General features: G+C 39.2%; 5 protein-coding genes across 11 annotated transcripts in view; 4 read left to right on the top strand and 1 right to left on the bottom strand.

Annotated features, from left to right (window-relative positions):
- LOC137200483 (apoptosis-stimulating of p53 protein 1-like) overlaps positions 1-16,173 on the top strand; it is a 50,004-nt gene extending 33,831 nt beyond the window's left edge. For 2 of the 5 annotated variants that reach the window (XM_067615363.1, XM_067615361.1), the window contains exons 6-24: positions 1,269-1,325; positions 1,593-1,713; positions 2,087-2,166; positions 2,325-2,492; positions 2,614-2,754; positions 2,850-3,045; positions 3,436-3,561; positions 7,324-7,391; positions 7,688-7,898; positions 8,044-8,271; positions 8,396-8,614; positions 9,104-9,254; positions 9,375-9,412; positions 9,529-9,899; positions 10,247-10,384; positions 11,655-11,788; positions 12,203-12,369; positions 12,524-12,723; positions 14,270-16,173. In XM_067615363.1, coding sequence (XP_067471464.1) covers positions 1,269-1,325; positions 1,593-1,713; positions 2,087-2,166; positions 2,325-2,492; positions 2,614-2,754; positions 2,850-3,045; positions 3,436-3,561; positions 7,324-7,391; positions 7,688-7,898; positions 8,044-8,271; positions 8,396-8,614; positions 9,104-9,254; positions 9,375-9,412; positions 9,529-9,899; positions 10,247-10,384; positions 11,655-11,788; positions 12,203-12,369; positions 12,524-12,723; positions 14,270-14,311 — 2,856 coding nt within the window. In that variant the 3' untranslated portion in view covers positions 14,312-16,173. The remainder of the gene's footprint in view (positions 1-1,268; positions 1,326-1,592; positions 1,714-2,086; positions 2,167-2,324; positions 2,493-2,613; positions 2,755-2,849; positions 3,046-3,435; positions 3,562-7,323; positions 7,392-7,687; positions 7,899-8,043; positions 8,272-8,395; positions 8,615-9,103; positions 9,255-9,374; positions 9,413-9,528; positions 9,900-10,246; positions 10,385-11,654; positions 11,789-12,202; positions 12,370-12,523; positions 12,724-14,269) is intronic. The other 3 variants (XM_067615362.1, XM_067615364.1, XM_067615365.1) reach the window with 3 other exon arrangements.
- Positions 16,174-17,667: 1,494 nt separating this feature from the next.
- Positions 17,668-23,043, top strand: sdsl (serine dehydratase-like). 3 transcript variants are annotated; one of them, XM_067614449.1, is made up of 10 exons: positions 17,673-17,888; positions 18,560-18,722; positions 18,897-18,933; positions 19,035-19,174; positions 19,307-19,395; positions 19,591-19,824; positions 19,960-20,090; positions 20,237-20,323; positions 21,138-21,281; positions 21,314-23,043. In XM_067614449.1, the coding sequence occupies exons 2-9, from the start codon at positions 18,576-18,578 to the stop codon at positions 21,239-21,241; spliced, it is 969 nt and encodes a 322-aa protein (XP_067470550.1). In that variant the 5' UTR covers positions 17,673-17,888; positions 18,560-18,575; the 3' UTR covers positions 21,242-21,281; positions 21,314-23,043. The 3 variants fall into 3 exon arrangements, with proteins under 3 accessions (XP_067470551.1, XP_067470550.1, XP_067470549.1); XM_067614450.1 differs by having other exon boundaries at positions 17,668-17,779; positions 21,138-23,043; XM_067614448.1 differs by having other exon boundaries at positions 17,674-17,888; positions 21,138-23,043.
- Positions 23,044-42,302: 19,259 nt separating this feature from the next.
- syt14a (synaptotagmin XIVa) lies at positions 42,303-73,235 on the top strand. The gene is made up of 7 exons (XM_067614184.1): positions 42,303-42,346; positions 51,713-51,865; positions 56,013-56,240; positions 64,013-64,284; positions 64,396-64,845; positions 65,753-65,942; positions 69,959-73,235. Exons 2-7 carry the CDS (start codon positions 51,766-51,768, stop codon positions 70,270-70,272), a joined length of 1,554 nt encoding a protein of 517 aa, XP_067470285.1. The 5' UTR covers positions 42,303-42,346; positions 51,713-51,765; the 3' UTR covers positions 70,273-73,235.
- Positions 73,236-76,313: 3,078 nt separating this feature from the next.
- Positions 76,314-96,703, top strand: sertad4 (SERTA domain containing 4). Its single transcript, XM_067613922.1, has 4 exons — positions 76,314-76,844; positions 92,785-92,957; positions 93,260-93,378; positions 94,001-96,703. Exons 2-4 carry the CDS (start codon positions 92,804-92,806, stop codon positions 94,889-94,891), a joined length of 1,164 nt encoding a protein of 387 aa, XP_067470023.1. The 5' UTR covers positions 76,314-76,844; positions 92,785-92,803; the 3' UTR covers positions 94,892-96,703.
- Positions 96,704-119,978: 23,275 nt separating this feature from the next.
- The window catches only part of gnmt (glycine N-methyltransferase), a 10,015-nt gene continuing 725 nt past the window's right edge, over positions 119,979-129,268 (bottom strand). Inside the window, exons 2-6 of the mRNA XM_067613805.1 lie at positions 126,745-126,872; positions 126,475-126,588; positions 125,994-126,136; positions 124,651-124,772; positions 119,979-122,244 (exon numbers count right to left, since the gene is read on the bottom strand). Coding sequence (XP_067469906.1) covers positions 122,073-122,244; positions 124,651-124,772; positions 125,994-126,136; positions 126,475-126,588; positions 126,745-126,872 — 679 coding nt within the window. The 3' untranslated portion in view covers positions 119,979-122,072. The remainder of the gene's footprint in view (positions 122,245-124,650; positions 124,773-125,993; positions 126,137-126,474; positions 126,589-126,744; positions 126,873-129,268) is intronic.

The following is a 129,268-nucleotide window of genomic DNA, read 5'->3' on the forward strand; positions in this document are numbered from 1 at the left end:
TGTGTGTGTGTGTGTGTGTGTGTGTTTGAGAGAGATACAACAGGTCAGCTGTACTACGTGCCAGCACGATACAGAGAGAGGTGTAAACTGCCTCAGTCAGCACCACACATGACAGGCCTCTCTCTCTCTCTCTCTCTCTCTCTCTTTGTCTATTGTCCCTCAGAAGGCTGTTTGTTTTGTAATGTGTGCATGAAACATAAATAAAAATCAATTACCACTGATGTTTTTATTTTATTTTTACATGACATGGTGACACAGAGGCAGGGTGGTGCATTATTCTAATGGTACAAAGTTATAAAGTATTACATTTTCTGTGTCATATATAGTCAAATATATATAAAGTCCATGTGCTAATAAGGCTCTATGAGTGAGTCTTGTTCTGTTCTGTCATTGTATTCCTCACAAAGAGCCTATATAATGCAGCTTCAGCAGTGTCTTAAATGTCTTGTGAAGGATTAAGTGATAGGGCTTTCGAGCCATAATACAGTTCAATATTAATTATATTACAGGTCCTGCCCACTCATATAGGTGTTTTCAATGACTGGCTTATTAGACCACTGGAGCTATGTTGGGAATGATGTCACCAACTCTATGACACAGGTGCAATAAATTAACAGGAAATGAAGGGAGCTGTCAATCAAGCACAGTCTGTCCACACATACACAGTCCTGAGAAGAGGTCTAATCAGACAACATAAGTGAAAACACCTGTGTAAGAGGTGTGTAAGGTATATGTTTCTTAAAGCAGTGCAAACCGATAAATGATATTTGGATGAAATATCAGTCAAATGATTATCACTAGGAAATAACTGCATTTTTTTATCAGTCAGTGCTATTAGAATTTTAAATAATGACTAACTTGTATGTGAAGTATGTGCAATAAACTGCATTGCGGTGCAAGAATTAAGCAGCATACTGAAAAAACAACAACACAGGACTGGAAACTTTGATTAATGAATCGAAAATGCAATGTATTTGTCTTGATTATTTTTCACTTGATTAAACCCAATTTCCACACTACAGTATATGCCTTAGGGGATGAGAGGAGAGAGAGCAGAGGGGGGGAATAGGGATCATCCATTTTTAGTTCAGTTGTTATGGGTATTAATCATACAGTCTATGGTATTAAACAAATTCACAAAATGATCATGTTTGATGACGATGAAAGAAATCGAAGGTAATTGGGGTCACGCTTGTGTGTCTGCACCACTGAAAATGTCTCTGGAAATAAGTGAAAATCCCAAAATGCAATATACTTTTTCTCTGTAGGAGCAGAGACTGAGGTATCTTCAGCAGGGGGGCAGATCTAACCAGGGACAGACACAGGTGGGATACATATGTCTGTCTGTCATCTTTCAGTCTTTGGAAAAATGTTCTAACACCAGAACATACTGTACTGTTTGAGTTTGAAGCCCTTCATTTATATATACAGCAGAGACACTATAATCATTATTCCATACTAATTGCCATATGTCAAATGAATGGGTGTAAATTTGGTAAAGCAAGGTAAACTTAATGATCCTCTCTTAAAATCTGATAAAAATGCAAATTAGCTTGTGTTTTTTTTTCTTCTCCTTTTTCTCTCTTGTTTAGTCTGAAGCTGAAAAGCTGCAGCGGCTGAAGGAGCGAGTGGAGACGCAGGAAGCAAAGCTGAAGAAGATCCGAGCTATGAGAGGACAAGTTGACTACAGCAAACTGATAAACGGAAACCTGTGTAAGCCTAAACACACTGCAGAGATGATGACTATGGATTATAGGCACTGCAGTTTTATGACTACATATTAAAATGACTATTTACTGTACCGTGAATTTAATCTGGTGAAACAGCCTTGCTACTTCAAGCCTCCACAAGCAGGACTATCATTTTTTAGAACTTTTGTCATGGTCACTGAGTATGGAGCCACAAATTACACTATGTACTATAGACCAAATATGTTTTGCTCTTGTACGTATTGCTGTAGATTCATACACACTCAAAAACATAGATAGAATAAAATAGGCTTTTCTTGATACATAAAATAGCACTGATCTCATTTTGTTTTAAATATTTATGTGTAATTCGTCTTCCTTCTGGTTTCTGTCCCCAGCTGCAGAGATTGATCATGTTAGCAGCCTGTTTCAGGAGAAGCAGGCAGAGCTGCAGTCTGCTGTGGTCAGAGTCGACCAGGTAACATGGTTTTCACTGTAACAGGGTTTCACTGAGGTGGGGTGTGGTTTCATTATAACAGAGAGTCATAGTCAAGCAAAATTTATTTGGTCTAAACGCAGCTCGAGTCAAGTGAGTTGAGAGTTGTTTTTAAACTCTTTTTAAAATTGTCTTACCAGTTGACTCAGCAGTTGGAGGATCTGAGAAGAGGACGCCTTCAATTGCATTCTGTAACACCGCAGCAGGGGGCACCCACAGGACCCCAGGGTGCAAACACTGTCCAGAAAGGTTCACCCCTGTCTGGCCCTGCAGCCATGGAACTGAGGAAACTCTACCAGGAGCTGCAGGTAAATTACACTTTCTTATAGTCTCCTTCTTTCAACTCCAAAAAGCATAAAATGCAAATGAACCTATTCAAATTCTTATGGTCAGGTCACAAAATAAGATTTCTAATGCTCCCTGTGTTAGGCTCGTAACCGTCACAACCTGGAGCAGAGCAGCAAGTTGGCGCAGAACAAGGAGCTGTTGAACAAGAGGAACACGCAGGTCACAGTGATGGATCAACGCATCGGAGACCTGAGAGAACGACTGCATAAGAAGAGAGCCGAGGTACAAAACTTCATTCTTATCGTTGATTGGCATACAATTTACAAATCTTGACAGTTTGGTCTAATTTTTCTCTGTGTATTCTTGCCCCTCACTAGTTGAGTCGTATGAACGGAGGCGTCCTGTCCTCCCCTCAAACCTCTTCCCACCCGGGTGTTGGAGTTTCGGGTCGAGTGGCGGCTGTCTGCCCCTACATCCAGGTTCCAGCTGAAGGTAGACAGGAGGCGGGTTACCCCCTGCCATCTGACCCGCCTCCCAAACCCACCCCACTCAGCCACATCCGCTCCCTCTCAGGTTGGTACAATTCTCTTTCTTTCTTGATTGATTGCACTGTCTCATATCTCTGTCTGAGCTCTAACTTGCTGTCCTTCTATTTCCTTTTCCTGTCTGTCGGCTCCTTTTTTTTCCTTTCCCCTTGTCTGTTGATTTTATCTTAAATGTTGATATAAATGTTATTTGTGATTACTGTTTTGTCACTTGTTGATGACGTGGTGGTTGTTATTTTTGTGTCTGTCCTTGTTACTATCATGTGATGTCATTATGATGTCATATGTTGATGTGTTCGGTGGCTGTTACTGTTGTGGTTGGTCATGTTACTGTCACCTGTGCCTAATATTGTCCTGTTGACACTGTATTGTTGTTTTTGTGGTTATTATTGTTGTCGTGGTGGGTGTGGCCATACAGAGGAGGACAGGAGTGGCATCAGGAAGCCTCCCAGCCAATGGAAAGTGTCAGATTTAGACATCGTCCTCTCAGAGCCCACTGAGACGTGGGAGGGGCCTCGGTCCCCCCAGGAGGGCGACAGTAACAGTGAGTCCCTAGGAGGCACTAGAGAAACTCACTTACCACTAGTTCCGCTGGTGATAGATTAGCAGCACCTGGTTCCTCCCTCCTCCATCTGCACCCTGAGGTGTCATTAATACCTGATTCCAACACAAGTTTGTTGTATTGAGCCTGAATCTCAAGCTAAAAAGTGGGCTGAAAAAACGAAGGCTGCATTCAAACCATGCATGTTGGAGTGTTTTGGTCTACATATGGAACAGATGGGCAGGAAAGAGAACATAATTGAATCAGCTGCAGAAAATGACCTGAAAATGTTTGGGTCATGGATATAAGGATACAGACATGACATCTGATAGCCACCAGCTGCATGGGGTTAGGAAGCCTAATACAAAGAAATAAACTGAGGGCAAACCACAGTCTGGACTGAGACTCATGTTTAGTTTAGTTTTTCTTGTGTTCCGCCTGATGTTAACAGCAGAGAAGAGCAAATTACACCAAAGAGTTCAACATCTTCATCCACAATTGCAAAGTTAGAATAATCATTTTCAGGTCAGAAAACATTTCAGGCAACATTTCTAATATCTGTCTAATAAACAGACAAATTGACCACATGAACTTACTTAGATATGAGAAATAAAAATAATTTCAAGTATGCTGGACATCAAAGAAAAACTGAACCGTAGAATTACCACACATAGTATAATATTCCATCGACTTCAAGGAATAGTTTTACATTTTGGGAAATATATTTATTTACTGGACACTATTCCTATATTCGTATGATAAATATCAAGCTACAGCCAGCAGCCGTTTAACTTAGCTCAGCACAAAGACTGGAGACAGGGAGGAAACAGAACCTCTAAAACTCACTAACATTTTATATCTCATTAATGTACAAAAACCAAAGCGCAAAAATGACAAGTTGTGTTTTACGGTGGATCATGGGCTGAACCATTTTCTCATCACCTTGGGGTGTCCAGATGAATACATGTATTTCTCAAAATGTTGAAGTGCTCCTTTAATATAGTACATAATTGAATTAAATTAATAATCTCATTGGTTTAACTTAACTGGCATCTTCCGTTTATATAAGTAGCATCCCCCTCGTCAACATAACCTCTCATTAACCACAGATGGCTTTCAAACACCCATCTTTGCTTACAGTAACACATCAGCACACCCAGGCTGAAAGTAGCAAAATATTTTTACTCACATAGTTTAACTTAACTGGGTATAAACGAAGTGTCTTGAACTAGCCCTGTTACAAATCCCATTGTGTTCTTGAATGCCAAAGCAAATGCCACAGCTCTATTTATTGTCCCTGCTTATGTAATGTAGAAAATACATTGTTGTAAATCATGTCAACAGACCATTGCGCAGGCAGGCACAGCAAATGAATGAGAGGAAGTCTGAGGTACACTAACTTGTAGCTATATATAGTCTATATAATGTTTGTGTGTGTATGTGGGTGTGAGAGTGTGTTAGACAGAGAGAGATTTTAGTTGAGGGGAGCGCAGCGTCATGACAGCTGTTGTTGCTGTCATCAGAGAGATTAAGGCTCTCTAACAAATGTTAGCACTGGATATCTGTTATACTGTACAAGCATAGCAGTCAGTGGTGTTTATAAATTACACATGAGGAATGAAATGCATTAGACTAGAAAAGGAATGGTTTATTTATTCACTGAATATCCTTGTAATGGTTTCAAATTCCACTGACTTGACTTTGCTAGAAAGTGGTAACACGACCCATGAGCCTGTTCTTCTGAAACAAAATCTCTCTTTTAATGAGGAAGACTTGTATGTTAGACTGTTAAACTGATGTGCCAGTATGGTCCTTTAATTAAAAATCAGATCTGGTCCAGTCAGTGTTCTCACAGCAGCATGACTAGTAACAGTACATATGGTAAATGTAGTATTAATTAATTTAAAAATATTCAAATGGATAGTTTGACATTTTGGGAGATACACTTAGTTGCTCTTTTGCTGAGAGTTATATGAGAACATTGATACTACTTTCATGTCTGTATGGTAAATATGAAGCTACAGCCAGCAGCCAGTTAGCTCAGTGTATCACCTGTTATCATACATATTTCCAAGAATAAAGAGATTGGCAAACTCAATCCACATTAGATGAAACCTAAAGAAGATGCTTTAGTAAAAACCCTGAACCACCCTTTGTCCTTTGCACTAGGACGTACTGTGATGGTGCCCGTGCTGTAATCTGTACTGTCTTTCCTGCAGCACTGAGTGACCACTTCTAATCTGGGTTCTCAGGCAGATAGCCAAGTTTCCGCCTCGCAGAGAGCTGACTGTTTGTTTCCTGTCGTGACTGTTTTCTTCCTGTGGTCAGCAGGTTACAGCAGCGGCAGTCAACAGGTCGCACAGTACAGCTTACTGACTGCAGGGCTCCCAGGTTCGATAGTTAATCAGTATTAGTCTGTTATAGTGCCAGAACTGTGCTTGGCTGTACCACTGAGAGCTGGGCCAAATAGTTAGATATACAATGCTCAAAATGATACATTTGCAGTGAATGCTGTATTTTAGCTCACAGAAGTTTCACAACAACAATAACTGGATCGATATGAGTCTTAAAACAGCAGCTAAAACCTACTTGTGGTATAATGGGCTTTACTGAAACTAACCTTCCTTTTAGCTTACTGTTAAAATTCTGTGAAACTCTAAAGCATTAAGCCCAATGACCTTCAGGATTGTCACTAGTTAACAGGCAACAGTGGATCAAGATTGAGTGACTGACTGGTATTGTGACCTTAGTGTTGCATTGAACTGAGCCAGTTAGTTATGTAACAGCACCTCTGTGGCGACAGAGGCTCGGTTAAACTGGTACTTTCCATAGCTAACCGCTAACTCTGCTCACAGCACTGGCTTCATTTTGTAATTAAGAGCTTAGCATTTTAGCACAGCTAAAGATTTTTTTTTGCATCAGTCAAGTCTGTTTTAAACCTTCAAGGCAGCAACTTTTTCTGTTGTTTGGGAGTTTGGTATGCACTGTGTTTCAGGGATTTTACAGGAACTACAGTGCTGTGCGGTACCGTAAAATTGCCAGTTACAATGAATGTTTGTCTTCTTCACTTCCTGATACAGATGTTACCATGACAACAACCATTATTTTTACCACCAATTACATGATCAGAGAGACTTTTGCACCATTGATATACTACATACAGGATGCTAAACACATGTTTGCATTGAAGAATACATTGTAATCACCAGTATGAACATGTAGAGTAGTTGTTAAGGATTTAGCACTTGTTTTGTTGCATTACAGTGTTTGCTATGTTCATGCTTGACAATTGAAAGCCAGACAAATTAAAAATAACTTGATGATTCGCAGTTGGTTCCAAATGTTGCATAATTGTTATGCTGTCTGTGGACTGCGGTACTAATTCACTTCAGACCGAATGCTGTCATGTGAACAGCCTGACCTGCACTGTATTTATGTTCCTATAATAATATGCTTTTCATTTAATCATTCAGTTTGGCTTGTATATTTGTATTGAATCATTGGAGTGACTGATAATACTATAAATGACAGCTAATTAGCACCCAGATTCCTTCCATCATCTTCTTCGTATAACGTGAGCTTATTTTAATACCAAATCTCCTACTCCATAACCCTATCTTGACTTTCACCTGTTCTAACCTACTTTAATATACATGGTACATTAACATTTTCCTTCCCGTTTGTCTTTGTCTCCTCCCTAATGACTTTTCCTGTTTTAACATTTGTCCTTTTCTCAACACTCTCTCTCTCTCTCTCTTTATCTAGCCAATGAAGCATCATGGCCTAGCATCAGTAAGAGTGTGCCAGATTGGAAGGCCAACAGTCCAGAACAGGTACGGTTTCTACACTTGACACGAAGAGATAATAGTGAAAGCTATCATTACAGTCATTCGCATAAATATTGTAATTGATTATTGCTAGTAAATTATATTATAGAGACACTAAACTGTTCCTCGTTTTGCTGGACTGTTTGAAATTTTAAATTCAAGAAAATCTCAGGAGGAAAATCTTCAGCCAAAGTAGTCACGCAGGTTTTCACAGAGAAATGAGGTTATGTTGTCATGCTTTAGGAAAATCATTTTTAAACCCTCTTTTTTCATTTCAATGTCTCTCTCTCTCTCTCTCTCAGCAGCTTCCCTCTGGCTATGGCACCTACCCCAGTGCCGCCCACCAGGCAGCGGGGCATCACTGTGCCACCAGCTCCCTGCCCCGTTCTGCCCCTGGTACGCTGGGCTGGCCCCGATCCAGTGCTGCCAATGCCACCTCATCCTCCTCTTCAACATCATCCTCTTCGCAACAAATACAGCAGCGTGTCACTATCCCTCCACATCCAAGCCAAGGTAATTTTAGGACAAACACTGTCCTTTAATTGATGGGTGTTTGACCTGACGAGAGCCTTATAAACCAAGACAGTGAAACATATGGGACCTAAAAATACTCAGTCAGGATGATTGTATATTTTAATTTCTTTCTCTCTGGCATTAGGCTCTGCCACCACCTCCCAGCCGTCTCCACTGTCCCCACAAACTGAGCGAACAGATCCTCCTCCAGCAGTGGCTGTACGTCCCTATGTCCCAGACCATCCCTCCAGGCCTCAGTCCCCCAGGAAGGGCCCCGCCACCATGAACAGTAGCTCCATTTACAGCATGTACCTCCACCAGCCTCAGTCTAAAAACTATGGCTCTCTCAGCAACAGGACAACTGTCAAAGCAGGTATAAAATACATTTTTACAGATTGTGCTGTGTAGACTAAATATACTCTTTTTATTGTTCTTGCAATGTCCACAAAAGACAGTCTATCTAAGCACTATCTGTCCTATTTTCTTTCCCTCCACAGTCTATGGTAAACCCATCCTCCCCACATCCTCCACCTCTCCATCCCCTGTACCTTTCCTTCAGGGAGGAGTAGGGGGAGTGAGAACAGGAGGAGAAGATGTTACAGATAAAGACGGAGGAAAAGTAGGAGGAGGAGACAGCAACAATGGGCAAGTCCTCCCACCACCCAGCGTGGATAACATCCCTCGTCCCCTGAGTCCCACTAAACTCACCCCAGTTGGTAGGTACCAGAGGATAAATCAATAAAGTGCTGTCAATGTAGAAATTCTGTTTCCACAAAAACACATTTAGCTTTTCAGAGATCTTTATCTTGATTTTATGTTGCAGATGAAGGCACAGGCTTATCAAATAGTGGAACAATCTATTCAGAACATGTTATGCAATTACAAAGGACAAAAGTAAAGTAACAAAGCAACACTGCTGACTCATGATGACCTTGCTTTTGTGTGACCAACCAAATGCCAGCCAATGATTCTACAAGTGATTATTATATTAATATACTTATAATTTACAAAGCTGATTTCCTTCATAAGCCCTTGCTTAGAAAACAGAAATTTTGATACTAATCTTGAATATGAAAATTTAAATAATCTGACAAACAGCAGAAACTAATAATGTTTGCAATAAACAGATATCATAAGAAGAAATTGGTGGTTGTACTGTAAACCCTGCAGACTCCTTGTAAGATACTTTGATTTGCCCTCCACAGCCCACTCCCAGCTACGTTACCAGAGCGATGCTGACCTGGAGGTTCTCCGCCGCCGCCTCAGCAATGCCCCAAGACCCCTGAAGAAACGGAGCTCAATTACTGAGCCTGAGGGCCCACAGGGGCCCAACATTCAAAAACTACTGTACCAGAGGTCTGTGTTATGCTCTACTCCACCACATAGACAAAACAGTTTTTATGAAACTGAATTTGAAACAAAAACTGACTCAAGGCTGACAGCTAATCTGATTGTGATTTCTGTTGTGATCTGCAGGTTTAACACGTTGGCGGGAGGCATGGAAGTCGGCTCAGGTAAGACGCTGAGATATGATGATGATGTGGCTCTATATATTTTGTATTTCCCACAGCTCGTAATGGTTCTACCTACTTAAATGATCTTATATCGTCTGTTTCACTCTTTATTCCAGGCAACACTTTCTACCAGCCTGACTGCATTTTGGGTGAAATGGACAACATCCATTCAGCCAATGGGAATGTAGAACCGGGTGACAAGCACGTCACTTTGGCAGCGGTGGAGGGCGAAGGTCAAAACCTGAACACGGACTCCCGCCGCTTGTCCCCTCCTTCTGTTACTGTAGAAACACCCAATGAGAAGACAACAGCAACAGCAGAAACGACCAATAAAGTGTCTCCATCGCCAAAACTCAGCCCACCCCCTGCACCTGATAGACCGGAGGACCAGAATAATAACAACCAGAGAGGTTCTAGTCCTGCCCACACCATTATAAGCCGCGCCTCCCCTGCTCCATCACCACCTGCCCCACCTTCACTGCCCAAGGTAGGCATAGATTATAATTACACCTAATATAAACATAACTAGGACCTCTGTTTGCTAATATTGAAGCTTTATAATACCTCACTTGTTTCTCATCTTTTATAGCATTATATTGTGTTGTGTTCTTTTTTTTCTTTGCTTCTGAATTATGTTACTGCTAACCTAAACAAAATAATTGTTCTTTGTAAGACGCAATGTATTAGATTATGCAGTATGTACTTATTTAGCAACTCTTATTCTGCATTGTCAACACTTTCCTGTGTGTGTGTGTGTGTGTGTGTGTGTGTGTGTGTGTGTGTGTGTGTGTGTGTATGTGTGTGTGTGCCTCTCTCTCTCTGGGTTTGCTGCAGACTAAGCGAACTAACCTGAAGAAGCCGTCATCAGAGCGCACCGGTCACGGACTGAGAGTCAAGTTTAACCCTCTAGCTCTGCTGCTGGATGCGTCGCTAGAAGGAGAGTTTGATCTGGTGCAGAGAATTATATATGAGGTAAAACACAAGATTATTGTAGGGTATTAGTATTATAACACTTGATCATTTTTTAGATTTTTAAAGAGCATTATCTATCAATGGAGCTAAAGTAAATTCAAGTCAAGTTAAATTATATAGTCAAGTATTACATACAGTTTCTCAATGGGCTTGTAAAATGGACAAACAACCAGGAGGAGGAACAGTAAGAAATAAAATGTGGGGAGCAGAAGAGACAGCGCTTGAATTAGAGAGCACTGACTGAATGTCAACTTAGAATTGATTGTCCGCTGCATGGGAGTGGAAATGTATGCTGCAACTTCAAATTAGGGCAATTTCAGTGCTGTGAAAGCTCAAAAAGGCAGTTGGCTGGCTCAAGGTAAATAGGAGATTAGAGATGGGGGATTCTGAAGCCACAATCTTCCAGAGCGTAAACTAGGTGGACGATTTAAAAATCATGTGAACAATAATTTCCTCTGTACTGACGTAGGAACTGCAAAAACATTGTGAATCCTCTGTTAAGTGCACACATTCTGGGCTGTCTGTTAAGCAGGGCTGGGTATAGTTTGCTTGTAATACTTCCAATGCTGCACTTTTGATGCATTTTTGTGTTGAATGAAAAAACACATTTCCTTATGCAACAGAAGTATATGCGTACATGCCAACAATTATTGTACACCCACACACAGATTGCCTCCACAGATTTGCCATTAACTAGAAGATTCATAATACCTTCATGACAATACTAATTAATTTTGATATCTTTGATCCTCAGCAGTACTGTCAGGGGGAGAGATGGTCTCAGTTGTCAAGTGTGCAGAGTTTTTGTTGAGGACACACTTTGTATCAGTGTGTTACAGCAGCATAGTGAGAACAAAGCCTTACAGCACACATAGCGCCTACATCTTTCTCATCTATGCCCTGACATCTTTCAGCAGGTAGCTGGACAAAAGTGTTTACTGACTCTTCAAACTGCAAACTCTAGCCGATACTCTCGAGGAAAGATTCAGATGCTTCACATCAACAACGAGCTCAGTTTGATGGTTTCATTCCCCGAGGCAGTAAGACTGCTGAACAACTTCCTAGCTGTTGAAAAAAATGTTGCACTATCCTGAGTGGCACCTCTATTGTTCTCTCCACAAGGATTTTAACTGTTGAGGGTCTAAAGGATAGACAGATATTTTTAGGATTTTTCCTTTGTCGCCAGTAATTTGTGCCAATATTCAATACCTTCAAAATAGTTTAATATCTCTATATACAGTCATCTTTTCTTGTTATCTTTGTCTTTAAGGTGGAAAATCCCAGTATGCCTAATGATGAAGGCATAACTCCTCTTCATAACGCCGTCTGCGCTGGCCATCACCACATTGTAAAGTTCCTGCTGGATTTCGGAGTGAATGTAAACGCAGCAGACAGCGACGGATGGTCAGTACCTTCAATCATGTAATAGTCTGAACTAATAACAGATCAGTGGCAGCTGGAGGACTTAGAGGGGTAATGAACACACTCTGTGGCAGCGATGCTTGAGCTCAGCTCACAGGCAACAATGACGAGAAGATAATTGCATTTCTAATTCATTTTTGACTCAGCTGCCTTAGCAGTATTAAAGGAAGAGATTAGCAAGTCTAATGAGGATCCGCTTTCAGAAGTTACTTGATTTAATTGCTGATGCATCTGACTGAATTTACGTTGAGTTAATGTCATCCTGTTTCATGATGACATTGAGCGTGTTAAGTCTATTAGATTTATGGTGCAGGTACAGTATTCAACATCTCTGCCAGTATATTTATGATTATATTTTAATATTCTCTGTCTTATTTCATGCTTACTTTTTCCCAGGACTCCTCTGCACTGTGCGGCTTCATGTAACAGTGTCCACCTCTGTAAGATGTTGGTGGAGTCGGGGGCGGCCATTTTTGCCACAACAATTAGTGACGTCGAAACAGCGGCAGACAAATGCGAAGAAATGGAGGAGGGCTACACACAGTGTTCTCAGTTCCTCTATGGTAGGTAGATAAACAAGGAAGTAGAGAAATTTAAATCTACTTCACGGAAAAAATGGCAAATACACAGTTTTTCCTGTTGGAATTTAAGGAAAAAACACTGAAACTGCATTTACACATCATGATGACACTTTTCTTTATTCCTTACCTCTCCCAGGTGTACAGGAGAAGTTGGGTGTGATGAACAAAGGCTTGGTCTACGCTCTCTGGGACTACACTGCCCAGCAGGCTGATGAGCTGTCCTTCAGCGAGGGTGATGCCCTCACCGTTCTGCGTCGCCGTGACGACACTGAGACAGACTGGTGGTGGGCGAGACTTAACGACCGCGAGGGATACATACCCAGAAACCTGCTGGGGGTGAGTACAATTACACATGGATAAAACAGACACATTGAGAAAAAGAAGAGCATTTTTTATATAAAACATCACCCAACAGAATCTTAAAATGTTTTAGGGTTAAAAATGTTTATCCCACCTATGAGGAGCATAGTAGGTGAATGCAGTTTTTCCCAGTTCTGTATTCATATAAGAGATATCCAGTGTAATGCATTCTCGTGGTGGTATCCCATATTTCTAAGTCTTAAAAGTGATGATAAATAAAATGGTAGCTTATTTAGGAGGCTTTATAAATAAAAAAGAAGACAGTGTTTTTCCCTTGAAGTTTTAAGTGATGTCCACCCCACTTTCTCATAGAGGATACAATGATGGGTTCTCAAACTGTCACTTGTAATAAATCTAAGAGGACTGTGATACACAGTTCTGCACATACCTGCATATTACACCTAATTATTACGTTGCAGGTTAAAGTAAAAGCCCAGAGACAGCTGTCACAGAAGTTTAACAACAGAACTCAGCAGATGTAATACATAATTCACTCTACTCTCCCTTGTGGCGTATCACTCCGCTGGGCTAAATATTGCAGCAACAAGTACCTGTAACATGCACAGTTATATAGTTCCCATCAGAACACAGAAGATATTTTAAAGTTTGCAATAAATGTAGTTACCAGTCCATCATCACAGTAAACTAAGTAAAGGAAGTTGTTCTATAAACCAAATTTCAACCAAAATAAGTCTCATTTTAAATAAACATGCATTGTGGGTGTTTGGATTCTAACCAAATACAGCAAAAACTAACACAGATCAGATGTAAATGCACATGAAAAAAAAAACATGTTTGGTGTCAGCACAATTAATGAAAAACTTCTTAAAAGATTTACTGGAATTGTGGTGGACAGGTCAAACTTGGGTCTGAATGAATGAATAACCATAACTTTATAATGATTATTTATGAGCCACAGCAATAAAACTAGCAGCTAACACCATATGGCCCCACTCCCAAACTCTAAAAGAAATGCTTACTAAATAAATAAATCATTTTAATTGTAAAACTGAAGTGACAAGAATAATATTGGTGGCTGTAACAGAGAGTTAGAGAACTATTCATTAAGTTTATTCTTCACACAAGCCCTGTAAGCCTCAGGGAGAACAGTGTGTACACACTCCATAATGCTCCAAACCCAATTCTTCCAACAGAACAGCTGAATAGTAGCTTTAATTAAACTGTCCATCACAGTGTCCCTTTACAGCTCCAATTATATCGCTGCAGCTGTACTGTATACATGCTGCCTCTGCGTAAATAATCACTGAATGTTGCTGTTTACCTTTAGCAATGCAAGTACCAGTTCTTGAGTGGTCGATTTACACTAAACATGGGGTGTCACCAGAACTCATTTCCATTCATTCCCATTAGGTAACATGTTTCACCAGTGGAGCCAGCTTCTCAAATGGCAGATTTTATTCCCACACAGTGTCTTACGGTCTTCCTCCATGATGTTCAGGCACCTTGAGAGCAGTGTTAACATGATGTAGTGACCCTGCCCTCTCTCCTCCTCTCTCTCCAGCTGTATCCAAGGATCAAACCCAGACAACGTTCACTGGCATAAAGCCCAGATCAGTAGCCACGCGCACGCCCGAAGAGGCCGCATGCACGCAGAAAAGAAGAGCAGCAGCGTGTGGGCGGACACATTAGGCGAGAAAGAAAGAAGAAACTGATGGAGGAGTGGAAGAAGGAACATAAAGATGGAGCTCACACCTCTGATGAAGCAACTTTTTTTTTTTTTCTTTTTTTTGGTTTGTTTGGATGTAACGCTGGAGCCACACAGCCAAAATATATTTCCACTTAGTTGTTGCAGAAGTAAAAGAAATTGCCTGAATCTTATTTTGAGCAACAGTACAGTAGCTTGACAGCTTTACAAGAGTTCAGCCGCATGACAGACACCGAATTTAAAAAAAAATCTAATTTGTCATTTGGATGCAGCTTCAAGTTCTACTTCAGTTCACCCAGCTCAGAACATTAAAACATGAGCTTTGAATTATAGGGCTCAATCTAATATTCTTGACCTTTGAATGTCACTTTATTTTTGTATGGTGTTGATCTTGTAAAGAAAAAAAAAACAAAAAACAAACCAAACACCCAGATTATAATACTAAGCTCATGACCTGCATAGCAAAAAGATTTGCTCATTCTCAATCACAATAAACAAAGTACGTTGTCTGAAAACTTGTCTTTCACACTGCGGTGTGAAGATTTTAAATGCAGTAAACTTACAGGTTAGATCAGGTGAAAGTAAGTGTGAGATGTGAAATGTGAAGATGGAGAGAGTGAAGTGAGAAGAGGGGAACAGACGAGGTAACTTTGAATGTGTGTGTTAAAGCAAGTCAAGTTTTGTCAGGAAAGATGTTAAAGTTTAGCCAAAAGACTAAAGAACAGAATCCAACAAGCATTTGATGCACGGTGCCCGAAATAAACATCATCCCACACGAGCACCAGATGTTCACAATTTAATATTATGGCATGCTAAAAAGGTTTGAACTGATATCAGAAGAATATTTTGGTTCTGATTTCACGAAATGATACAAGGAGCGTCTCTGGACAATTACAGATGTCTCAACCTTTCAGTATTGTGTATTAATGTTGACTCAGCACTGGCGCATGCTGTCATAACATCTGTTCAACTTTAACATGGTTGCTGGTACAGGAGAAAGAAGGGGAAAGAAAGGAAAACAAGAAAGTGGCTGGAATGTTTTTTTGTAAAATATAATGGAATTTGTGAAACCAAAGTACATAAAGTGGGTGTAGAGGTAACGGAGGAAAAGGAATTGAATGATAATTTCTTTGTATGAAAATAGCATTCAGTCCACTGTTGCTGGAAACCATTTCTAACCAAGTTAAATATAACACACAAAACTCCTGTGGCTATTTTTTGCTACTCCTTACAAACCCTGGAAAGAAACTCCTGCCTTCAGGGTTGAATATATATATATATAAGTGTGAAAAGGGCTAAATTAGCCCGGAGTGAGTGAATAATCTAAAGTGTGAAAACAACTTGAGTTCATCTCTCTGGTTATGATTTTTTTTTCAATATTTACATATTTGAGTAGTTGTATGAAATGTATTATTCCCCTGATTTGTGATTTTATTTAAAACAAACAGTGTTTTTCTATTATTATTAATATTATTATCATTATTACCATTATTATTATTATTATTATTACTATTAGGACACACTGCTCTGATTTCTTTTCATCTGGGCCAGGTCAGTGCACTACTCACTGCTGCCACCCAGTGTACACCAAGGCTGTGACACTGAACAGTGTCATTCCCTTTTACACATGCTGTGTATGATATGAAGCAATAAGTGTGAAGTTTGGTGTGAGAATGGCACGTTGTACCATTACATTGTGTATATGCAACCTGTAAGTATACAGCTAATGTACAATAATAATAAAGAAAGTATAATCCTTACAGAGAATCAAATCTGTGACCGTGACTGATATGTGGTGAATATTGTAAAGAGAGTAAGAGGAATGAATGGAGAATAATAGAGTACGATATCTAATAGAACATAATCAAATGTAACATGCATGAATGGAAGAGTGGAGAAGAAAAGAGTAAGTCTGTAACAGCTGGATTGCCTTCACAGCAGTCTAATAATATAATATAGAAAATTACAAAATATAGACAAATTACAGCAAAAGTACCATTATTCAAAATGTCAAATATCATAATATAGAAAGAAACAATAATATATAGGCCATCATCTCTCTCTCTGTCTGTCTGTCTCTCTCTCTGTGTGTCTCTCTCTCTGTCTCTCTCTCTCTCTCTCTCTATCTCTCTCTATCTCTCTCACACACACATGCACACACACTCACAATTCAGCCTTGGTAATAAACTGTGGACTTTAGAGGGGAATTCACTGGTTTGTCATTCAAGTCTTTGCAGGTTCTTCACACGTAAGTTTCTTTCTAATTAAATCCACAACATTATCACTTGGTTTTTGTTATTGACTTTGTGAGGCAGAATTTTCTCTTATCAAGAGCTAAAACATGATGAATCAGGATCAACTTAGAGTAATTAAAAATACAAACAACATGTGTCAGATTACCACACATAACAAATGATACGGAAAAACATGCTTTCCAAAGACAAGTGGATGGAATAATACCATTTTGTAGGCTTATTTAAAATCTCAGTAGAACCCTGGAAGTCTAGCAGGTAATCACAAAGGTGATACAGAATCACAGCTGAAATAAAGGGGTTTATGACTCCATTCAAGTGTCCTGTTTCTTCTCTAAGGATTGCCTTATGAAAGACAATCGTTAGCTCCATGCAAAGCAATCTATATCTTCTGACCTTTACACAATAAAATATAATTTAATTAATATAAAAGAATAGCCCATTACATGTCCACTATTATTGCACAGTTATAGGTAAAAATCTAAATTTTACTTGACTCTATTGTAAAGTATGCAGAAGAGTGTGATTTATTCCTACAAGCTCCATAATATTGACATACACATATAACATTTTGAAGTAGCAACCGGAAGTGGTAGTGTTTCGCTCATGAATGTATTATAAGACCTCTTATAATAAATCAATGGTTTCGCTGGCTTGAGTGGCTGTCTGGCTCACCTGATACAAACTAGATAGACGTCATGACCTCATCAGCTCCTAAAGTGAAGCAAAGACATGTGGATCGTGCCCTGGTGGCTGGCTGCAGTATAGGTTATAAGTCCCGCCCCCTCCATGTTAGTGGATGGGGCATGAGCCAAACTAAAAAAAATCAAAATACACTTCAAATAAATATTCCCCCCGCACGGTATCTGTAGTTTTAGGTAGACATTATCGCGCTGATGTTTTTACAAGCGCTCATTTTTCTGATAAATTGGTTTTTAATTAGTTATTCGACGATATAAAAAAGGGGGTGGGACGTCATGATTGACAGCTGTGGCAGCCGCTCTCAAACCTCCGTCAGACGGTACTGCGCAGACTCTGGTTCCAAACGACATCACACAAGCAAGATGGCAGCGCCCATGGAAAGAAAATATTTCGGCTTCACTCCTGCGTAGCGGTAGGAGCATATTGCTGTGTGACGTAATCTGAAAACATGATACATTTTGCATTAAAGAAACCAGCTAAACACTTAACGGTCTGAGGCTCGTTCAACAAGATATCCAAACGTAAGTCAACGTTTCATATCTTTAAATGCGCTGTTACATAATGACGTAGAGTGCAACACAGTGTCCGTCATTTGGTTAGTTTACGTTGTAAGTTACAGTGTCACGTTACGTTTTATAATCATGTAGTGCAGTTTACAGCCGCTTTTTGCACAACTTCTGAGCGTAGAAGTTCATCCTCAGACAGATTTACAGAATAGTAATATCAGGACAAAGGTTACTGTGTGCAGAAGAAATACTCCAATAAAGACTGAGGTCCACATTTAACACATCAAACCAAACAGTAAAATATACACTTTAAACTCAATAAGTCAGTTAAATGTCTGTGAGATTTCTGTTGTGAATCAATGAAAGAATAACCGGAACTATGTTTGTGGTTTTAACTTGTAAACTTCTGTTTACTTTCATTAGTTGTTGCCGCTACCTCTGTGTCATACAAACAAACTGTCGCATCTTGTGAACTCTGGTTTTATAAAAAAATCATTGCAAGTATGTTTCCTCCAGCACCCAAAAGCAACATTGGCAATGCATGGTACATAACAGGGCAGGACACAACAGTGAGGATATGTAGTCCTAATGATTATATAAATCTATCGCCAAAACAAACTGTGAATCACCTGCTGACCCCACTTTGTAGAAAAAACATTGAGACTTGCACATTGTTTACTATTCAGTGAAATCAGTTGCACCATGGATGAGCATTTCCACGTGAACACACCACTGCTGGAGAGCGTCACAATGTCCAAACTGGTGGGAACCACCGTCTATCTGAAGATGGAGAATTCACAGCCGTCCGGCTCCTTCAAGATCCGCGGCATCGGACACCTCTGCCAGCAGGTAGAAACCCCGAACCCTCTCTTAGTGCCTTTTCTTCAAATCTATCAGACTGTCCAATGTGTCATTTTTTTATTTTAAGACTTACATTGACTGAGTGTGAGTCTGACTGTGGCATAGATCTCAGAAAAGCATTTAAAATCTTCCCCTTTTTCATGTCTTTGCTCTCCTCTGCAGCTCGCCACACAGTCCAAAGGAGTTGTCTGCGCTTCAGGTAACATCTCTACTATTACACAACATGTTAATATGCACAATAAAATACAGTAACAGTAGACTGTGTTGACTGTAATATAACATGATATGGCTTTATTCTAGGTGGTAACGCAGGTATGGCTGCAGCCTATGCAGCCAGAAAAATGGGTGTACCAGCCACCATCGTACTTCCCTCTTCATCTCCTCAGGTGGTGGTCCAGAGACTTCAGGATCAGGGTGCTACTGTCAACATTACAGGCAAGGTAAAGTATAACATCACATATTTGTCTGTTTTTTACCTCTTTGTGGCATAGATGTCAACTCTGATCTGATCATGCTTGTCTGATTTGTAATTTTTTTTCACTCTTTGGAATGAAAAGTTTTTTCCTTCATAGGTTTGGGATGATGCGAATGCAGAAGCTCTCAGACTGGCAGAAACTGAAGGACTGACATATGTTCCTCCATTTGATCATCCCCTCCTGTGGTAGAAACATTCATCACAACTCATGTGGCCAATTTTTGCAATGTACTGCTAATGCGATGTTATTTCCTTATATTCAAACTCTTAACTGTATCTCTCTCTCTCTCTCTCTCTCTCTCTCTCTCTCTCTCTCTCTCTCTCTCTCTCTCTCTCTCTCTCTCTCTCTGTTCACACACACACACACACCCATATGACTAGGCAGGGCCACGCCAGTGTGATCAAAGAGTCTGCAGCCTGTTTGGGTCCCAGTGTGAAGCCCGGAGCAGTGCTGGTGTCTGTGGGCGGAGGAGGGCTCCTCTGCGGGGTCATCCAGGGCCTAAAGGATGTAGGTTGGACGGATGTACCTGTCGTCGCCATGGAGACGAAGGGGGCCGACTGTTTCAATGCTGCAGTCAAGGCGGGGAGGTTGGTCACCTTGGATGACATCACCAGGTGAGACGTTAAAGGAAATCAAATGTTTTCCGTCTTTCGGCTTGCTTGAATATCTGAAAACGTGTTTTTAAAGTAAAATCGAGTCACGTAAACCGGCTTCATCCTCCTGTTTGCCTCCATTTGTCTTTCCCACAGTGAGGCTAAATGTCTCGGAGCAAAGACAGTTTGCAAGAAAGCGTTTGAATACAGCCAGTGCAGCGAGCTGACGATCATTTCCGAACTGGTGACTGATCAGCAGGCTCTGCATGCTGTCGAAACATTCCTGGGTGAGTGTGTTTGTGTGTGTGTGTGTGTGTGTGTTTCCATGTCGGAAAGTACTTCCCACCCAAACAAAAACTTACTCTAAAGAAAGATGAATAAACTCTCTGCTTTTGGCTTCATGTTGTCTTTGCCTTTGTGTGTGATCTTGTAGATGAGGAGCGTGTGCTGGTTGAGATGGCATGTGGAGCAGCACTGGCAGCTGTCTACAGTGGAGTTATAGGCAGATTACAGGATGAAGGTAACTGCTGTAAAGTCATCATCATGCTAATAGAAATTCACTGGTTCTGTTAGGCATCTTTCAAAGCACCTACTGTACGCAGGAAAATCCATCTCATGACTACTTTCTTAATTTTCTCAAAAAAATCTTTTGGCATGGTCTTTCTTCTCTCTGTCTGCTCCACCTGATCCGTCGCTCACATCACATACTGTATATTTCAACATCTTCCTCTTTGTATGAGCAGGCTATCGTCTCTCTCTGATATCTGCCTGGTTCATATTCAGTATTACTATGGCACCAGAAACCTCAGATGTGGTGTACATGTGTTTCAGAAATGATACATTTGACAACATGTGATAAGTTGCACTAAAATTTAAGGATGAACATGTTTCTACTGAAATTTAATTCATCTGTTGTCAGTTCTTTTTATGATAACTCTGACTGCAACTAACAATTATTTTCATTATCGATTAATCTGCCGATCTCGATTAATTGTTTTGTCTATAAAATATCAGCATATAGAGAAAAATGCCTGTTATAATTGGTGACGTCATCAAATGTCTTGTATTGTATGATCATCTGTCCAAAATCCAAACATATTCTGTTTGAAGGTTATGACAGTTGGTTTTAACGTTTTGCATGTGAGGTTTAACACAATGAGCATGTTGATGAACATGTCTGAGAGTTACACACTCAGTGCATCACTGGATCATTTGAAGATATTTGTACTTTATGTTTTTTTTAGAAAACTTCTCCAGTTACTCCTTTCTAATAGAGGGGAAACTTTTATAGATGACAGCAGATGCTCAGCTTGATTTGTGACTCTCCTTTTTAGGTCGTCTGCCGACTCTCTTAGGCCCCCTGCTGGTGATAGTGTGTGGAGGCAGCAGTGTTGACATGAAGCAACTGTCCCACCTCAAACACAAACTGCAGTGTTAAACTTCTGTATATGTGCAGGTGTATGTGTGTGGATGCATAGCAATAATGTGACAGGGCAATGTTGGACTGCAACAGCTAAAAACATCATTGCATTAATCCTCTGATCGGTGAACGGATGAATTAATCAGTTAAATTCCTGGAAATTAAAAAATATGTACACTACAGAAATTAATTGTATATTTTGTTAGAGAAGGTCTTATTTTTAATGTCATTACAATGGTAATTTAAGGATTAGTGTGTCTTCTGTTGTGTATTTTTAATGTCACATTAAATATTAAAATACAACAGCTGAATAGTTACAGTGGAATTCAATTACGAGGTTTCCCCACATGGTGGTGTCACAGTTTAACGTACTGACCATCCACAGAAACTGGGCAAGTAGATCATTTCATGGAAATGTGCTTTTCTTGCTTCCAAAACATTTGATGAAGTGAAGGTTTCATCTTAAATGAATCAGACTAATGCAGCACTGACAGTCTGACGCATAGCAAAACATTATATGTCTTTAATTTTGTTCTTACATTTCTTATTAACTTGAGGAATCTAGTCCCAAATATTTGTGCACAAGTCTTATCTTTGTCTTCCTGTGGAAACATTTTTTTTTATTATCATAGAACAACACTTTTAATACTGTATTGTTATAAGATGTCATTTTCATTTTCACATTAACTTTAGTCCAGTCAATTTGTGCTATGTGTAGGAAGCTATTGCTATGGAAACAGCTCTTCACTGTTCTGTCTGCGTCAGAGAAGTGAGTGGTGAGAGTTGCATTTAGCCACCTGTTGATAGTCACAGCCTTCTAAAGTCAGACAGTTATATAAGATATTATATAGAAGAAAATAAATGGTCTTCATGCTAACATCATCATCACTGTATGTTCTATCTCTCTACCTCGTCTATGCAGAAATACCTGAAGTGGTTTACCAAACAAAAACATTTCTTTTTATTCATAAAAAATAAACTACTGGATTTAAAACACGTCCATATAACCCTGTGGAAGTGCATATTGGAGCTTTGTGATGATGTCGCAGTGCAGGCTGTGGTATTTTTACAAGAGGTGCTTTGTTAAATAAAGGTGAACTGTAATTTACATTTATATATAATAAAAGATAATTTATTTAAACAGTAATAAGATTGATTTGATCATACTTGAGTAGTTATTTTTTAAGTTCGTTATTATCAGACTTTCAGTCGACACATTAAAACCGGACTTGATTCTGAAATCTGTTTGCAGTAACAGTCGCTCAGCGGTTTGACAAAAAACTACTAGATTACTTTCTGAGCTTTTAGCCTCACTTTGTGGCCTTCATCAACAGATGAACTGTGATTACTGTGATTACAAGAACTGTGAAGTTCACTCAGCAGGTTCACTGAAGCTCATGTGACTCAGTGGCTGCTGTTTGTCCATCAGAGTCTAAAAACCATTTGTCTTTAAACGCATTCAGTAAAAACATGACAGATTGTATTTGCCATGTTTAACTTTATGATATTAAAGGATAAAACAAAACAAAAATAACTTATAGGCCTATGTAATATAAATGATACATGTATAGAATAAATGAATTAGTTGATTAAGTAAATCTAAGACCGGACCAGTTCTCCTCTTCTCAGTTGGTTTGAGTGGCTTTGATGACTCAATTTGTTTATGGTCTGAAAGTCTGGGAAAAACACTCAAAGACAAACTACTGTGCAGTACATCCTACTATATGGAAAGAAATCTTGGACTTTTGTTGTTGTGTGTGATTTAATGTCCTCTTTCTCATGAAGTCTAATAAACTAAACTAAAAATTTGTCGCACTTGATGTTAAGTCTGGTATTGTGTGTTTTTCCATTACATCCAATAGTTTTACAAGATGGACGTCATATACATATATATATATATATATATATATATATATATATATATATATATAATTCATTGTGTTAACTGACAGAAAACTCTGCAGGATACCTCACTTGTTTACACATTCAAACACACAACTTCCTTTCTTCAGTGTTCCTGTTGAATCAGTCATTCTGTACTGCGGTGCTTGCCTTGAGGATTATTAAAGTTGGTATTCAAGGCCAGCTCTTCTATGCACTGAATGCAGAAAATATGAAAGAGCCTGAAAGTCATACCAGTTTCAAAGAGGGAGATAAAGAAAAATTAGTTAAATTACATGTTTTGCTTTGAGCAAAAGGGAAGGTGTCTCTTTGTACACTCTCTATACATATTGAGTAATTACACAGCCCTGAGTATGTTATGACCTTTATTGGACATTTACAACATCTTAAAAACCATTAAGTCTATTCTGAGATGCTTGTTGCTAAGCAATAAACATCCTTGCTTGTTTTAAATGACTAGGTGATGTAAGTCTGTATTTTGCGTTTATGAAACCACCTCTCATTCAGTCACATTGTGTGCTCCTCTGATTAACCAATTCTCCCAGCGGCACCATAACAGCATCAGACTGACTGAACTGAGTAATTCCCAGGAGCACAGGCGGCGTTATCACCACAAGGTCATACGTGGAGTGGACATGATTGTACTGTAAATGCTGGTCTCTCATGCCACAGCCTCACAGTAAATAGAGAAGAGAATATTAACCCTCTGATGCACAACATATTCAAAACCTTTTAATGCATTACACCAGTCAAAAATGACCTAAAATAATTAATGCTTGGATTGTATTCATTTGTGACTTTCCCTTCATAATGTACACATCACTGTATTACATAATTGATTACAATGTTATTGATCTGGACAGTAGGGCTGTAGTGAACAAAACTGACAAAAAACCCCTCTAAACTTAAAAGTGTCAACATCCACTTGTATTCCTTTGTTCTTGGACAATCATCAAATAACCACAATGTGTTTGTCGTCGTGATCCTTGCACTAAGAGCACTAACTGCTGACTTTTCAGACATTGTAGTGAACTATACTGATAGTCATCATGTGAAGCTGATCTCTGAGGCACACTCACTACATTTGGACCCTGTGCAGCACAGTCGGGATCATCATGTTCAGAGGGCTCTATTTTTCATGAATCCAGTGGCGCACGTCGCAGTCAAGTGCGCCCTGCGCAGCGTGCCGGGGTTGTGCCCAGCGCGCTTTTACTGTTTCCCGTGGCGCACTCGGGTCCAGGGTGGGATCTAAAAGAATATTTTATCATACGTTATAGGTGGGCGTGTGAAAGTCACTAATTGCACTGACAGTTTGGGAATCCTGTGGAGATATTTTTTTCACAGGAAACCTGATTTTTTTTGTCGCGTAAAAGTTTCAAATATAAATACAGCAGCTCAAATATGCTTTTGGCATGGTCTTTCTTTCTAGAATGATGATGTCTTTTTTTTCAAGGTGAATTCACCTTTCTGGAGGCGCACTCATTAATCAAGATTGCAGTGCGCTACTGGGTTGAGCTCGCAACACCCTCAACTGCGCCTCTCCTACCCCTGTGGCGCACGGCGAGTCACCAAGATACCAAAACCGGCGCTGTTGAGGAAATAACCTCAGTCCCGCCGCAGGAAAATAGCAGCTTGCCACTGCGCTTTGCGGGGCCAGAGACTTTAGACACTGAATCAGTGCTCTGAATTGCTTTCTCACCTTGTACTTGTCCTGCAAGCAGCATGTCTATGTCGCACGAAAATCTGGCATGATTGCAACAAACCATGTCAACTGTCATGTCACTGACCTGTGACACAGTTTGATCTGACAGGGGGTCAATGATACTGACACATGAGGCGGTTTGATCAGGAGGGAGGTCATATAGTCTGACCTATGACTCAGTTTGACTGGACAGTGGGGCATTAACTTTGACCCATGACCCATATTTGCCTAAGTGGCAGGTCAGTTTGCTTTAAACTTTGCAGTATTGCTTTAAAGCTGCAACTTTAAAAAACCCTCCAATTCCAAAGCAATACTGCTTTGAGTCACACCAAGTGTTACGACTTTCCATGACAGCATGGTGCTGTAACAGTTATTCTTAGTTTGAATAAACCTAAGTAATCATAGACATAACCACCACTATGTGCCCATACATATACATTTAATAATGTCCTACAACAGTAAAATAAGACAAAACACTCAGAAACACTGAATGACCTGGCGGGTCATTTTTGACCCATGTCTGCAAGTTTAATTAGATGTGTAAACAATGTTTTTTCTCTACATAGCAAGACAGAAAAAATAACATGATAACTTATAATAATATAAAAACAAAATAATCAATGATTTCTGAAAATCCTGGGTGATGAAATTGATTTTTTCAAAGATATTACAATGAAACATTAATCTATGTATCAAATAATACTGAAAATGAATACAGGTCATTTTTGACCCATGTTGTGATACAAAAAATATTTTTTATGCAAAGATAAAATAAGATAACTGATTAAAATAGGTTATTGTGATGTTGAAAAATGACTTAGTTTAGGAATTCATGAAATATTGACTAATTAATTGCATAACATGCAAAGATATTAAACAAAATCATTCCCTCGGGTTATTTTTGACCCATGTTGTGCATATTAAAGGACTGAGTGGGAAATAGCAGCAATTATCAGTTCTGTCCATACATGATTAAGTAATAGTTACATTATTTACATCCTCTCATTCTAAATCATCTTCCTGCTCAGATCTCACAGTCTCCCTGACACGCAGCTGTGCTCCCTCCTCCTGAGTCTGATTTGGACAGCAGGCAGATGGAGAAGCTAATGGACGTGCCAGCCCATTTCTATGACAACAGGAAGAAGATGCTTTGATGAGCCCAGCAGAGGGCATTTGAGCAGAGCTGCAGCTAAAAATAGGACAACGTAAACAAGAGATAGGGAGGAAAACAGAGCATGTGTGTGTGTTTATGTGTATTGACATGTATGTCTATGCACATGTACATGTTTGAGCAGACATTTGTTCATATGCTGTTTTTTTTTTACAACCTGCATGCCATTGCCAGCTCTTTTCCTCATGCACTGTCCTCCAGATGTTCTGCTATTTGTGTTTTTGATAAATTGCCTTAATCATCATCAGTAAACTCTTAGAAAACACTAATTGGGTGTCAGTCCAGCACCAAGTGAGGTTGTTACATAATACACTGAACTTAGAAAGCTATAAATTCTCCCTGGACACTGATGCTCACAACATCGTGATAAGAGAAAACCACCATTATTTAATAAAAAAAACTTTTCAAATACATGTGGAACTGAAACCCTGTTTGTGCAAACATGCCTTGTACAGCAAGAAGGAAATCAAGTTTAATTTGTAGATTTTTGGAAACCTGACATTTCAGTTGTTTTCCAATTGATCATTCATGTATACATAAAAGACAGTTACTTCATATAGTTTTTGTAACACTTTGAATTTGTGTATTGCATATGGAAAACAGCTACTGATGAAAATGTACTGTAAAGGTCAAGAGGTCAAGCATGCTAGACTAAGCATGCACTTGAAGCTGATATTAATCTAACATGTTCTGGTGGTTAGTTGAACCTGCTTCCTTTGCAAGAGGCCTGTTCAATGTCCAATCTGTTCTAGGCTAGAAATGATCATTTCATCACTGATACAGTCTGATCAGTTTTGTGTTCACATATTGTAATGTTGTCACTGGTTAGCTAGCAAATCCACACTTTGGTCACTTCATTGTCTTGTTCATACATGTGCATTTGTGCACCATATTTGTCTTAAATGTAACTTCTGAATCTACATGTCATGGTGCTGCAGAGTAGAGATCAAGGCTGTAAAAGGAAAAACTTCAACAGCATCCCATCAGTCGTGTTTGGCTGATGTTGCTTTATGACTCTATTTTGATAGTTTCTGATTGTCTAGATGTCTCTTTTTCTGGCTTGAATGTTGAGATGGCTTTCAGTCATCAAGAGAAAAATATTTACTGTTACATCATATAAATCTTAAGTTCAATAAATTGGCTTTAGTCTCATGGTTTGGAACATGTCAGTGCATAAATATCAGATATCCTTGTGTTGCACTCATGTGGTGAGGAAAGAATAATGATTTCCTTTTGCCCTCCTGGAGCATCGTGACGCTTTAATCAATCATCACTCCCCTCTAATCAGACAGCTTTCATGTTTGCTATTTAAACTGCCTGTACGATTATATTACAAAGCACCCTTCAGATATGTAGCTCATGTTTTTCAGTGTATCACAAATCTTCTGTGTACATCCTACTTGCCAAATAAAGCACATCTCCGTGGTCTGACTGAAAATTTGGTTTCTAAAATTAGTGCGACAGTGGAATCAGGATACAGAGAGAGTGTGTTGCAAATGCCTCAAATGGGTAACATTTGCCCATGTTTTTGACAGGGAATCAAAACGTAGCACTCAGCAGCTGCTGTATGTATCCATGGTAACCCAATGACATGGGAGTGTAAATTGAATCTGAAGATGAAACTTAGTAGGTTTTTATAATTCTGTCGTAACAACAGGTTCTTATTAACATTTATACAATAAAACAGCTGCGTGCTTTCAGAGGCTGAAAGAATCCACTGGAATACAGAATCAAGCAACATCAGCTCTCTGACAATGAGTGCAAAGCAGGATACGCTTAATTACAATTTGATTATTGAAATGAATGAAGGTTTAATGATCCTCATTGGGAAACAAGGTCACTGCAGCAGCACAGAGATGAATTTATAGATCAGACTATAATAAATACAGAGACCTGAAGTTTATTAAGAAATTACATTTGTAGGTATAAATACAGTGTTTGTTTATTGTAAGCTGTCTAAATTATATGAAATTACATAGCTACATTATAGTAAACCATATTTCCAGAGTCAGGTAACATCCATGCAGACATTTGTGCAAAAAGAAAAACAGAAAACATGTGTATGTTGTATCATTAATGCAAAACACATGTTCAGGCCGTGCAAAGGTATAAACTATTCAACAGATGTCACTCCAAGCTTTTTTTCCAAATAGGTTTGTTATATATGGATGTACAATGATATTTGAAGATCTTTTACAACTACTTCCTTGTTTTACTATATGTATGCCACTGGTGGAAGCACAGCTGCTATGGAAATCATCCCAGTGAGCACTGAACAGATATTCTCATTAGCAACAATGCCCAGCGCCTGCTGAATGAATATTTCATTCCAGTGCTGTATTTTATAGCTGACCTTTAAGATTCACATTGCATGGAGATAAATCATCATAAAATGCTTTCACCTTCCTAGATATCATAATTACGTGATGTCCAGAACGTTTCAGGAGTTACATTGTGATGATGTGTTGCAATACTTTTCTTAATGACTTCCTACGACTCACAGAATGCATTTCAACTCCTAGAACAGACCTGTGAACTTGTTGCTTATGGTCAAGGGCTGCTGTTTAGGAATGTGAACATTGATAACTAATTTATTAACATTGTTTTCTACTATGTTGTCCTGTGCTTGCATTTCTACTCTATTTAGGCTACTATCAGTGATAAAATGATATCTGCTGCTTATCTGATGCATTTGACAGTGAGGCAAGTGTATAAGAAGAAGCTTTTACTTTTATTCTGAGAGGCTGACATAAACACTTACTGTTGATTTTCAGAGCAGCGGTCTGCTCTCGGGAATTAGAGCCCTGCTGGTTTCCTTTCCAGCCATCAGCAATCAGCGGATGATTAACCACTGAAGTAGTGGGTGAAATGTAATAAGTGGTAGGACAGAAAACCAGCATCACTGAGTCATGAGGAGCAGGAGTGAGAGCTGCTGCTGAGGTGAGCTGAACATTTTCCTCAATTACTGTCATTAAATTTGACCAGTTACCTGCATGAAATGTCAGAATAAAATGGTCCCGGAAATGCACAACTGATCTCCAATGTTTTTTCAAGCATGAACTTTATGTAGGTTGGATTTTTCATACAAGCTTTAAACTTAAATCACAATATAACTGCATTAAATGGAGATCTCATGCATGCAGTCAATGTCACAAAAGTTTAGTTAGCTTGGCTGCGGCACATTATTAAACTGTATTAGCATCTAATACAACATAATAAACAATAATACAATTTTGGATTTATTTGCTATACTACATTAATAATCAGTTACCTTATAAGCGTTATTATGCTGCATTTACATCTTAAACAGCATAAAACAATAGTAAAACGTAGCTTTAGCCTATAAATTAACGTTTGGTTTGGCTAAGCCACATTATTCATCTGTATTAGCATTTCACTAGCATCATTATTAAGCTGTATTTACATCTACAGAAATACAGTACATAATACTACAATGTAGCTAGCCTAAAGTACATTATTAAACAGCACTAGCATCTCATAAAGTATAAGTAGTTTAGCCAACCTAAATTAACATGTGGTTTGACTAAACTACATTATTAAACTGCTTTAGTATCTAATAAAACATAATACATAACATGTATAGCCTACCTGAACAAACTTTTGGTTCATTTGATATTTATTGATAGCATATTAGCATCTAATGCATCTTAATAATGTATCTTAGGAAACCTAAATTAACTTTTGAGTTGGCTAAACTACATTGTTAAGCTGTATTAATATCTAATGTAGTATAACACATAATTATACAATGTAGATTATACAGTTAAATTAACTTTGGTTCAACTAAACTAGGCTACATTATTAAGTTGTATGCCTGTTAGCATAGACGCATCTAATACACATGAACTATACAAGTTTAGACAACACAAATTAACTTTTGGGTTGGATAAATTACATTATTAAACTGTATTAGACCCCTATTGTGTGTCTCATTAAAAAAATATTTTCTGGACCCTGAAAATTAGTGTAACTAGCCATATATTCATAATGTTTTCTCTTAGTTGTATATTATGGATGTATGACTTATATCGGTAAGTTTCCTCACCGGTGTTTAGTGGACTGTACCACTCTGTGACTCCCCCCTTGCCTCCCCCTCGCAGTGGGCCGGTCCCCCTTCTTCACCGCCCGCTTTGGTTGAAGCCAAAACAGAACATCATGGCGATTGATGGTAAGTAGGCCAATAACGTCTCTCCTTTCCCTGTAATTAACTTCAACTGGAAATAATACGTGATATAGGTGAATTCTTTACAGCAAAAAAGTGCAAATAGTTGTAGAGGAATGGCTCTTGCTGTGGCTGGAATCAATGAAAGTTTTTCATGTCTTTTTAGCGGTGATTTTCCCTTTGCTGTGTGTCAGAGTAGAAGAAATAGAGGAGCGTTTGTTTTCACGGTGGTGCTGAAAGGACAGCTCCGCTATTTAAACTGCATGCCATTTATTTAAACGGAGTGTAAATGAAAAGGTGGTACGTCTCTACTCGCTGATTGTGTTTCTGTCGCTTATTTAATATAACTCTGACTGTCATTTGGTTCACGTTGTAGTCGGCTGGCCGTTATGTCTCCTCAGCAGCATGTCGGTACTTTACAACTTGGATTTGAGAGAGCAAAGAGACAGACAGAGTTTAGGTTTTATTCAATGGGTCCAGTTTCAGAATGCATGAAGTCTTGCCAGGTTTTAGATCAGATTTTGTTCTGACAGTTTTTGAAATCCATTATTCAGCTTTGATATCCAGGCACCATTGGATTACTGCACAACAGTTTACTGTGCACTTTATCCCTTGTTTTAGTTTGACTGATTTTTTAATCTGTTTCTTAAACTGCCATGAGAGCCGCACCCTGTACAGATATGTGCTTTTACTCTTCACCTTTCTCTGCTTATGTAACTTTGCAGGTTGTAAGCAGCTTTTGTGCTTATTTTACCAGTTTAAATATCATAATGCTTGCGGCATTATCTTAAATGTCACTGAAAAGAGGACATCACACAGCTCAATGACAAATGAGCTGTTTTGTAATAATGCAGAGTGTCAGCCTTTTGCCTTTTCAATCCAAATGAAAAGTTGAAATATTCGTCCATATACAGCAAATCAAGTTTAAAAGAACACTGGTTAATATGAAAATTATCTTTTCTTTCTGCGGTTGGTTTCATGGGTTTTATCCTTACACTAATACCAACACAGTTGTTGTGTCTTTTAGCAATTAGTAAATTATTAGTAATAATTAATAAACAGATTAAAAGTAAAATTCTTTAATATCACTGGTGAACACACATGAACAACAACGCTTGGTTGTGACTGAAGTTGCACAAAATACGTGTGTGCTGAAACATACATATGGTAACACTGTGAAATATCATCTTAATATTTGCACATCATTTTGTATAATAATGTCTATAAACTTTAATTAGTGGAATATTTTACAAAATCTATCAGTGTCAGTGCTTCTACAGAGTTCTACAGAGCGTTCGCATATGATGGGGTTTTAAATGTTGAAATGACTTTGCAAGAGTTTTAATAGACACCACGATTCTTCAGTCTTTGGACAAGGAAGCAAAAATAACAGGACAAGATTAATAGAGGACAGCAGGGTTCACCTCTAGAAACCAGCACAGTAATGTGAACTTTCCAGTTCTTGCTGTAAACTAGGCAAATAGACCATCCACCATCCACCAGCCCAGAGCCTCAGGGCTTTGCTATCCGCACATTAGACATCATCACACTAATCACACATTATACACATCACACATCACGTTGTACAGCATGAGTCTCATCAAACATATGAAGGAGAATCTGGAAAAAAAAATAGCACTCGCACCTGTAGTTTGACTTCTGAACTCAGTGTTGACTTTTATGTGTAATTTGTTCAAATTAACTAAAGCTTGAAAACACAAAATAACATGGACTCACATGTGGCTTGTTTGTCGGACAGTTTTGGTACCTTGTCATTCTTGTCACTTGTCATCAAGTTACTGTTGAACAAAGTCAAAACAAATCTGTAGAGCTGCAACTAATGATTATTTTCATTATCGATTAATCTGTCGCTTATTTTTTCGATTAATCTATTGATTTTTTGGTCTATAAAATGTCAGAAAATGGTGAAAAATATCAATCACTGTTTACCAAAGCCCAAGATGACATTCTCAAATGTCTTCTTTTGACATCCCAATGATATTCAGTTTACTAGAAGACTAAATAAAGCAGAAAATATTCACATTTAAGAAGCTGGAATCAGTGAAAACGATTCATCAAGTGTCAAAATAGTTGAGGATTCATTTTGTGGTGATCGACTAATTGTTGCAGCTCTACAAATCTGATCCTGGTCTTTGTAACTTTATCTTAGAATAATGGATTTTTCTGCCATAATTGACAGTGTCTTTTCATACAAGGGAACACCCCTGGTTTAGGATTTCATACTCTACAAACCAAAGAAGTGAACAATCAGGAGTCTTCGCAATATTCGAAAGACAGATCATAAGAGGCACCTCCCTGAATTATTTAATCTCAACCAGCCTCTTATGCAACACTCTCACCAGAATTTCACCACTTCCCAGTTTATCAGACAGCCAGACCTCGGCTGTGTCAGATGCTTATCGAACCCGCCCACTGACCTCGACTCCCCACTACATTAGTCAGCAAAGTGCCGTTTCCTGAAAGGCCATAATTGTAGCAGCCCCTGTCAGCGATATTTCACTGGAGCTAGTTGGCTCTGCTGAGATTTATGGAGCAGCTGTGGGGCTTACTGACACCTGCAGCATCCAGGGGCCGGGCTGTCAACACCAGTGGGAGGCTGTGTTTCTGTCTGTACTTGTGATGATGTTAGGTTGGATGAACATCATCATGAGGTGCTACAAAAAAGGGGGGGACAGGTTGTTTTTGCCTGACATTTTAGAGCAAAGAATTAATTAAGCTGTTAGGATGTTTTAGTCTGGATGGATTAGTGTTTGCAAGTAATTATGTTGTTTAAAAGGTGCGCTTATTTAGAGTGCAGCTTGTCATCTCATTTAAAGTTCATAATCTATTCAAGGACAGTTCCATAAATTTTTCATTCTAGGGAAAATACAAAGAAAAATACTTGGATACAGTAAAAAACGAAAAACAAAAGCAGAGTTTGGAAAATGTTTTACATGACAGTGAGACAAAAGTAGGAAACATGATGAAAAGAAACAAAAAAAGGAAAATGTTATCATAGCATTGAATTAGCATTTAAATTCTGTTTAAAATGACACCTTTAACATTTCTGCTTTGTTTAAGGCTACATCCCATAGTTTGATTCACAAAATTGACCTTACTTTTTGCCTCAGAGCTCACATTTCAGCATGTATTTGAATTCTGTCAGATGTTCTTTTAATGTCTTCAATCCCATTCACTTGGGTGATCAAATCTTTTTATTTTGCCAATTTTGCTAAAGTTGTGCTTCATCTCTGAATCACCATCTTTAAACTGCAGTTATCAAAGCATGCCGTTTTAAATACCAAATATATCAGAGCTCTTTAAGCTTGTTAATTGGATCTACCCAGCAGGCTCTCTGTGAAAAGATGACTAAGTGACTTAAGCTTGTGTACACGAAAGCTTTTCTTTTTGTTAATTAAGTGACTGCAGTGAAAATTAAAATAAGAAAGTGCAAATCAAGATTCACTGATGCAATGCAACCTAAAACAACGGATTGTGCAAAAGCCTGGATTTTCTTTTACAAATATCATCAAGACATGACTGGTGAATCGTGTGTGGCTCCAGCCCTGGAACTGCGCTACATGCACCAGCTCCTGTGACAAGCTGTAGACAGATATTCTCAGTGTGTGTGGTGGTGTGTATGAAGCCTCGTCGGGTCCTGAACCACAGCCAAGTATTGAGTAGGCAGCCCAGGAGCTGTTGAGCTGTGGAAATATTATGTGTTAAAATTACAGCAACAGGCAAGCTCTTCATGCTGACATTTTGACAGTATCTTCCAAATCTTACTGAAATGCCTGCCGTGTCATTCATCATCTGGTGCCTTTTTAAATTAGAATGAGAGATAAGTCTGTTATAGGAATATGTTGTTGGAACTGATAGAAATACAAACAGTACAGAGTTTCTCAAACCCTTAAGACCATGTTTATCATGAACAGTGTTGCTTCATGTCAAGAATTTTTCAGCTCCTATCCCCTCCTTCTCCCTGGAACAGCTGTTTGTTTTGGAGAGCAAGAAACAGGATATGAGGCAATAATAGCCAATATGTCTTCAGAGCATTTGAGCTAATGCGAGCTGTGAGACAGTGTTGCTGAAATAGAGTTATACATTACCAGAAAAAATAAAACAGTTTCCTGCTGCTCACCATAAATCAAACCAAGAGAGCTCAGTCACGAAAATGCAGTGAGGAGACTGCCAGTGTTTACTGTGATGGCCATTATTATTTATAATAGTTATAATTAAAGCTGCACTAATCAATATATTTACATTGGATGTATTTACAAGTGGATGAAATTACAATGTACAATGCAAAAGGTGTTAGTTAGAAAATGGCAAAGCCACAAAGAATTATCACCTGACTCTGTAGTTTCCCTCAGCTCTACAGAGTGTTTTAACATCTCTCAGCTTAGTGTTTTGGTTTACAGCTTGAAACTTAACTGTTGTGCTGTCATCAGCTTTGTGTCCAGATGCAGTAGGCAGCTGTTTTCAGTGAAAAATGTCTGATAAACCCACAGCACCAAATGGCGCAGTAACAAAGTTAGCAACAAGCTGGAACATAGACCAAAGCAAAAAAGCAAATTAATGTGGGTCTTACATTCACCAGGTGGCCGGAAACACTTCACACATTTGTTTGAAGTGTTTCTGGCCACCGGCTACCAGCCACTGGCCACTGGTTTAACTTCAAATGAATGTTAATGTTGCTGTGTATCTGCTGGATTATTAAGAGGCAAGTGTTAACATGCTGCCTATATCAACTAAATAAGGCAATAAAATGTCAAAAGTGTGTTATTTTCAACGTTGTTGTAGAGTTGGAACAAATGGCCAAAAAACTCATTCATGGAGCTTTTAATTCATTAATTAGTTACATTTAGGTTAAGTAGATATGGTTAACTAGATAATCAACAGAATTAGCATTGTTGTCTGAAGCTAGAGTCTCAATGGCATGAACTTGAATGCCTGTGGAGTCTATAAAACAGATTAACTCGCATTGATTAGTTAAGTAAAGGAGCGTTTGCCTCATATGAATAATCACCTGTTGCGTCATAGACAGAGATCTCTACTTCTCTGTTGCAGTTTTAGTGCCTTTTTTATTGTATGTTAATGTTCCTCACTAGAATACTCCCAGGACTTTTCTGCTCAGGACCTCAGAGGTTTGATCTGTGGAGGTTTTGATGAGCATGTAGCTCTTACTGTATGTTCCTGTACTCTGGATACAAACACTCATACTGTGGTTTTAACACTGGCACACATCTCAGACACACTGGGATTGATTGTACATCCACTGCATTGACTCATCATCAACAGTGTTTTTGCTAAATATTTGATTTATCAGGGCTTGTTGTCTGCTTCAGATAAGGCGAGGGATTTGTTACTTGCAGGATTTTTGTGCAATTTGCTTATTGATCGCCTCAGTCGTTGACACATGGCGAGGGAGACTGGGAGTTGGATTGCGAGAATCAGAGGGACGGTCTGACCTCACGTCATTTCATCCATCTTGAAGCGGGACAGGCTGTTAATCCAGTGCTTAATGAATTGATAAATTTGTTCAAGCAGAAGATACAAAGACATTTGGGAGATGGAGGTGACATAATTTTGAGTTTAATTAGGGAATAACAGATTATTTTCACAGGTTGTTGAAACAAAAAAAGCTTAAAACTCATATTTTTGAACTTTTTCCCTCCCATATCATCAGCTGCTACCAAACTTGCAAGCTCAAGCTATCGCAGTATTTGTGAAATGAAGATTCTGACTCTAAATTGGGCACACCCATCTTAGTCAGTTCTAAAAATAAGGTATCAACTGCACTACTTTGAAAGTGTGTTTCCATTGCCCAGGGCTATGGATGGTGCTGGTAATATGGAGCAATGATTAGCTGTGACTTCACACAGTTCTCAGTGTCCTCGCTAGAAAACCCAGTGCAGCAGTACATTTTGTACAGATGTAGTCTGAGGAAACTGTTGCTGCTTTATGAACTTACAGCTGAACTATCGGGTAAGCTGACTAATCTTTGGCGTGCTGTATCCTCCGCTTGTTAATTGGCTTAGCTGGAGCTTATTCTGAAGTCGCTCCCTTGTGCCTTTCAGTATGACAACACGAACATGTTTCATGTACAACCTGATGTAGCGCAAACCTTCCCTCTGCCAGTTTCAATAAAGACGCTGAGTGATTTTAATGTAAATTGCTGCTGACAAGAAATTTGTCTCATAAACCAATTATTGCCATTATTTAGAGGAGATGAAGTAACTCAAGCAACACAAGCTGATTCTCTGTCACTGAGAGACCACTGAATGTTTAGCTGAGTCCAGTCCAGTAAAAGACTACTTATGGTTATCAATTTTAAAGCTGCACCCATTTATATTTTTGTATTAACAGTTGATCCAATGACTATGTGTAATGTGAAAGTGAACACTCACAGTGACAAATCCACAAAGAGTTGTTACTTAACTGTGCAGTCTACTTCCGCTTTACTTAGTGATTTAGCATCTGTTAGCTCATTTTACAGCCCGCAACTTTACTGTTTTGATTCAGTCTCACAGCTCTCATTAGCATTGTTTACAGATGTAGCATGCAGCCATTTTTAGCAAAAAAGCTAAATCTACGGTACACTACCTGCGTGGCACCAAATTGAACACTGACAAACCTAGCAGCTTAAGAGTCAGAGTTTGAAACTTAATGGGGGCAACGCCACAAGTTTGTTTCCCTGAGTTCTTTTCTGTCACAGCACGTCCTCTCCACAATATCTCTGTCAGGTCAATTTTCTCAGCCCAACTTTCTGTGTCACGGCCTCAGTCCATCCTTCCTGAGCCCAGACAGTCAGTCTCGGCAGCCTGATTAGAGGAGGCAGGTAGAGGAGATTCCTTACAGAAACTGGGACAAACCCTAACAGTGCCGCCAGCCCGGCCCCAGACGTCTGCAGGAGGGGAGACTGTGAAGACACAAAATTCACCTCGATTTAGTTCACGTACAAAAGTGAGACCTGCTCCCCAGCAAAGCGAAGCGTGTGATACAAGTACTCAGAAAGTGCACATATTGATCACAACTGCTGCTCCAAATTGATTTCTGTCAGTCTTGAGAGGAGCTCATGTGAACCTTTCTTTGTACTGACAAGGTGTTAGAAAACTGTACTCTCTATTCAGAAGAGTCATAGATAGAAACGAAAGGCATGTAAACACTAAGGTGTGCAAATTGTGTTGTTGTAAAGGATGACACTGCACATTAAAAACATTCACTGACTCTTACTCATTATGTTTGAGGGAAGTCCACTAAGTCCCAGTTGATTCGATTTTGAAGCAAGTTGCTGCCTACATTTGCAGTTAATGAGATAAACTTGGCTGTCTGTTCGTAATAATTTTCCCATGTGTACATGACAAGTATATTAATGCACTAATATTTTCCCATTATTGCATCTAATTAGCTTTTCTGGCTGTGTTTTGATATACAGGTAATTACGGCGAGACATAAGGGACTGAAAGTGCTTCTTGTTTTGTCTTGAAGAGAAATGGAAGTATGAAATTCTTTGGCAGATCCTGTGGCTGTAATGAAAACAAGGAGACTGCTGTTTTCATACATTAATAGTAGAATACTGTAGCAGTAAAATGGCATCAGAATACACAGAAAATATTAAATAGATTTGTGAGAAATTGCTTATGATGTGATATGAGCAACCAGCACTGTGCACCGTATTCAAGAGACGTTATTTTTGAGAAGTATGATGTGTGGTGAGTGAAAGAGGATGGAGAGCTTCCTCCCACACACAGCTGCTGTGTCGATCTACTGGACAATAGGAAGAACTTGGCTCTCAGCTTCTAGTTTGGAAGGAAAGATATTCAGACAGTCTTGTCATGTACTGTAGAGGTACAACTTCCCTCAATGGCTGTGTTTACATGCAGCAACATGGCTACCAGCCATACACTGGTTCAGGTCTTACTGAGATTTGTGTTTACATGATCCTGTGATTTCTTATGACAGTTTTCCTGACACTTTTGAGCACAGTAGGGTTATTTAACGTTGGTGGTACAGGTGGCAATAACTGAAAGTAAAGAAATATGGTGCTCACATGCCACAACACTTTTTAGTATGATAATAAGAACAAACCAGGTTAAAGTAGTGTTTTAACATCTATAATAATTTAACTGAGTTGTGTTATTGGCATTACAGTCTCTATATTTACAGTATAAACAGTGTAGTGTCTGCACTTCAATAGTCAGAGACCAGAGAGGTATGACTTGATATTATGATATATCTAAATATAAAGTATTGAGTTGCTCAATAGGAAATTAATTGCAGAGTAAACACAGATAATTTGTCAAGGTTTGTATTCAGAGCTGGAAACACTACTTCATGTTGTGATAAAAAGCTCAAAAGCATTTTCTCCATCACTGGTTAGGATACAGTATGGATCAACCCAATAGCAGCATCAAGTCTTTTAGTTGTTGTTGTGTTTTTGCCCTTTGAGACAGTCAGACTAATCCAATCCAACAAACAAAGAAAACCATGCCCTTAGTTTAGATTTGGTATTAAATCTGAGCAAGATTTATATGTTGGACATGAATGACAGGATGAAAATGTTGACAAGAACAATATACTAATGATCTGGGTTTTTTTTTGCTGCTTGTATAAAATGTATTTTTTATTTTTATTTGTTTACTGCATAATGGGATTTGTGTTTCTACAGGTGCTACAAAAAATATTACTGATATTTTATTGTATTTCGCTGTTAATCAAATAAGACAAAAACATTTCTGCAGACAGACCAGTCAAAAATGCATTTCCTCTGGCCCCACATGACTGATTATATAAATATAACTTTGTATTTCAAATGTCAGCATAGTGTGACAGACGACATGGGACAAAGGTCATGTTGCACAATGACCATAGTGACGCCATGTGTTACACTGCTCTCTGGCTTTTGCAGCTTTAGCACAGAGCTGTACAAAGTGTCACAGTTGAAGGCAGCCAGAGCTATTTGAAACCTCAACCTGTAGGCAGATCCCAGAGGCTGCAGCAGTGCTCAGTGACTGAGAGACCTTCACAACTGTGAGTAACAGTTCTGAATTACAGTCACTGTCTGTAAGCCTGTCTGGTGAAGAAGACCATGGTGAACTCTTTGTATAAGCCTGTCTGAATAACAGCTCTGGTATATACACATACACCAGCATACACCCTGTGCAGCTGCCACCCATCGGGTCCATCCCACTGAGCTGACACAATGGTTGATAAGAAACCACAGTGACAGAGGACCTCAGAGAGGAGACTGTAGTGTGACTACTGTCTCAATTCAAGAGAGAAAGAGTGTTGCCTGTTCAATGTTGGTCTGTTGGTTCACCACGTTGGTACAGACTGTAATATCTTAACTATTGGATGTATTGCATAAAATGTTGTACAGACATTTATGGTCCCTAGAGGCTGAATCGTAACGACCTTTTTGATCCCTTGACTTTTCCTTTTAGTGTCACTGTGAGGTTGACATTTGTGATTTTCATTGAAATGTCACTACAGCTATTGGTTGGCTTGCCAAGAAATTTGGTTCAGACATTCATGTCCACCTTATGCATTATAATAACTTTGGTGATCCCTTAACTTTTCATCTAGCGCCATCATCAGGTCAAGATTTTAATTTGTCTTGTATGACCAAACTCCTACTAAACGAATAACATTCCCATCAACTTCAGCTTTACTGTACATAGGGTTAGGGTTAGGGTTGTGCAAATGTTAGCATGCTAACACACTTCAAAAGCATGAAAAGCCATACGAACAATAGGCTACCAGTCAAAAGTTTGGACACCCTTTCCCATTCACTTGAATGAGAAAGGGTGTCCAAAGTGTGTCCCAACTTTTGACTGGTAGGCTTCTGTATGTCATAAAGAGGGGGTGAGATATGATTATCATCTAAATATGGGGACAATGTGCACATTTCAAGATGGTCTCTCTTGTAAGACATTTATAGTGTTGCATTTGTACAGATGAAAATAGGCAGAAATAGTTGCGTAACAAACAAAAAAAAGGAGCTAGAAAGAGAAGAACTCTCTCATTTCCATAGCTGACCAATCATGGCGTGAGGTAGGTGTGAATGTTGGATTGTCGGTTTCGGACAGTTACAGAAATGATCGAACACAGTCCGCCCAATTCTGACTTTGGAAAGGTGTGGGGGAAGCGGGTTTGCAAAGCTGTTTCAACCATTTGACAAGCAGTTCTGATAGAGTATATTGGCAGCTTAGTGAACTTTGTAACAGTTACACCTGCTAAATAATTAGCCTGTTGGCATTGTGATAACGTTAGCATGGTAAAGTTAACATTTAGCTCAAGTACAGCTCCACAGAGCCGCTACCATGACTGGATACTTTTAATCTTGTTTTATTATAATTAATGCTGCCATTCAGATTTTAGGACAGCATTTAAAGCACTTTGATTACCCTCCACAATTCAATTCATTCCATTCTTGGTTAAGTTTATGTAATCGTCAAATGAAAGAGTGATACAAGTGTACATAGATGTTGCCAAGAAATGCTCTGAGATTACAAGACACCATTTGCATTCAGTGTTTGTCCCCGGATAAGGATCACTGAGCTGTGCTGGGTTTAGAACAATGCCTTGTGGAGTCAGATCACACACTGACATCCCTTTCCCATCCGCATTTTACTCAAGCAACAGTTTCACCATAAAGCCAGCAAGTTGCATTCAGAATATCTCAGGTCTATATGTTGGATGCCTGGTGATCCTCCTGAAGGTGATAATCAACAATCAAATGACACAAATATGCACAACGGGAGATTTTATCATGTTGTGGGTTTTCTAAATGTCAAAGATGGTGTAGACGGGAAAAATAAATATTCTGGTTTGCAGAGTGATTCAGACCACATAAGTGATCATACACTGAGTTTTAGTGCAGATCGATGAAAAATAAATCTTTTAGTATTTTGCTGTAATCAAAGATGTGAAATGGCTACATATATCAGATTCTTAAATATCTTAAATATATACAGTATACAAATATTTTATATATATATATATATATATATAACCTGATTAATATTTCAAGTGGTCAAAAACTCCACAGGGTGTCTTTAAATTAGTATAAGGCATTGTCTAGTTTAATAATAAACAGTATGTATATCCACATTCTCAGACTCTGAATAGAAACTGCTCATGAAATAGTTAATAAAAACTTATTTGTGGATAAAAAACAAACCATGGCCTTGAATTTCCAGCCTTCAATCATTCAGTGCCCCTCTGCCCACAGAAGAACACAAATTAAGCTGGATGACACACACCTGACTTCAGCTGCTATTGAAACATTTGGGGACCGTATGTGGGCTGTTAGAACAGATCAATGCCCACAGCTTTCTAATTCAGTACCTTGCTGGGGCTGGAGAGAGAAAATAAAAGCAAATTCAGTATCATCACCATAAAAGGCACATTTAAGATTTTTGCACTATATGAAATGACAAGAAGAGTGTTTCTTAGTTTAACCAGAATATTTTAACAGACTGTTACCATCCAGTCTATAGGTGCATTTCCATCCACCTGTTTTTATGCACATTTTCAATTTACACATTACACATTTTGGGGGAGGTGGAAAGATGCAATGGAAACTGATTCACTGAATAAATGATGAGAAATCACGTGACTTAAATGTCTTACATTTCCGCTCCACTGAAGGGACGAAAAATAGTGGCAGATGAAAACATTAAATCAGTGTGGAGTGATGAGGAGACTGTTTTCTATGTTATTTTTCACTGTTTGAGGTTTGACTGGTGCTCTTTTAATTACGTCATCTCATCGCACCCTCTTCCTCTGCAGTGGTATAATGGCACCTGACTGGAGAATTAGCGCCACCTGCTGCGTATCTCAATGAACCAACTCCTAATATTTGCAGAACAGTAGTGGATGGAAACATGTATAAATTTGCTTTTTCTTTTTCTGATTTTCTGAAAATTCTGTAAAAATTTGCGATACATTTTGATGGAAACCCGACATGTCAGTGTCTTATATCTGTCTTGTTCTTGTCCTTTTCTGGGAATTTGTCTAAATGTATCAACATATTTTAATGTGTATCCATGATGTTTGTCTTTCGTTCCCTCCATCACAGTGTGGCTCATTGAAACTGCATTGTCTTTCCAGGTGGCGAGCGTAACTGTGGAGTACATGAGCTGATCTGCGTCAGAAAAGGTAGGGCAGATCAGAGCTCGGGGAGGTTGACCTTTGACCCCTAACTGCACCTCCCACTCCACCTCTTTCATCAGCATTTATCACTGTTACACCGTCACCTTGTTTAACTTTTCCACTGTGTTTGGCGTTGCGCTGCCTTCGCTGTGGTTGTGTTGTTTGTTTCAGTCTTCTTCTGTTGAATGTGCTCACTGCTTGTGTTTGGCTTGTTTTTTGAAAACTGTTAACAAATTTAAAATGTTCAAATTAACTTCACAGGCTCTGAAATTAAGGATCTTTTCTCAGTCAGACCAAGTAAAAGAAAGGAACTTTTAGTCATGATTTGTGAGAATTGTGTGTATTGGAGGGACATAGAAATAAATTACACAGTGAGCTTTTTTTTAATAACCGGGTTCCTATTAAATAATTGCAGGGTACACAGAGCAAGGACCAATTTCACAAAAGCAATGTCAACAGCAAGGAGCTAAAGTGTGGCACTTTAACATAGTAAAAATGTACTAAAATAGGGCTGCAACTAATCATTATTTTCATTATCAATTAATCTGTTGATTATTTACTTGATTAATCAAATAGTCATTTGGTCTATAAAAGGTCAGAAAATTGCGAAAAATGTCAATCACTGTTTCCCAAAGCCCAAGGTGACATCCTCAAATGTCTTCTTTTAACCAAAGGTATTCAGTTTATTATCAAAGAAGACCAGAAAACATTCACATTTAAGAAAGTGGAAACAGAGAATTTGGGTATTTTTCAAAACGATTAATTGATCATCAAAATCAATAATTACTAAGTGCCTATGAAACACAAAGTTGTTACCCCCTTGTTGTACCCCAATTCTCTTATTTCTCTGGACTTATTTGTATAGGTACCTAGAAAGTAGGGGTGTTCCCGAATACAAATACATTATTCGGCAAAACACAAATAGTGGGTTTTATACGAATATTTGTTTCATACAAATATTTTAAAAATGATTTGTTGGGGGTGTTCCTCAGAGATAAAGCTGAGCTACTGACATATGTGAAGTGCTCCCAAGGGACTAACCTGTTGTTCCAATTCTCCTTTCTATAGTTAGATTGTAAAAAATAGGCAATAAATGAAAAGTGCAAAGCAATAATTGCCTTTGAAGTTCCTCCCTACACGTTACACAGTGTGCTGTCTCTGTGTTATGGGTGTATAAATAGGTATAGGTCTGTCTGCAATGAAGTGATGAGTAAAGTTTTAGCTCAGTAGTCAGCGCAGTCGTCTATGATCTGGGAGACTCCATTTCAAGACCCGGTGTGGGGACCTCCTTTGTAAGGTAGTTTATTCATGAACACTTTCATTTTCTAAAATTAAAAGTGTAATAAGAACAAAAACAGGATTTTTAAGCCTCTTTCCACTTTTATTTGAATACAAATAAAGATACAAATAATTTTACTGCCTCAACAAATACAGATACAAATACAAATACTGGGATCTCTGCATGTCCCTACTAGAAAGCATTTTATTTATATCCCAATACTAAATAATTACACTGTAATTTAGAGGATGTAATGTAAAGCGATACCCAGAATATTAGAGGGCATAACACCAATAACAGTTCAATACTGTAACATGCTTTATTTCATTATTTTGTGGATTTACACTACACATAGCTGATTAATTTAGTGAAGAAGACACAAATGAATAAACTCCACTGTATGGGTAACTGAAAAGTTATAATATGCAGCATTCATATAAATTTATGTTCTACTTCTTGTCATGTCACAAGCCTGAGCAGACATGATTTGTTTTTGATGTGACTACTTATCTATTGAAGGTCATGGTGGTGCTTGTGTAAAGTTGGGTGAAAACAAGCTTTGAACGAATCAGGCTTGTTAAAACAATCATAACTGTGCATGTTCAGTACTGAGTGCCTCTCTTTGCCATAGCAATATTCATATTCTGGATGGAGATGAGAGTCTGAAGTGGATTCAGAGGGTGCTTATCACAGTGTTTGGGCAAGCTGAATGGTCTGGTTGTGTAAGTGTGCGCGTGTTTTATAATTTGGGCTATCCCATTTGGTTTTTGTGTTTTGTGTTATATTATTGATGGAGATTGATTCCAGAGATGTCTGTGTGTGTGTGTGTGTGTGTATGTGTGTGTGTGTGTGTGTGTGTTTGTGTGTGTATGTTTACATGTTTGGATGTGTGCACAGCATAATAGCTATTGTGCTTCAGAGCAATGTCTGAACATGTGTGGGAGTGTGTGCTGGTAAGAGTGCTTATAGAGTGCCTGTGGAGAGTGTGGGTGTCTTTGTGATTTTGCTTTTGAGTTTTGTGCTTTTTGACATTCAACATGGCAATTGTTTCCATGCAGACAGAGCGCAACTAAGACAATAGAGATGTTAAACAATCAATGCAATGAACAAGCATAAATACCAAGAGTATATGTCAACAGTGACAACAAAAACAACACTCTAACATGCAGAACTTTAGACAAGAGGATATTTCCATTAGTTTGCAACTGATTTACTGTAGATTTCCCTTATTGTCTACAACATTCCTGTGCAAATATCATCTATCTACATTTACTCTGCTCTAAAAACCTAAACCAAAACATTACTGACGACTTTAGGAATGTACCGTTAGTTCAGCACCATCATCCATCCATCTATTTATCCATCTTTTTTTTTTTTTGCCACTTACAATACTTGAGTCAGGTTGCCATGGCAACAGGGTCAGCTGAGCAGATGTCCTTTTCCCCAGCAACATCCTCTTTTTCCATCTGGGGGATCTCTGAGTGTTTACAGGCATTCTGGGAAATGAAGTTGTCAAAAGATGTACTTGTTTAGATAATAAATGTATTCTTGATTTTCTGGATCATGATGATAAAATTGTAAACATGTAACTGTTGTAGTTTCATTTCAACATGACGACTGTCAGATCCAGTCAAGGTTAGCCAGTTTAAACCTAAGATGTGGAGCTTTAAATTGAAGCTTTCTTTTTTCTTCCCAAGGCCAGCTGCTCCCTCAGTTTGGCTGTAATTTTTATGGTGTTATATACAGAAAGCTTTCTGTGACTTGCCTTCCTCCCTCTCATTTGTTGAATAAAAGGAAAGGTCATTGTGTCCTTGAATTGCGGTCAGTGGTCGTACAGTCTTGCAACTGTCATATAAATAAGTCACATACTGTATTTTACTACTACATACAAATTCGGACATGACACTTCTTCCTGTCAATCAGCTGTTAAAATAAAAAAAAATATCGGTTTCCAGCACCTCACATCATCTGCTGAGTGAGATGGAGTTAAGTAAATCACTTTTTCCACCATTAAACTGAGTGTCTCATGCATGTAAATTCTTGCACCAGTTGAATGTCAGTCTTATTTGCCTGCACAACAACTCTAATTAGGAGATGAATCCCTAATGCCAAAACTTTTTATGTGATGATCTCTTGGCTGAACATGATTTTTATTGATATTTGGTTCTCATGTTACTTGTAAAGCCAGTTCATTTCTAAAGAAACTGACTCTTACAAAGGTGTGTTCTTCATTTAAAAACCATTACAAGGTTACCTTCCTACATTATCATTCTCTGTGCTTCTTGTGTAACAAAGTCTCTTATTGTTTAATCTTCCTGTGAGTCATCACTCAGTCCCCCACACACTATCTGAGGGCTATTCTCAGTAGTTTAATGGAAAACAGTAGATTTGGTTAAATAAAAGGTATTAGTTGAAGTGTGTGTGTGTGTGTGTGTGTGTGTGTGTGTGTGTGTGTGTGTGTGTGGGTGCCTGGCTGTTAACAATAGGGTCTGACATTTTTCTTTGTTCACTTAACTCACAAATATATTATATAGTGCCCTATTATTTTAAATCATATGGATATCAGTGACATATATATATTTTATTGTATATTGTATTGTTTTCCAGTTAGGTCCATTTAGTGGCTGCAGGTTTGAATAATAGAAAGAAGCAACTTGGCCTTTGTAGGTTGATGACAAAAACTTTCCCAACTTAGTTTTATGCCTAAACTAAAGCAGTGGAAGATGAGAAATGATGTTAGATATTCAACACCATGCAGCACCTACACTATGTTACAACACTAGAAATACTAATATATGGGAGACACCATGTCCAATGTTTGAGTACAGTGAAGGGAGTAAATGAAAGGTATGAAGCCTGAATACATAGTCTATTTACAGAATTTAAAAAATGTATTGTATTCTAGAGTCAGGAAGTCAAAAGTAAAGAGTGAAACCCTCCCTAGACTTGATTGAATTTTCGTTTCCCTGTTTGAGCCATTTGGGGAATTATACAGAGCAGGATCCTGCTCCATCTGTGCTGTGAATAATTCAGTCAACAGTGAGAAGCTGGTACAGTGTGAGCAGACAGACATTCCCATGGGATAACGCCTCCTGCTCCCACCTCACCATGTGACCAAACATTGTGGGCTTCCAACAGTAATCCAGGCTCATTATAGTCCAGTAAAACTCCACGGAGAAAGATATTTAATTACTATAAAAAAAAAACACTTTCTGTTACAGAAACAGCGGTTACAATATTGTAATCCTAGTTCTATAAGCACAGGCGGAGCCCTCTACTGGACTCTATGGGCAATACTCTCCACAACATGCACGCAATCGCACTGAAATTTACATGTATGTAGCCAGCCAATCAGGATGCACCTACTGATTCTGTGTATCTTACACAGTATATAAGGCAGCACCTCACAGCCATTCTGATCCAGAAACCACTTCAGTGGATGGCGTAGGAGCAGCTGGGTCCATAAGTAGAGGGCTCTGCCTGTGCTCCCCATGGGGTGGAGGACAAAACACTCCAGCTGAAAAGTTCTCAACCTAAATTAACTCTTTATGTTCTTAGGAGAAAACGTTGGAATCCCAACCACTTAGCTTTTTTGCAAGCAATGGTGGATCCCACTCTCACCACTTGGATGGTCTGTGCCACCTGTGCAGACAGTCCAGCCCGCATCAGCCTGTCCCTCTCGGGAGTGAAGCCTGGAGAGGTTGGCTCAACATGGGCAGCGCGCCTATCAAGCCCACCTCTTGGGAAAGAGCCCCCCACATTTGGGGTATGGACCAGGGCTGGTCCACCAACATCTGGGTCATCTCTGTGTACCATGGCACCAAGTGGCAGTCCGAAGTTATCAGGATGACCAGCAGTCTGTCTTGTCTCACTCTCTCCAGCAAAGGGGGAATGAGATGGGGAGGAGGAAAGGTGTAAAGCAGCCTCCTTGGCCATGGCACGTGTGCAAACACATTCACCCCCAGAGGTGAATCGTCTTGCAGTGTCAGGGAGAACCAGAGCAGGCAATAGGTGTTGTTTCAACTGGCGAACAAGTCCATTTACATTCTCCAGTTCCAAATCTGCTGAACCACAAGTGGGTGCAGCACCCGGTTGTCTACCAGAGGGCCGCCTCTTGAAATGAGATCTGTGCCCCTGTTCTCCAGACCTGGCATGTGGAGGGCTCTCAGAGACAGAAGGTATTCTGAGGCCCACACCAACGGGTTCTCCACCATCCTCAACAGGGCTGCAGATCAGACTCAGCCCAACATGCTCCACTGCCATAGCCATAACCCTCAGCAGGCGAACTGAAGTCAGCGGTGGATTTCCGAAGGTTGGTGAAGTTGCAGAGAGAGGCGAGAGGTTGTTGTCATCGTCCGTTGGAGAAGCTGCTCATAGAGTCTGAGGCTTCAGCTGGATGAATCAGTAAACTCATCGTCGCCGAGGAGATCAATCTCAAGTTCCAGTTCGCTCTCGTTGCAGCTGAGTGAAACATCACATTGCTGAAAATGGTCCCACCATTGCTGGTGTTCAACAGGAGGGAATGCCCGGCAGTGCACGTAGGGCAGTGGTTGCATCATGCCACTTTCTGCACAGTCCTGTCCGAGGCACTTGAAGCAGAAGCAATGCCCATCATGTGCGTGTTTTTGGAGGAGAGTATTACCCATAGAGTCCAGTAGAGGGCGGAGCCTGAGTGAGATAGAACACGACTTTGTATGTTAAAAAGTCAAGGCTAACGAGAACAGAAGGCTATGCAACATCCATTTATTGTTTTCTAGGTGGTAAAGAGTGAGTCTGGCTGTTAATATATGTTTTGTTGTTAAAGAAAACTGGACTGTTTATTGTTTTCATAATTGAGAAGATAGTTATGGGAGCATGTACTGTGTGTAAAAATATAACACACAACTGAAACAAATGCAAAAGTGCAGGCTGTGAAGGCTTTAATGGTGACACTGTAGGCTGAGTCTAGTTAATTATCACAGGCATTTATTGTAATAATAAATAACAGAAAGCCCATCATCATCATTGATTGGAAAATAAGATGTCATCTAAGTACACTTTCTTGCCAGATGAGCTCATTACCTTCCATCTGCACTAAGGCAATCTTTGGGTTTAATTGAACTAAATAGACTTTACATTTACTGTAGTGATTTCTGTGTTCCACAGAGACTAATTTATCATTGAAAATGAGCTCAGCAATAATTAGAGGAGTGAACAGTGTATTCCATTCGACTGCCCTAAAAATCCTTTTTATGTTTTATCATTTTTTACTCAGTTGACCCTTTAATTGTCACAGGAATATTTTTAAAATAATGTGTGAAATTATTAACAGATAGGGACTGTAGGTATTTGAACAGTGTTTCAAATCCTAAATACTTTTCTCAATTTATCTTGGAACATATTCAAACATCCACTCTTAATTATGTCAGTGTAAGCTTGGAGTGGAGTCAGCAGCAGTCAGATCCAGTTTTTCCAATCTGCATTGCACAATCCAAATCCCTCTAACCATCATCCTGCACATGGTAGTGAATACAGAGTTGCTGCGCAAATGCCCAAGTTTGCTTTTTTCTATCATGAACTCCATGTGAAAAGGTTTGTATGCAGTGTTTGAGAGTGTTCAGTGTTTATTCAGGCATTTACCATTTCATTCCACAATGAACCGCACCTGATAGAAATTAAACTTTCACATGAGCAAGCAATTGCCAGAATTTCTGCTAAGGTTTCAGTTCTGATGTGAACCTCTTTCATTTTCTGTTCATTTGCAAAGATGCTGTGCGTTTGTCACACTAACAAAAATGCTGACAGTCTGAGTACAGTGTGACAGCTGTGTACAATGGTGCTAAGCTCTTTTCAAACACAGATAGACACTCACTCTCTCTAATTTGTCTTTCTGTGTTTCTGTGTAACATTATTTCCCTTGATCAATTCTGGAAAAATAAAACATGGTGGATCATTTAGATTTTATAACGTGTAACAATTTGTGAACAGTCATTGACTCTCTCACGCTTTTCAGACACGCTGTTGAATTGTGTCACTGTGCATCCCTGATTGCAGAAAAAATTGTTTTGGAAGTGTGAAATGTCAAGCTTATTTTCTGAAAGCACAGCAGGAGATCACTGCAGGTCTCTGGGGTTTAAGATTGATTGTCTCTGAACTTTTGTAGAAATGACAGAAGTACATAGAAGGACAAAGACGTAGGCTCAATGCCAAAAGGTTGGTCTGTTCTGTTCTACCACCACTGGAGAGAAAAGAAAACATAAGACAAGCTAAGACAAGGAAGCTCCCCTGTGGCTACATCTGATGATGACATAGTACTTCCCTGAAGGTGCTGGAAGGTCAAATGTGAGGTGGAAGGTCAAACAACTGGTTTTCATCTTTCAAACACTTGTCTTCACCAACAGGGCTCATACAAATCCTGTCTGAATATCTAATGATGTTTTTTTCCCATCCAAACTGAATCTACTGATGTGTGGCAGTCAGTGTTGCATTTAATGAGATCTGACTTGCCTCTGTGTCTGGAGTCTGGAGTGACGCTGCACCTGAGCCTGTTGCTATGGCAACAAACAGGTTGTGTCTTTAAAAAAGCTACAACCTTTCTCTCTCTCCTCTTGTCCATCTGTCCTAGCTCTGTCACTGTGTCTTTCTCATCTGTCTTTAACTGATGTTTGTTGAAAGTGGGTGAGATGGGTTTTTATTAATGTGTCACCTTGGGAAAAATCAAACCTCAGTTTCCTTGCTGGCCTTAGTCTATTGCCTGATTAAAGATGCATTTGCTTGCATTAAAAACATATATTATACTGTAAAAGTGCATCATGCTGCCTTTGAACATAAACCAACTTTATTCGTTTTTAATATTAATAAGCACTGATTCACAAAACCTTTTTTTTCATTTTCATTTAATTTCATTTATTTATGGGACTCAAGACCATGATCACATGGTATTGAGCACAAAGAGAACATGCAACAAAGTACAACAAATGCTACTTAAAGGAAGGACAGTCTTCAAAAAGGCATCTAATTTACAAATAAATTTTTGGCTTATCTGATTGTAATAACAAAATTAATTTAAAGATAGATGGGCAGTTTAAATAATACTTTGGCAAATACCTTTCTCTATAATTCATTATGCTTACATTCTTACATTCAAACAAAAGTATTACACTTGTCTCCCAAACTGTTGTCATTACAAAGGTTGCAGATCCTGTGGTTTCTGTCCAGCCTTATATCTTCCAGTGACATTGGGCATTCTGGTGTTGTTCACCCTAAAGTTACAAATAGCTTGTCTGTACTTTTAGTTTTCATACACCAGATACTTTTCCAGTTTAAGCTCTTGTTTAAATTTTACATAAATATCACATGATGTCATACTTCAGAGCTCACTTTGCCACTTTTGCATGAACTAAAAAGAAGAACTATTTCTAAGAAGACAGATTCTACTGCCTTTTCTTGAAAATATTCTTGAAAACATAATGTTTAGATTTATGGCCAATATAGAAGCCTGTGCACCTGTGCTCTTGCTGTCGACTTTCATATTCATGCTAGCTTACTTTGCTAATTTTTCTTCAAGTCACATTGTAGGAATAGTCAAGAAGATTTTGGGAAGTATGCTTACTTGCTTTCTGGTGGAGAGTTAGCTAATAGGATTGATATTACTTTCATATCTGTGTCTTAAATATAAGGTTACAGGCAGCAGCCGGTTAGCTAGCACAAAGAGTGGGAAACAACTAGCTTGGTTCTGTCCAAAAGTAAATGGACAGAGCTACTGTAGAGATACTCTCAGTACATTTATGAAATGGTATCAATCTTCTCATATAACTCTCATCAAGAAAGTGAATAAATGTATTTCCTAAAATGTCAAAATTTTGTTTAAGCTAGCAGCAGGGATAGCAGACAGGTAGAAAACCTTTTGTGACAGAGGGCAAAGGGATTTTTAGCGTTGTGTTTTAATTTGAGAAATACAATCACTAGCAACACCATTAGCATTAGATAGAGGCTATAATCATCCTTGGTCTCATTTTTGTACTAAAATTACACCAACCATTTTTAACTATTTGTTGATATTTACAATGCCAAACAACAATACAGTAACTTTAACTTGAATTTCTGTGTCTCAGTCTCTCCAGAGGTGCTGGGGTTTCTGACGGCCATCGGACTCTTCATCATCCTCATGACCTTTCTGTTCTGGTACCTCAACAACAAGTTGGCACTAGAGAACACAGGGAGCCTTCAGTGCCTTGATGACTTCAGGAAAAAACCAGAGCTGCAAGGTGAGTCAGTCTGCAATTACATATGTGCTTTTATGCACTTTTCCCATGATATTTTTTTCATGAAAAACCCGTACTAAATCCAACAGACTTTTCATCATAATTTTTACATGACGCATGGATCTTCAGTGCTATAATACCACAGCTCCCCGTGTGAGTAATTGAGTGATTGTGGGTCACTAGCAATTTCTAAATAAAGAGGTGCAAGTAAATGAGCCTCAAAAAAACAAAAACATTTTTTGTGTGATACAAATAAAAAAATAGATTCAAACAGTAAATTAAAAGACATTTTACACTTGTGGTGAAAAGAAAACATTCAGGACTGAATCATGACCTTTTCAAGAGTTTCTAGAAGATTTTCCCCTCACTGTTAAGATACTTGTACCTAGGCTCTATCCAGACCCTAAAAAAGATAGATTTAAGTCCCTGCATTGTCCAGCCACTTCTGAAAATTATGGACCTCTGTCACCGACTGCAGCATGAAGCCTGACCTCTGCATGGGGACATTTTCCACTGGCACTGGCCTTTCTCAACACACAAGGGGATTACTGTTGCTGACAGATGTAGGGCTGTTTACTTGTCATCTGTCCACAGGGCTTCAGAAGTTTAAAAGGTTGGTGGCCCCGGGGAGCCCGCACAGGGAGTTGGCTCTTCCCTGAGAAGCCACCTGGTAAACATTAAGTTAACAAAGGGAAGCCATAAAGTGGTGACAGTGGTTGTTCTTTTGGTGTGTTCCTGTTTATCTCCTCAGCACAATTATGTTTATTTTACATAGATTGTGCTAAATTGTACAATCAATGCATTGAGTAAACCAGAAGAAGATTTTCTACTGTCCTCTTCATGCCTAAAGTTGTATTTTCTTTAGAATGACAATATTTAAACAGATTCATATCTTAGATACACTATGCTGTATATTCTGCAACCAAACAAACTTTGCAAACACTGTTAGTTTGGAGAGATTTTTCAGTCTGCAGTGGAAATGTTACAGCTCAGCTCTGGCTGGAGTCATTTTAAAGCTCTGGTGCCCCTTGCTGGAAGAAACATGAAGCTACAGCTGGTGTTGATGGGGTGATGAAAACCGAGGATGTTGCAGTGACTGATGTACTTCATATAGCTTATCGACAAATACAAATTAAAATACATTTGAATATATAGATTAACTCCACATACTGTATATATTATAAGATATGGTAATAATATAGTTGTCTTTAAGAATGTAATGTGATACATCACCTATATTTTTGAAATTCTTTATTGTTTGTATTTTTCTACTTCTCATTTCACCTCCTGAATATAATGCATATCAAATCAAGACCACCAGCATGTAACTGTTGCCCCAAATGACCACAGTGATACTGAACATTGTTTCACAAATGTGTCATTTTGTATTGGACTGCATTCCACAATTCATTGCCAGTATACTGATGTACCATCAATATATTCTTTATATTTCCATAAATAGTTTTCTGTTGCATAACATGGCACTTTGTTGCATAATGCATCTGATCATATACAGAGCACCATGGTAACATCATTGCTGCGAAGCAATTCATTCATGTTCAATAAACCTCTAACTCTAACTTAACTCTGAAATGCAACTTTGGCAAATTGATCAGTCTTCTTCAGCACTATGATGCTGAGCTATTTTCTTTGAATGTCTGACCTTAAAAATGCATCATTTAATGTGCTATAATGTCTTAAAAGATGAGTAGATGGCCTTGAATGCCTACATAGATGCTGCTACAAGTCATCCAGAGCAGCATTCTGTATCTGCTGGCTTTCCAAAACTGAACCATGCAAAGCCCGGACTATTTTTACATGAGGTGAGGGTGGAATAAATTAAGATAACCATACATACAGATACCCATTGTAAATACATATACTGTATATCTGCCCTTGTAGAGGTACATGTTTTAAATCTCCACTTCACATCATATATCTTACCTGTAAACAATGAAACAGGAACTCTCAGGGATAATCTTTCAACATTGTCTTTGTCCTGTTAATCACATCCAGGGTCCTTATTTATCAAGCATTTCAGAATCACTTTGGTAAGACAAAAAATATCTCAGACTAGCTTATTAATGAAGCTTCTTCCGCCAAGTGTTTAATTCACCTTTGAGAATGAATGATGTCACTGCATTACGACACAAAAAACCATAAAATTAAATGAATCACATCTTGTTGTTTTTTGTTTCTTGTAGTTAGTTACACCGGGATCTCAACACATTCAAAACACTGGAAGTATGATCTAGATAATTTGATACAGGAGAAAGGCATTGCTGTGTGAGTGAGCAGATGTTCCTTTTTGATTTTAGTGCTCTTTAACTGCAGCACTTAACAAAGAGTGATCCAATCAGCAACAGCTGCCACAACTAAACATGCCTGAGCAATGAATGGGTGTTTTTTTTTCATGTTTTTCATACATTTAGACAGCAAAACAATAGGTACATTTCTTTTTTTCTCCATGAAATTTTTATGACTTTACCACTACAATCTGAATTATTATTGACTTAGATAAAGATCCCCTTCATGCATGTATTAAGATAAAAAATACTCTGCTTGGAACAATAATGTGTGTCTGATATGGTTTTTCCACAAAAAGTTGAATTACTACTTTAAAATCCTTAAAATTACATTTAATCCTTCTCTCTCATTAAAAATACCAGAGTCTATGAATATGCAACTATTGTTCATTTCAAAAGTTTAACAGTTTGACACAAGATGTTTCCTACTTCACTGTAAAGTCCCTTCTCAGTGTTTGTGCACTGGAGGCTTCAAGTTTCCACATCACACTTGTGTTAGTTGCATACTGGTCCAGGACTGGTTTCCAAACTAGTTGTGATGTCACAAATCATGCTCATAGGCCTCTCCCTTTAAAATCAGATGATCAATGAGCACAGAGAAACTTTCCACTTTCAGCAGACAAATGTGAAAACAGCCTTCTAGTGTCAAACTCTGCACATGCATCATGCTGCACACTGAACCTAAAACATCCAACTGTAGGGACAAGAAAAAAACATTTTTTTGAGTTGAGGGGGACAACAGGTTCAAACCTTTCTCTGCAGAGATCTGTATCACTCTCCTACACTAAATGTCATTCTAAGAGTTAATTTTACTATTTTGACCTTTGACCCTGTAGAAATCTTAATTCAAAATGAAGATGTCATCTCATCCTTATTTTTGTAAAGCTTCTGTCATTTTAGCTTGAATGACACATTCATAAAACTAGAAGAGTGGACTCTGTGGAGTGCAGATCTCCATCAGGTGTGTACAGTCAAGATGGCGGCGAAGATAACAAAAACAGGGACTTATTCACCTCGTATCATGCCTAACTTTAGTGGATCATAACATATTGGGTATGGAATTAATCTGCAGATGCTCCAATTCAAGATGAGACCAAACTTTTTTATGGATGTCAGTTTTTGAGCCATGACAAAGACCAAAATGTGGCCTGCAACAGACAAGGTAAGCCTTGTTTTTAGCCTAGCCAGTTGCAGGAAATGCCTTTTGCTATGTTGTAATGCATATCATAAAATGGTGAGGTCTGCTGAAAAGACGAAAGTCTGAGCTTTATGATAGGCTCATTAGGAATCTTATCAGTATTTATTTGAATTGACAACACATTGATCTAATGTGGCAACAAGGTATAATTGGTTTTCCCTGGTGGAAACAAGATTCCAAACTGAGGCATGTGGTTGATCACTTGCAGCCCCTAATGGCTAGTTAAGAGGAGCGAGGAGTCAGCAGTCAATGGTGGTATACAACAGAGCAGTCAGTGGCGTTATAAAATAGGTTTTTCAAACATTGTGAATCACTGCAATCATGAGAGCTCCTTGAGCATACAGTCATAAATGTGTACAAAAAATATTAGGCTTATGGGTTCAGTAGTATGTGAGATTAAATGTGGACAGATACACACACGGACACACATACACAACCAAACGCATGATCACCTCCAGGCTTATGCCTGACGGAGATAAAAATGTAATTTCCGAAGATTTCCTCATGTGAAATGCAGCATGCGTGCCAGTAGAGGTTGCCAGTCTACCAGTTTTCAGTCAATGACTACTGTAAGTCTCCTTGCTCAAAACAGAACTTTTTGCATTTTCCCCACACTAACCAGGCTATCTTTTCCCATCCTAAACAGACAAGGTCTACTCTGACGCCGACCTGCAGGGCTCATCATCGGACAGTGAGGATGAACTGATGGGTCAGTATCAAGAAGCAGTCAGCCGGTCCCAAGGCCTCCGGGGAGGAGCCAAGGCCGCCGCTAATGTCAAACACGCAGGAGGTTTCAGCTGGGAGAGCCGGCAGAAGTACAGCCCCCTGACGGCTGATTATGACGGCTACAGCAGCGAAGCCTCAGCTGATGACGGTAGGTTTTGTATCTGAGAATTAGAAAAATGTATATGTTTTCCTGCTGGAATTCATATATGTATTTTAAGGTTATTGGTCCTTACAATCACCTTGATTTATGGTTGATTCCCTATCCATCACATAACATTTCATTCATACAATGAGAAGTTTCACTAGAGTGGTTAGATTAATACAGATATTCCCCCTTATTACTGCAGTAAGCTTGAGTCCTCTGCACCTCCATACTAACAAACACAAGTACACCACACACACACACACACACACACACACACACATACACACAACGTACACACTGATACTCACTGTCAGTTAATCCAGAGAGGTGATCAAAGCGAAGCTCCCGTTCAGCACACTCTCCGTGGGAGGGTTGCGAAACAGTCAACCGTCTGCATAATCTGCCCAGCCGCAGCCTAACAGTTCATTTTTTTCTCTCTCTTTTTAAAAAAATTGACGCATCTTTCATTCACTGTGGTGGATAGAAGGCAGTTTTTTTTTGTTGTTTTTTTTTATTTCAACATAGTCCAAGTCACAGGAGAACGCCAGCACTGACCTATTTCGATAAATCTGTTTGCTCTCTTATTCATCTGTCACAACGCTTGACTTGATGTGTGTGCTGCTGATTTCATACAGCTGCACCTTGAGCATGAATCAGTTATTTGGAGTTTACATCTTATGATACAGGCCTACTGTAGTTATTTGCTATATTGGACCTCCTTATTTAGGCTGTATGGTGTTTTAAATACACTGAAAATGTAAATAAATAATATTAATATGTGCACTCAAGTATTTAAGGTTATTAGCAGAAACAGGGAGAAATGCTAGCTTGGCTCTTTCCAAAGGTAATAAAATCTGTGTACCAGCACCTCTAGCATCTCTAATTAACACGTTATATCTCATTTGTTTAGTTCATGCAAGTGTAAGTGTAAAAACAACAAGTTGTGGTTTTACGAGATGCTATGTGCAGGACTGTTTCTTTGCTGGAAGCAGTAACTTCCTCAAGTCTTGTCATCACTGCTGCTTTTCTTTAACTTGTGATAGAGTCTGGCTAGCTTTTCCCCCTGTTTCCAACTTTTATGCTAAGCTAAGCTAATCAACTGCTGGCTGTAGCTTCATATTAACCAAACAGACATGAGAGTTGTGTAAATCCTCTCATCTAACTTCCTGCAAGAACAGGAGTAATGTCCCGGAAAGTTGAATCACTCCTTTAAGGAACTAGATAAGCAAATGAAAAATTGCATTTTATCTATGTTATTGTATTCTATTTTATCTGATCTTTTATCTTATCTGAAAGGTCCCAAACTACAGCAAATAAGGAAAATGAGTCAATAAAATTTGTGACATGAATGTTGTGATTTGTATTAACTGCTTGCAGATGCCACTTCTAGACTATTTGCTTTTATATAAGATCATTTTTAAAAAAGTAGATGTGGTGATCTTACAGAACTGTATCAGATTCTAAAATTGCAGTTTTGTTTGGACACATATTAAGATGCACATATGATACAACTGTGTTAGACATCAGGCATGTTTATGTCTCATAGTGTTTTTTAACAGTCTAATGTTAGTCGGCGTCCTAAATTGGTGAATCATGTCTGAACCAGCTTTGTGTTATATAAGACAGTGGGTTCCAAGGCTGACTGTCTGGCACAATCTATTTAAAGCAATGTTTGAATGTGTAGCTGAGGGATAAATAGTGCATGACATGCCTCTGACTCCATTAGTAAAGATGCACCACACTGTACAACGGTGTTGTTACGCAAGTGCTGCAAAAACTGTATGTCTCTTCATAACCACTAGATGGTCTCTGTCATCATTCGTGAAGTTATAATTTTTTGGCTCATCACAGAGAATGATACCAGAGGGGGAACAAGTGCTGCTTGGTGATATCATATTTTAATATTTTCAGGTCTTTTTTGTATTTTTACATCTCCTGAAGTAGTTGATGTCTATTATTTCAAGTGATTAACACATACACAGAAAATCCCTGCAAAGATCATCTTGCTTTTGTCGCACAAAAAAGGAGATGTTCATCATCTGATCAAAAGTGAAATGCAGCCTAATTTAATCGGTGTCTCTTGAGACTGGAAGGATAAGAGCTAATCAACGATTCTTGGCCGACAGTCAAGTGACTCTCTGACAAGAGTGAGAACACGCAGTCAGTAACAGATTACTGAGTTGTTGTCCACTGGAAGAGACAATTTTTCAAAACAAATTATTTCTGTGCATGTGGCCTATAAATGATTTGGAATATGCTGCTCAGTTCACCTCACTTTACAGTCTGTGATTTCTGTGATAATACAGTGTGTTCCTTTCAGATATAATGCTCTTGAATGTGCCACATGTAGCACTTTTACGACAATAAATCTACCTCTGATTAATAGTCAAATGAGACCATCAGAATATTTTGTCTCATGAATGTCTGCCAGTTAGTACCAGATCAACCAAAGACAGATTTTTTCCTCCTTGTTTCATCAGATTTAAAAAAAAAAAAAAAAAAAACTGTTTAGAATTGAAATGAAGAAAAAAGTAAAGTGTAAAAACATACTGGAAAGCAACTTTTTGTCACAGTATATGTTTTTATTCTGCTTTTCTTTTTCTGTTAATCATCTTAAAAGTATGTGAGCTGTTCTGGTTCCTGGTTAATGGTGTAATTGCATTACATTACACATTGGTGTAATGTCAGGGTCTTAATATACAAATTTCTACATGTTGAACCTAATCTACGAGATTTTTTTTACAGTAAATTAAAGAGACCATTTTTTTCAGAGAAAGTCTGGGTAGATGAGCCCAGACACACATCTCCACTGACCTCCAAGCAGACAAGACTAAAGCTTTTCATTTACTGTATTTCAAAGAAACCACTCTCACCGTATTACACATGTTTGTTTTTTGGACAAAGCTATAGCTGACTTGTTGTCTGTAGCAGTAAGATTATGCGGTGAGTGTTTCTTGTGAGAGAGAGGCAAGGATCTGAGTCATGTGTGCCTGGCAGCAACAATTTGAAATTAGCTTGGTTTATTTATATGACAACATTTTAGCTATGAAAGGTCCTGTGTTCGTTTTAGTGTGATTCAAATACCCTTGAAGGTTTGAAGGATTATATAGAAAAATTCAAAGGTTTGAGGCTTTCTGTAAAATAAAAACAACAAGAAAAACCTATCCGTAAAAGGAAGTTAGAAGACATTTTGCCGTTTCTCAAAACATTTTTTTCGGATTATTGTTCATGTTATTTGTAATCCACAACACATCAATCCAGTCTGTAGCCAGGAAAGGAAAAGGAGTGAGAACTGTGTCCACCATGGCTGAAACTACTAGAGGTTCATTATTTCCCTCCTTGGGGTGAGGCTTTGATGGCAAGCAATCACAGATCACCAATGACATACACACCAGTCCTGACATTAGGGTCAGTGTTTCCCTCCAAAACAGAGAAATATTCCATATTTGGACATAGGTAGTTTTCATGATATAGTTGAAGGCCACTTTTATTAACCCTGAGTGCATTTCATTTCATTAATTTCAAACAAGCAATCGTAAAAGTTCTGAGGCGCCTGTTATTTCCTCTCAACTCCCACTGCTCCTTGTGTTTGTCTGAGAGTATGAACTAGCTTTATCCTCAGGACATATGTATTATACAAGAGGAGGATTGTGCAGAGGCTGCAGAATCAGGGAGGGTGGGTGTCCTGGTGGCTCCACACAGCCTCCCAAAATAGGAAGTAAGCATTAAGAATGAAATCTAAGGTTTGTCTGGACCAACTTTTTTTCTATTCTCTGAGTTTAGGAAGCTGTCAAGACCGCTTGATTAGGACATTGTTGTGCAGTGATTTGTCATGCTTTAACAATAATATTATGAGGTGCTTACCATTGTTATTGAATCTTGTTTTCATTATGACCTCATATGAAAAATGATAGGAAAGCTGACTTTCTCCTATTTCTGCTACCTCACCAGCTAACAATCAGTTCACTAACACCACAGATCTCACTTTATCACTTAATTGCACAGATTTAGATGAGAAAATTAATACAAGTAAATATGAAACTATAGCAAGGAGACAGTTAGCTTAGCTTAGCATAAAGGCTGGAAGCAGGGGTAACAGCTAGCATGGCTCTACACCTGGATAAGTCCTGCACGTAACTACCTGTAAGATCACATCGGTTTTAGATCAAACATGATTAGCGTGCTTGAGAGGTACTGGTGTGTGAATGTTTTTACGTTCGGACAGACCAGGCTAGCTGTTTCCTCCTGCTTTCACACTGTGTCTACACAGAAAAGCGTCAGCTGTGTTTTTTAGTTGTCTATCTTACACATATTTGACAGCATAGATACCCCTCTATTTTAACCAATGAAGCTGTCTACACAGACCATAACGGCTTCACACGACCTGAATCATATTTTTATGCTTCAAGTCCATCTTCCTCTGTTTCAAGCACTCAACACTGCACCGCATCTGCTTCCTGTGTAGAAATGGTGTCAGTCTAAGCTAAGTTTAAGCTTTTGCCATACCACTATGAGTGGTCATGTCATATTGTCACGTTTATATTATTGATGATGGAATTGATATATGTTAATTAGTGAGATTTAGGTAGGTATATTTTTTAAATTTGTATGGAGGCTAGCAGTTTCTCTCTGCTTCCAGTCTTTATGCTAAGCTAGGCTAACCACGTCCTGACCCAACTACAGTACATAACTAAAGCAAAGACATGATATAAACCTTCTTATCTTACTCTAGGAACTGTTCCTTTAAGAAATGAAGCTAGCTGATTAACAGGGGAACCTCGTGGCTGAGATCATTTTCAAGTGTGTGTTTGTGTTTTCCAGGTGCTTAGAGGCATACACAAAGAGCTGTTCCTGGTAAAACACCTCGTAAAAAGCTGCTTTCACAGGATGTATTCAAAGCCATGTACAGGTCTATAATAACATCTATCATATCTGTGCTCAGTTTTTCAGTAGTACTACGATGTATTAATTTCAATTACTGTAACTGTAACTATTTTGAATTTAACTCTGTCATTCATTTCTTTGAATAAACAAATAATATGTTACAAAGATTTATTAGACAATACTACATGAGCTGCTACTGGCCTTAAGCTGACAGTGGAAGGAGCCTGTGCTGCTTGCCGGGTGGAAGGTCAGCTGTGTTTTTCACTCCTCACAGTCATGATCAGGACAATAATGTGCCGCTCCTCTCATTTGTCTCCTAAGATATTTATACCTGAGTTTCACTGTCAAGATTCACAAAGCACAAACTGTTTCCCCGCTTACAGAGATACAAGAAGGCAAAACAAGGCGCCTGCTAGTGCAGAGGGGATGAAACTCTGTTAAGGAAGGGTTAGACGAGAGGAGGAATGGTAACCATCCCAATTAGTGGGCTGGAGAAAAGAGCAGTGCTTTTACACAGCAGCCTCCATCAAATCAACCGCCCCCGGCTCAGCAGGAAAAAAGCTGCTCAAAATGGATTTGCTCCTTTCATCAAGCCCTCCATGACACTTAGTTAAGACTCCTTTGCCTCCATCCTGCCACTGATATGTGCCACTTTGAGGCGGCATCTCGCTGACATTATTAAGAGTGAAAGTTTCAAGAACTTGGGAGAAAGCTGGAACAATAAGTTGGAGTGGATTACGTCATCACAGTGTTGGCTTTTTCCTTAAGTTAGCAGACAGCAAAAGAGGAGGATTTTTTTTCCCCAAGTTATTTTCGTCTTCATCTTTTGTTTTCTTTCTTTCTTTTTTTTTTGCAAGAGACGGGGTTTAAAGTACTCCTCGCCAGTGTCCCTATGGGAGTATTAGCATCGGCTGCTCAATTTTTGTGAATCCAAATTGGACAAGGGAGGCAGATTTGAGAATGCAGCTGACAACACTATTCAAGGTTCTTTATAAGTGCCACAGACACGCTCAGTACAGCCTTATTCTTTGCCTTCCAGGCAACTGAATCATTTAGAAAGGTGAGAGGCATGAAATCTGTGGCAGATTAAGAAGTATTCAGTTCAGTCCTTTAATGGTGCATATCTGATGTTTTATTTAGCTTATGCATTCAAAAGATTTCACTCGCAGAGAACATTATGCTCATGAGGATGGGCATAGTAAGTTTCATTTGTCAGAGTGAAAATAAAATGTGTGATAAATTGCATATAATAGGGTATTAGACAATCTTAAAGAATTACATGAACTATTCACATTTTACCAGAAAATAAGAACCAGAATCATTTTGGCATTAAGGTGCAGCTACTGATGACACATTTACTCTTTGAGTCTCAGTAAATGAAATATAGAATAACTTTATATAAAGCTAGGCAGAACTACATATGCATTAATGACTCTGAACCTTTGGTAATAAGTGCTTTACTGTCCGTAAGTTTAATCTTTGCTCTGTTTTATCCTTGTGTTAATTCTGTAAACTCATTACAACATGGGTAAACATTCTTTCTCCACCTTGTCTCCCATTATCTGGTGTTGTTGTTGATAATAGATTAAAATATTTCAGACTCAGTCTCCTCCAAAATGAAATCAATACTGATCAACATATGTGTAAAGTGAATGAGTAATGCTCTTCTCGACACCCTTAATGAAAACACAAGAGAGCTGCTTCTAACCACACTGCTGTACAAAAAAAAATCAAAGCTAAAATATTTGTTTGCTACTGCTTTTATAGTAGTTAAAAATTAGTCAGTTTTTAGATCTGCGCAATCTATTTTATCACTTTTTATGTTATTTTATTGACATTTTTTCTTTTTAGCCTCTACAGTATGTCTCTCCGTGAAAAACACTTTGAATTTTCCTGTGTATGAAACATGCTATACAAACTACTAGATGAATGCAAAGCCTAATGTATTTAGACCAGAACTTGCCAACTTCAGCATGGCAATCCATCCATGGTTGCTGGAAGTGGTGTGCTGAAGGGGCTGCTGGCCAGAGTGCAACATAACAGAAATATCATTTTGCCTTTTAAATCATCTGTGAAAAAAAAAGTTTTAATAATTTATCTGTTCTAATTTGAACAGATGGATAAACATGCTTATGGCATTCTACCTTAATATCCCGATCTGACTGTCACCTCACCTATAGTATAAGTGCAGGGGAGCTGTGGGACAATAACAGACATAATAGCCAGAGCCATAGCAGAGTAATGGTGCAGTAAATAACTGCATATTTCTTTACTTTAATTAGTCCAGAAAACAACCAAAATATTCACGGGAAAAAAGTACACTGTCATGCATGTACACATAATAATTTGTACTTGCACGTATAGAGGCCAATCCCCCACTGCTGAAAATATTTCCCCACATGCATGAATCTATCCACTAATTGTCAAAAAATCTCACTCTGTACCAAAAATGTCAAGCTGTTGGTGGCACTAAAGAAAAGGTAGGAGCACCAAAGTCAATACAGTTTATCGTCTGGGAAACATGATTGTATATACCTAATTTTTATACCAATCCATCAAGAGGGTAGTAAAATATTTAACACGTTATAATTTGTCACTGGTGGCACTAAATAAAAAGGTGATCAACAGATGTCATTAGGGTTATCCTCAAGGGACCTTGAATATCTGTACCAAATTTTATGCCAATCCGTCATACAGTTGTCAAGATATTCCTCTCTGTCAGATCTACCAGCCAACACTGTCATCCCTGGACCCCTGCATTGCTAAGAACAGAAAGCAGCTTCTCATGACTTTTCTGCATGGTTCAAATAAAAATGTAGACATAATATGCTATTGATAATATAAATATATATAGTGTTTCTTGATATCTTTTCTGTCTTCCTTCCAACCAGCCAACTGCATCCAGAGGATGAGACGAACACCGCCACTGGATGAGCTTCAACCGCCGCCCTATCAGGATGAGAATGGCTCTCCACGGATGTCCTGCACACTGTCAGACCTCGGTGACGCCAAGTGTGACCTATCACATACTAGCGGCAGTCCTCACCTTTCCTTTGGCAAATGCCCCAGTGAGGGCAGTGACGGCCATGAGACAGAGAGTTACCTCAACAAGGGGTACGAAGAGGATGTGCCCAGCGACAGCACCGCTGTCCTCAGCCCAGAGGTAAATACCACTGCTAACAGAGAGAGATACAAGGTATGACTGAAAATGTGTAGTGAGGTTATTTAGTGAGTAATGAGATGATTACTGAATGTCTCATTGGTCTATCTTTAGGACATGTCAGCCCGTGGATCTGCAGCACTGCTCCCTAAAGGTTATGAACCAGATCCAGTTGCAAAATACGGCACTCTGGATGTGGTGTTCGACTATGACTCAGAGGAGCAGCAGCTGGCGATGACCATCATGGCAGTAACAGACCTTCCCGCTGTAAAACGCACTGGCAACATCTCCTGGCAGGTCCACCTGGTACTGCTGCCCACCAAGAAACAGAGGGCGAAGACGGGAATCCAGAGAGGCCCCTGCCCCATCTTCACGGAGACCTTCCGCTTTAGCCATGTGGAGTCAGAGATGATCAGCAACTATGCTATCCGATTCCGCCTTTACAGCATGCGAAGGATGAAGAAGGAGAAGGTGCTCGGGGAAAAGGTGTTCTACCTCACCAAGCTCAACCTTCAGGGCAAAATGTCTGTGCCGGTCATATTAGACCCATGCTGTGCACTCCCGGTAAGCAGGATCAAAGCAGGTGTTGGCTTTCAAGCTCTCTCTCTCAACACCTCACTAATTACTCCCCTGCATTGATTGATCTTTTATGTGATTGGATAACATTTTCAGAATGAGGTTATATTTCGCAGCTTGAGAGAATATAAATATCTTGTTTTGTTTGCTTTGTTGGTTTTATGTGCCCGAGGAATAGGTGGTGGTGCCTGCATTTTACATCAGAGAAGAAAACAACAATCAATTCAGTTGCGGTGGTTTGTTTTTCTTTTGCGAGCATTTAAAACGTTACAGCAATTTAAATACATTTCAAAGATTACAAAGAGGAAAAGCAGCTGAAAAAAGCAGCTGGTATCTGAAACCACAAGGGTCCATTAACATATTCTCCAAGGATTTTGTCATATATTAGTTTGCTTGCCTTTTATTGTTTCTCAAAACAATATTTTATGAATTCTGAGGCAAAAAAGAACATATGCTGTTGAAAAAATCAGTACACATTGCCAGGGAAATAAATCCCTGTCAGGTTGTAATGTTGACTTATTTAATCATGCAGGGATCCAAACTTCCAACACACAAAGATTTTTTTTCTTCTTCTTTCTCCACGCCAATTGAGCAATTCCTAAACCCCTCTCCCAAATAGCAATTGTTCAATCATGGCATAAGCAGCCATAATTAGGCCGAACATAACTAAGTAGTGTCATCAGAATTATAATGCATTTGTACTCTGAGTTTTGCAAATGCTATGGATAGTTTGTCGGTACTGACTGCTAGTGTTAGGAACTAATAAACATAAATTTAACACATACATTTCACATGATTAATCCTTGATATTACATAACAGAACAGAAAACCGAGACAGGGGTGCACTGACAATACATCCCAGTGTACAATTTTCATGGTGTGCTAACATTTCCAGGGTGGTGAATCCCAGGTCAGCCTCTCAGATATGACATGCAGTGAAAGCGCCTCATCATTCCAGTCAGTCAGTCAGACTTCCACACCAGAGATCCTCGTGGGCCTGGTGTACAACGCCACAACAGGACGTCTCTCTGTGGAGATCATCAAAGGCATCCATTTCAAAAACCTGGCTGCCAACAAGCCACCCAGTAAGTACTCTAAAACGTTTCGTTGTAGTCATTGCTGAAAGACCAGTGAAGGGTGTGATAAAAATTGTGTGCACTCTTTGAGATACTAGACAAGAAAAGGGCAAGTTGAGCGTGTGCATAGTGTTTTGTCTTTAGTATTCCTTACACCAGATCCATTGTGTGATAATAATAATAATGATAATGCAGCTTTAATCTGTTCCGATTGTAAATGTTACTCTGAAATATGACCAATTTGTTTTTCTCAATCACAGTTGCAACTAACAGAGGGATAGAATTGGAAATTTACACATTTTTCTTGCTTTACAGATTAGCAAACCATACCAAACCACCAACTTGTTTTTCTTTTTTTGTAGTAGCATGGAGCCATTAGTCAGTTTTATGTCTATATAATTAAATTGTAAGTGTGCTACTTATTCATCCACCTTTATAATGAGTAGAAATTGCAAATTTTACTGTACTTGTAAATATGTGGGCTAACTGACATGAAAGACCTCTGTCATTTATTAAATATTAAACATGCTACATGTGTTGTTTTGTTCAAATACAACTGAGCCAGACAGAAGCTATACAGTCAATTTCAGCTCCACTACCTGCTTTTTAGTTTTCCTCTGGTTTGATCCCTGGTTGCCCTAATTTCCCCATCAGCCTTCCCAGTCAGTTTCCAGGGATCCAAGCAGCAAGTTCAAACAGAAACTGCCTCTTGTTGAACTTTGTGTAATGTTGTTGGCCTCCTGACCCTGTTTTTCTTTCCTCGCATCTTCTGTTATGTCTGCACCTGAAATTCTCTCACCCTACTACCTTTTTGACATCTTGGTCCGTTGTTTTTCTTACTGCTGTCCAACCCTTGTTGTCAGATGGGCTGTTCTGTTGTCTAAAACACTTGATAGGTGGACAGGTTTATATTATCAGAGGTGAGTCTCTGTCCCTGCCACAAAGTGAGGTGCTATCACTGTTGGATCCTGGATGTTTTCATATTAACTTCATGGATGCAGTTTATCAGACACAAACACTGGTCATCTTCTGTAATTTATATTAATTAACTTTAACATTAACATATTTATTCATCTGGTTTCCATGATGAATATAACATTTTTCACTAGAAATACAGTACCAGTCAAAAGTTTTGACACACTTTTTCATAATGGGAAGGTGTGTCAAAACCTTTGACCAGTATTGTAGATGAAAAAAGAAGAAGAATGTAACAACCATGAAATGTTCAAGTACATTGTTTCTGACTGTACTGTCAGGCGCTGTCTTTGCTAACCCTGATTTGTTTATTTGATTTTGGGAAGTCTGCTTATATCTGTGTGCTAAATACTGTATGAAGCCACTGCCAGCATCCGGTTAGCTTAGCTTAGCATAAAGACTGGAAACAGGGACACAGCATGCTTGGAGTCTCTGTTGACTAACTGGCAACCTCAGTAACTCTGAGTAAAACTTCAACTTGACATTTGAACAGATATTACGTAGCTATAGTGGTGTGTTGGTAAACACATTTTGTGACCTTCAGACAGAGTCAAGTTAGCTGTGTTCCCATGTTTCCAGTCTTAATCCTAAACTAAGCTAGCAGTGGTTGGCTGTAGCTTCATATTTATTAGACAGATACAAGAGTGGTATTGCATTTTGTCTAACTCTCAGCAAGAAAGTGGATAAGCATGATTCCCAAAATATCGAAGTTTGCATTAACTAATATTTGGTGTAAAGTCAAAATTGTTTTAAAAAGCAGTGATAGGAGCTATAGCAATGACTATGCATCTTCATTTTTCACTGTTACTCCTTTACACACATTAAAAATAACACTCATCCATGAAGATGACTGCTTGTTGTCAACCTTGTTCCTCCATTTCTGAACGTGTATCTTTTGCATGTAGCCCTGTTACCACGCTCCACTACCTGTTTTGTGTGTCTCTCTCGTGCTTGTGCCCGTGATGCCTGAAAGTCTTTCATGTTTTCACTCAGAAGCAACACTTTTCATGCTAACTCAATCCGGTTTGCTTGGTGGCTGATGGCCAGCTAGAAGGCAATGTTGTGCGTCATTGACTGCTGGCTTAAACAGTACACTTTGGCATGCCTTGGGTGTAATTTTACATTTTTCAGCTCTGCTTACAGCACATGAAACAGAAACAGGACTTCTGTGTTAGAGTAGAGCATAAATATTCATGTGAAAGACACACTGCACTGCCCTCCCATTAATTGCCGTGTTCCTTGTATCCATGAATGTCTGTAACAAATGACACGCTGCCAGATTATTGATATTGTTTGCACTTTCCTGAATAGCATATCCACACTGTATAGTCTTCAATTTACATTTAGCCAATAGTCACATCTGGTAACACTGAAAAAAATCTTTGTGCAAAATCCTTATGAAGGCCTTGATTGACTTTGTGCGTCTTACAACGTGGAGAGAGTGCAGTCAAAAGATGCAGAGCAATTTCAAAGCCCCTTTTCTACCATTTCAAAACAGTACCAAGCCTACGAGTCAAGTTAATCATCAGTCGCAGCCCCTGTCATTCAGCAACAATACCAAAGAGCCATGCATCACTGCTACTGACCACTTAAGACATCCACAGCTCTACAGAGCCCATTCAGCAGCAGTCAAAAAAGAAATCAAGGCTATTTTTTTCACTGTGCTTTTATGTCAAAGAGAGCAACTGAATGTGTGATTCAAGGCGGTGAGCTAGGCGTTGGAAGGCAGCTGGCACTCGACAGTATGAAAGCCTCAGCAATTCATTCCTTCTACTGCCTCTTAAACAGGAACATAATACACAGCATTATTATGGAGTATGGTTGTAGACGAGGGGCGAAACCCTCTCAAAGACCCATTGTGATTGCCAGTCTTGCCTCGTTTACTTTCAGCTGGATTTGTGGCTTCAGTTTATGTCATGATTTCTGCATGGAAATGAAGAGTGAATACGAAAACGGTGAATGCTGAATCGCTTGATAATGGCAGTGTTTTTCCTTTTCCCATTTTCTCTTTGGGGTTAAATGAATAAGATTTATTGGGAATTATTTTTGTGGAATATGCGCTTGATTTAGGAAGAAATAGAGGGGGAATCAGCTGGGAAATAAAAGGTGAGAGATGTCACCCAGACTAAGAGTGTACGGATCTACATTAGACCTAAATTCTTGAATATTGCTCATATGAAACAAGTGTAAAGATAATGTTTTCTGTGTGATTTTAAGGATCATGAACCAGATTTTTTTTCATTCTTCATATGAAAGGTTAATCTGTGGTTTGACATCCTGTTCTATACTCACTGACATAGTTACAGTCATAGTTTTTGAACATTATCATGTCTTTATATGCATTTGTTTGGTTGCAGCAGGCATGCATCTCCTCCAGAATATGTGCTGCACGTTTTGGACAGAGCACGTTTTGGGACACTGCCCTGGGCTCCAAATGTCTGCACATGTCTTGTCCTGACACTGACATTATGTCAAAGTCAGAGAAAATAATAGCAGGCCCTCAAGGTATTTCATGATGAGGAACATTAATTCCAGCTACATCATCTGTTTCCGAGGAGGCTCCTCATCCTCTAAGCACAGGCAGACGTATTGCTAACTTTTTCTACTCCATTTTTATCTTCAACATTATCCCCTACAGGTTAGACATAGTTGCATAGCAACAAGACTGAATTAACACTCCTTGCACCCTTTGAGTTCTTGTTCTGTTATCAGGAACACTCACAGCTGCGCTTTGTGTTTGATCAGGAGAAAACCGCATCCTATACGGTCGTAATCACATACATCAACTGCAGTGACATTATTAGGAACAAATGCTTTGTGCAGAAAATGTGTCATACTTTGCTGCAGACAACTGCAGCAGGTAGTGATGTTTTAATTCAGAGTATAAACTGAGAGACATAAGGATTTTGCACAAATGATCCATTGCTCAAGTCAGGTGCTTTAATTCTTCATTACTAGATAACACCATAAATGGTTTAGCATTGTTAACCAAGCATGTAAAAATGTCATTTCCCCTCTAATTGTCTGCTAATTGTCTGTTTCTTGTTTAGATACATATGTTAAGCTGACCTTACTGAACTCCATGGGCCACGAAATGTCCAAGTGTAAGACATCTATCTGTCGAGGCCAGCCCAACCCAACCTACAAAGAGACGTTTGTTTTCCAGGTAGCTCTTTTCCAGCTATCAGACGTCACGCTCATCCTCTCCGTTTACAACAAGCGCAGCATGAAGCGTAAGGAGATGATTGGCTGGATTTCTCTCGGCCTCAACAGTTCTGGAGAGGAGGAGCTCACCCACTGGACTCAGATGAAAGAGTCTAAAGGACAGCAGGTTTGCCACTGGCACAGTCTGTTGGAGTCTTAACAGCGACAGAACAGGATGTGAAGAATATGCGTGAGGACAACTGCACAGGGCAGTTTGTCATCCCAGTTGGGTAGGAAATTGATAAGGTCCACTGGGATAGATGTCCAGGGAACCAGGGTCAGTGGTGACGAAGGCAAAGACAGGAACAGACAACCACATATGTCACTCAGAGATGTTCATCTTGGCATAGCATAAACATCTTCATGGCATTGTCTTTAAAATCACTGACAGCCATTGATCAGTCATGTCATTTTTTCATGGATTGTCTTAATGTAATGACCTAAAAGCGTCTGTAGATATCACTCATTTTATCTGCTGAACTGGGTGAGCTTGAACCTCTCCCAGGAAGCAGGTTTACTGAGTTATGTGGATGATTCATTTGACTCATGAGTAAATTATTGTCTGACACACCTCCACACCTCCAGCTCAAACTGATGTCTACCTTACTCCTACCAAAAAGGTTTCAAAAAGCAACTCTCGCAAGTCCCCGGACACATGGCACTTATCTTGTTTTTTTGCCTTTGCAGAACAAGTTTGAATTAGCTGCAATGTATTAAAGGTTGACAGAGACCATGCATGACCATTGCTCACATCAGTAAAATGTTATTTTCTACTTTCTACCACCGAAACTTTCCAATTTCCTTTTTTCATAAATTACGAGAAAACCAAACCAAACCATTTTTTTCTGCTAGCTAGCTAATTGTTGCAACTTCATTGTTTTTACAACAGAAAACAAGACTGCACCAGTGTCATGCTCTCCTTAAGTAAACTTGACTGTTTTTAAAAATTTTGACAACAGCCAACATCACTGTCCTTTTCATGTGTTTGAATTTCTGTCCAGACTTCTGTTGTTTAAGCTAGAGGTGTGGCTACACAAGGCTATCACTGCTCATGCTAGATACCCTGTTAATCACAATCTAATTATTGTTGTCAAGCTAGAAACACAAAACATATCCCTTTCCTGTGTCTCATAAGCAAGATACAGTTCAGGCTACATGTTGCAGATTATTACTTAAAAACCAACACTTTTTAGGACATGCTTTGCTAAAGCTTTGCCACATCCCAATGTGTCTAACTCATTATCTGTTGCATTCAACCATGTGGAGATATGTTGGAGTTTATTTTGAGGACCTAGAGGGAAAAGGCCAATTTGGATGAGCCTTGAAGAGAAACCATAAAGAATTAATTTGGAGAGTTGAGTTGAAATTGTGACATTTTCATGAATCCCTCAGTCGACACTGCCAACACATCTCAGCATCGTTTGAGCCTCAACTTTAGTCAATAAAACAACAACGAAATAATTTCAGAGACATGTTTTCAAGCCAAATAACTGACAGAGGAACTGTCATGGTTGATGTCGAGATGAAGTTCAGTAGTGATCTCTGAGAACATTGTCAGATATTTTTGGAAAACACTAGTTGGTGGAAAGGTTGACAGACAGATGTGTTATATATAGAAATGTGTAGTAGTTACTGTGGTGGTTTTGTGATCTTACGTTTCCACCCATGATTGAAAAGTCACACAGAATGTCAAAGGAATATTCAAAGACACTTTTTTATTGGTATCTCTCAAGTAAAAAAAAACAAACCTCTGTAACACATTACAGCAGTAAGGCTAACAGGCGAGAAGAAAAAATACCTGTTACTCTCTGAATTGTCCCACCTTTTTACCTGTTCTGGTGCTATATAAGTGCTGTTGCTGCACACACAGAATCCCTCGCCTTATGGTTTAGTCAGTTCATACATTTCTGTAAGTGGATCAAAAACAGACACACCCTCAGAGCACACAGACCTGCATCCATAATTAGACAAGCACACATAGTACAGCACCACTTAACCTCACTGAAGGGAATTCAAACTTTGAGGAACAAAATGTTTTCACAGGAGCCACTATATGTATTGACAAAGTTGCATAATGTCTTCGGGCACATGGGTTGTACTTTTAGCTGTGGCCACTCTCTCACTTTATTTAATTTACAGACAACAGAAAATACATATACTCTTTACTGTGCCTGTGGTTGTGGTGAAAGCTAGCTTAGTGCAGTGTTAACCAAGTGGAAGTGTGTGTGTGTGTGTGTGTGTGTGGTTGAGAACATGTATGTGTGTGTTGACTGGAGAGGTACAGTAAAGGGGGCGTCGGGGGGCTGTGATATAGGTAGTTGTTGCATTTTCTTGCTGGGTGTGACAATTGCTTAATTTAATTACTGGTGTTTAGAAAAAAATAACCCACTTCTTGATTGTCTGCCGTATACTTTATATACTGTATATCTAATATCTATTTTTGTATCAATAACAGGGAAGAAGTTGTGTCAAGAATCAAATATTAACCACCTTGAGAGTTATACTATTCTGGATTGCTACTTATTTATTCCATTATTTTATTTTATGTTGTATAGGAGAAAGTATAACACAGTTATGTCATATAGCTCCAATCCTCTTTACATTCCCTTCTCTAAAAGCAGAAAGGGATGTGATGGAGACGAGCAGAGCTCATCTCATCTCATACCAATCTGTCAAGACTTGTAGCTTTGATGCTTTCTAACAGTGTGAAACAGAAGCACAGCCTTTACAGCACAACAGAGAAACACACCATGTGAAAGATGGCTTTGCAGTAAAATCATTGATACATGTAGAGATATGCTAATTTGCATCCAGAACAGCCAGCGAAAAGTAAAAATCCACTCTTTATTTGCTCCAGCAACAATTGGTGTTGCTTTTTTTCCCTCCTTCCGTATTTGATTTCACTCTAGTAAAATAATAATCATGTCTCCCATTTGACAACCTGCAAAAAGGGTGTTTTTGTTGAATCAACAGGAGGTGTGCAGGAATATAAATATCTTCAAAGTGTGATCTATTGTCAGTGGGTGTCTGATGGCAGCCATGCTCCACATTCAAGACTTTATGATCAGTGAAAAAGTTGGTTTCTCTGCTTCTTGAATTTCTCCCTGGATGGCGAATGGTGAACACTGCTGACAAAAATGCTCTTCACCAACTTTTCACTGAAAATAAACTGATTTTTTTTTTTTTTTTTCCAAAATATACACTCACTCTTTCCTTACAGCACCACAGATCCTATGATTAGTGTGATTAATGTGACACTTATTTTTTGAAGGTTAAAACCAGGTTTTTCTACCAGCTATGGAAGCAAAAAAAGGCCATAAGAATTGTTATCTTAGAGGCAACTGAATACCATCTAAAATTCAGTCACTACTTAATACTCATTATTAAACATTTAAATATCACAGAATTATATTATTATTATTATTATTATTATTATTATTTATTTATTTATTTATTTATTTATTTATTTATAGCTTTATATTGTTTTATTGTGAATTCCTCTTTTTGAAATTTTCAGAAGATAATCAAAAATCAAAAACAAATTGTGTCTGAAATCTTCAAAAATGCTATACTCAAGTTGCTCAAGGATCAGTCAGACATCTGTCCTGTCAGGTTACGTAGAAGTTCAGATGAGAAAAACCACAGACACTTAAATTTTCTGTTTAAATTTGTGTAACTGAAAAATGTCCTGCTGGTCCATTACCTTATGGACATTATAAAGAGGGGCATTAAAACCACATAAATTCAGATGGTTGACAGTAAAATATTTTCATGCTACATTTAAGTATTCTGTGGTGATTAATTTCACGACTACATATTAAGCTTCTTATAAAATTCTAATTATTATGGCTTTTCTTTGCTTCCATACCAAACAACACAGAGGTCTGGTAGAACAAATCTCTAACTCTTTGTATGTTTTGCCAATCTTTCACAAGATGTTTCCTACTTATAAGGTTTTTAAACAATATATTTATGCTTTGCAGTATTGTTTTCATTTTCTTGAGACATTTTGAAGAATCTTCTGGTTTTTATTGTTGATTGTTTTTTCCTTTTAGTTTAGAAACAACCTATGCCACAGACGGCATCGGTGCCTTACTGTTTTTCACTCAACAACCTTGTGTCACAGTGTCTTAATGTACTTGTAAATGTACTTTTTCCTCTGTACTTCAGGCTGAGATTGATTTGTAAAATGTCTTATGAATTGATTTATGATAGAGATCATTTCTATGTGATGATATTGTTTAAAAAAGAGCAAAAAGGAAAAAAAAGCTTGTGTTGGAGCAGTTTTTACTGGACCTCATTACGCTGTTGTGTTTGTGACATTTACCCTAAAGCAGCTACTGTCGATATTAACAAGCATCTTCTTTGTACTCTGTGTCTGCAGGCGAAGGAGGTTGCTCAGCTTTCACAGTGTTTAGCCTTTTCACACTGAGGGGTTTGGGCTTTTGTGATTAGATTTGCAGTTTAGCCTTAATACAGAATATTTGGTTTACCCGCATCTCCACCATTCAACCAACAGGTGGAGCAAGTATTGCATTTTACTGCTTGTTTGGCAATTTGGCAAATTTGAACTTAAGAATTGTAAACTTTTAACTTTCTTAGTGAAATTCAAAACTACCATAATTCATGTGAATTCATATGAGTGCTATTTGTCTCTAAAAGCAAAGAAGATAGGCAGCTGTTGAAAGTGAAGAAATATATTGGAGAGTAAATGTTTTTGCAGAATAGTGGGATACCTGGGAGATGATGAAAATGGCATTAGTTCACTTGTAGGTGCTGAAATGGAAAATACAAAAAGATGTGATGTAATCAGGTGGATATGTCAAAGTGTGACATCTGTTATACCTTCCTTATTTAAGTCCAAATTACATCTTGTTGTTTGTTGTCTTTTAAAAAAAACCCTCAAAAAAGCATGTTAGGGAGCACTTAGGAGCAGAGTTTCCTCTAAGCTGATCATTTGGTGGGCTACATTTGATCACACTGACAGATAATAACTTTCAAGCCATCAGTTTTTGTTCCATTCTGCGGGGACTTTTCTGTGGCGTAGGGCTGACTGAATTCTTGACGCCCCTGCTTTGTGTGATCTTGGAACCAACCTAAATCTTTCAGAGCTAGTTTTAGCTATTGCAAAAAGGAGAAAAAAAGGTAAAGAGAGAGAAAACAAGATCAGAGATATATGGTTTTTACAATTAGGCTAAGTGAGTTCTCCAGCACATTCCACAGCTGAACACAGAACAAAACGCTTAGGGGAAGAAATGCTGGAAAATAAGATTCAGTGGCTGCTGCTGAATCAAAGGGGAAATGCATAACAGATGAGAGGGGCTTGCTCCCTCCCCTCTCTTTGTCGGTCACATCCCTGCAGAGCAGATCTCCAACACACAACCCGTCTAAAAAAAGTGTTAGAATGCCTTCAGGTGATGTCGGGAAATATGACAATTACGAATTTGGTGCATATAAATGACCCAGACAAAGTGATAATGATGTGACATGCAGGAGAGTATAAAGGGAATGGGAGATGAACACGAGATGAATATATTGATAAGCAAATACGCTGTAAAACTGGTGATGTAGCTGTGGCTATGATGATGGATTGATGTCTGAGTGACAATTATTAGTCCAACAAACAGCCTACAAAAATGTATTAACTAATATTGATTTAAAAAATGATAATAATTAGAGTTGATACAATTAGTCTATTAATTAATTGACTGAGGAAACAAGGAGCAATTGCTCATTAATCAGTTAATCAAGAAAATATTTGGCAAATTAAATGATCACCTTTAAAAACATCAGTTGCAGTCTTAATTTTGATCAAATCTAATCGATTGATTAATCATTTAATACATTTTTCAAGCAAAGATGCCAAAAGTTCAAATGTCAGGATTTGTTGCTTTGTCTTATATGATAGTGAATTAAATATCATTGGATTTTACATCGTTGGTTGGACAAAACAAGCAATCTGAAGACGTCACATTAGGCTCTGAAAATAGTAATGGGCATTTTTCACTATTGTCTAACATTTCGTAGACCAAATGATTATTCATTGAGAAAATAATCGACAAATTAATCGATAATGAAAATAAGCGTTGGTTGCAGCCCTTAACATAATCGAGAGGAGCATCAGTTCAAAAGGCGCCACAATGAGTCACAGACTGTTCACTTTCAACTTAGTGAGCGAGACGGTGGGAAAACTTCCGAGCGGTACATGAACTCAGCAGCAGTAGTTGACTGGAAGGGATGGAGCTGCGGCGCTGGTGTTGTTTTCTCCGCCGCACATTCACATTAACCGTCAACCCAGCCGTAACAACGTAAGCTGCTCACGACCTTCTGTACGGGAAACCACCCTGAATGGACTACCATACGAGCGAAAGAGCACGAGCTCGCCTTTTTCCTTTCATTGAGGAAAAAAACAAACAACAGCTGCCTACCTTTGCCACTGAAGAAAGCGCGTGGGGATGCTTCGCGCGGGTATAGTGAGAGAAACGCGCGCGCTTAATGATTAGTATTTACACAAGTAGCTAATTAAGTAGTAATTACATAAGTAGTATTCAAACCCGCCAGTGTGGCTCGCGTGTCTGCTAGTGGTCTAAAATTAGACCAGCGCTCAGCCAACGGAGGACGCGGTATTTATTGAGTAGGAGTTTTTCATTTTTCATCAACGCACCTTGGATTTCAGTCGTTATCAAAAAGCAAGTGTGGAGCCGAGGACGAGGTCAGAGCAATTCAAGACAGGTAAGCATTCCTTACCCTTAAAATGTTAAAAAAAAAAAAAAAAAAAAAATAGATAATAAATCAGGTTCAGGTTCAAAGTAATAGTAGGCTATTTAGCTTTATATCTTTTGCCACCAAAAGTTTGTCAAAAAATCTTTTAAATTGTTGTGTGTGTGTGTGTGTGTGTGTGTGTGTGTGCGCGCGCGCGCGCGCGCGTGTGCGTGTGTGTTTGTCTCCATAGTATATATAAAAACATCACAGCATCCTATTCGGACTCAAACTAAATGTTGGCAAGTGTACACACCTTGTTGACGCCCATACTTATATGTTATTCAACCATAGTTTTCCAATATTTTTACACTAGGGGTTGAATACTAAGTTTCAAGGTTATCCTATAGAATATATTGCTCAGGAAGTCACATCCAGAGTACTTCTGTTTCGTATTAAAATGTAATTGAAGCCCAGTGAACAATGGCAATTCAATATGACAAGTAGATAACCTAGATACAGCAATCTAAAATGTAACATTTCGTCCAAGTCAATTCTGTGGTTAATTTACTTTCCATTCACTTAACTGTGCACATTATTGGATAAACCTGTAGTGGATTGATTGGAGTTGATGCTGCAGGATTAATGAGAATCGGGGCAGTCAATAGCTCACTAGTATGACATGACAGAGACCCTGGTCTAACACATTATGCAGGCTGACATAACCAGCCACCCTCTTGGCATCAATCCAGCTTCACTTCATTATTTTGTGGGGACTGCTCTTGGCTGCAAATCCTGAAGTGGCGGTTGCCTGTATTACTGCTGTCTTTTGAAAAGAAGGGGGTTTAGGTGATTTAGCTGAATTCTGTTGTAATTCTCTTCCTTGATGTCATTTCTTTGCTTTCATCGACTTACTGTAGTGTCACAAGCATCAAGTCACTCAGAGTGGACTATTAAGATCCTGTTAGACCCAGAAAGGATTAAAAATAAATGTTAAAAATAGCAAGTCTCATGGAGTAAGGGCAACAAATAAACACCACCTCCCCTCTGTCTCTTCCCCTCTTTATCTGTGGTTTTGGTGAAAGAAAGGCTCTGAGCGCAATGGACTGGTAATAGGGTTGGATGCGCTTCATCTCCACTCACTGCCAACAACATCCGGAGTCACTTGCCAGGAATTCCACCTTTGCTATTTGTTTCCTTCAGAGGGAAAAGTGTGCAATGTGGAATATAGTGAGGCACGCAACAGGGAGGAACATCCAGCTCAGATTAAACTCACAGATCAGAGACGAAGGGCTGTAACAAGAGGAAGCGCTCTGGCTTTGCAGCATGGTGGACGGGTTCCTGGCATCCAGCTTGTGGAAGTCCAATGCCAGATTCCTTCTCTTTGCCGCCTGCCAAAGCCCTCCACCCCTTTGTCTTTATCAAAAGCCCTCGCTGCGATTCCTCTCTTCCAGTTCTGTCGCGGCGCTATCAATCATATCTTGCTCTCAGCAGACTCTTCTGCTCATTAAGGATGTGAACCTGTAGGTAGCCTGCAGCCCCCCTAGCCATTCATCTCTCTCAGCGGGGCGCAGAGACTCACATCTGGAGCAGCATTTCAAAACATGGCTCTTAGCAGACATGTAGTGTACGATGAAGGAGATTCAATACATTTTTAAAGGCTGCCTTTCAGCAGACGTGGTGCCAAGCATAAAATTAACTCTACTTGAAGTGTGCTGCTCATATACAAGCCTGTATTGGTGTGTAATTTGCCAAAAAGGCAGTAAAAAGCAGGTGTACTAGATAATATATATTACACTACAAAGGAATGTCGAGATCACCACTCAGAGACAAAAATGCCAATGGCATGTCATTGTGATTATAGTTGGCAAGGACAAGGCTGGCTTTGTAGGGTTTTCTTCAATTGTGACAAAGAACACTGAACCCACTTGAGTCCAACCCAAGAATTTATTACGTCCAGGAAGCAGAACAGTATGTTGAATACAGTCTCTTTGAATATTCTGAAGTACGTGGTTAATTTTTCTACATCTCTATACAGTTATCTACATCCCCTATACATCCCTATTCCAATGTTACCCCTTCCTTATGTTTTTTATGTTCATGACAAGAAGCACCTATTCCGAGAGGGTCGTATAGGGGTTCAGCTATGGAAAGAATCCTTTACATAGTCAGCACTAGTGTTGCACAGTATACCGATGCTAGAAAGGTATCACAATACCCGGCCATTAAAAACGGTACAATGCCCCATTTTTATTAGTGCCGCTACTCAAAGAATGACAGTGACAGTAAGAGCCGTATTTCCTATGATTTGCGTTGATGTGCAACAGCGGGGCATCATGTGTGTGCAGCGCTCAGCTTCCACTCCCTGCAAGCATAGTGGGCATGCCAACGTTTTTTTGTTGTTTTTTTTTTCCATATGCACGCTGTAGCTTTCATGGTGACAGAACGAGAGGCATGGCTAACTGCTCTTGCCGACCATCCATGGTGTGTTGACAAAGCAGATGCACTGAGCAAAATATGACTTTATTTTGCTTACATAGCCAACAGTCAACTGACACCACAAAGCCAACCTGTAAAAGATGTTTTAAACCCTCTCAGACCAACACACCCAACATCAGCATCTTGCCGACAATTATGTCGACCTGTTCAAGGAATTCAAAGGGCGACAGGTTAGCAAATGTGATAAATAATATTATTACGTGCCCTCAAATATAAGTCAAACAAGTGTGATTTATTTTATGACAAACAAACTTTTTTCAACGTTGGAGTTTGACAAGGCAAATAAGGGCAATGATAACTGTTTAATTGGCTTTAGCTTTTTAGCCAATTTACCAATGTGGCAAACGTCTCTATATGCAAATGCAACAGTCACACTGGTAATGTTAACTTTACCATAACTTGCAAGCTGCTAAAAGTCAGGCGTTCAAAAGTATGCAGATCAACAACATCAGTTAATAAAAAACAAAAACAAAGAATTTTAAGTTCCATGTTCTGTCATCCAATATTTTATTCCATTACTTTTCCAGATGTTTTAGGTTTTTGTCGCGGTACCATTTCAGTTTTGTTATCAAGATATTTAGGCAGCTCTCGTGTCAAACTCATAATTTTGGTATCATGACAATACTAGTCAGCACTAGGACTGTCGCAATAACTGCAATATTGCAATACTGCGGTACAGACAAGCCAACTGCGGCGGATGGAAAGCAACCGCCACAACCACACTATGTTCACGTTTTTTTTCTTTTTTTTAATGAGGCTAGGACCTTCTGGTTTTACACTTCAATGTGTGTGTATTGAATGTTTGGTGGCTCCCCAGGTCCAGTGTGGTCTGGTGGCTCCGGAGGATCCCATCTGCCGTGCGCAGCGTCTTGCACACTGAGTTCTAGCTTGTGGGGCTCCACAGAACCTTGTGCTAGCCTCCCACAGCTAGCATCCAGGCTAATAAGCTAACCTGGCGCCCAGCCCTCATAACAGAGTCAGGCTCAGGGTGAGCTGACAAGCTGTCGTTGCTGATGCTTGGTAGTTAAAAACACGTCTGTACGTATTTTGCCTCAGTTATATGTTTAAACTCTCCCGGGTCACTGCATGGCCGAGCAGGCTGCCATTTAACCTGCAAGGTAAAGTAGTTTTCCACCAATCATACAATCCAAAGGTGCATCCAGCTAGACATAAATCATAAGATTTAAGGGGACTTGGCTGTAGGCCAACGTTGCTTCCTGCCACAATAGGATTTAAAGTGTTTCATCAGGTACTGCTGCTCCATTCGGCCATCACAAAATCAGACAACATACCTTGATTTTCACAAAAAAAAAAAAGGCGCTAATACTGCATAGACCACATACTGCGCTGTTGAGCCACCCTGAATCACCGCAGGGGAAATTCCTTCACCACGACAGCCCTAGTCAGCACATTCATACAGTATAGAATTCCCTTACATGGTCAGTACAGTACACGCATACAGTATATCTATCATCTTCACATCTCATTGCCTTTGTCCTTCTCTTTCTCTGTTCTTTTTTGTATAAAAAGCCTCAGCCAAGACAAGTTGGGCTGCTTTCGTGTGTGTTTTTGTGTTAAGTGAGTGTGTGTGAAGACCGCAGGGTGTAGCCCCAGACTTCTTTTTTCCCTCAGGCACTGCTTCCCCATCATGAATACGCCTTTATGCTCCAGACAGACACACCAGTAAGGTGGACATCTTGAGCGGCAGGAGAACATAGATTTGTAAGTGTAAAAATAGGGGAAGGTGTGACGAGACTTTTATTTATATCAAGGAGCTCATGACTTCACCCTCACCGAAAATAATGCACTTACAATCTCAGGTGTGAAGAGTACCTAAAAATAATTTCAGTACAGAAAATAATTTAAAAACAAATACTTTTGGTTTGTATGTTAGAAAAGACACTGTTGTCACTTGATGTACAAAACTCTATTTTGACACGTACATACTCCCTCATGAAACATACATGAAAGCATCACAGGACCCCCACTGGATGCTCTAAATGCTACATGACTGTAAGAGTACACTGCTGTAATGTGACAAACAAGACCGTTTTTTTTTTTTTTAAAGAAAAAAAAAGAAAACACATACTGATGGACTTTTCTGTCTTTAATGTGTTGCATCAACCTCTGGGAACGTGGCAGTGATGTACCCACAGAGCCCTTGCCTGTTAACCCTCACAGCCACAACAAGCCATCCCCAGATAGTCCATAAAGCAGCCCTGCACAGCCGCCCTGTCACAACACATGTGTCACCACTCAGCAAGAAGAGCGCTAGGCGAAACCCCGAGGGCCCTGAACCCAGCTTAGTCACGCCACCGCGGTCAAGACGGCCCTCCACCAACTGCAAGCTGCTCTGATGCCTCCTGACAGGCTGCAAGCTGGCGCAAACACAATCTAAGATGCAACCAAAAAATATAAATACCAACATAACACAGCAGAAGAGTGGAGTGGCAGAGGAGGCAGCCTCTTGATTGGCTGTTATATTTGTCCTTGAAAAGTCTGTAAAAACCTTAATTTAGATAATAATGTAAAGCCTGAAATTTACTTTTACATACAGTTGTGAAAGATTATTTCAAAGTTTGTTAAATGAAATGATTTATCAGTCTCACTCACATATTAGGATTCACATATGCTCAAAATAATTGAAAAGTCAGGTGTGGACAGATTGTTCTGGTTTGAAAAGGAAGACTAAATGTCATCAGCATAAGATATGATAAGCTTCTAAGTACCATATTTACTTTCATGCATAAATGCCAAACATTTAATGGTTCAAGCTTCTCCAACGTCAGGATTTCCTGTTTTTCTCTGTTATGTTATTATAAACAGACTGTCTTTGAGTTATGGACTGTTGGTTTGAGAGTCCAAAACTCAAATTGAAGATGTCATCTCGGGCTGTGGAAAATTATAACAACTATAACAATAATAGCATTGTTCACTAATTGCTGAAGTCTTTTTGGACAAAACCATCAATCAGGAAAATAATCGGCAGATGAATCCATTATGAAAACAATCATTAGTTGTAGCCCTACAAAATATTATGATGATTTTTTTGTATCAGTTGATATTGATGTATAACATGATAGTCACTACTGTAATGTTCCCTTAAGCTTAAAGTTTGCTTGTTGTATCGCTACAACACCTACGTCTTGTTACAATCTAGTGTCATTTCTCCATTTGGGCTTCATTATCGATGCCTTGGACTATGGCAGAAAGTATTGTTACTATAAAGTACATCCTGTACAGAAGTAGAACAGGTGAAAATATATAATGGTAACGATAACTAACCGTGCTATTCAGAGCTTTACAAGATATTCAGGACAGATGAGTGACGGCGGTAACATTAACATGATAAACAACAGGGCCGTGGCTACTGACATTCCCCCACAGACATACACACACACACACACTGGAGAGCCTCTGATAGAGCCGCTAGCTCAGCTACAACACAGTTACCACACAAAAACTTTTAGTAAGGGCCATAAACGTTCCTCTAGTGACTGTCAAAGCTCCAGCAGACTCTCTGTGTTTCCAGCACGGACATGGAGAGTCTGACCGCAGCTGCTCATGGCTGGTTATTTTGCTTACATTTCTTCTTTGTTGTCACCCACAATTGCTGTTCATCTGACTGTCACCAGTGTGTTCAGCGCCTCCATAAGGAGGCGGAGGGTAGTGGCGCTCTGGTAGTGGTAAGCCAAAGTAGCTGAATCAATTCTGAGCAATCCACTGTTTTAAAAAAATGTATCGATACTTGGCGCCAGTGTATCGATAATGTATGTCAAGTGGAAATATCGCGATATGTTGCAGTATGGATTTTTTTCGCTCCGCCCCTAGTGCACAAGGAGTCAAGTGTTGCATTTATTAAACCAGCCCCAGATGTGCAGCTTTGTTGACATCCCATTGAAGATGGTTTAGTCCCACACTTCTTCTCACACTGAAGAAATGCTGGGAGCTGGGCTGTTAAACAGTAATCCGAAGTCTTAGTGAAGCCACATGAAAAAGATTTTTTAAGTGTCTCTAATCTTACACAAATTCCTACATAAGGATCTAATGTTGCACATAAATGAGGAGACTTGATCCTGATTTTATAGAAGTGGTCAGTGCATCAAAGCTTTTATGGCAGCTCAAAAAGCATTAGTGTTCTGCAATTAATTGATTTTGTTAACATGCCTCTCCAAAGCATGTTTGGGTCTTTAGTCTAATTTGATCAGTGTGGCTGTCCTCAGTGTTTCTGTGTGACTGGTCCTCTCTACTAGCAGGGGGCTAATTGCTTGCTATTGGAGTGTCTCAATTTCGATTCGTGACGTACAGTGCCTTATTGTTGCTACTCTGGAGGAGATCTTGATGTCATGAAACCTATTATCTATTCTCTATCTGTTCTCTCTTGCTGTGTGCTTCACCCTCTTATGCCAGCACTTGCACACTCTCCGCCCCCACGCCAACAGGCATATTGATAGGATGTAGCTTCTCCGTATGGAGAAGTGGGATGTAGCCTGGCTTAGGCTTCTCAGTTATGATGATCAACAACAGATTATATTCTGTCATCCACTTTATTTGTCATTAGCCTGCCTTCTGAATGGTATTTACCTGCTGTTTTCACCTTTTAGCTAATTATGTCCAGATCAAATGCTTGATGGGTACAGATTGCAGGAAGAAAATACATTCTTTCACTTTTTTTCCATTCTGAACTACCTTGATTTTTGGTCTTTTAAATGCCTGTACTGAGCCTTTACTGAACCTCATTTCTGATAATGCACAGTCATTACAGTAGTAGTTGCAAAAGAACATAGATGCTTGCTGTGAGCATGGGAGGGACTGCTGTGAAAAACATTTCTGGTAACTATAGAATGTTCGTTTTTGACTGTCGACGCAGAGTTAAAAACAATCAAAAACAAAAACAGCTTTGCAAATATTTTAGGGAGGGAATGTAATCAACATATTTGTAAGGCATAAAGATACACACTGTTTTGTTGAGAAATGGTGAAAGTAAACAACACATGTAAAAGTGTACTACATCGTCGATCAAAAATCGACCCGGTACCTTCACCTTCAATTACAAATAAATACATGAATGAGTGTCTGACTATTTTGTAATATGTTTTTTTTTTTATTTTTTTTTTTTACAAAAATTCATTACAAAAACAAACATTCTTGATAAGGATCCCAAGAATCCAAAACCAAAATATGTACTAAATGGGACATTTAACAATTTAAAAATAAACTTGTCAGGGTTCTCTGTTGGAGAAACTATGTAATGGAAACATTTACTTACCAGTTTTTAAACCTCCTCAAACATATCTTTTTTCTGCGTTGCAATTTCTTTTTACTGATCAACTGACATGAACACAATACAGAATTATCTGTTATAAGCTAACATCCGCTGATATATTGGCCAAGCCACTTTATTGGTCATTTATTGACTTTGTGTGCCCTTTGTTATTTACATTCATGTCTTTTAGAGTCAGCTGACAAACAGTTAATCTGCAACTATTTTAGGCTGTTGATTGAAGAAAACAAGCAACTTGCAGATATCACCTTTGGCCTCAAGAAAATGTGGCTATTTTACTATTTTCTGGCATTTTGTAAACCAAACAATTAATCAGTTATTTGAGAAAATAATCGTCAGATTGATCAACAATGAAAAAAATTGTTAGTTGGGACGCTGATGTCTGTATATATATACGTTCATTTCTGTCTCTATATTTTCTATATTGTGGTTGAGCCCACAATTTTTTTCAAACCTTGTGTGGTCAAATGGGTTTCTTATCAACTGCAAATGTTTTTTGTGTCATATTTGATCAGATTTTCAATGGCACTTTGTGCAGTAACCCCTAGATTTGACGTCTTTGCATTGTTCCAGTAGCATTCAGTCACTGAGGGTTTATGTTAATGAAAGAGAGAAAGGAAGATTTTAAAGGCTTAGCATTAAAGTAATGCAGGTGATCAGGTAGCTCTAGAAAGATACAACAGGTATTCCACATGTGACAGATTTCAATGGCCCTGTCCCTGTCAAATCAACACTGAGTTCTGTGTGTTTCGAGCAGAAGCAGAAGCCATCAAACTAAAAAGAAATGCAGGAGAGCAGGGAAGGCAGTGCCAGCACTCAAGTCCTCCAACGAGATTCAAAGTGCCTGCCGTGAGATCACACAGCTCTGAGGAAGCTTGCTGTTGAGGCTCCTGTCAACACAACCACAGGCAGCTCTTTCAGGGCTACGCCCACTTATCTTCTCACTGTGGAGATGTGTCACTTAGATTTGGTCCACCACACAAACTGTCACTGTACTCACACACACACACCTGCATGTATCTGTACAGGCATAAGTACTGACATACACAAGAGCTGACACTGACAAGAACTGACATTGTTAAGAGTGACTCATAAAAAGGATTTTTATGGTTTTGTACATATACGCACAAGGTTACTGTCAACGCCCATCCCAGTGCTCTATACACATGTTATAAATTTGCACCCTCGCAAATTAATGCACAATGAACTTCCTTAGGAGTTCAAATGAGCTAAGAAAGCATCTGATTCTCTGCAACAAGAGCCAAAGATGGTTTTCATTAGTGTTTTGGGTTCCTTTGTAGCGAGAGTTGCACTTTTCAAATGGATTTTATTTCCATTTTTATTTTGTTTATCAGTTTTAAAAAATTATGTTTTATTAGGACCTAATCACTGATAATCTTTAACAAGTCCGGATATCATAATTTTTTATCTTTTATTTATCATGTAATTTGTCATATTAAACCTTTCTCCTAATATTCTCATGTTCAAACATTTCCTTTACCCATAATCAGTTATAATCTGGGAAAATTCAATGTGCGCCAACTTAACCAAAACAAACACTGAGAATGAAAAACAGGCAGAAAATTGCAAGATAGGCCAATCTCTGGGAAAGTATAACATTGAGCAAAGTGGATTTCTCAATACTGCATTTTGCTCATGTTTGGATTAGGCAAACACAAGTAAGGAAATTGCAGTCATTTGAAAATGTTCTGGTGTAAACCAGATGACAAGTATGTATTCAAATAAGCCACTGCTAATTTTACTGCAACATAGAAGGGGAAAAGTCCTTAAATAATTTTGCCTAGATACACATAATTATGTTTAGCCATAAAAAAATATAATAATAATACACCTTTATGTGCATCAGCAGCATTTTTTAAATTCTAGGATTGCAATCATAAATGCATACTTAGTGTGGGTATGCACCTTGTTAGTCTTGATTTAATTTGTTTTCCTGATACGCTGGGTGTGCACTTATGTCATTTGTGGTTATACAATACGGCATGACCAAATCTTACCAACCCGCTCCTATCCTCTGCAGAATTTCCTGTTCCACAATTTATATGCAGTTAATAAGTCATTACACATTGCATGGTTTGTGTGTGCTGTGAAGACCCTCTCGGGCGGACTGGGATCTATTTTGATGTGAAAACCACAGACATGAACTCTTTTCAGTGCTATCTGTTCCCCTAAGGCTCGGAAACACTTAGTAAAAACCTGGCTAAAAGAAGAGGGGGTAAACACTTAACACACACACGCACACACACACACACTCACAGATAAAGCATACACTCTGTCATACACATGCTGAATCGATTAGCATTTTTGAGGCCTCAGAGAAAAATACTTTGAGAGATCACCAAGTTTATTAGAGGCATGTTTCATACTCCCCCAGAATCACTGAAAAAAATGAAATCTTCCCCAATGTTTGGTTCAGTTTTTCTATGAATGTTTTTTATTAAACGTAGAGTGACGGCCAGTTAGTGGAACTTAAAAACACTCCTAAAAAGCCACAACTGAGAGAATGAAGATAACGAGCCGAGAAGTGAAAAGCTCCCCCATATATTTTATCACTGTTTACCTTTAGCCTGTTTATCTTACAGATTGATCTTGGATATAGGTGGTGGTTTTCAGAGTGCGGGTCATAGTTTTCCCCACCTTAATAACATAAATGCCTGCAACCAGAGACAGCACCATTTTCATCAGAAAAACCTGCTGTGGATATTGTGCAGCAGTTGCAACCAGAATGTGAAAACAAGAGAAAAGAAAAACAAAAATGGCTTTGGGTAGTCAAATCTGGATGACCTGAAAACTCTACAAAGTTGAATAAAAGAGTCCAGAAGTGTACACATATGTATATGTATACTAGGGCACAACGATAACGATTATTTTCATTATTGATTAATTTGTCATTTGTTATTTTCTCTATTAATTGATTAGTAATTTTCTCTATAAAACGTCTGATAATGGTGAAAAAATGTCCTCAACCTCAAATGTCTTGTTTTGTCCGAACCCACAGTCCACAACCCAAAGATATTCAATTTACTATCATAGAAGCCCAAAATATTCACATTAAGTAGGTGGAATGAGAGAATTTGAGTGATTTTTCTTTTAAAAAACTCAGAACGATTGATTTGATAATCAAAATAGTTGGTGATTCATTTTCTGATGATCGACTTATCAATTAATATATTTATTGCAGTTCTAATGTATACATATTTATTTAAATTCTGTGGTGCAGATCAAACTTGTTTGTGCTCTGACAAATGACAACTAACATAACATACAATGTAACAGCTCAGTTACTGTATGACTTGCTGTTTGTACACTTGTGTAGTGTAATAAGACAAAGCAGTTTTGTTTTTGTTTTGGGATCTGCTACAGATGTTTTATTTGGGTAAAACTGAAATGTGCCTCTTAAAGATCTTTATGCTACATATAGGGCTACAATTAGACAGTCTTTCCATTGTCTGATCTTTTGATTATTTTTTTGATTAATTAATCATTTAGTCTACAAAACAATATGCCCGAAAATAGTGAACAAGACTAGAGTCTGCCACCATGCTAGTGGCTCTGTGAGGCTGTTCTTAGGCACACTGGAGCTTTGAGCTAAATGCTAACACCAGCATGCTGACATGCTCACAATAACAACGATAACATGCTGTTGTTAAGCATATAATGTTTACCATGGTCACCATCTTAATTTAGCATGTTAGCTTGCAAATATTTACTAATTAGCACTAAACATAAAGTACAACTGAGGCAGATGGGAATGTCAGTAGACTGGTAGATATGAGACTGGATAAGTATAAACTTTGATCTTGCTGTGGTGGGAAGGCAATCACCAAAGTCTGTAGGTAGTCTCACCATAGTCTTCATCCTCTGGGGATCATGGATGTCTGTACAAAATTTCATGTCGATTTATCCAATAGCTGTTTAGATGTGTCAGACTGACCTTGCCATTCCCAGAGCCACGCTGCTAGCTTGGCTATAAATTGAATGTCACAGTTTCCTAAAGCATAAGATAACATCCTTATATTGCTTGTTCTGTCCTAATAGTCCAAAACCCAAAGATACTTAATTTTAAATAATATAAAAGGAGGGAAAAAAAGCAAATTCTCACTTTTGAGAAAGTAGAACCAAGAATGTTTGTTATTTTGCTCGGCAATAATTAATTAATGTTTTTTGTTTGTTTGTTTTGTTTTTTCTTTTGCTCAACACTTGTCCCTGGATTGCATTTGTACCACACATCCCAGACATAAGTTTCCATGCAGAGGCGTCACTACTGCATCATTCGTTTCTTTAGATTTTCTCTTGTAGAAGGATGGAGTTGTGTGTGTGATGCTCTTTTAAATAATAGATAGTAAAACAGACATTTATTTATATGCAAATGCTGTTACCAGAATGTAATCGAAATCCCCAATTAAAATTTTCAAAGTCACCAAAGACAACGGTTATTATTAGACAGCGAATGTCAAAAGTAGCCTTGTTTGAAGAACATTAAAGCCAGAATCTAACATTAAACGTATGTGTCTGATCATCTCAGTTGACTGTCGTCGCCTTGGTTAACTTTCCTTCCAAAATATTTCAGGACGCTACAAGCTGTGCATGTTTGAGTGTGTGCGCCTGTCTATCTCAGCGCTGGAGGGAGTGAGTCAATCACAGCAGCAGAAATCATCCCTGCGGGCGACCTGTCTTCACTCATGACAAGGCTCCTAAGGCACTTATCTTTCCTTCCCTGACTCATTCCATCCATCCATCCATCCATCCATCCATCCCTCCCTGTCTACGCCCTCCCTCTGTCTCCCCCATCCAACTCTTCTTATTCTCTATCACTCTCTGTCTCCCTCCCACAGTTTGTCTCGTGCCCTGGCACTGCAATTAACTTCTCATCATCAAAGGGTGTAATGAAAAAGAAGGCGAGATAGAGAGTCAGACAGAGGTAGGGAAGCTATGAGAGAAGGAAGATAAGAGGGATGAAACCAGGGGGAGCTGTGACTGAACAGAGGTGAAGCTGTGTCTCACATACACACTCACACGTGCTCACATACACTTGTACACACTCACAGGTCCCCCCCCCCTCTCAAATACACACTGTTAAACACAATCACACACACACACACAGCCTGCACTCGCTCTCAATCACTCTCACATTCCTGCGAGATGCAGACAGAGAGGGAGAAAGAGAGGGATGATATCCCCCCAGGAGATTTTTCTCTCCTCGTTCCTTGTTTTTATTTCTCAACCCTCCATTTCTCTCTTCCTCTTTCACAGACGCACACACACTTGTTCACACCGTCTCCCCTCCTCCTCCTCCTCCCTCTCCTCCTCCTCCTCCTTTTCTTTGAAGAACAAGAAGTATTGCTGTACATGTAGGGAAGCTGCTCTGTCGGTATTCTCATTGTTTTTTTTCACCCCCCTGGTTCAGAGAGCTGTCAACTGTGACCGCTGTTGAAAGGATGTCAGCATGGGAGAGAAGGAGAGAGAGAAAGAGATTGAGACCGGGGGATGAAAGAGACGGTAAAGGAGGGAGGGGGGTGTCAAAATGGAGGTCCCTACGGAGGGCAGAGGGAGTGATGGCATGCTTATGTCTTTGTGCCCAAGCAAACGTAACAACAGCAGCAGTGAGGGGAGGTGATGGAGAGGAAAATAGCTGAGGGTAAAAAACAGCTCAGGGGGGAAATGAGAAGGGCCAAAGCTGCTAATTAACCATGGCACCAGCGTTCAATAACAGTGACATAATTGGCCCCAGTTGGTGGTCCTTGGTGGGGGAGCCCTCAGCAGTAGAATCTAGCTCACACAAGTATGGTTTGACTGACAATGCTTTATAAAAATGTGCATAATCCATAATGGCACACAATGGATTATGATCAAAATGCTGTCTCAACCATATTGGTGCATGGTGGGAGCAAACTGTATGCCCCCCCCTCCCAAATTTCAATTTGTGCTAAAGTCCTTTTCTCTGTTAACTCATACTGTTGGCCTGCAGCAAGTTAATGTGTCTCCTCTGATGCACACGGAGTCAGAAGCTGCTTCTTTTCACCCATCAGTGAGACGCTTCACCAGGAGGCTGCCAAGGTTGACGCTTATCCTTCCCAGATCCCCACCCTCTCTGCACAGACTCCCCCCACCAATCAGTAGCTGTTACTATTGCAGCAATAAGAGGGTAATCCCCCTCCAAACACTGTCAACTGGCAGTGTGAATTTCGTCATCAAACTCTATGACAAAAAAAAATAATTTAATTGATTTTTCACAAAAAGAGAACAAGGTGCAGCAGAGAGGCTGCTCTCCACTGCTAGATATACAGCATTCATAAGCACTACATGGTAATAATGCCCCTTCAGAAGGAGTCCAGCCTCTTTCTAGAGGTTCTGGATCCAGTGCTGAGTGTGGACGCAAGCCCAACTACATCCAGTTAGTATTCTTTCCCCTCCAGTAAGGTCTCATTCCATGTTCAGAACCTCATGTTGCATGAACAGAAGTTGATCCGCCAAAGGTTCTCCCCTTGCCCACCACCCAACTGACAATGTGCCAAATCCTCATCCTCATGCATATGGTAGCCCTCCATAGCATTGATGCCATATTTTTGGGGCTCAACCCAACTGGTCTCCATTGGTTGTCGGCTTGCCACCAGACCTCCCAGGCCTGGCTCCAGGTTCCCCTATTCTGGATGAGGTGATACTTTCCTGATGGAGTCAGTTGTGTCAGGCCCCTCACCTGTGTGCAACAGCTGCAGTGATGAAGGCTTTGTACTAGATTGTCATTGTTGAGTGTTGATTTGAAAGCATCAGCTAAATGTCATAAAAATGTAAATGTTCTATGTGAGACATTATTCCCTGGAGCTGGATACATAGGTTGGGAAAGCGCAGCACTGTCTAAGGTGATGTTCCAGTGGCTTTAGGTGTGTCTGATTAGTCATTTAAAAGCAAACACTAGCAAAGCAGCTCACAGAAATAAAACTATTCAGCCAAGGAAAGCAGGGAGCTTATTGAAGCAGACATTTTAATCAGTTACCCCAACAGGGGTGAGGCTGAGATGGTGTCGCCTCAGTTTGGTCTGTCAAGAAGGGTTGTAGGAGATAGTATCTGTTCAGGGGGGCAGGTAGAGGAGGGGCAGAAGAAGCTTTGAGGAGGAAAGATGGTGACAAGGAACGTTCGGCCGCTGACGCCTGAAACAGCTGGCTTTGCATTCTGCATGAAGGGGAGGAATCATCAGTGAATCAAATGACAGCCATTTACTGTGATCAAAAGGACAATACAGTTTCTCACTTCAGATTTAATAAGTCCTCTGCTTATTGACAATACATAGTGACACACATACACTGTACAACAGGGCTCTGCTTTGAGATTTAAAAAGCTCAGTTGGCTCTAGTTGTAGTGCTTGCTGTAACACTGCCAAGTAATGTGTCGGTCCAGTATTCCTTTTTATCTACATTATTTTAAAACATAAGGTGATATGGCTTCAAATATTATTTGGAAACTGACAAAAATCAATTAACTGAAATCAAATACGCAGTGTGCCTGTTGGATACCTTTTGTCAAGTTGTTTGCCTTGTGCACTGGACCCACTGACACAGCGCACATCTCCTTTGCTTTCTAGCTTATCATGCTGTTGACACAGCTTCCCTGTGCAATTCAATGTGTGGGATCCATTTCACTGAACAAATTGGTGTCAAACATCTCGCTAACTCTCCTACCAACTAATCAATAGGGAATTCATGGTGTGAGTGGGTGTCATTTCTCCATCTGTGTCCCGCTTGTTACAGTACCACGCATATCACAGAGTTGCCAGCCATCTGCCAATTTCTAGTGCTCACCATTATTGTCGTTCAGATTTGTCACGCTGCTTGCACAGAGGCTGGTTACTCCTCCACGCAACACCAACGTATTTGCCAGTATCATAGATAAACATCTTGTTAACATTTGCCACATCATTAGGAAAGCATATGCATAATGCTTGTGAGAGTTATGGAGATAACATGTGCAGTGTTAATGTGCATAAATAGTTTCCAAACTGGTACTGAATTATCAAATAATATGTGAATTAGTTGACATAACATTTAGGATTGAAACACATGTTTGGAAGTGGCCTGTTATAATGATGTACCATTTTTGTAATTACGGCTGATCAGGGTTTCGACTTGCTTCTGTGTCCACTTGAAAGACTGACTTTCGCTCTGTTTTTTCTAGACCTGAATCAGAGAGAGAGATGACCCTCGTCTTGTCCATGAATCCTTTCCTGGACCCAGAGGGAGACCCTCCGCTCTCCGCATACCAGCCCATATGGGAATCAGAGCGCTGCACTAAGACCTGCCTGTCGAACCCTGCCCCACCATGCAGCTCTGAGGAGCAATTCACACCGGGTACGGACACCAACACAGATGTTTGTTTATTCATCAGTCATTTCTTAAGCTTGATTAATCAGGTGCTATTCCACATAACAAGCTGCCATTACATTGCCAGTATAGTGTAAGGGTTAACCATATGAAGGACCTTGGCAGTGGTTAAACAGTCATTTCAGTTCCACCAGTGCCTGCTGCCATTAAGGCTACTTCTGCTTATGTTTAGCTCAAGCTCAACCAGGGCAACAGTTTCCTGATCAGACTGAAACACAACGTTTTCTTCAGTGCAGTTGATTTATGGTGATGTTTTTCTCTTTCTGCAGAGCCCCCCTGTAGGCGAGTTCCTGATCATGTTTCAATGTCAAGGATTGCATACTTCAAGAGGAAGTTTATTGATGATGATGATGAGGCTCCTTTCAGTTTCAGGACATACTGCCAGACTGTAAGTACTGATATACACTCACATTCCCACCTTCTGTGCACACAGTGTATCCTATGACCTTATTAGACAGACGAGATATTTACTAACTGTAGAGACTGTGCTAAATAGCAGTGGTTATGGTCAAGCGTAGTTAATTATATGTAATTATCTCTTTGCATATCTAATAGTTATTGTGAAGTGAGGATATGCGGATCAAGATTGCATCCAATTATTTCATTGTAGAGCACAAAACATTTTTGGAAGGATGCCACAGAGACGGGTAATTTGCTTTTTCAAAATTGATCACAATCATTGCTGCCGTGTGATGCATGTATTCTAAGGAAAAGGAAAATCTCCAAAAGAATTAGAGAACACTTCAATTATAAAGGGAGCAGTAGAGTGCAAGGGTGCCAGTCTTGGTAGATTAAAGCTGAAACATGCTAGATGTGCTTGCAATTGTTAAAGAGGTTTATTCCCCTGCACAGAGGTCATGTTTGCTGCTTGATTTGCATCAAAATCAGTGAAAACTTTTCACTCTTAAACAAACAGGTTATGTACTGCATTGTTATTGAATTTGAATCTTTTATTTTCTAAGTAATTGACCCAGGTTACATAGTAGATCTAATAGGATCTTGTCTTTCAGGTGGCACCAGTTTTGGAGGAGCGTGCCCATGTGCTGCGACTCTCCCTGGAGAAGATGCGATTCATTGACGACCCCGAGGCCTTTCTCCGACGCTCCGTCCTTGTCAACAACCTCCTCCGGCGTCTGCGAGCTGAGATTCTGCTCCAGAGCACTGACTGGTGCTTCCCGCCCAACCCAGCATTTACCACCGGCCCCTGCGTCCTGCCACCCAACACAAACCCTGCTCACCAGGCACTCCACGGAGCTGTACCCACCCGGATCTGCTTAGCACCCCAAGCAGGACCGCCCTTCCGTAAGCGCTTCCGAATGGTCCGTGGGGGACAGGGGGAGCTCCGGCCTGACTGTGCCCAGACATGCTGCTGCATCTATGCAGCGGCGGCAGCTGCAGGACACTACCTCCACCTCCCGTTCTCCATGTATGATGCAGCACTCTCAACCTGCCCATCCACACCACACTCCTCCTCCTTCTTTCAGCTAGCTAGCCATAGCAAGTTAGGGCTGACAGTGGCCGTAGAAGAGCATGATGATGAGGATGATGATGTTGAAGAGGAGGATGAAAATGAAGAAGAGGAAGAGAGGGAAGAGGAGGAGGAGGAAGAAGATGATGATGAAAGAAGACAAGCAGGGCCTTCTATTAATTTGGTTAAGGACAAGTCAAGCCAGAAAAGTAGGACTAGGACCTTGCTGGGTCATGCACACGCAAGGACAGAGGAGGACAGCTGCATGACAGATAGGGTAGAAGAAGAGGAGGAGGATGGAGAGCAGGAGGAGGAAGAAGAGGAGGAAGAAGAGGAGGAGCAGGGTGTGAGACATTGTCAGTGGGACTCTACTGCCACAGAAAGAGAGCTCCACAAGGTTCGCTTTTGGCACCGCAGGGGTCATAGACAATGATTGTGCTCTCTGAGAATTCACTTACATTCTAAATCTATTAGAATGAAAATGTAATGATGACGACAACTGTCATCAGTTGAAGATTATTTCTCCTCATAGCAGATGAAAGGTGTGAGCTACCTTCACTATAGTAATGCCATGTCAGCTTTATTTTAATGGTCTAATATACTCCAGGGTGGCACACAGATACAACTTCAAACTCCATTCAACTCTATTGCTAGTGTTATGGTCAGGTGAAAAATAGACTATTCTTGGCCTTTGTTGGCACTGGAAACATTTCTCAAACAATTATGAAGGCTAAAGTCACATATGGTGGGATCTTAAATCCCAAAGGTGAATTGAAGTTTGCTATTGCACTGTCTCCAAGACCATTTTCAAGCCCCACAGCACAAAACTAAAGGTCTCAAATGGGGCTTTATATTGGTGCAACGGTCTCATTTCAAGACCCTAAACAAACCTATGAAATGAAGGGTTGTGGATTTGGGAGTGTGTGCTTCTGTGTGTGTGTATACGTGTGTGTGCAAGATACGATGTAGCATTTTAAAACTTGATTTTAAGCTGTTCTTTTTATTAAACTTGGGTTACACATAACTATGTGGACTCGTTGATTTTGACGCTGTCTCAGGCAATGGCGAGCGACTGCTGCAGTGGCGGCAAGACGTGTATTCTTCAAATATTTTAAAGAGACAACAATCATAAACATTTTGAAATGTTAAATCACAATTTCAAGTGCCTTAGTGTTTTTACAGATACGTGTATATTGTGTGTTAATGTAATTGTTCTTGTTACTAAGTAGCTATCTTGCATTCCAAGTGACTGCATTTGACTAAAACAGGACACAGGCATGTAGTTAAATGCAGTAAATCTTTCAGATGTCGTTAAAAGGTTAGAATTTTAAAGCAAACTAAATTTACACACCCAAAATGTGTTCTGTTTGTTTTTACTTCAAAATGCATGTTTTCTAGAACTACCTGTGACAATGCACAAACTTAAAGCCAACTTTCAAGGACAGTTGCTATGGCCTAGAAAAGCTGAGTGTGTCCGAAACCTCGTTTCCATCAGTTAGATTCAACCAGCGCATTCTTTTTATGGTTTGGTTGATCTGTCCATTGATTAGGGTTTGAAAAACATGAAAGGCATCTCACACTCTGACATAAAGGATTTAATTAGTGGCATGATAATTATATATTGTAAATACATAAATACCAATGTCTTTTTCTGTTGCCCTCCAAATTAAGCCATCCAGACAGTGTTTCATTTCAACAACACTCATTTGAACCAATGTTGAACTTTCATTCTTCAGCTTTTGGCTTTAATCTCCACATAAGAGGCTACCTGGCTGGCAAATGACATGTATGAAGTTTGTCTGCAGCCTTATGAAAAGGTTTGAGTACAACCTAATCTGTATCAGATCACACCCAAACCTTCTTGGTTGGTGGGACAGGAAGCAGCTAATCTCATAGACCAACAGTCAAAATCAGGCTTTCAAGCAAACTTTTTAAAGGTTGTTTTGGGCATTTTATGCCTTAATAATCAAGTAGACAGGAGAAGTGTGAGAATATGAAGTGAGAGGTAGATGGGGAATGACATTCAATGAAGATCCCTGGCCAGATGCAACAAGTTGCAGGTTACATGTTTGAGAAAATGCTTAAAAAAATTCTACTGTATGGCCAAGGATGTACCTTCAACATGAGGAACATTCAGACCTTTGTTTTTTTACACTGCCAATATCAAAACAGCATCACAGAAGAGTGTTTCATATAACTTCATCACAGATCTAAACACTGCTGAACAGGTCAGACTGATTTCATGTTTTTTCATGAACTTTCATGTAACTTCAGATTTTCTGTCACACTGTCCATCACCTGTATTTGGGAGTTAACTATAATGGTCTGTATCTCCTGAAGCTTCTGACAATGTAAGCTTCTATAAACAAGGATGGTGGAAGGAAATCACATTGGTTACAGAAAATTGTTTGGGTATAACTTGGTGAGTGTGGGAAGAAAAAAAAAGACTCATTGACCCCTGAGACATACTAACAGATGAACCAATCAAGGACAGATACGATACCAAACCTATTCTTATCTATGTAAATTATGTGAGCGTTTCTGTCATGATGGCATGATCAGTGGTTTCATGTTTGTCACTGTGTCCTGTTTGGCATTTCAGAAGATTAGGATCATTATACTGATGACAAACCCAAAGTAAAAAAATAAAAAATAAAAGATTATATCAGTGAGTAGGTTACAGGGTTTTCACTTTTGTGACATAGATTACTGTCAGCCACAGCTCATTTGGATGGTGGAATTATTCCTGCTCTGCCACTTGCCCTATCTTTTTTCTGATGTACAAAATAACACGTTGCATCCCTAATGACTGTTTTGGCATCAGTGACACATCTACAACTAGACAAGTGGAGTACCAGCCTATTTCTTTTCATTTCTCTAAAAACCCTGAATTATAAAATCCTGTGATTATCAGTGGGTATTTTTAAAATGAAAGAATTTGACAAAGCAATATTTGTTTCTGAGACAAGAACGTGTAACTGCATTGTCTGTTATTAAAAACAAGAGCAAGTCTGCTCTGATGATTTTATGTGATGTTCTGTGACAAGTGTAAAGATCAGTAAAAGAAATGTTGAAAAAAAATATTGCTTCCTCTTTCATTCCTTTATATTACAACCATGTTGATTGCTGCAGCTCTCAGATACAGTACAAATAGATGTGTGTGTGTGTGTGTGTGTGTGTTGATGTAGGTGTGAATTCCTCCTTATTGTCTTGCTTGCCACCCTGTCTGCTGTGCAGTGGAGTGCGGTGCTGCAGCTTATTGCACTCGCCAAATGTCTCTCAGGTGTCACTTTGCCGCTTGATTCTTGTTAATCTTTTTGACATAATGTTCAGAGCAGTCACCTCCACACTCCTCCCTGTACTCCCTGTCATATCTATTGTCCCTGCAATATTCATATGTAGCATAAAACACATTAACATAGTCCCTTCTCCCTTTATCCCATGCTACCCAGAGCCACAGCCAGGGACAATTTCAAAAGATACACTTCCTCACTCTTGATTGTGACTGTTAAAGATGCTGGCATAATGCAGTCTGTGCTTACACAGCACTGTCATCCACTGGCATTATTGGGCTTTAAGTTAAATGTTCCTTTGATCCAGTAATAGTACTCAGTATGTGTGCCCTAATTACTGGATAATTTCTAATACTGTGCAGGTTTTTGTATGACATTGCTGTGGATTGCTTGAAAGCAGCTAAGCCATTTTAGTACATATTGTAGAGTGTGTGTGGGCATGTGTGTGTGTGTGTCATAGGATGTAACTGTGAAGTGGAGAGGTTAAATCACGGGTCTGAACATCTTGACAGCTCTGTTGCGAGGTGAGGATGGAAGATCATCTTTTCATGACACTTCTGCCGCAGGGGTGTGTGTATCCTGCCGCTCAGCCTGCCCCCATCTTTTTCTGCGTCTACCTCAGATCCTTCAGTATCGCTCACTCTCATTTCACTGCACTTACTATTATTGGATGACTGCTTTTAATAGAAACACTATTGCAAAAGCAACATACAAACTCTGAATTTTTTTAGTAAACAATGTTTGTGTTTTATAGTGTAATATTTATGTGACTGAATATCTGCAACAACTATTAATTTGACGTATTATTATGTATGTACACCAGTGGTTCCCTCCTTTTTTGTCTGATGTATTCCCACAGCCCTGTCAGATGAACTCAGTCACCCCTTCATTGACATCGCCTGACACCTTCCAAATGTGTTCATTTGAATTGATTTTAAACTGGATATTATTTAAAACTATCGATTATATAAAAGTGGATATTGTTACAATAATTTTGTCATACAATTGAACTGTCAGTGCTCAGGATGTTTTGCTTTTGTACTATTACCACTTAAAGTAGTAGAAGCTTGACATTTCAACCCTTCACCCATTACTTTTAGCTAACTGTTTCAACCATTTATATCTATTATTTTAGCTGACTATTTCAACCATTTATCCATTACTTTTAGCTTTCAAAGAATCCAAAGGGGATTCTGCAGAGAGAGCTAATGCCCCCATGATCAACAATACGGAATACTACATAAAGACATCGGCATGAACATATAACAGCAATATGTGTCAGGTTATAATGTTCAAGCTTTATGCCTGCATGAATATGATTGGATTTTACCAATCATACGGCTGTGAATGAAACAATAGATGCTAATCAGCCAATACAAGCCAGACTTCAGAACACTGTCTGAACTAATTCTATATGCTTCATAGTTTTCTCTAATTCAAGCATTTATCCACTGCTTTTCACCATGTGTAGCTAACTACTTCAACCATTTATCCATTTCTACAATTTCATTTATCCAATAATAATAATAATGTTAATAATAACATAGGCTAATTAGTGTATAAACTATACAATAATAGAGGTAACTCCAACATAAACAACATGTAGGCAAATTATTCAGAAGCCTGTAAGGGTATGTCAGACAGTGTAGCAACTACCGTGTATGTGTGTGTGTGTTTGTGACCGCATGAGAGTGTGTGTATGTGAATACCAAATGCATGTCTGCATACATAACACAATGCTCTTTCTCTCTTTCTCTCTGTCTGTCTGTCTCTGTCCCTTCACCCCTTCTTCCCCTCGTGCCTAAGGCAAAGATGGGGACTTGCCAAATAAAACACACACACACACACACACACACACACAAACACACACACACACACACACACACACACACACACACACACACACACACACACACACACACACACACACACACACACACACTGCTAGGCGAGTGCTGAGGAAAGGGGAGCTGTCATTTGTCAACAAGGAACTTTGGCAGCTCACCGTTGCCATGGGAACTGTCTGTTGCTGAGGACTGGTTTTGCATCACAAGGTCCTCAAATTGGCTCTAAAGCCTCAGAGGTCCCACCCCTACTCCACCCGGCTCACCTCCGTCTCTCACAGCTTCAAACATATTGTCAGGATTGTCTTTTTCTGTTTTTTTTTCTTTCTATTTTCTCCCAGTGCTGCTGTCTTCCACCTCAGAGACAAAATTCCTGTTTCATTCCCCAGTCAAGATTTCTTATTAGTAGAGAGATTTCAATCTATTGTTTGTTTTACAACAGACAGATAGAAATAGACAGGCATATAGATAGATGTAGACGGATGGATGGATAGATAGATAGATAGATAGATAGATAGATAGATAGATAGATAGATAGATAGATATGGAGAGGGTGTTAGAATGCACATGTATGAAATAATGACTACAGCAATGATTTGCACTCTGCAAGTGCTTACAGATTATTATGCTTGAATTTTCATCCATGCCACTGCAACTCAAGCCCAACAAGTCGATCCCCATAGGATCAATTTGATTCAGCTTACATAACAACCACGGCTCTCTGGCTGTTGTTGATGTTTCTGGGTCTCTCCCTCCAGCATAATGCGCCTGTATTTTCAGAGCAGAAAGAGGCTGTTGGTATTTGATAAACGTTTGCAGTGTGTAGGATGTCCTCAATCCTTGACTGTGAAGCACGCTCCCTTTCCCCTCCAGTGAATCTTCTATGGTACCAAAGCAAAGTTGACCATGAATTGTGCCTGGAGATGAAAGTGATGCATTTGATTTACCTGAATTTGTAGATAGGTGTCTTTAACTAAAAAACTGGATCTAACAATAAGATTGCCTTACTGGACTAAGTATGCATTTTACTGTCCCATATCACAGGAGACAGTCTACATGCACTGTCATGTGAGAGCCCACTAACTCTAGTCTTACTGTAGATATATTAATTCTTTAATAATGAAGTTCTAGCATTCAATGACAATTTACTTTGGAAGCTAATGTCCCCCATGCTGAAACTGAAGAGAAAGAATATCTTAGACACTGCTGATTGGAGGAAAACTTTGAGGTATAGTGTTTTGTTTTTTGTAAAATTTCTGTATTTGCAAAGTGACACTCTCATTGGCCTAAGAGAAGTGCTACAATGCGAGTTTTTCATTCATTCAGTATCTTGGAACACTGATCCAACTTTGATTAAAAAAACTCATGGAGTGATGTAATTATTCTGCTTTTGCATTTTAGAAATGATTCATTTGTTTTACGTAGACTATAATTCCTATAAAATAAACTGCATAAGAACAGGTGATAAAAAATAAATATTAGCTGTCTAAAGATGATAACCTTTCAGTTTTTCTTCCATAATAAACAGTTGTGTTCCATTTCAGAGGCTGCCTTTTTAAAGTCTGCAACACCTAATATGTTAACTATATTGCTCTAATCAATATTTTCACATTAACAAAAGATCTAATGATCATGTGTAATATAAAAGGTGTTGCTTGTAGTAACAAACCCACTGAGAATCATCACCTGTTTTTGCAGTTCCCCTCAGCCTTCAGCATTTTAGTGTTTTTCAGCTCATTGTTTCTGTTTTACAACGTACAACTTCACAGGTCTGGTTCAGTCGCACCTTTCTCATTAACCCTATTTTCAACTGGAACATGCAGCTTTCTTGTAATAAGCCTCTGATAAATCCACTGTTAACTACTTGTTCTGTTCAGTACCTATACCAAACAGCAGAAAGACAAAGTTAACAATTGAGCCGATGGACATAGTGGAGCATTTTAGCAGCTAAAGAGCCAAATATTTACCTCAAGAGTTGGTGGTGAACAAAACAGAGCCAAAAAGAGAGCAAATTTTGGACTTACATTCATCAGGAGGACAGAAACACAACTCCAAATGAATGCTAATGTTGCCTGCTGGATGTGTAAATAGACAACTGTTTGCTAACGCATTTGCTAAAAGAACTTCATAAGGTGATAATTTGTCAGTGTTGTGTTTACAGCTTTTTGCGCTGCCCCAAATGGTGGCATTTATTTTCTTCTCCCATTAGTGTTTAATCACTGTTTAAACAGCTCTTGCCAATGTTGCTTTGACATTGCAGCAAGGTTTTAATAGTGAGTAGATGTCATGATGTGAAGCAGAGTAAGCAGTAGAGGATCCAGGTGGGAGGGCAGAGAGGGGGGAGGCTGGCAGAGTGAAAGGCCACACCCTGTCTGAAGACTGATATCTTTGGCAACAATTCACAAGTTTCCTGTCAAGGCCTTGAATAACTCTCCTTGTTTCAGCCTGTAGTAGCAGCGAGGCCTGACAGACCTGAGAGAAAGAATGAGGTTAAACGTTAGAGGAGGGGAGAAAATGGCCTGAGAGCATCCACAACATGTCCTCCTTCAACCTGGTTCTATATCTGTCCTGCCGCATCCCCGATTTTACTCCACACCAACTGTGCAACCCCTGGGATCAGCTGATAAACTACACATCTCTCTACCACTGGACAGCTGTCCTACTTCCACAAGTCATGTCCTTTCTCTAAACCATGGTCCCTTTGAACTGACTGTAAAATAGACCGAGAATCATATAGGATATACATCCAGTATATCCTATACATGTAGTGACAGAAATATGAAAAACTGGCGATATTGGAAGACCTTCAATGTGAGGCTGTGTCTTTGATCTAACCCTTTAAGTCTTAACCTGCTTGTACCAACCGTTTTCACTCTCCACTTCTGACTTTCAAATGTCAACCCCTTTTTTTCCTTTTTCCTTCTTGGATGCATTTATCATTTGAGGCAAGCCAAGTCATCTGTGCCTGATTAATGCCACTCTCCTGGTCTCTCAGCTTGTTGTCTTCCACCCAAAGCACAGTTAGACTCGAAACACAGCGACTGTGTTTTGAAGCACATATGAGTGGTGCAACCAAGCTGAAAGATGCCGTAGACAGAAGGAAATCAGCGGGGCATTTTAATAACATACAACAGTATACTGAATTGTAAACAACATTCGCCTGTGATACGCATACTGTCCAGTTGTCAAATTACTGTCAAACATTTCCCTTTACCCCCATCACCATCCCCACCACATGGAAAACAAGGACCACTGCATACAAAGTCTCAGCATACACACAGATTTGGCAAGACATCCACTGATATACTGTATAATTTGTGTTATCACAAGATACATGCTGGATTAATGAATAAGACCATGCGTTATGATGGGCTTTTTGGACCATCAAGGACAATCCTTACAGACAGGGGTCACAGTCTCCCGACAGCGGAGCCATCTCAATGATAACTGAGCAAGCCCTGTCAGCTGATAAAAAGCGGGAAAACCCAAGTGAGTGGAACTGTCACAAGGCAAAGCCGTGACTGCTTCCTTATTGTCTGGAAGCTTGTGTTGCATGACGTACAGTTTGGAGAGTTTGACCCTTAAAAATGTGTGCTGAAAGTGGTATGAACAAAAGGAGCATGACAGTTATTTCCTACCAATGCTTCCATTTTTTCCTTTAAGTGTGTAAATGTGTGTAGGATTTAGAGCCATCTAGCGGTTAGGTTGCAGATTGCAACCAACTGAATACCCCCTCACCCACTCCCCTTACAAGCATGTAAGAGAACCATAGACAGTAAAAAAAAATATGGATGTAGCCACCATCACATCACCCACTGGTTTCTGAAGAGTGGTTTTGAAGCTCAAAGTGGGCGGGTCCAGCCATCGCCACGTTGGCAGTGCATGACTCCACCTAACTCCTGGCTAATCCAAAATGGGCCAAGAGGTGGAGCTCAGGCGGGCCAAATGAGGCCTGGTTGCTGAAACAAGCCACCTAGCTAGCAACCTGTCACTCAAATCGGCCACGTCCTTAATTATGCATAACTTTACAGCTTAATAAAATTTAAATGGATGAGGCTGTAAACATGTTTATTTCTGCTGTAAAGTTGGGCATTTTAACATGGAGGTCCGAAGCTAACTAACTAACCCTAACCCTAACCCTAACCCTAACCCTTACTGGGAACACCAAGCAGCGCACACTTTTGCTAACTTTGGTTAGCCCAAGCTAATTGTGCTAACAAGGCAGGTATCATAATCAAGTATCAGTAAACTTACTGAAACAGAGCAATAATTTTTGAAATGACCAGCAGCACACATATTAGAGGGCCTGAATTTTGTGATTGAAACCATGATGACCCGTTCTTCTAGAGAGAAGTTGGCGCTTTTTGAATAGGAGTCAATTGGAGTCAGCATCTAGCAGCTGTTGGTGGCATTGCACTTTAAGGTATTCTGCATTGGCTTCAGCCTCAAGCCGTGGTATTTTGCGCTTGGTCTCCACCACTTCCTGAGGGAAGAACCAGCTCTTTAGTTCTTAAATGATCCACTATGTTCATCAGATAGTCTGCTGTTTGGTGTTGGGCAGGAAGCGCACACTGGGTTTTTAGAGATTGGTTGCTAAAAACAGCTGCTTGCATCTGGAAACAATGGCGATGAGAGTGGTAAGACTAAACCAAAACAGTAAAGTTTTCAAAACAATGAACTGAAGGAGGCTAAAAAGCTCATAGGAATTGCAGATTTCATGACAATCTCTGTCGCTTCGTCACTAAGTGCAACCTCCTTCGTATTACACATAGTCATTTAATCCATTGTTAATATATTGATTAGGGCAACATTAAGGCTACCTTCCCAAACCTGAGATAAAACCAACTTTTACACGTGTTTGACTTCAGCTTGTCTTTCAGCTTTATATACAGCTGAAACGTCCGTAAAGAGTTCTTTTTATATGTGATTAAACAAATTCATACAAAATTCATCCAAGTCATCATTGACAGTATACAGATAAGTGTAAATAAAGACTCTCAGATCTCTCAGTCTGCCAGCATTCATCATAATAAATGCGGTGAGTCAGATCACCCTCTGAGTCATTTCAACTGCTCCTCTCAGCCTCAAATGACCTGAAACTCCAGACTCTAATTGGCATGCAAGCAAAATTCTTACTAGCTGGCCTCTTTGTCTCATGTGTTTTTGCAAAAAGAGTTTAGTTAAGAATTATTGTTCCCAGTGTAACCAATTAAAATCCAGACAAACAAGAGGTCTTGCACTGCGATAGGTCAAAAGTACATTGCACAGCACAATACTTATATATATATATCTGAAACAAAATGCACGTTTTTTTGTGTAATATTTTCCATTAATGCTAAATTTGCAGTACAGTCTGGTTAAATTGATACTGTAAACAGAAAAAATAGAAGTTAAATATTATACTGGTCAATCATCATAGCATGTCAAGGTCCTTGTACAGTGATTATCACTCTACATGTGACTAAAATTAATAACTTGACTTGTTTTTCTATACTTTCATCTGATCCTGCACTTGCATTCATTTGAACTAAAGGGCAAAGGCAAAGGAAATATTTGCCATGTCGTGTTATCACTATTATCACTCCCACTCATAACCAGGGTTTGAATCTTAGCTACACTATAGAGAAAATACCTCCTACGCAGTTTACCTCTCAAAAAGCATTTAAAAAGTGATGGTACCTAAAGTAGAAGGAAAGATTAAAAACAGCTCAAATGTGATTTTCCAGAGGCTTTACAGAATGCATCAACAAACTGTTGCATGGCAGAAAGGGAGCTTTGTTGACAACAACCTCTGCAAATTCAACACAAATGGAGGTTTGGTTAAATCAAAACAAAATTTCTGGGAATACAAATCATCCTTTTAATATCCAATAAAAAGAAAACTTATGATCTTGGCAACAGTCAAACAGAGTAACGTCCCACTGTCCAAACAAACACAAATTGGCCAATTTTATGACAAAAGAGGACATAGTTTTAACCACAATGCTAAATTTATAGAAGATGGTAGTTGAAACAACATCAAAAATCCCACTATAAAACTTTCCCCTGGTAGCACAACTGCATAGCAACCACACAGTAGATGAAAACATCTATTTTATACTTACATAAATGTTAACCTTAACTTTAACACTGCAGAGAGAAGATGGTGTGTAACAGATTATAAATGGCACTTCAGCCAACTAACATGAATTACTTCATTATTCTGAACTTTTTTTTATGGGTGTCAAATAATATAATATTTCATTTTTTCTGTTTTTTTAGCCATACCAAAGGCGTCTGTTGGTCGGTCAGTCGGTCCACCACTTTGGTTCACACTGAAATATCCCAACAACTACTGGATGGATTGCCATGAAATTTTATACTGATATTCATGGTCCCTGAACAATGTATCTTTGTGACTTTGGTGAGCCCCTGACTTTTGCTTTAGCACCACCATGAGACTGACTATTTTTTTTTGTTTTTAATATCTTGACAACTATTGGAGGGGTTGCCATGAAATTTGACATTCATGGTCCCCAGAGCCTGATTGTAAGACCTGCAGTGATCTCCTGACTTTTCCATTTGCCCAATATATTTGTTTTATACCAAGTACATTACCCATTAACCTAATGACAAACCCTAGCTGTATGTGTGTTTAGTGTTAATTAGCAAAGGCAAAAAGCTTGGTTTAGCATGTATAATTGTTAGCATGCTGTGTATTGTCATGATAATCACTCATGTGGTGGCAGTGATGATCTACAAGTCCAGTATTGATTGTTAAGGTTACAGAGGTCAATCAAGTTTTGGACTTCATGTTAGCAACATAACATCATGTCTGAGCTCTTTTCCTTGTTACAAAGTAAGGAATAAAAGATGGTGGGGTGAAAACTCTATGTTGTCTGTTGTGAGAAGCAACATGGATAATTTAAAGTCACCAGAAAGCTTCAAATTCACTGAAAATGTTGACAGAAACTGGTGCACATTTAAGCAGCAATTCCTGTGATACATCACAACTGTCGGACTAGACAGTAAACCTGGTGCACAGATGATTGCATTGTTGCTAACTGTGGCTGGCACACAGGCCATTGAGGTATGCAACACATTTGTGTTTGACAACCCGGATGACAAGGACAAAGTTAGGGTTAAGGTACTCAAAAAGTTTGATACCCACTGCTCTCCTAAAAATAATGACACCTACGAATGGTATGCCTTTCATTCCTGGATACAGGAGCAACATGAGCCTTTTGACAACTTTTTGACTGATCTCAAGTTGAAGGCACAAACATGCAACTTTGCAGACCTCAGGAACTCTATGATATGTGACCAGATCATTTTTGGTATTTATGACAAAAAAGTCAGAGAGCATCTGCTGTGATGTAGCTCACAATGGAGGAGGCTATTAAAATATTTCAAGCTTGGGAACATGGCACAGCAGCATGTTAAGACATTTACTGAAATGGTGGCGGGTGCCTCTGTCACTATGGAGGAGACAACTGATGGCACCATGTCCTTTAAAGGGAAAGGACCTGGATATCCTGCGATCAAACCAGCAAAATAGACAGATGGAGCATACAACTGCAAACAATGTGGGTTGCGACATCAACCAAAGCAGTGCTCTGCATTTGGTAAGCAATGTTCCAAGTGCAATGGCAAAAATCACTTTGCAAAACAGTGTTTCTCCAAAAAGAAAGACAGACATAAAGGACGATTTGTCAGTGTAGCACAGGACACTGATCTGAGTGAGACGTTCTTTGTTGGCATGGTAAACTGTGAAAATACACCAACAAATGAGGATACAAACACTAAAAACCCATCCCTGCAAGATGATAAATGGATAACACCACTGGATGTAAATGGTACTGTTGTCACATTGAAGTTGGATACTGGTGCCTATGCAGACTTGATCAGCATGTCTGATACTGCAGCAATGAAAGACAAGCTGAAAATACAGAGAAAAACATTGCCACTAAAAGACTATGATAGAAAAGAAATTGACTGTTTTGGCATATGCAGACCAAAAGTTAAAGTGAAAAAGTACATAATGTGTTTTTCTGTCTTGTTGTTGCTGAAGGGCACAATGCACTGCTAGGCAATGAAGCCTGTGAAAAGCTAGAACTAGTTAAAAGAGTGTACCACATTTACTTTAACAATCCAGATGTTCCTTAATGTTTCTAGAAGGCTAGGCACACTACCCTATACATATAAAATCCAGCTAAAGGAAAATGCACAGCCTATTTTGCATGCTGCACGCAGAGTTTCAGCACCACTCAGAAATCATCTAAAAAAAGGAACTGGACAGAATGACCATGCTTGGAGTAATCAGGAAGGTTCAAGAGCCCGCAGATTGGATTAACTCCATGGTATGTGTCACTAAAAAGACAGGAGACCTGAGAGTGTACATGGACCCAAAAGATTTGAATGAAAAAATTAAACGTAAACACTATCAGATCCCAAAGCGTGGGAAAATCACCAGTGAAATGGCAAATGCCAAGTTCTTCACAAAACTTGATGCATCTCAAGGCTTTTGGCAACTGAAACTGGATGAGGACAGTACAAAGTATTGCAATTTCAACACCTTTTGGCACATATTGCTTTCTGAGACTGCCATTTGGAATAGTGTCTCTGTCAGAAATATTTCACAGAGCAATGGAACATGTCATTGAAGAACTGGAAGGCATTCGTGGCTGACATCATCGTCTAGGGATCCACACTCTAGGAGCACAATGAGCGGCTGACAAAAGTGCTGCAGAGAGTCCACAAGAATGGCCTGAAACTCAACAAGAAGAACTGCCAGTTTGGTGTTCAAAAGATTGTATTCCTTGGGGATAAGCTCTCAGCTCAAGGAATTCAGCTGGATGAAGAGAATGTCAATGCTACATTGGACATGGCGGGGCCAACAGACAAAAAATGAATACGAGACATCAAGGAGATGATTAACTTCATCAGCAAGTTCCTTCCCAACCTGTCTGCAAAGACATCTTCCATGCATGAGCTCCTGCACAAAGAGAATGAATTTATGTGGACATCTACAGCAGAGCAAGAATGGCAGGTTCTCAAAACCACACTAACAACAGAGCCTGCGCTTACTTTCTTTGATCCAAACAAACAGCTTAAAGTGTACACAGATGCCTCTGAAGATGGTCTGTGTGCGCTGCTACTTCAGGCTGAAGATGGCCACTGGAAGCCTGTGACATATGCATCCAGGTCCATGACCGACACTGAACATCATTATACACAAATCACTTCCTAACATGACTATGGAGACAGACCATTGTCCATTGATTGCAATAATCAAAAAGAACTTGAATGAAACGTCTCCCAGAATTCAACACCTCATGATAAAGTTGCAGAGGTTTGATTTCGACTTGATCTACACACCTGGCAAGTACTTGGTGTTTGCAGACACTCTATCATGAGCACCCACAGGAAGTGGTGTGAGCTCAACTGAAAAAGATGTTGAAATGCATGTAATATGATTTCAGCTACTCTTCCTGTGTCAAACACAAAGTTGATGCAAATAGCAGAAGAAACTGACAAGGACACAGTTGCAAATGGTCTTGGAAAACATTCAGAATGGATTGCCTCCAGGTTCCTGTCCTTTGTATTATCACATAAGTGTTGTGGATGGTCTGCTACTCAAACAGAACAGGATTTTCATACCACACAGCTTGAGACAGGACATGTTGCAAAGAATTCATAAAGGCTATCTCGGTGTGGAGAAACGCAAAAGACAAGCGAGTGAAGCTGTTTTCTGGCCTGGAATAAAGACATTGAGACACTGATAAGTGAATGTGAAATTTCCCAAAAACACAGAAACAGGCAAACTAAAGAACTGATGATGGTTGGCTGACCTACCAACCGCTCCATGGGACAAAGTTTGAATAGACCTTTTCATCTCAAAGGCAAAGATTATTTGGTAGTCATTGATTACTATTCAGAATTTCCTGAGATGGCACATTTCAAACACATCTGTAAGTTGTGTCATTACACATGCCAAGTCCATATTCGCAAGGTATGGCATACCCAGTACTGTTGTGAGTGATAATGGCCCATGTTTCTGTAAAGGGTGGAAGGACTTTTCCACACACTATGACTTCTGACACAAGTCCATCCTCAGTCCACTGGTAAGGCAGAAAAGGGAGTTCACATCCTGAAGCAGCTCCTGAAAAAGGCTGCAGATAGCAACTCTGATCCATACCTTGCCTTACTAAAGGCCTTACATAAGGCAAAGTATGTATGGTTGTTAGGCACTCCGCTCTGCATCGTGCCTAACAACACCCCTAAGCTGCTCTAAAATCACTGTAAAGCACTTCCTCATGTGGCTTATTGCTTTTATAAAATGGTTACAGCATATACCTGGCAAGGTCTCATAAAATAAACACACATTAACAAAAACTGCAATCGTTTCTTGATAACAAATAATCATTCTTTTGCCAGCGACATTTAGCAGAATGGTTGCCAAGCAGCACACAGACGCAGTGGAAGAAAGAGCCTAGCTTAGCTCCAGTTTGGTGATCGTTTTAAAATCAATAGCCTGGTCTTTCTCAGCACACCAGGTCTGAAAACAGTGAATGGACCACACAGTCTGTTTAACAGTCCTTCATTTCTCAACTTTTCCAGCTCTTCAATTTCTCTCTCATTAATTTCAGCGTCTCTTTTTTAAAGATTTTCCTCCTCTATCCTGTCCATCTCTTTCCACCACTCATCCACACTTAGCCCACCCAATATATCAAAATTCACAGAAAAATCTGATGTTTTGAAACAATTTGTACAAGTGACTAATTGGCGCAGTAATTTGTAATGCAATCACAGGTGTGTGTTTATGAATATTTTACAATGACTTCAAGCACAGCTCAGCCAATCATAATCAAGGACCAGAACTATCTGTTTTATAATCACATAGAGGCTCACCTCTACAGTGTGGCCTATCGCCTGCTGAATTATTGATGAACAGAAAACTTCGGACCACACTTCCCTGTTGCTTGCAACAACAGCAAAGTGCAATGCTGAGAAAAAAAAGCCTTTTAAAATTAAACTGAAACAAAAGTCATTTTATGACCAATCCTCATCATATCTTGAACTGCTGTCAAGAAATGATGTGGTCAGGATAGAAGGTCCAGATGCTTGGAGCCGAAAAGCAACAGTGCTCCAGGAAGTTGCTCCAAGAACATACGCAGTGAGGAAAGAGGATGGACATGTCTTCAGACAGAATCGTCGCAGTCCTCTAAAAACCAAAGAGACTGTACAAGACGCCAAGCCACTGAAGCCAGTGACGTGTCTGAGTCAACCTCTCCACCAGCTGAGACTTGTAACATGAACTTTCACACAGACTTGTGCACGAACACAAACACACAAGACACACGAGTGTTAAGGAGATCTAAAAGAGATGTTAAGAAACCTGACAGACTTGTGAAATAAAAAAAAGAGAATGTTTAACAGAAAGGGAATGCAAACATTCCTGAGATTTGAAAGTAGATAGTGAAATGTGAATTTGTAAAAACAAAAGCAAAACACAATAAAACAAAAAAATTATTACAGTTTAATCTCATTTTGTATTTTCTCAAGATATTTGCCAAATCAGCATATCTTAAAGTAAGCAAGTTATTACTGTTTATATCTTGTCGCAAAATTGTTGTGAGATTGTTTATTGTTTTTGTGTTTTCCTCAAAGAAAAGGGGATGTCATGATATGTAGTTAATCACTCATGTGATGACTAATAGGTGGCAGTGATGGCCTACATTTCCAATATTGATTGTTAAGGTTACAGAGGTCAATAAGGTTTTGGACTTAATGTTAGCAATATAACATCATGTCTTAGCTCTTTTATTTATTACAAAATAAGGAATAAAACATCTATAATTTGGTGAACCAGGTTAAAACATGTTCGCACTGTCACTGTGAAAATGTTAGTATGCTGATGTTAGCATTTAGCTCAAAGCATTGCTGTGCCTGTATAGCCTCACAGAGCCGCTAGCTGTTAACTTTTAGTCTTGTTAATTAACCAGACTGCAACTGGACAGATTGTATTGAATTTTGGTATTGACATTCATGGTCCCCAGAAGACCATTTCTAGTTACTTTAGTGAATCCTTGACCTTTCCTCTAGTGCCACTATGACCTCAACATTTCCCTCGACCAACATAGCAAGCTATGCTGAAAACTAATGGCCAGACATGAAATTCTCAGTGGATATTCATTTTCCCTAAAGGATTAATCATTATGTTTTTGGTGCAAGGCAATGACCTTCCCACAAGCATAATCATTATACCAAAATTTCCCCTTGTGCATAAGAAATATCAAAACCTAATAGGCAGATTGCCATTCAATTGACTGAGTACATTAAATTCATGCTCCCCAAAGGATGAACCCTTTAAGTTTTGGACACTTGTTGAGCTTTCCTCATTTACAGCCAGAAGGTTAAACTGTCTTTGTACATGTGAAATATTAAACCCTATTGGAAAATACTTATATTGATATATGAGTATTACTTTTCTTTTCTTCATGGAGAGTTCACCACTTTTTATACCACCTGACTCACTCTATAATGTTTAATGGCTTAGAGCGTAGGCTTTACCTAAATCCTTCCTTAACATTTAAAAGCTGTGGAAATCTTGAGCTTCTGCAGGAGTAGACCTGCCAGGAGGAAAAAAACTTCCTCTATGAAAGTTTTATGTGATGATACCCATACATGTGTGTGCGTGTGTGTGTGTGTGTGTGTGTGTATGTGTGTGTGCGTGCGTGCGTGTGTGCGTGCGTGTGTGGTGTGACATAGCAGGTTGTACTGAACTGTATTCCATTAGGAGAACTCACCATGTGGCTGCAGTTAGGAGAATGAGTGTAGTTTCACTGGTGTATAGAAATGGATATCCTCCCCACCCCCACCCCCACCATCCCCGTCTCCCTCTCTTTTCGGGCAAACCCTTTGCCGCTCTCTTTGGGACCCACAAAGCCTCCGAACAATAGATGCAGTGTACTCAGGACTGTCACTGAAATCACCGCTGCGAGAGCTCGTCTGAGTGTGTGTCTGCTTTGTGCATATACGAGTTACACCTTCCACGTGCGTGTTTGTGTGAAAATGACATCTATATGTTCATTTCTATATGTGTGCAGGTTTGTTTGGTGGTGTGTGTGTGTGTGTGTGTGTGTGTGTGTGTGTGTGTGTGTGTGTGTGTGTTTGTGTGTGTGCAGACCAAGCCATGTCTCAGAAAACTGAAGACACATTCTTTGAGTGGTGGGCGGCCCAGAGGAAGCAGAGGGGCTTTCAGATGCTATGACGAGGTAGCTGTTTAACTTGGAGAGCTCTACTGTTATTTCTGTCTAACCTGTGTCGAGCTGGCAACACTCTCTGAAATGAACCTGGAGCACCACTGGGAGGAAAACCAAGTGTAAGGGATGAATAGGAAGCGGGGTGGAGGGGCATAGACAGACAGAAAGAGAGGGAGACCTCACACACCAAAAATTTTTAGAGTCTAACTGAAGAAAAACAAACCAAACGGGCTGTTGTAAAGAGGCCTAAGAGTCATGGCTGTCATGACTGTGCCAAACCGTGTTGCCTGTGTGACCATGACTGCTCCCATTGACAAACCTCTGGATTACTCTCTGTATGTTGGGTTTGTATTTGTGTGTGTTTCCATGAGTGTGTGTCTGTGTGAGTATGAATGTGTGCAAAAACGTGTACATAAAGGGGCTGTGTGTGTATGTGTTAATGAGCATAAAGTGCTGGAGCTTCATGTACAGTAAGGTCACAGCACAGTTTATCAAGCTCTAACTAGACATTTGGCCAGACAAGCTACTGAAGGGAGGTTTGGCCCCCTGTGAAGCTGATACACACACACTGTACCTGTAGATACACACATATTCTTGGATGACAAGACAGACAAAGCAAAGTTCCACAGATAAATTAAAGGTGCTCTGTGGAGTTTTCTTGTAAATAAATAAAGGATGTGTTTACATTCAAGTATTTCTCAGGAAAGTGCATGTGTATCTTTGTAGTATTTTGCCGTCATTTCCTTCCTCAGAAAATTAGCAAAATCGATTTTTTAAACATTGCAATTATTATTATTTTCTTTACCTCGCTTACAAAGTTACATAATATATGTACTACTTTGAACATATTCTTGTATACTTCTTAATTTTTAAAAAAGTTTTCTTCCTTCTTCCTTTTTTCTCTTTTCTCATTTATTTGTGTATATCTAATTACGCAGAAAGTAATCAAATTTATTTAATTTGATTAAATTGTTTGATTAAATAATGTAATTTATTCACTTCATTTATTTTAGGTTAAGTTCATTTAAATATATTAATGTAATCTTGTGTTTAATTTAGTTTAATTCAATTTAGTCTCATGTATGTAATTTAATTCGATTAATTTAGTCTAATTCATTTAATGTCATTTAAGTTTAATAATTAATTACATTTATTCATGTTTAATTTTAAATTCAATAGCCTATTTCATTGAATTTAATTTTTTAATTTTTTTTGTGTGTTTGACAGACGGACAAGTATCCAGAGTAGATTCATTCACCGTACAATCTTTTTGAAAAAAAAATACTTAGTTGTCAGTTAGGGTTAGTGTTTCTGATAGTATATTGTAATTTATTAAATACTTCAGATTACAACTTTAACTTCCTGTCATCCACAGGTGTGTGACTCATCTTGTGCAGTGTAACTGTTGTTAGCAGCCTCAAGCAAAATACTGCTACACACTCGGTGTAAGTTCACACCTGTGTATGTTTTATTACCATAGCAATTGCATGCAAAAGACAAGTTGATAAAGTGCTTGAGGGCCCATAATTTTATCTTTGCCTGTTTCTACTGAGGAATACTCTGGATATCCTGTTACAGCCCACCATTTGTCCACAGACATAACTGTGAATTCAGTTCAATTTGACTACCGAACTTAGGCATGTTCTTTTGAAGACTGTTTGCCAAAGTTGCACATGCCTTATTATATTCCTAAGAGTGTATATTATAAAAACAAAATACAAACTAAATGCACAGAAAAAAAATGAGTCCAAAACACGTACCACACTTACAAATTGTCTCTGCTTGCTCTAAAGTCTTAACTTGCAGAGTGATTACAGCTTGAATTAGTTTTGCCCTCATGCAATACTTCTTTCATAAATAAACCATATCGAGTTCCATATGTGTTCCTCTGTGTGTGTGTGTGTGTTTGCTTGTGAAACTGAGAGGAACTCTGTCATTTGTTTGTTTAGGGCCCACAACAAGCTAAGCGTTGTCCAGTCGCGGGCCTCCTGCCAGAGAGCTTCCTTCACTCGCCAGGCTTTATTGTTCTTCAGGCCCTCTATGCGCAGCAGGAGGATGTTGTCTGTTTCTTGATTCTCTTACCAGCCCCCCTCTCAACACACACACACACACACACACACACACACACACACACACACACATACACATACACACACACACCATTCATGTGGGAAAGAATGGGCCCACTCTGGATTAGGCTATTCCCCTGCGTAACACTAGACAAGGCATTCAATATCTCCAGCCCGCTCTATCCAAACAGTGTCTTGGCACAGACTGAGGTGAGGGCTGGAAAATCCCAGAGCTGCTGTTGAGTTTTTGGTGTGACCCACTCTTTTATTATAACGACTCTATAAATGCTTACAGACTCTAAACTTGGCCCGTCCCGAGGAAGGATTTCAAGAAAGCCCCCATTAAACAAACACACACACACATTATGTAAGTGAACGTACATACAGCAGGACTTAAAGAGCTGAAGATAGAACAAAACACACACACACACACACACACACACAAACCATCTATTCTTTCACTGTGTCCACTTTGCTCATCAGGAGTCAAGTAGTGGCAGCTGGGAAAGAGACAGCTGGGGCTCCTTAGTCTTGCTCCTCTGCCTCTAAACACACACACACACACACACACACACACACACACACACACACACACACACACACACACACACACACACACAAATACAGAAGGACTGAAAAATAAGAGCCAGGCTAGTACTAAGGAATCACATGACACACACACACACATAAAAACACTATTTCTCACGCGCCCTGGAAAGAAAACGATCAGTGATGTGGGAGGAAGAAGTGAAAAGAGGGGAGAGATGGAGGAAAACGGGAAACAGTTCAGTGAGTTTATAGGAAGCTGTTGAGTTCGACAGATTCTTTTTGCTACATCTATTGTTTCTGCGAGCACTGTGAGGCTAATAGAGGCCATCAAAGCACTCCGAAGCCCACAGTGTTTGCAGCCACTTACCTCATGGCCTGACCAGCCTAGGAAACTAAGAGGAAGACAAATAAAAAGAGAGAGAAAAAAAATATTTTTTCCATTCAGATCCCCTCCCTTTTCTTCTCCCTACCTCTTACATCTGGAAAATCATCATCTGGCAACTCACAGTGGAAGCGACCGAAGCCAGTTAGATACTGTCTGACTTTTTTTATTCTCTTTCAGCACCTCTGAGTTTCTCCTGTATCTTTCCCTGCTTTCTCAAGTCCTCCTCACTTTTCTGTTGGTGCTGTTGTTTGTTGTTTCTCACCTTCTATCCTTTTCTTCCAATATCCATCCCTACTTTAGGAATGTCAAGATGCCCCTCTATTTTCCTCCCCTCCCTCTCCGAGTACTCAAACTAGGTTGGTGAATTTTGTCATTACTTTTATATTTTACAGAGAAATTTTTACTGGGAATGAATGATAGACTATAAAGATGGATGTAGAGAGATGTGATGTCACCCATTGGTTTGCAGCTTTGGTTGCAGTTTATGGTCAGCGCCATCTTTTCTTTTTGGACCAGGACCTTCCAAATAAGAAGTGCAGGGTGTTGCCTTTCATGCTCTGGAAACACACCCCGCTACCTCAGACCAAAGCTAACACTAGCTTACTGGGAACACCAAGTGGGGAACACTTGGGCTAATGTTAGCTTCTTTGGCTAAATTATGTTAAAAGGGAAAGTAACATTAAACTTACCATTGTATTACAACAATAGTCCAACTCAGTGTGAGTCTTGGAGCTGGGAAGAGCAGCAGGAGAGCCAACTGTCAATCAGAGCTGTCAATCAATGCCCAAAGGGCAGACATCAAAGCCTATAAGTCTGTGAATCTTATTAACGGAGTAATCATTTCCAAAATGACCACCAGCACATTTATTAGAGGGCCTGAATTGAGACCATAATGACTTGTTAAAAAAAGATTGACCTGGTATTTCTAGAGAGAAGTTGACACTTTTTGAATGGGAGTCAAGCATCTCATGGCCATCAATGGCATGGCACACAAATTCTGCATTGGCTTCAGCCTCAAGCTGTGGTAGTTGCTGCTTGGAAAGAATAGTTACTTAAACATATTTAAGGCGGAATAATTGTTTTTTGCTGAAAAGTTGCGTGCTGCAGCTGGAAGCAAGTTGATGACAGCAGTGAGAGTGAACAACACAGTGAACAGTGCTGGCCATAAAAACAAAACAATGAGCTGAAAGACACTAAAACACTCAGTAGAGCTGAGAGGAACTGCAGAGTCAGGTGATAATTCTTTGCTGGTTCATCACTATAAACGACACCTCTCATGTTAATGTAGTCATTTACTCTACTTTTTGTATAAAAAAGTAGATTAGTGCAGTTTTAAACAATTACTATTACATCAGCACAGTCTTTATCACGGAATCATTAGAGGGAAAAAACTTCAAACAAGATTAGTAAAAAAGATTAAGCAGGGCCTAAATCTTCACTTTTTCTATCTGGATGGCACCAGCTAGCTAATGATAGTATATTAGTATACTGCTATAATTGATAGTTAAAGTGGAATTGTCTTATCAAGATAGCAAACACCTAGAAAAAGCTTGTCAAAAAATTAACTGATTAACAAAGCGGAAAATCCTGAGGTACAAATCTGACTGGCTATAAATTTGACAATGCTCATCTAAAATTTGTACACATAGTTTGTGTCTTGTTAGGTAGAAACAAGTTCTCTATAGTGTAATTTCATGGGTTTGAAGTATAACAACAACTCATTGTGTCCTTTTAACCAACTATGTGCTTGCATTTCTCCAGACCTCTGTGAGATTTATGAGATGAAAGTCTCGTTACAGAAGATTAACTCCAAACAAACTGCTGTTGCTTCACTTTCTGTGCAGTAGAGGATTTTTTCCTGGGAATGACTGACCAGAGAATTTGGACAGACAAAATATGTAACAGCTGGATGGACTTATTGCATATATGTCACAAATGGGTTTCTGGAGGGACATACTTCAGATTGGAGCTTACAACCTTTTTGTCAAATACTGGGGCCAGAAAATCCAAAAATTGAGTAGTAAATCCAACATTTAGTTCCTCGTGATACACAACTGATGGCTGCCAAAATCATGAGAATAATCATTTTCTCTTCAAATGCAAACTAAATAAATTCTTAACAAGATCATAAATTATTTTAAGTCCTTTCATTTTCTCTCCTTTAAAGGCACTTCAGTGTAATGATTAGTCATCATAACTACTCATCTCCTTCTTTCTAGCCAATCCGTCTCTCTCAGCTCCCTCTGTTTGTGTTTGATTTGGCCAATGACGTGCTGTGAAAGCGATCCTCCCCAGTCAAGCCAGTCATGGTTGACCACTTTGACTCTCTAGCAAAGCAAAGCAGAGCAGCCACATCTGGCAAACGGTTCTCACATCTGGTTTGTGTATCAGCTCCTTGCACGGCCGTCTACCACAGAGTCTGATAGCATACCTCAGAGACATGAGATGAGATGAGCTACAGACACTCCAGGGAGGCGATGCTAGATGATGGTGAGCGAGTTCATGTTCAGGGGCCAGATACACAGAGCAGGAAATGTCACTCACTGACAAAATGTCAGACAGTGAAGGAGGCGCTGTATGTTTTATTGGGGCTAAGAACTTTTAAGTGTTCTTTGCGTTAATTTGTTGCTGCAGTGTCAAGAAACAGAGCTATAACTTTAAAAACCTTGATGATTACAGGTTTTAATCTTCTGTAATACATCAGTTAGATTAAGATACAAACTAAACTAAATTTGAAGGCACTGGTCTTGAAAATTAGATACGCAGTTTAGCAGTCACAACAAACAAACAAACATAATTGAGAACAGAGTCATTTTCTTGAGTTTTGTCATTTATTCATTATTGTTTTTAGTCAATGAATTTGTGGTATACTAATAAAAACTATCTACAGTCTGGTCCTCATCTGTGTGTACTGAATGGTTTCATGTAATCTAATACCGCCCCCTTGTGTGAGATCTGTATTCTGCACTCAGAGGGAAATAACTGATGCCCTTTTAATGGCCATTTATGGATACAAACAATATCTACAAATTAATTTAGAAACTGTACTCTAATTTAAAGGAAAATTCAGTTATTCAGTTTCATGTACACACTTCCACCTAGTACCTCCACTTAGCCAGCTTTTTCATCTTGTCTTACTACTTACCTGTGATATTATCTGTCATGCTTTCACATTAAGTTAAAATCTAAATACAAGACCAATACACAGCTGTTGTGTTACCTACTGTAAAACATGACACCATAATTCCCAAGCTCATAGCATCTAATCAAATGTATATAATTTTGATACAGAAATCTGGTTTTAGCCAAGTTTACTTGGACTTAACCTGAACTGCAGACTGTATTTGTATGTGTTAAAGTCTACAGTAGCTACTGTATCTTTCATGTGGCACAAGACTTAGGGTCTTAGTTAGTGGCTCTGTCAGGCTGTACTTGGGCACAATGAGCTAAATGCTAGCATTAATACGCTAACATGTTCACAATGACAATGGTAACATGACGATGTTTAGTAGGTATAGTGTCAGGCAGGTATATTTATCATGTTCACCATCTTAGTTTAGTGTGTTAGCATGCTAACATTTTCCAATTTGCACTCAAACTTTTGCAGATATTTTGGTCACAAACCAAAGTATTAGAGAAATTTGAAAGTCTGATGATGGTACTAGATAAAGTCAGGGGTTCACCAAAGTTATTACAATTCATGCTAAAGGCACTATTTGTACCAAATCAAAAAGTCAATTCACTCAAAACCACAAATGTCAATCTCATGGTGGCACTAGAGGAAAATTCAGAAGACCAACGTCATTGGGATTTATCATCTGGGAACCATGAATGTTGGTATGAAATGATGTGCCAATCCATATGTTGAGATATTTAACTAGATAAGTGAAAAATGTGGTGGTTATGTTAAAGAGGAAAAGTCAGGGACCGCCAAAGTCATTAGGGTTCATCCACTGGAAACCTTCAATGTCAGCATCAAATTTTTTAACAATCTATTAAATAGTTGTTGAGATATTCAGTCTGAAGCAAAGTGGTGGACTGACTGACAGACAGACTCACATTACTATCCCCACAGCCATGCCAATAGTGTGGCTACTAAAAACATGACATACAAAATGAAAACATGACAATTAGGCTACTTATTTGAAATTCTTTTTATTTCATGCAAAATAATCCCAATAATTATATAAGCAATAAACTTTAAAACATTTTTTACACTTTTTCAAAGAATTGGCAACATAATAAGACTGTTCTGACATAGTTTGACCTTTACATAAATTCCAAAGCCACAGCCTTTCTTACCACATTCCAACTGTTGATCTCATATTAATCACATACTACAGCATACCGTACATTTTGTTCTACAAGAGGCACTGGCACAACATTTGAATGCACCATGCGGCCCTGTTGGCAAACAGCAGGGGCAGGGATAACATTTATTTTAATTTGGTATCAAAGCAAAATGTATTTGGACCTGGATAATACAGCAACATAAATTATTCTCACATCATGTTTCCCTCGTTATTTGGGTAAATTCAATTATTTGAGAGACTGCACAGTACATTTGTGCAGCACAATTAAATAAAACAAATTGAAAATTGAGGAAAGAAAATAATACTTTCCAAAAATCTTTGGTGGAAAAGAAGAGTGTTGGGCAACTGTTTGTATTTTTAACCAAAATGATTCTGCTAGTAATTCTGACTGTAGTTTTTACTGTCACATTCAACGGATACACTCACTCTGCTGTCCAGTTTTAGATTCACAAGTGGAAATGAACAAATAATGTGAAGGCTGTTCTTGGCTCAAATAAAGTCAACTTTATTGTACCACACTGTAAGAGAAAACAAAGTGAAACAAAACCTAAATTGCTTAAGATCTGGAGCTGGTAGGCATTTGGTGAGATGCTAAAGGGCACTCAAGGGTGGAGAATTCCCAATCCTTTCTATGATTAAACTCTGTGACATCTTCACAGACTGACTGGCAGGTTAGCACTTCCTGTTCTACCTTGTATTGACATTCCAAGCAGGTTAAACTAAAACTAACTAGCCTAGTTGGTGTTTCACAAGCCTTACTAGCTGTTTTTTGGTCTTAAAACTTGGACTTGGACTTAAAAATTATGTTAATAATTGTGCAAGATTACAGTTAAGGAAATTACACTTAACCGCAGGGCTGCTCTCATAAAAGTGAGTCCAATACAATTAAATATTGTAACTGTCATCATGCTGTACCTGTCAAAGATTTGTCTGAAGGTTAAGAAGGGAAGGAAGCCAAAATGAGATCATCTCTTTTTTCTTTTCCAGTTCAACAATACATGAAAAAAGAAAGGCTACCATAATCAAAGACACAGATGGTTTATCTGTGTGTTTTAAGACCCTTGTGGTAAACGTACAAAATAGAACTGTCTATGAACATATCTTTATACATAACTGGTGATGGACAAGTATTCCCTTGTGAGGAATATCACTGATGTGCAGCACCATTTTGAAACATGTTCATTTTGGATGTTAAGGCTCAGAGAGGGAAGAAGCAGGGTGGACAGAAACAAATATAACACAAAAGCAGCACATTGGGAAGATACTAGACACGGGCATAACAGTGGTCCAATACAGTCTGAGTGAGTATATTTTTAAGAAATGAGGAGCACTCAATACATGTTATTTTGTAACCTAGGTTCATCCTATTTAGACTATTGATCTATGTGAGAGTTCAAAGAACTGGCTGTTTTTTAACTCCAATCATGTTATCAGAACATAGAGATTAAAATCATCCAGTTATTCCTAGTAAAGCCGAAGAGGCCTGGTAGTTCAAACATTTCAGCATACATGTTTTTTTTCTATAAAATGAGAGAAAATGAAAATTTTAGGGAGTTCTAAAGCCAAATGGTATGAATAACAATTTTTCAGGCCATAAAAAACACTAACAATATGTTTTCTATAAAGGCCAGTCTTATGTTCTTAATTACAGCCATCCTTGTGTGTGCTCATGTATTAGCATGGGACACTCCAGTCAACAATCTATCAGGGACACATGGATGATTTTAGTGTCTATGTGCTCTTCACTTAACCAGTCCTCTCATCATTCATCAAAACTTCAGTTTTGCAAGAAATATAAGATGAAATATTTTGAAAAACATATTCAAATTTAATTGTGCCCAAATCTGGAGGATTGTAGGATTGTTGGGCAGAGGGCCATGTGTGTTTGTATGAGTAGGATGTTGATGAGTAGGGCTCTTAGGCTTTCTTCTTACAGACATGGATGAAGTAGCACGGGGCTTGGGACTGACCGGGGATGTACGTCTGGAAATCTCCGTAGACGCTGTGCTCCGCTTTGCCGTAGAAGGCCTCTTTCAGCAAAGCTTTGAAGCTATCCAGACGGTGAGGGTAATAGGACAGACGGAATTTACTGCAGAACACAAAGTGAGCAAACGCACGTTAGGATTCCTCTCTCCACTCGATAAAGGCACTTATTGTTGTGTCTAACATGTCTGGGGAAGGAGTCCATTGACCTTGACTGTAAGGGATTTCAGTAAACAACATCACAGAGAGTCTTCACAGTGAAGAAATATCCCAGACTGTGAGACGAATATCATCAAATGTCACAAGACAAACACTGGAGACCACTTTTAAGGTAACATTTTAGGGATGTGGTTAGGCTAACACATCATTGTCATTATTATATTATGACAAACGACAGGAATATGACTTAGTCACTGTTTATGATTGAGAGTCAGTCATTTCATAATCAGAAAGAAAAGTTGACACTGCTCTAAATATTTATCATGCAAAATGTGACATTCACTATAAAGACATTATATGTCACAAATACTGTATGTTATAGTATGCTTCATAATCAAACACTAACTGTGTCTGACATGATACTCTCATGCAATACGATGTTGACTGACAGATGCTGTTACAAGACAGTTATTACTGTGTTGTGAATCTGGCTCCTGATCTTCAGTACAAAGGTAGTTTGGAAACTTCATATTTGTCTTTCTGTACCTAAAATCCCTGTAAAGCAATAATCACTGAAATCCAGCAGTGTAATGTTAATTTTCTGCCAAACATGTTATTGTAGCTCTTGAACAAGTTAATGTAGGCAAACAGTAAGTAGTAAGGTTGGGGAATATAACAATATATACTGTGAAACAGCATCAACCATATATTAACATATTGTAAATACTATGGTAGCTATACCTTAAAGGATAATGCTGGCAATATTCTGCATTTTTCCTATTGTCGACAAATCCCAAGAAAAGACTCAAACCAACAACAAATTTATCCCACTAACAAGTAACATCTGTGTAACCAAAGCCTGATATAACTTATATCTTAGTGCCACCGACCTCCATTGTTATCCAAAAACTATTACAAACATATCCTTGAGCCACACTGCTGCACTGGGTGTATTTTTGAGTCAATCCCACATACTACATACATACACTATCCTGCTGCTGCAAAAAAGAGCCATAGTGCACCAAACGTGTTAATTTGTGGCTGAAAATAGTCCCCAAAAATGCAGTAGTTACTCCTGCTTGAGTAATGTTTGCTAAAATCTACAGAGCTCAGATGTTTTGGGGACATTATTGTGTAATAACATTTATTAACAACGATTTTTTAAAAACTATATATTAATGTCCATTTTTTGAAAAAAATTACACATTCAGGAGGAATGAATGATGGTGAGAGCCACTGGCAGAGTTGGGATGTTTTGAGAGATGGACAAACGTATTGTTGACTTTGGTCTTTTTGTGAGATTTGTTGACAATAAGAAAATATAGAATAATGACAGCCTTATCCTTTAACATTTGTCAAGTATTTTTGTGGATGTATGTGGTCTTTTTGGGCAATCAGTGAGCATGCTCATATTGGATTATCATATTCTTTTTGCATCATTGTGATGACGTACTTTGATACCTCAGGTATCTAATTTGCCTGATTAGCCAAAAACAGACACTTGGGACTTTATTCAATAACTATTTTTCTATTGATCTTTAGGAAAAAATATTACATCACCATATGGATGGATATCGTGATATAAAATTACATATGACGTCATAGAGAATTATATCATTATTGCCAAGCCCTGGAAAGTAGCAGTTACTACTATTTACTCCTTAATATGAATTATTTCTTGCCAACTCTCTGTGAGGGGGAGGAACACTGGTATTTATATTTATTTAATCATAACATTTTATGTTTTGAGACCATGCTTGGAGTTAGGAGACCAAATCTTACTTGATGTTACTTAAAGTTGCAATAAACAATATTTAGCCTTATTAGTTGTCAGAAAACAACTATTTGCTACGTAGAGATATCACAGAGTAACGGCATCCTTACCAGTGAATTAAGTCACATTCCCTCTGTGTTTGTTGTTATCTGAGCTTCTCTGTTCTTTGTTTTGGTAGCCATGCATGCATGTTAGTGCATGTGAACATGCATGTTAGTGCATGTGAGTCCCTCCTTGTCCTTGTCCACATCCATTTCCAAGATGGCGGCCACATCACAAACTTTCTCAAATTACAGCTAAACAGTACACTAAAATATCTTTCTGAAAGCATTTGAGGCATGAAATAGGCAATGCACTAACATAATCTTGATCCATATTTGATCAGCACTGCCTAGTTTGACAGTTTGATCTGAGTTTTGTGAGTTGTCGGCTTTCTTTTTTCCCCCAACTCTATTGAGTAAACGATGCACAGGTTGGTTTTGGTCTGAGATGTTGGTGCTATAATGTGACATCTAGTGGATGAATGTTGTGTATTGCAACTTTAAATATGGTTGTCAGACCTTTGGGCTCAACACCTACCTGACTTCAGGAAGATTCTGGAGGGCAGCCTGGGGCACATGGATGGTGTAGTCCAGTGTAATCATATGGGGTTTACTGTTGACCCACAGCACTGAGGTGGAGATGTCCTGAGTTAAATCGCTCTGCAACACAAAACACACACACACATGTAGCATGTTAGTGAGTATTACACAGCAAAGATTACTCCCCACAAACTTTCATCTCCTGTTCAGTAATTCCAAGAGTGAGCTGAGCTGAAGCCTGATCAGAAGCTAGTGAACAAAACCAGGAAGTTGCTCTTGCTGTTATGGAGTTGGACCATGAGAGCAGACTCTGGGATTATGGAGGTATCTGAAGTGGATTTTGCTCTTGCACGCGACTGTTGACTTAGTATTTACATTTAGGCCTTCCAGCTGGATAGTTCCTACGTTGGCTGGATTAAAGAATAAGGAACTTGTTTGGAGGAAAATAGAGTAAATCAAATATGGCTCATCGCAGTTGGCACCTGCTGTTATGTCTTTTTCTATTTCATATATATGAGCTTTTGCCAAAAGGCTAGAAAGTAAATGTCAGGACTGCTTGTTTATCTAAACTTCAGATGCCTGAACCCAAAGTTTTGCTGTTACAGAAACATGTTGGTAAAGAGAAGGAAAATGTCTAAGTGATTACTTGTTGGTGTTTTCTTCTTGGTGCCAATAAATGTGTATTTTACCTGCAACATAAATGCTACACATCATTAAGGCTGCATATGTGCACACTTACATGTACTCCAAATAACCTGTTTTCTCAGTACTCCTGACATTATCTGTTTTTCTCACCATTTTCCAAGACAGTCTTAAAACCAGACAATTTCATGCACAACTCCTTCTGTTTCGCCTGTGCCTCTTTCACTGAAGATCTTGCAATATCCGGCAGGCTCTGAATAGAGATTTAGGTCTTAAACTCAGCTGCTGCTAGGAATAGTGTAAGTAAACCATTCATAAAGAGCCGTGTCTTTCCAACTCCTCTTCACAAAGTAATGAAGAGCCAGATAGTGCAGAAGCCTGTTTTAGATTAAAAACAGGTTTTTATGTGCCTCTCAGGCTGATATTTTTGTTCTTATTTGACGTCTTTGATTTGTTTCTTACAAAACTGCGATGTGTTTCACTTTTCAGAAGCCAAGATATACAAAGCAACAGCATAGGGTTAAGACTCTGATCGTGGGAAAAAAAGTTACATTTACAAAAGTTACCCAGTTATTACACATACGGTTGATAAATTAGAAATTTGTATACAGAAAATGAGGTTGAATGGGTAACAAAGTGATCCTCTACATGTCAAACCGTATATTCTGTAACCGTTTTCAACTCCATTAATTTCAGTACCTTGTAGTAAATATTTTTGCCTTGTGGCGCCAGCCCCGTCTCTAGGATGTAGTCATAGTTGCGGTGGTCAATGATGAGGATCCCCCCTGGTCTCACCATACTGGCAATGTTCTGAAGGGCCAATTTTTGGTCACTCTGGTCCCCTACGAGCAATACAACATCGCTAACATCATCAAATGTTCTGCAGTCACTTAACATTGAATGAATGAGTGGTGGTGGAGACTTAATTTTGTGTGTTTGGAGCCTGAAAATACAGCAGTAATCAATTCATAGATGGATGTTTGTTTTGAGATGGTCTTGAATGAATCCCTGATGTGTTTGGTTGTGATGTGAGATTTGAACATTAATTTTTAAATTTGTCACATCTAGGCGTCAGCAAAATTTAAATCATGGACTATTTAAGTCTGTAATCAAGAAAAAAAATTAAAAGGTGAGTAAAAGGTAATTCTTAGAGAACGGTTCAAACACTTTAATTATATACCTTTAAAGTCTGGTAAGTGAGCGAATGAGTTGCCAAGGCAGATAACAGCATCAAAGCCATCGCCTGGTTTCTGAATGTCTTCTTGTAACATCAGCCAGTTGGCCTCTTCAATCACTACGAATGAGAAGGAAAGACAAAAATTTCAGGAAGATGTCACCTGAGGAACACTGCAGAAATGTGATATGATAATACAGGCTTTAAATACTGCACTAAAAACAATGTGTTTCCAACCATGACACTTCAATCTGAGCAAAATGAAAAATGTCATACCCCACTGGTCAAAAGCTGGTTCTTTTCTTCTCTCCCATCTCGACTTCAGTGCATACTTGAGCATTTTGTCGCTGGCATCCACACTCACCACGTTAAAGCCCTCCTCGAGCAACATAATGGAGTCAACTCTATAAAATAAAAACCATATGCTCTGTAAATACAAGTCCTGCATAAGATCAGCCAACCTAAAAAGCTCAGCTTACAACACACTAGGAATCATCTTTAAAATGCGTACTGCTGCAAAGTGAGACGAAATGTTTAACTATGGTGAGTTAAGCTAATTTTGATTTTATTAGCTCTGTTTGTCTTGTGCGCTTCCTTGTGACTGCAGCTGATTCCTGCTTTGTTGAAATGACCTAATAGGATTAATTCCTACATTCACAGTACAGATTATTTCTGCATCTGAAGTTAAACTTCATTGCATATTTTAATCGAACAAGAATACATTCACAGCCAGCATGTTTAACAAAGACCGTTTGCGCCTTCACTCTGGTTTGTATTAGCTGGTGACAATATTCAAATATGACACTAAATAAACATTCCTATCATCTACCTTTAATCATCTTCCACCTGAGCAGTAGTGCAGTTTGTTAGGAGTGAAAGTGTCATCATACTAAAGACAGGAAGCAACACCTTAATGTTTCACAGCTATAAAAGAGATGGCTGATATTTGATAGCCAGTAGCTCCTCATGTTTACAAAGACAAAAAGGCTAAAACACAGTCTGGACTGAGGATGGTGATTTCTTTTGGGACTCTCTTTGCACTTAAGTCTCTTGTGCTTTCTAAAACCACAAAAATAAGCAAAAGCGACAGACAAGAGCTACAGTAGGGATAAATTCAGTGGACAATGACCTGAAAAAAGGTAACACACAACAATCATTAACAGCAACTGAGTAACTGAGAAAAGATAAAAAACAGCAGCAAATACAAAAAAAAAAAAAAAGCAACAGTGTGTCTACAGTAAGATTACACAAATCAACAGTAAGAATATAGAGTGCAACTACATAATTATTGCAAAAGCTTATTTGGAATTACACAGTGTAAATCTCAATGCAAAATAAAATATTCCTCTGCAAATTCTAATTATGTTCTAAACTGCAAAGCGCAATCTGTAGGTTCACGCAGAAGTTGCCACTAAATCTGGTGACAGAACAACTGGAAAAATTGGCATCACAGGCACAGTGATGCCAAAAATAGTGGGGCCCTTTGTAACCTCATTCCACTATGAGCATGTTTACATCGCCCCAGATGGCCCTGCTACTGAGACACACTACTTCTATGGAATGGGGTCAAAGTCGGTGAACCACACAACCACATCCACCCAGACATTGCTCTGCGAGATATGAAGCTTTACAATGTTTACTTTTGACATGCAAATGATAGCAGTGTTGACCTGGAGGGGAAGGAGTTATGATAAACATTAGCCAGTTAATATTTATCAGCCAAATAGAAGAGACTGTAATGACAATTTTTTAGGTAAGATGCTTTTTATGTCACTTGGCTAGCCTATTCAATGACTGATAAATTGATTTTAAGATAATAAAATTAAATGCACTATTAAATGATACTGATAATATTGCATCTCCTTCATAATTCCTCCTGAGTTGAGGTGAACTGAGGGCTCAGCTGCCTGACAGGTTAAAATATGTTGTCTTCTTGTCTAAGTTCAGCCAATGGCCTTGCTGCTGTCCCAGAGCACAGATACATTATCAGTACAGGTAAACAGACTGCAGTGAACCAGTCAAAACTCACTGGAGCCACCTATCACCGGCTCATCAACCACTGAACTCTGTATCTACTTTTCCACACAAGTCACTTACAGTGACTAGCTTCCAGTTTTATAGATATATAGATATCAGTCTACATTCAGTAGCCTGCTGTGGATCAAAATTTGTCAAAAGTGTGGGTAACTGGTGTAAATGTACACTGAGCTGCACTGCGACTTACAAACTTGTATCTTTTTGTTTAGGCAATTATGAGCATTTGTAGTTATGACATGAAATCACTTTTAGTCAACAAGTCACAATTCATAGTCCCAACCTCAGACTGCTGCTAGAGGCAGGAACTGGTAGAGTGGCTGCTGCAACTCTGCACTTTCATTCATTACTCTCTGGCCTAATCCGGATTTTGTCCGGAGTTAAAACGGTCACTGGGTTGAAATTCCAGGAAAGTCAAAGTAACCTGATTAACTATTAAGATATCCAACTTGTTCATTACAGTAAAAATTGGCATTTTTAATACTTTTCCAAAATAGATTATCTGGACCAGTACAGACCTGAATAAAATGAACTAATTCATGCAAGTTTTAAATCCCCTGCAAGCTGCTTCTATTTGTCTACAGCTCTCTATCAAGCACAAAGGAGAAGAAAACAGCAATGACACACACTACATACGTGGCAATATGAACATATTGCAAATTGAGTCTCTGCTATGGAGCTCCTGTAGCCTATTTTCAGAGTGGTCACACCCATTCACAAACCTGAAGGGTAACTATGGGAGCACATGTCACACCACTCCTTCAGT

This window comes from Thunnus thynnus, chromosome 16 (assembly GCF_963924715.1).
Source record: "Thunnus thynnus chromosome 16, fThuThy2.1, whole genome shotgun sequence".
Classification (NCBI taxonomy): Eukaryota; Metazoa; Chordata; class Actinopteri; order Scombriformes; family Scombridae; genus Thunnus; species Thunnus thynnus.

Excerpts from the sequence above, each read along its gene's own strand:
- sdsl (XM_067614450.1), top strand. The coding sequence starts at position 18,576 with ATGGATGAGCATTTCCACGTGAACACACCACTGCTGGAGAGCGTCACA. Across the intron at positions 19,825-19,959 it reads ACCTTGGATGACATCACCAG|TGAGGCTAAATGTCTCGGAG; the intron begins GTGAGACGTTAA and ends TCTTTCCCACAG. Across the intron at positions 20,091-20,236 it reads TGCTGTCGAAACATTCCTGG|ATGAGGAGCGTGTGCTGGTT; the intron begins GTGAGTGTGTTT and ends GTGATCTTGTAG.
- syt14a (XM_067614184.1), top strand. The coding sequence starts at position 51,766 with ATGACCTTTCTGTTCTGGTACCTCAACAACAAGTTGGCACTAGAGAAC. Across the intron at positions 56,241-64,012 it reads CGAAGCCTCAGCTGATGACG|CCAACTGCATCCAGAGGATG; the intron begins GTAGGTTTTGTA and ends CCTTCCAACCAG. Across the intron at positions 64,846-65,752 it reads ACCCATGCTGTGCACTCCCG|GGTGGTGAATCCCAGGTCAG; the intron begins GTAAGCAGGATC and ends TAACATTTCCAG.
- sertad4 (XM_067613922.1), top strand. The coding sequence starts at position 92,804 with ATGACCCTCGTCTTGTCCATGAATCCTTTCCTGGACCCAGAGGGAGAC. Across the intron at positions 92,958-93,259 it reads TGAGGAGCAATTCACACCGG|AGCCCCCCTGTAGGCGAGTT; the intron begins GTACGGACACCA and ends CTCTTTCTGCAG. Across the intron at positions 93,379-94,000 it reads TCAGGACATACTGCCAGACT|GTGGCACCAGTTTTGGAGGA; the intron begins GTAAGTACTGAT and ends CTTGTCTTTCAG.